The sequence below is a fragment of the Bos mutus genome, chromosome 18 (assembly GCF_027580195.1).
Source record: "Bos mutus isolate GX-2022 chromosome 18, NWIPB_WYAK_1.1, whole genome shotgun sequence".
Taxonomy (NCBI): domain Eukaryota; kingdom Metazoa; phylum Chordata; class Mammalia; order Artiodactyla; family Bovidae; genus Bos; species Bos mutus.
The window spans coordinates 28,185,043-28,294,821 of record NC_091634.1 but is presented as its reverse complement, the minus strand read 5'-3'; the positions used below and the strand labels follow the sequence as shown (position 1 = coordinate 28,294,821).

Sequence of the window (109,779 nt, the reverse complement as noted above, 5' to 3'; positions counted from 1 at the left end):
ACAGAAGAATAAAGAGGAGTTAATCAGGTAACATTTCTCTTCCTTGTTATATGATTCCAGGCAGAGGGGTCAGCATTTACAAAGATCTCTTTGCAAGAAGCAGCATGAAGGAGATAATCAGCTCTACAGGTAGGAGAGACAGAGGAAAGGGTAGCAAGGGGCTGTTTTTACTCTATACCAAGACCCTAAGCAAGATGGGAAGCATGCAAGGTCTTTGCAGGTGAGGAGAATGGAAGCAACTGTGATGGATGACTTAAGCATCCCTCTGTCTGCCAAGAGAGGAAGCAGAGAGGCCCCCTAAAGGCAACCTCACAGGACTTCCCTGGTGGTCCAGTGGTTGAGACTGCTTTCCAGTGCAAGGGGTGCGGGTTTAATCCCTGGGTGTGGAACTAAGATCCCGCATGCCAAAAAAGTCAAAAAGAAAAAGACACCCTCACAACAGTCCAGGAAGGAGAGAGGAGTTGTCTGAAGTCTAGTGGAGGCTGTGGTGGTTAAGACGTGGACGTAGATAGAAGAAAGCTTAAGGAGGTGAAGACGGGCGGGTCACTGGCTCTTAGGGGTAGGACAATTGGCACTGCCCATTGCAGAGGCTCAGGCGTATTAAAAATGTCTTGGGCGGGATCTTGGTCACACTGAACTCCATGGAGACATGTGTGTGTGCTGTGGCGGGGGGTGGGGGGCGCTGCCGAATCCAGGGCTGGGGCAGCCAAAGAAGAAACTCCAGGAGGCTGGGCAGGCCAAAGAGGGGTGGGGTGGCCAGCGGAGAGAGACAGGGAGTGGGGCAGGGAGCTGACCGCGGGGGTCAAAGCCACAGGAAGACAAGAGAGTTATCTCGCTCTTTGAAGGCCTAAGTTCCTGGGTCCCCAGCACGCATGGGCAGAAGTTAGACGGAAGACAACGAAAGCCAACAATCTTCTGGGCAAGGAGGGGTGGTTTGAGAACTCCGACGGAGTGTTGGGTGGCGGCAATAAGGTCTCCGGCCGCCAGGACAGGGGTGAGGGGAGAAGGCGGGGGTCTGAGGAAGCCCCGGGCCAGCGCGGGCTGCAGGAATGCGGGCAGCCGAGGTTCGAGGGGTAGGAGGGGCGGAGGAGGAGGAAGGCGGGCGGAAGAGGGGAGAGAGGAGAGGAGGGGGCAGGAGTCAGGGAGGAGGGCTGCAGGCGAGGAGGCGAGAAAAGCACAGCAAGGGAGGAGGGGCGGGGCGGGGCGGGGGTGGGGGCGGAGCGGCAGGGATGCGCCCCCGCGCCCTGCGAGTCTAGCCCGGCTCTCCTTCCGCACAGTCGGGGTTTCCGCTTCCCTCCCGGGCGCAGGGTGAGAGGGAGCGAGGCCGAGCCTCAGCATCGGCCGCCGCCGCCGCAATGTGGCCCCCAGACCCGGAGCCCGACCCGGACCCCGAGCCCGCCGGCCGGACCCAGCCCAGCGCGGCCCTTCCCGGGCTCCGTGCCCTCCTGCCGGCGCGCGCCTTCCTCTGCTCGCTCAAAGGCCGCCTCCTGCTGGCGGAGACGGTGAGTGCGGCGCCCACGGCCCGCTCCAGGCGGAGCCCAGCCCCCAGCGGCCGCCCCCGCCTGCAGCCCCCGGGCGTGGGGCTGGGGCGCCGCTGTCTGCACGCCCGGCGCCTCGCCCGCCGGCCTCGCTCGCAGCCCCGCAGAGTTGGGCTGAGTTGGGCAAACTTCCTCCGTTTGGGATGGGCTCGTTGAAGCTGAACCGCGCACGGGTCGCAGGCGATGCGGGGGCCTCAGGGGAGCCCGGGGAGGGGGCTCACAGACGCAGTGACCGGACCCCGGGGAGCGCAGCCCGGCGCTGTGTGACCTCCGGGCCCTCCGCCCTCTCTGGACCCCTGGGACGGGCTGCGTTCCCGCATCTTCAGGCCTCCCTCACGGGCACCCCGCTCCGCAAAACCTCCCGCCACGCCCCTGCCGGACCCGGGAGGCATCGGCCCTTTGCGACCCGGGGTGGGCCCACGGCTCCTTGGCTCGCTTCCTCGGGCGCAGGGAGGACCGACCCGGCCTCGAGCTGCTGGGCGTAAACCAGAGTGGAGTCCCGCCAGCCGTGGGGAGGGCGCGACCCCCCGGGATTGAGTGAGGCCCGGCCCACAAGGTTGGGGGGCGCGCAGGAGCCTACCCCCACCCAGACTGCGGAGGGGCGGCTGGGGGTGATGACTTCATCCCCCTCTTCCCCGCCCTCTCTGGGATCCAGCCCCAGCCGTCCCACCCCCTCTGAGCTCCTTCCTTCCCGCACCCCCACCCACGCCCATCAGCCCTTTGTCTTCGGGACACTGAAAATCCCTCGCACTGTCGGCCTGTGGGGTTGGGGGTTGGAGCTGGGCCTCCGTGGAGGGGAGGGAAGGGAGGGAAGATGCCTAGTGGGGAGGCGGGATGAGACAGAAGCACTTGTTACTTGAATCTCCAGCAATTTGATAACCCCTGTCATTATTCCCACTTTGCAGACGGGAAAGCTGAGGCCGCAGCGTCTAGGGGATTTGACCCGGATCAGTTGCAGGTCAGGTGACAGCATGGTTGAGAACAGCAGGGATCAGAGGGAGGACTCTGTCCCCACCTCTCTTTTGGGCTCCCAGGGGGCAGATTGCAGGCGTCGGTCCTATCACCTCCTCCTGCCTCTGGGGTCAGCTCAGAGGTCACAAGGCCAGCACCTGTCCAACTCCCCACATGAGGCACCCGGATCCCGGACTCAGCTCACACTGCTCGGAGTCACCTCCTGGTTGGCCACTTTGCAGACTGATAGGAGCCACATTTGTGGAGAGAAGCCTTGAGTCCAAGGCCCACTGAGGGGACCCCAAACACACCCAACTCAAGCCCTCCTCATGGGTGGAGGAGGGGTGGGCAGAGCATAGAGGAGGCCCTTGGCAAAACTGGGCACCAAGATCCTAGGTCCAGGTGGATGAAGAGGGGAGGAAGGGTGGATGAGGGATGGGCACTGAAGAGGCAAGGGGAGCCAGTTGAGATCACTCCTGCGTCCTCAGGTCACCTCTGGCTGCCCCCAGGCCCAAGCAAGTGGGAGGCTGACATGGGCAGGAAGAGGGAGGAAGTTGCCACCAGGGATCCGGGGAATGAGGAACAGAATCAAAAGGGGGATCCCCAGGATCAGGCTCTGCGGGTAGGGGAAAGGAAAATGAGGGCCACAGATAACAGCCTTTGGCACAGGAAGTAGAGGATAGGGTTGGGCCAGAGTCCGGTGGCCTTGTCTTCTTGGGAGGCTCCAGCAGCCTCTCAGCACATCTCTGTGCCTTAGTTTCCCATCTGTTCAAGCTGGGCTCAGCTACCTCCGTTGTCATGTTCAGAGCAGACACCTGTGCTCTGCAGCTCATTTGTCTGAAGTCACCATGGTGCGCCCTGTGGGGCATCTGGGTGTCATCCCTCCCGAGCCCCCCAGCCCCGCTCTGAGCTACTCAGCTATGGACGTGCTCAAACCCAGCCAGAGTGACCGAAACCAGAACGGAAAAGGGCCAGCAACCATGGAGCAGGATTGCTTAAGAACACATGTGGAGTCAGCCAGACCAGAGTTCAAATGCTGATGCCCTTTTATTAGCTGTATGACACTGAGCAAGCCACTTCATCTCTCTTAACCTCACTCTTCTCATCTGCAAAGTGGGCTGTGAACAGCACTGGGTGCATGGGTGGTGGTGAGGAGCTCTCACAAACCTCGTCAGACCCTGGCCTGTGAACAGCCCATCAACCCCATCTGCCCTTCCCAGTGCACCCTATGCAGAACTAACCGGGCGTTGGCATCCTCCCACATCAGTTGCCAAGTTGCAGAAAACATTTCATTCTCAATCAGTTCCTCATGACACCTTGCGCCTCCTTTCGCAAAGGCTGGACCAGTGACGCAGCAGGGCATGCAGCGGCAGTGTCACCACGCCCTCTCCCTCTGGATGTTTTTCCCTTATTATGAAAATTTGAAAATATACAGCAAAAACATATGCCCACCAATTATACAGTTGCCTTACTTGCTACTTACTTTCTCTCAAATCTCTTGGCAACCTGGCTGACTCTTTGTGACCCCGTGACTATATATAGTCCATGGCATTCTCTAGGCCAGAATACTGGAGTGGGTAGCCGTTACCTTCTCCAGGGGATCTTCCCAAAGTAGAGATCAAATCCAGATCTCCCACATTGCAGGCAAATTCTTTACCAGCTGAACCACAAGGGAAGCCCAAGAATACTCTAATGGGTAGCCTATCCATCCCTTCTCCAGCAGATCCTCCTGACCCAGGAATCGAACTGGGGTCTCCTGCATTTCAGGTGGATTCTTTACCAACTGAGCTATCGGGGAAGCCCCTCTCACATATCTCTCTGTCCATCAGTTCATTTTCTTAACTTTTTTATAATTTATTTTTGGTTGCACTGGGTGGGCTTTCTCTAGTTGTGGCGAGCAGAGGCTACTCTTCACTGCGGTGCATGGGCTTCTTATTGTAGTTTTGCTTGTTGCTGGAGCACAGGCTCTTGGTGTATGAGCACACACAGGCTCAGTTGCTCCTTGACATGTGGAGTGTTCCTGGACCAGGGATCGAACCAGTGTCCCCTGCATTGGCAGGCAGATTCTTATCCACTGTACCACCAGGGGAGTCCAATCCGTTTTATTTTTGGTGCATCCAAAGTAAATTGCAGACATTGGTACATTTCAACTCTTGAATACTTCAGCAGGCATATTATTTACTAAAGTGCCAGATTTGTGTCCTGTTTTTCATGTAAATTCTTCATTCATTGAAAAGCACAGATCTTGGGTTTGGGGTGTAATTTTCTGAAACTGGCTCTTGCTTAGTTGACTGCCTTTGAGAGGGCGTAGGTTTGATTCTCCCTTGTGGAGCACCATCTGGGTTGGATGGATTCTGCCAGAGAGCCTCAGGGGTGGGTGGTGGGGAGGTAGCCTTCTGGGGGACTGGATGCTGTGAGAGGCTGGGGCTTCCTCATTGGGTCCTGGCAGGGAGCTAGCCTGAGCCTGGGTGCAGGGCCATGCCCAGAGGCACTGGGGGCAGCAGCGTGTGGGTTCTAATCCTGCGACTGGAGAACTGGGTAGGTCACTCCATGCTGGAGCCGCCTCTCTTCCTGCCTGCAGGGTGGGGCTGTGCACAGGCCCTGACCTCTCCCTCCCTCACCTCCCAGGGTCTCTCGTTCATCATCTTCGTCTGCTATGTGGCGTCCTCAGCATCTGCCTTCCTCACGGCGCCCCTGCTGGAGTTCCTGCTGGCCCTCTGCTTCCTCTTTGCTGATGCCATGCAGCTGAATGACAAGTGGCAGGGCCTGTGCTGGCCCATGATGGTGAGGGCTGGGGCCCCAGGAGGAAGAGGTTGGCTGGCCCTCACCCTCCCTTCAAGTCACTGGAGGCTGTTTGCAGCTAGTTGGAACCTGGTGGGAAGGCCTGGCCTCGGGTGATCCAGGCCTCACAATGCAGCAGCCAGGGGACCCAGAGCAGGTTGCCCACCTCCTGGGCCTCCAGGGTCCTTCTGTGAGGCTGTGAACCCAGATGGCATTCTCACCCTTGGCCATCAGGTGGCGCTGGTGCTCCCAGCTGGGCCTTTTGGAATGAGCCTCAGCCACAGGAATTCTAGCCATTTCCATATAGGGCAGGGCGGGTTAACTGAGGACTTGAAGGGCTCTCCCAGATCTCAGCCATCTGGCAACTCATTTTATCACCTGGGAAGGCCCAGAAACCCACCCTGGACTTTGCTGTGTGAAATGAGTCAGAAGGGACAGCAAAGGTACACTTGAAACACTTGAACCCTGGTCTCCAGCTTTCTGCCCTGTCCCCATTTTAGGGATCAGTAGGTGCAAACCGTGGTACATAAATGGATCTGCCACAAGCATGTGGCAAAGCAAGACCAGTGACCAGATCTCGCTGTTGGAGAGCCAGAGGGAGCCGGTGACAAGGTTTCCACCAGATGGGCCTGGCCACAGGGTGGGCTGCAGCCTGGTCCGTACCCTGTTGTCCACCTGTCAGAGAATGGCAGGCAGGAGGCACCTGGACAGGGCAGGAGTAGAGATTGGAGGAGGACCAGGGCGTGCAGGTGGGGCCTGGAAGGGGGAGTGCGTGGAGGCTGGTCTGGGGGCCCCGCCTATGTCTCGGATCTGACAGTGGGATTCCGGCCCTGTCCTTGGCACACACTGCCCTTCTGAGCCCCTCTCCCCTGCCTCAGCTCCCTGTGGACACCTTCCCATGCTGTGTGCCCCACACCAGGGAGCTCACAGCCATGTGACTGCACCCCTGTCTCCCCAGGATTTCCTCCGCTGTGTCACAGCAGCCCTCATCTACTTTGCCATCTCCATCACAGCCGTGGCCAAATACCCAGATGGGGCTTCCAAAGCAGCCGGGGTGAGTTGCTCCCCAACCTCTGGGAAGGAGGGGTGCCCCACTCACGTTCACCTCACTCCTAAGTGGGTACCCCTCCTAGCTCCTTGGGCACAGTCTGCTTCTGCTGAGGTACCTTGGCCTTTCATCGTGGATCTCAGCAACGCCACAGTCCTCTGGTTGAAGACTGACTCTGCCCAGAATTTGGAAAGGCTGTTGGCCAAACCAAATGAACAGCTCGATTGCCTATCTGTCATTAATGGGAGAGGGTCTGTGCCTGCCATTCTGAGCTGCTTATCCAAGCAAATGAAGACAAGCTATGGGGACGGGTCGGCAGCTGCCCTGGGTGGCCTTCCCCTTCTCAGGCTCCCTGTTCCTGCTGACATGTGCCATCCGCCCTGCCCCTGTCTCCACAGGTGTTTGGCTTCTTTGCCACCATCGTGTTTGCCATTGATTTCTACCTGATCTTTAACGATGTAGCCAAATTCCTCAAACAAGAGGACTCCGCACAGGAGACCACAGCTGACAAGGCAGAAGGTGGGTGGCCACCTGTGGGCTCCACCAGAGAACCGGGCCCATCACCTGGGATGGTCACTGCGGGGACCCTGCCCTCCCTTGCGGGCTCTTGGCTAGTTTAAGGCTGGAGTAAGAGCATTTCCTCTCTCCCTACGGGCAGGAAGTGTGTTCACAGCCTGGTTCTAGTATCTCTTCGTGTGGCACTGATGATAAAACTGCTCCCCTCCGGGGAACACACGGTTCTCTGGGGCTTCAGCCTTTCCAGGAAGGGCACGCTGAGGGCACGCCTGGCACCTCCTCGCCTCACGAGACCACTCCTGGGCGCTGTCCACTGGGCTGCAGAGCAGCCACTGGTCCCAGAGTAGCCCCCCGTCTCCAGTCGTGCCTGCCCCCCAGCTTAAAGACCAGCAAGCCAAGCTCTTATCCACAGTCCCAGGCAAATACAGGGCAGCTCGGGCTTGTTTTATCCAAGGATGGATATTTTTTATATCCAGGGAGAAGTGCCACAGACTTTCTGGCCTCCTCCAGCCATCCTTCAGCTCAGAATGGCTGTTGTGCCATTACCTGACTGAAAAAGAAAGGAAAAGCCTGCAAGCTGGATGGCTGGTTTTTCCATCCATGACAGCAGCCATATCAACATGTCACATCCTTGGGGTGCATATGTGCAGCACAGGGGGGCCCTTGAGGGACATGCCCAGAGGGACCAAGCCAATTTGGAGCTTGTGATCTCTCAGAGCTTCCTCAGCCACAGCCTGGGGCTTTCCTGCCCAGGGAGGCCATCAGAGGAGACAGAGGTCCCTGCCCAGAGGGGCGGGACCTGGAGGGGCAGTGGAGGCTCCAACACAGAAATGCAGGGAAGCCCAGGAGCTGACCTGGGTTGGAGGGCCCAAGCTGTTTACCTGCCTGTCCCTCTCCAAACCCCCAAGCAGGCTTTAAATGGACAGACAGATGTCAGCTCCCTGCAAGTGAGTAAATCGGATGTTTGGCTCAGCACAACTCCTCCCCCCAAGTCCGGTGTCCCCGATCCCTCCCAGGCCTTCTGTCAGCATCTATTGACCCAAACACCTGCTGAGGCTGCCGTGTGCTGGGCCCTAGGGGTGTGCAGATGGGCAGGCTAACTACCTGCCCTCAGGGAGTTGAGGGGGCAGGAATCAGGCCCAGAGACAGTGGTGGTGTACACGCACGGCGTCAACAGGGAGCAGGAGGAACCCGAGTTGACGTCAACTACAACAGCAAAACGAGGGCTCACAGAGGTGGAGATGAAGCAGCTGAGGGAGTGCCCATCCTACAGGCCAGCTCGGAGGCTGTGGAGGCGACCCTAGAGCTGGGTTTTGATAGATTTGTAGGAGTGTGCAGGCAAAATAAACGGGGCAGGGGGAGTGAGGACAACAGATTGTAAAGAGCAGGCGCCCCCGTCCAGGTGAGGTGTTCTGGAACAGGTGGCCATGCCCTGTGAGGATCAGCAGTGACCCAGGGCTGGATAGAGACAAGGGGGGCTTTTGCGGGGCTTCTTTACACTGAGGGCCTGCTGTCCCCAGGCAGGTGACATTGAAACTCCTGGGGCAGGGGAGACTGAAATGGCTAAAAACAAGCTCCCTGCTTTTCCAGTATGTTTTAGTTTCTCAGACTACAGCCAGCCCCACTGCAGGCTGGGGGGCGGGGCAGATAGACAAGCCTGCCACCTGCAGGGAAAACAGCCAGGCAGATTTGGGAGGGCCTGGGGCCCCAGAGGAAGGGGCATCTGGGTTCCCCGCTTCCCTTCTGCTGCAGCCTAGAGGGTATCAGGCACTCGTAGTCCCCACACCACACCAAGCGGACACCACCATCAGCTGTTGTGGCCTGAGGCCAGGGCTGACAGCGCCTCCCCGGAGTCGGCTCTCAGGTACCACTGGCCCCAGAGCTCTTGCCAAGCGTCCTCTCTGCTTTCCTTTCAGAAGAGGATTCCGACTCTGACTCCGACTGAAGACCTGCCCTGCCTTGGCACCTGAGCCACGCAGGCCTCCGCTCCCGCACTTGACCAGGCCAGCCAGAGTGTGGCCAGGGAAGCCTGTGGGGAGGGAGGCTGTGATTTCTCGAGCAGCAGTGGGAGCTGCTGACAGAGCAGGCCTCCTTACAGCCCCAAGCAACATTCCTGAGCCCCCGAGCCCCGGTATACACAATGGCAGCCCTTGGCTTAGCACTGTCCAGCCTCTCTGCTGTGAGGGCATTGTGAATATTCCGCCCCTTCTCATTTCTGCCCCAGGACCTTAAGCCCTTTAACCTCTCTGCCAAAAATAAGCACGGGGGCAGAGCAGATGGAGCCTTGTTACCCCATCACGGGGGGCCCTTCATGCCTTGGCGAGTGTCAGGGAAAGAAGCAAGATAAAGACTGCCACAGGGCCAAGCCCTGGGCCCCGGTGGTTTCCTTCTGTGGCTGGGGCCCCTGCTCATGCCAGGCACTTTGTCAATAATGATCCTTCCAAAAATTCTTTTGTTCAAGGAGCACCAGTTCCCTCTTCATTCTTGAAGCAGGGAGAAAACTAGCCTTTACCCTGTGACCTAGGAGAGAGTAGGTCCCATTGCCCACCTCACACTTTTGGAGAGCAGGACCATGACTTCAGGTGACCTGCCTATTCTGGGTGTACGACTGTTTCAAAGCAAAGCTCGTAGACTAGCTTACCAGGTCCAAAAGATTGAGGGCTCCAAGTAACAAGTGGCAGCGACAGCGCGCGGGGCAGCTGGGCAGGCCCAGCCCAACCCTCTCTTTCCTGGGGCCGTCAGCAGGTGAGCGGCTCCCAGGCCCTCAGGACAATACTTCTGGACACCTGACCCACATGAGGGGTGAGACGTGCCTTCTGTGTTCACCTAAGGACCTTATGCTGTGCATATATCTTCAATAGGATTTTGTTACTTTATGTTTTTTTTTGTTTTTTTTTTTAACACAAAAGCAGCTTCTTCAATGGCATTTCCTGTGACCCAAGAGACCTTGTGAATGAGCCAGAGTTCTGGACCCATGATTTGGGCATTTGTAGTCTTTTCTTCTTCTCTTGCATGTGAATCTCCTATCCTGAAAAAAGCCATCATGGATTAAACCAGACTGACTTCCTGCTTGGAGTGTGTGTGTTTGATAAAAACCTTACACACCAGAGCAACGCTGTCAGGTGAGAGGCATCAGCACGGAGTGGTCCCACGCCCCACGTGGATCCTGCATCTGCAGGTTACAGCAGCGATGCCCGTGCACTTGCTCCCCGCCAGGCATCTTCGTGTGGGCTCTTTACTCCTCACATGATCCTCTTGTAGTCAGGAATCTGACGGAAGGTTCGGTGACTTGCTCAGGTCTCCACGAGAGGCCTGGGGGTCTCAGCTTCTCACATCAAGCTAACAATCCCGCAGTGAGTCAGTGTCTTGGCCCAGGTGATGGGAAAGATCAAGGCACTCTGCCCCAGCTTTTCGCACAATATGTAACGTGTTCTGAAAACACGTATGAAAGTAGAACCTGCAAGAGCCGATGGGCTGCTGGGAGTGGCTCCACCTTGCCAGCCCTGGCCAAGCCACCGGTCAACAGCAATACCGAAGTATCCTCACCCCCACTATGGCTGTTTGGCCCCCAGCTCACAAGCCTGTTTTAGGATCCGGGCCACAGCCTTTAAGGGGTGGGAGCAAGGCAGAGTGAAGAAAGAGACGATAACTGTTTTTACACGTCCGTTTATTAAACAAGAACTCCTTCATGACAATTCAATATTTATTAGCGATTAGTGTTGAGAAAATTATTTCCCTCTACATACAAAAATACAGATTTGAACACTATGAAAACAATCAGGACAAGTACCGTGAAAAAATTGGTCCTTCAAAAGAAATAAAGGGGGAAAACTGAGGGCAGTGTGAGGCTTTGTAGGCTGTCAGGAATAAACCAACAGGAGCGAAGGCTCTGGGGCCCCCCAAACCACTCTGAATGGATGGCCACATCTGGGCTGGTGGGAGCTGAGTGGTGCCCACACCAGCCTCAGAAGCCAGGACGGGAGCTCAGACTGCCCAATAGCATAAACAAGTTCGCTGAACACACATCACCCCAGCTCACCCCACAGCTGCATCTACACTGTTAAAGGAAATAGACTTTTAAGAAGCAAAGTGTAGTAGTTATTAAATTAACATTGCCCCTCCCCCAAGTGCCACTGGGCCAAGTACCAGAGTAGTCACATGGGAATTATCAGCCATCTCACTCGTCTTCCTTTGTTAGAAAATAACTCTGTCTGACCCTTCAAAGCGGAAAAAAAAAATTTTTTTTTAATGTTTCAATAAATCCATGCCTTCATTTTAAATGGACTCAGCTAGTTTCCTCAAGATTTCTCTTGACCAGACATAACTCAGTCCTGCAGGGGCGGGAAAGCGAAAGGTCATCTGTGTCTTCACCAAGCTCATCACAGCACAGAATCTAGTATGTTTGGGCCGGAAACCAGAAAGGGCCGTCTAACCTATCCAGGGCATCCATGAACCAGAGATCCGAGTGGAAGATGAACCTGAGACCAACAGAGTCCCCACTCCCACTCCTGCCCCAGGACGTCTTACACGGGCAGAGGCAAGCTGGTGGCCATGGAGGAGGATGGCCTGAGCAAATCTGGAAGACATGCAGCAACCGGGAAAGGGCTTGTCACCGTTTCAGACCCAAAGAAGGGAACTCAGAGCACCGAGAATGTTCTGTTCTTATGGAACCACTTTCCTCTTACCATCTGAGGTGAGCAGTGGCTGTTCAGAAGTAGCAAGTGGGTAAAAAAATGCCAAATACAGTTATACTGATTAATAACTATTTCACAGAAATATACTCTTACTCTCAGACTGTTTAAGTAAGCGGAAACAAGGTGTTGGGGAGAAAGCAGCAGAGAAGAGACAAGGGAAAGCTGAGGGGTTGGATTTCTTTTTTTCTTTTTAAAAATACATAGTGAAGTTTTAAAGGGAAAACGACCAAACCTCAAAACTAGCATTGCTGAAAGCAATATTAAAAGGACACAATCTAAAATCATGCTACAAAAATAGTGTTATCTTGTTGAACCAAATGTGCATCTTTTTCAATTCCATGATTGACGGGAGTGTTTATGTGACTGACACGGAAGGCACCAAGGTGAAGTGATTATTATTTGTCTTAGAATATCCAAAGACACAACTACCTACTTTGGGAAAAGGAAAAAGTATAGTCATACTTGTAATAAATAGCTAACTGTCTTTGCCATGGGTTCCTAAACCCTTACAAATTTCAACATATACAAATAGTTTCGCCCCCTAGCGTTCTCTTATTGCTTAGGAGAAGCATTGGTTTTATCCCCGTACGTCAGTTTTATCATGAGGCAGGGTTTGAAAACTCATTTTTAAACAGGTTACGGAGTGACAGAGCTGGGAGCAGGTGAGGCCTTGGGCCTGGGCCAGTCCTGGGGGGATGAGGGCGGTGCACAGGCGTCCCACCCTTGAGCTCCCCCAGGAGACCAGTCAGTTTTCCCTCTAAGCCCGGAGTAGCTGCCTTCCTCACATCTGCAGAGAGGAGAGCAAAGTCCTGAAACTTGGGAAATCAATTCTGGAAAAGGCAGGAAAGCAAAATGGGCCGCAGAGGGAAGCAGCCAGACGCAGCCCTGCCTGCCTGGGCACGAGGCCCCCACGCTGTCCTCGCTTCCTGACCATTCCTTCGGGTGGCTGTCTTGATACAAGGGGTGCTTCCAACTGGGTTTCAGCAGCATCCTCCCAAGATGACTCAAATTGGATAGTTTCAGATTATTACTGAATCCCATCAGTACAAACCCTCGTCAAATCAGTTGTGTCACGCGTTCTCTCTTCTGAGGCGCAATGGTGAAAAGAAGCTTCGGGCCTCACCCTAATCCTGCCAGCAAAGCTGATTAAGGTCATTTGAGACAAGGTCCTACTCTAAATGAAAGTTCTCATGTAGCTCACTAGAGTCCAGGCTATTAACCCCTTCTTGAAGGCTCTCGGCCCTGTGTAGAATGCATTCCAAAGGAGACACGACACACCAGGGTGTCCAGATAGCAAGTACCCAGACTGAAGTCTTGGAATAAAAACTAGACAACAAATTAACCCTGTGAAAAAGACACATGATTCAAGGATCCATAAATGAAACTTTAGGCAAATTGCCACTGATTTAGACTCAGCGGGCTGGTGGGTAATTTTTTTTAATGTTTATAGAATAATAAAAACAAGAAAGGAAAAAATAAATCCCTAAGGCTGAGAAATTACATCCAAATGAAATGAGAATATAATCTAAACCAAAGAAGGGAGTTTCAAGCCTATAAGTATATAAATGCCATTTACTGGTATGAAGAAAAGCTAAACAAACATTAAACTTTGAGAAAAAGAATTCTTCTAGATCTAACAGATATTGAGGGCAGAAATGGTTTCTAAATAAAAGAAATGTAAAGAGCCACAAAGATTTCCAATTACCTTCTCAACCAGTTACGATTTCAGCTATATCTGCTGAGGGGAGAAGAAATGAAGATTTTACAAAGAGCCAGGAAGGTTTACACGGCTGGAGGCAGGCGGTGTCGGGTCTGCGTCCTCTCTGAGGGGCCCCCAGATCAGAATCTGAGTCACCTGTCCACACCTGTGAGTTCCCAAACTCACACAAAGAGCCCAGCAGTGCCCAGGCACACTGGTCCCCACATTCGGCTCCCACTCTCAAGTGGGTTCCGGAATACAAGACTCTGCTTTTCCAAAGAGGACAGGAGGTAGTTAACCAAGCACAGCCGGGGTGGGTAACCATGCCCAGTGCTCTCGACAGGCCCTCAGCAGATGGTCTGGGCCTGCTCCCCACTCCTCTCACCTCCCAGACCCGCCCCTGCTCCCTCATCAGCTGTCACTGAGCTGGTCCTGGGAGTGGGTGCTAATGAAGAGAGCCCCTGGGTTCTGCACACTTCACCAGGAGCTAGAAACGTGTCTGGAGACCTCACTCGCTAATGGCAGTCACTAGAGCAGGAAGCCATTTTTTACGTGGTTCGGACAGTCAATTTAGAAGCAGCCCTCAGCTGAGTAGTTTTCGCCTTTTGCTATCTGCTTAGTGTCATGTTTTCCTGTAAAACACATGTGCAGAAAATGACTATCAGGCCTTGGCACAAAGACTTCATGGCTGCTTTGTCTGGAACATGGGTGGCACACCGGGACCCACTTACATCGCCACTGCCTCCCAGAATCCCTAAAGTGGCCACGTGTTGTCTCCACACTCTGTCAGGGCAGATTCTAAGAACAGCCCACTGAAAATCCTGCAGAGCCCGAGATTAGGGACTTGGTCCACCTCTTAAACACATGGAGAAGTGAGGGGTTCCTTCCCAAACAGCACAGGTGAGTCTATGAGAAAAGGTGAGCTTGGGCCACACACACATGACATATGGAGGGGGTATTCAAGGGTCATTTGCTGCAAGCAGGAATTCACATACATGTGCAGACCAGAGTTAGTGCTTTATCTCCTCAGAGACCGCCTGTGGCTCAACCCAAGACTGAGTCACTCAGAAAGCCTCAAAGAAAGGCGAATGAAACTGCAAACTTTAAAAGACTAGGAATGTTTTCAACTGAGTCACAAAGCTCTCTCAAGAAGCCTCTGACATGGGGTGGGGTCAGACGCACTCCATGGCTGCCCACAGGAAGGAGCCTTTAGCCAAGGGACAGTGATGGTGCCCAAAGGGTAGGGGGTAACATCCACCTCCCAGAGCCAAGCCCCAGAACCAGACTGGGTCCCCACTTCCCTGCGGCCAGCCTGGGCTCCGTCCACTTTGGCACTTTGGTTCAAGCTGCCAAGGAAGACATGGATATTGGGACTGGGCAGGCGTCAACATTCTTGCCTTTCTGTGGGCAAAGGTTGTCTCTCTTGAATGACTTGCTGCAGAGTGAGAATCTGTTTCCTTTACTTCAAATAGAACTTCTGCTGTGAGGTTTTAATCTGTAACTGCCTGTGCCTTCCCCGGCTTTATATAGAGCTGACGAGTATCTTTAGGCTCTCGTGACTGGAATCTCTCTGTATGAAAGGGGTAAGGCACCCCACCCCCCTGCCATGTCTTCGGCAACGTGAAGGGAGGGTAAAGGAGAATCAGAGAAAAGAAAAAATACCACATCAACTGGATCGATGCCAGGATAAACTTTCTCTGAAGACGTCAGTGTTTGCATCCATCTAAAACCACCAGAGGTTCCACCAAATGCTTGAGGGTTTCAACCATCCAGTATCCAGGAACAAATTCAAACGTATACAAGTTGGGCATCAACTGTGAATGCCAATATCATGCCACCAGAAAATTAAAAAACACTAAGGTTGCCTCAGTCTTAAAAATTCCCCAAACCAAACTGACACTGGTCCATATTACAACTATTAAATGCAAAAATAAGCTTATTTCAATTTGCAAAAAAAAAAAAGCCCTTTTAAGCCTCCCCAAATCTAGATTGTCTTGTTCGTACACAGAAACAACATAAAGAAAATGCGAGTGTCTTTCCATTCACACTAGACAACCATATTCCTTCCTTCCTTCCTTCTCACCACGTGACAAGACTCTACAGTCCACCAGTCAGCATATCTGGTCACTTTCGGCTATACTGGGAGCTAATTAAATATAAAGAAATATATTTACAAAAACCATGGGAGAGCCTCATGGCACAAAGGACATTAAATAGTTACAGGGACATAAATAATTCCAAGATTCTAACACTAAGATGTAAATTAATTCCTAAGTGGCCTATGGCACAAGGTGTCATCACCTTTTATCATGTCAGCGTGTACAACTTCAGTGGGCTTCAGAACCGTTCCTTGCAGCTGACAGCACATCCTCAGGATACCAACAGACTCCTTTCAGCCAGATGATAACCGGTTTTATTGAAGTGACTTGGAAAAACTTGGGCAACAACCCTCGCCTGAAGAGTCTTCTTTTTTCCAATCTCACTTCAAAGGCAGCTTTTTATTGAGGCCCAGTAACATGAATCCCAGAAGGAGATTTCTGATAAAGTTCAGGGTGGTCCTTCCAAGTGGGCCCCATTTGATGCAAGGCTGAGTCTTTGTAACCCTGTTTTTAAATGGAATTCTCAGAGGGCAATAAGCCCCATTTTGACAAAGCATATACACTCTACAAATGCAAAATAAATATATAAAATGAACAGATAAAATCCAGATGTCATAATCTCCTCAAAAGTCACTACACATAATAGGTACAAGGTTTGTGAAGCCTGGTTTGTACTGCCTCACAACATCCATGGGAAGAGGGCTCAGTCAGACCGCTGTGACCAGGCCTGGCTGCCCTAGGTGGGGACAGTGGGAGGTCAGTTACCCCCAGACAAGCTGGGTCTCTGACCAGACCAGGGGCTTGAACAGGTGGCCTGGGTCACGGCCCCAGAAAGGAACTTCAGCAGAACTTGAGTTGTATAGGATGTTCGGTTCAGGGAGCCCTAACCCCGACCCTTCAGAGATGGCCAGTACCATTTCCTGCGGGGTCCCCAGCCAAGCAGTGCTACCTGACAAAGCCACCCGTGCAGGAAATTGCACGCCGCTCTGCTCTGCAGAAGGCAATGCCAGCCTGTGCAGGGCTGGACATTTCTCACACAGGCTCTGCTCCCCGAGACCCCCTCTCTCATGACACTGCCCGCTGCTGAAGCTGTAAGCGCTCACTAGCACAAGATCTGGGACTCTCCTCATTAATGCAAAATCTTCCCACCAGCAGTGAGCATTCTTTTCCTTGGTGAGGGTGAAACACAAAATATTGGAGCTAGAGTGAGGTTTGTAAACATTAAGGACAGTTCAAAGAGTGAAAACCCGACATGTAAAAACAAATTTTCCGTAAGAGAAACAATTAGTCTCCAACAGAAAAAAACAAAAAACTACAGCATCGCAGGGGCCTGTGTAACTTAGTCACCACAATAATCTTCACTTTACCGAGAACTCATACAAAACCTTACGGAACTAGAATGTTCCCCAACAGCCTCCAAGATCGACGTTCATAGTTATGACCCTGAGGTACAGGGTCGTCACCCTCCGAAACATCAGTGAAAGGGGGTGTCATGGTGCAGATTCAAGTAGTTTTCAAATCCTAGACGGAGCCACTCAGAATTCACTCTAGAACTCTTCTCAGGCGTTTGAAAATCAGCACATACCCTCGAGACAGAGGCGTGTCCCCACCTGTGGTCCGTGAGGCCAGCAAATGGGCAAGGGTCTGGACTGGTGGGACAGACTGTGTTTCTCCTGTGGCTTTTATCTGGGAAGGTAAGATGACAGAAAATCTGCAGTCCGGCCTCGGCGTATTCAGGGAAGGTAGGAAACTGGAAAACAAGATGGTCCTCGTATTCTTGGAGGAGCCTCTGGGATTCAGGAAGATGATTCCAGGGACGTCTCAGCAGGGTAGGAAACAGATGGTGACCTCCTGATGCGCAGCAGTGCCCTGGAGCCCAGCCAAGAGGGTGCCAGCCTCCCCCAGAGCCAGCAAAGCACCCAGCGGGCACACCTGCCGCCGAGACCCTTGGTGTCACAGCTGGCTGTCCATGCTCGTGCTGGGGTCCCGGTGCCCCCAGGCATGGAAAACAATGGGGAGAGGGGCATCCTGGCAGCGAGACTAAAGCGCATTCAGGGCCTCTATGGGGGTTGCCCAGAAAGCACTGCTGACCCATCACTCCAACCATAAAGTTTCACTCCTTAATACTTGTTTTTTCCCCTCCAACAGCCCCCATTTAATCCAGAGTCCTGACTCATCACGAATACATATGAGGGGGTGGCTCAGAGTCAGCCGCGAAGCCTGTGCTCAGGAACAGTGAAGTGGACACGGCGGCCAGCGAGGACAGTGGCTCCCATGGCCACCAAGCCAGAGGATGGGGGAGGCAGGCCCCTCCCACCGCCTCTGTGTGAAAGGCTGGGCACGGGGTCCCCCACCTCCTGCACCCACCATCAGGGCTGCCATGAAAACCCTTGCCCAGAATGAACTGTTACCAAGGAGGACAAAATTCAACTTAGTCACATGATAATCTGATGTGATGAGGGAAAGAAAAACTTGATTGAAAGTACGGGCAGGAGGACCAGAGGGGAGAAGACTCAGCGCGCCCTCACGTGTCCAGGCGCTGGATCTCAGGCCGACTGTCCACATCTCTGGACTCAGTACGGGCGCGGATGTAGTCATTGGCGCTCTGCTGCCGGAGGCTGACCCTCCACTTCTGCACGGCCAGGAATGTGTTCACCGCATAGGCCGCTGTTGCCAAGAAGCCGAATATCTACAAGACACAAGCCGGGTTAGTCCGCAGGGCCCCTGGGCACTTACAGTGAGCGAGGTGCATTAGCCTCTCCTGGCTATAACCCCAACACCCAGACCCCACTACATGTCCAGCTGTCAGACCCTAGCCAAGTTCATAGTCATGTGACCCACAAAAAGGCAGCCTCAGGACTCTTTCGAAGTATTCTGGATCTACAAGGAAAAAGAGATCACAGAAGGGCCTCTCTTACAGACCTTCATGACACTGGTCCCTGGGAGAAATACCATGTAGACAAAACACCATATAGATGAAAAATCAGGGTCTCAAGTGTGACCCCAAATCAAGCCACAAGGCCCAGCATTCCATATCTTAGCCCCCAGCCCCACTGCCTCTCATATGGGCAGCTCTGGTGGGCAGCTTGAGAGTGAGAAGTGGTGGTGTTTTAATGATTAGCTAACGACCGATGAACCTATTGAGTGATACCTTGGAGAGCTCACAGTTTAGTATTCTCAATAAACCTTAAATCCTCTCAGTTATAAAAGTGCTGCATATTCTTTGTAAATACCGAACAATAAAGAAAGGCAGAGCACAGAGAGAGACAGTCTTACCTTACCTGGTCCCATCCTCTGCCCCCACCCCTCACTGTGCTGACTGCCATGTGGTGTCCAGACTGCATCTTCTTCATGAACACCCCACACTGGCAGGCAAGGCCTTAAAAGCAACAGCCCTTTCAGACATCCAGGGCTCCGCTGGGCAGAGACTGAAGCAGAGGTGCTCAAGACAGAGTGTGCATCTGAGAGCTAGTTAAAACACACTGCCAAGTTGGCAGCTCTGGGGAAGGCTGAGAACGCCATCTCCAACAAACTCCGGGATGATGCTGCCGTTCCAGGGACCACACTTTAAGAACCACAGCACTGAAGGGACCGGGGCCTCCGCTGGCCCAGTGACATCATTAGCAAAGGAGAAGCTGAAGGAGAAGCAATAGGACACAAGCCCAGGGGACAGAGCAGCAAGGCACAGAAAGTGTATGAACCAGCCTTGTTTTGACCTTTTGAGTTCACTTACCACGGCAGCAATTTCTGCTCCGGTTTTGTGATTTAAAGCAGCCAGTACGATCGAAGCAATAAAGAAAAAGAAAGTGCTGAGTCCAGTGTTGACCAAATCCTAAAGAATAAGATAAAGTCACTTGAAAAGGATCATTGCAGGTTTTATCTGAAAAAACCACTGAAGAACTTTTGACATAAAAAGCACAATCCCCAGCCTCTCTGATGGCTCCTTGTTTTTGTTTCGGTGGCCCAGGGGTATTGATCACACAGATGAAGGCAAAGCGGATGCTATTAATCCTATTTAATTAAATAGTTAATGATGTTGCTTGATAAACCACCACAGAAAAATCCACATTTTAACCAAACACATCATGTTACCATTTCTTTCTTTCTTCTTTTTTGACCTTGCCTCAAGGCATGTGGGATCATTTTCCCTGACAAGGTATTGAACCCAGGCCCCCTGCAGAGGAAGCTCAGAGCCTTAACCACTGGACCACCAAGGAAGTCACCATGTTAAATGACCATTTCTTAATGACCTATTATAGAAACCAAACCGCTAACCCACAAGGACACACTCACTAATTACCAGGTAGAGTTCTAGTGTCTTCTTTTCAAAACACGTTCAAATCCTCTTATGGACAAGAATAGACTTAAACTAGTGAAACCCCTTCATGCATTTGTGACATATAAAGAATGAGAACACTCTTTATGGAGAACACACTTAGCCAGGCCGCGCACACTTCTCTTCCTCGTGCATGGTCTTTCAAGTCTCCATGATGCTAAAGCCTAGAGGATTTTCCCCTAAGCTCCTTGCAAAGCAAATCAGGTTACAAATACAACGCTTCAAAGATTTAGCTCCTGTCTTACTTGTCTAGGGGAATACAGCACAGTGATTCATATAAACACCCAGACGAGGGTCCTAACCACTCACAACTGTGGACGGGTCCCTTTGCCTCTCGTGTCATATGTGGGCACAGCCCCGCACCCCTCTGGAGTGGTTTCAAGGACTGGGTGGAACAGCGTACATGAAAAGCCACGCATGTGCCTAGCCCACACATAGGGTTCCCTGCGTGTTTATTGTTACTGCTGGTATTTCCACTTGTGCATTAGGCCCCCACAGCCTGGGTCATACCAAAGCACCTCTATGCTCTCTACAGGGAAAGAGAAACCAGGCAAAACCCTACACTGCTTAGGTGCCAGCTCGACTGTATCATCAACACCAGGTGGGTCCTGCCGGCTGGCCTGGCTCTGGGGGCCATCTCCTCCTTAAACATGGCAACATTCACCTCCTAACAGCTGAGCCCTGCAGCAGCTCCTGCCTCACTCCTGGCCAGCGCCTCCGCCCCTGCTCATGGACAGCAGCAAAGTACAACTACAAACTCTACCCAGAGAGGTCTACCAGCAGGGCAGCTTTCAGTGGTGACCAGCGTGAAGCCAGGACAAATGTTTCACAAAGTTAAACCTGGACGTGTTCAGTTACACCCAACTCTGGGTAAGGAGCTGCAGGAATAAAGACAACTATAGTTTCTAAACCAAAGGCTACTCAGAAATAGGAGGAAATATTTTATGATAAAATGCTGAGATTTTGAAGAGGTTCATGTGTCTACACCACCCTGAACATGCCCAGTCTCCTCTGAAGACGTGCATGTTATTTGTCTATGAATTCCACATTTGGAAATCCTCTTAAATAGCATACTTTTAAAATCATCTTAAATAGCATACTAGTTGCAAAAAGGCCTAAGCATAAGGATGTTCATCATGTTATTTAAAAAACTGAAGATAAAATACTTAAGAATCAAAAACTTGTTAAGTAAAATGGTATTTCCAATTGGAACAGTATGCAGTCATTAAAACTAATGATATAGTTATATTTAACATGGAAGACACTCAAGATAGTTCAAATGGGAAAGCTTGACTTTAATGGTTCCATTTTTTGGCGTTCACATATCACAACATACATCTACCTGTGAAAGACAGTCTAGGGAATTCTAGAGTATTACACCCCTGTATTAAGTGGTTACCCCTGCACGGCTGCTATCACATATGATTTTAATAACAGCTTTATTGAGATATAATTCACCACAATTTAATTTTAGAACATTTTTAGCACTTCCAAAACAAACCTCATACTCATTAGCAGTTAATTCTTCATCCCTTCCCTTAATCCTAGACAACTACCAATTAGTTTTCTGTCTTTAAGGATTTGCCTATCCTGGACATTTCATATAAATAAGAAACTTCTTTAAAAGAAAAAAGTCCAGGGACTTCCCTGGTGGTCCAGTGGTTAACAAGCCATCTCCCAATGCAGGGGATTTGGGTTCAATCCTTGGTGTAGGAACTAACATCCCATATGCTGTGGGGCAACTAAGCTCCATGCACCACAACTGCTGAGCCTGTACCACAACTAGAGAAAGTCCTCACACTGCCACGAAGACTCAGTGCAACCAAAAATTTAAAAAAAAAAAAAAAAAAATCCAACTTTCAGCTGCTCCTGAAAAGTTGTTCTTGAAAGTCTCGTGAAGTAACACAACTGGCTGGGACTCAGTAGGAGAGCAACCTCTGGGTCTCACGGACCGCCGGCCCCTCTCCTCACTTGCCCATTTCCATCACGTACCCAGCCCCACAGGGCCCTGAGTCCCAGAGAGTGGGCCACCCTACAATGCGCCCCACCCCTCCATACTCTGCCCAGCAAGCACCTATTCATCCCTTGAGGCTCAACTGGAATCTGGCATTTCCTCTGAACTTCCCCAATTGACCTGCTCCAGGCCCCCTCCCCTGAGGAATCCACTGTGTTCTCCCAGACCTCACACAAAACTGCATCCCACACAGCACACAGAAGAGCAGCTAGCATCTACCCTGTGCTTGCTTTCAGTTCCCAAAGCCTGGCCCCAGACAGGTGTTCACCACCACTGCTTAATAACCACAGGGCTCTGTGACTGGCTGAAGTCAGATCTACACAGGAATGAGAGAGGAGGTTTACAGCCATTCAGCCCATACTGTGCCTTGACGGCCCCAGTACCATGAGATTGACCATAGGGCTGATGACAGAGTGATAGAGACAGAGGAAAGGGACAGGGTAGGTCATTAAACAGCTGATCCCACTAAGGGATTGTAAGTAAAAAAAAATATGGGAGACCCCTGTAAGTTATGGAAAGGTGACATTTCAAAGTAAAGACCCTCGTTGTACTGAGACCTGAAATAACATTTCCACAGTGCCATGACCATCTTGGCTTAATTAGGTAGGGACAAAAAAACTCCCTCACTCAACCTGGAGGAGGAGCTGATGATGGAGGCATGACATCTACTAAAAAAAAAAAAAAAATGAGGAAAAAGAAGTGGTCTTTTTCCCCTCTCCTTTTTCTTTGATTATAAAACTGTAGCCCTCTCACTCAGCTGCTTATAAGCCTCACAAGCATCCTGTTCTAATAAATCACTTCTTATCTATCACTTTGGACATAAAGGACGGGAACTCCTCTGTGGAATGGTTTAGTCACTAAGTTGTGTCCAACTCCTGCGATCCCATGGACTGTAGCCCACCAGGCTCCTCTGTCCATGGGATTCTCCAGCCAATAATACTGGAGTGGGTTGCCATTTCCTTCTCCAGGGGATCTTCTCAACCCAGGGATCGAACCCACGTCTCCTGCACTGCAGGCAGATTCTTTACCTTCTGAGCTACCAGTGAACCCCCTTTGGAGCCCCATGAATTATGGTTTCAGGGGCAGCTACCATCTATAGAGAGCCTACTGTGCCAACCATACAACTCCCAGTGTCTCACTGAGTCCTAACCTAATTAGGATCCAAGACACCTCTAATAAAGGGCCTTGAGGAAGTTGAGTTCTAGAAAAGATGAGTTTGCCATAATGAAAAATATATATTTGGTCTTTGTCCCAGATTCCTCAACATTTCCTGAGTGCCCTCAGTTGCCCTTTAACCTGTGCGGTCTGCATGAACTCCAGGAGTTAGTGTCAGAACTAAACTGAATTGCTGAATACCCAAGAGAACCCCCATGGACAGAGGAGCCTGGTGGGCTACTGTCCATGGGGTCGAAAGAGTCAGACACAACTGAGCGACTAAGCACAGCACAGTTGGTCTTACAGAATCACTCAGTGTGGAAAAACTACACAGATTTGGTGTAGGGGGGAAAAAAAACAACTATATATTTGGTGTCAAAAGTGGTGTCCGAAAACACCACACAATGAGTCACAGCAAAGCCTCAGGACTCTGCAGGTGGCTCCTCTGGGTGACTCCAGACTGCTCTCAACTCACCACTGCACCCAGCCTGGGTTCTCAGGTTAGGAAACACCTGTCCTGACCTGAGGACAGCAGAGGCCACAAAGGCCATTGAAGAAGGAACACAAAGAGGAAGAAGAAAAAGAGACCGTGGTATCATCAGAGGCAAGAGGAGAGAGTAGGCCACGAGAGAGACTGAGGGCGTACTCCAAGGCTGAAACCATTGCTGGGGGCGGCGGGACTGGGAAGTAAGCAGAGGATCCAGGAGCACAGTGATCCCCCAGTGATCCCGACCAGAGGATTTTCAAGGACGGAGCGTCGGGGGAGTGGATGGTGGAGGGAAAAAGTAGTCCCCGTGTTTGGAAGAGACACGTGGGAGGCTTGTAGGGTGTTGACACTGTCCGAACTCTTGACCCAGGGGTCTGGCTACGTAGTCTGTATCATTCTTCACTAAACTGTACTTTGACTTCTACAGATTTCTCTGAATATGCTGTATTTGACAATAAAAGCTGAGAAAAGAGAGATCAGGAAGTAGGAAAGTAGAGCAGACATGTGCAGACCTCCCTCCTCTACAAAGTTTGACTGAGCTTCCAGGGCTGGAGGGCTCTGACTGCCAGCTACGGGGAGTGGGAGACCCTGGTGGTCAGTGGTAGGGAGACCCTGGTGGTCAGTGGTAGGAAAAGGATGAAAGGATGGAGGGACAGGGTGGGAGAGGAGGCCAGGGGCACCACCTAGTCATCTGCCCTAGCCAACACCATCCTAAAGAAAAGAGGGATGTTAACTTTCCAGCAAAAAAGATACATTTTGATACAACCCCAAACACGTGGTCACCAACCAGTGGAAAGACTCACCATTAAAATAGAAAAACTAAGTATTTAAGAAAGCTTGCCAAATAGGTATTTCTGGAGATAAAGGCCTGAACGAATTAATTAGAACCTGAAGTCTTTTTTGTTGTTATGGTGATCTGGGGTCAGGGGTCCTTTTAAAATTAACTGTTTATTTTTTTATTTATTATTTTGGCCACACCACACAGCTTGTGGGATCTTAGTTCCTCAACCAGGGATTGAATCCGGGCCCACAGCAGTGAAAGTGCAGAGTCCTACCCAGTGGACTGCCAGGGAATTCCTGGCGATTCTTTCTTAAAAAAAAAAAAATGGAAGTATGATTGATTTACAATATTAGTTTCAGGTGTACAGCAGAGTGATTCAGTATTTTTGCAGATTCTACTCCCTTAGAAGTTACTGTCGGAGAAGGCAATGGCACCCCACTCCACTACTCTTGCCTGGAAAATCCCATGGACAGAGGAGCCTGGTAGGCTGCAGTCCATGGGGTCGCTAAGAGTCGGACACGACTGAGTGACTTCACTTGCACTTTTCACTTTCATGCATTGGAGAAGGAAATGGCAACCCACTCCAGTGTTCTTGCCTGGAGAATCCCAGGGACGGGGGAGCCTGGTGGGCTGCCGTCTATGGGGTCGCACAGAGTTAGACACGACTGAAGTGACTTAGCAGTAGCAGCAGCAGAAGTTATTGTAAGAAAATGGCTATAACTGCCTATATTATACAATACAGTGAGGTATGAAGTCTTCTAACAAATTTATGGCTGTCAAATAAGTAGGTAAGACAGAATTCAGGGTGTGAAGTCAAAGCTGGTGAAGTCTACAGGGGAATGACGTGGCTGACAGACACCAATGGCCTCTGACTCACAGTAAAGTTGCTATTTCTCATACTGGCAGCAGCGCCCACGGGTTTGGAGCCTTTGTACACACTTGTCTCATTTCATTCTTAAAACAACCCTGCAAGAAAAACGCTATCATCTCCACTTGGGGGCTCTAAGTGACTTGCCCAGAGTCATATACAGCTCTTAAGAGCCACCTTGGACTTGAATACAGACAGGGTGGCCTGACTCAAAGCCCCTGGGTCTTAACCATCTTAGTAGCTGCTTCTTTGTCAAACAGGATCTCTGGCGTGGTTTTATTCACAGCCCAGCCCAGCGCCTCCCTCAAAGGTATTTATTTTGGCCTTAGACACTCTAGCGGAGTGTCTAAGAAGGCAATGGCAACCTACTCCAGTACTCTTGCCTGGAAAATGCCATGGGCAGAGGAACCTGGTAGGCTGCAGTCCATGGGGTCGCTAAGAGTCGGACACGACTGAGTGACTTCACTTTCACTTTTCACTTGCACGCACTGGAGAAGGAAATGGCAACCCACTCCAGTGTTCCTTGCCTGGAGAATCCCAGGGACGGGGGAGCCTGGTGGGCTGCTGTCTATGGGGTAGCACAGAGTCAGACATGACTGAAGCAACTTAGCAGCAGCAGCAGCAGCAGACACTCTAGGGGTCTGGGTTTCCAATGTACCTTGCCCCATGACGATGACCTTGCCCCCACGGAGCCTGCATGCTGTTTGGGGGAGGTTTGCGAGCTACTCTTGCACTGCCTGTTCATTACAGTCAATTTAGATCACAACACTGGAAGCATTTTCTTTAACATAGACTTTATCTTAAAAAGAGCTGAGACACTAAAACCTGTCACCACAAACTGTGATGAAATGCCTCCAGTAAATCTTGAGGTTTTAGAGCTTATTTCTTCCTTTTCAATGTCAGGATGAAACCAACTTTTCAGTGGACAACTTTTCTAGCCCAGTTCTCCTTTTATTTTTCTTCCTAAAAGGGTCTGAACGACGCAGACGGCACTCTGTCAGGAAGAAGGTCACCTCTTGGCTCCCCACTGGAACACCATGGGAGTGGCCCGACCAGGCAAGGTGGCCAGCCAGGCTGCCTCCTCCCGGTTCCAGCGCTCCAGGCCACGCTCTCCAGTGCTGCGCGCACCAGCGCTGGCCAGCAGCAGAGGAGCCCATGTGAGCGCAAGCGGGCTCAGAGCCCCTCCCCCGAAACCCAAGGCCCTGATAGGGCCTGCCCGTGTCTCCCGAACTGGCTCTCTCTGAGTTCCTGCACGTGCTTATTTGCAAAGAAATATCAAGAAAACAAAGTGTTGTTAAGTTCACTCTTCCGCTTGGCAAAGCAGGGACAAGTAACACAAGTCCAGGAAAGGGGGCCTGGGAGTGACCAGCCTTGAGCTTCCCGTGTGGATCAGAGAGTAAGGCTGTCAGAGTTAAGAGCCCCAAACCATGGAAAGCAAAGGACACATTTCCTTAAGACTCGCTGATCAACCCAGCAAACCCTCTGGGACCGCCCAGCTGCTTTGAATTTAATAGTAATAATATTCCTAGGTTTCACAAGTTAATGGCAATTTCATTCATATTTTCAGCTCTTCCTGAATCAGTACTTTTGCAAATGGCTTTCAGGTCCAGTGTGAAAATATGCAAATGTATTCATTCCATGCTCTCTTTCCCATTTTCTATAAGTATTAACACTACCAATCGTCTCAAAGGATCCCCAAATTGAAATGACATCTTTAAAGAAGTCAGAATAATCGTTATGTTTCTGTCATTAGTGAAGGTCCCATTAATTCTGCAGTCATGTTATTCAACCCAGGATGGAAATTTAAAATTTCACAGTTGTGTTACAAGGGAATACTTATGTATCAAAATGAACCAGAACCAAACATGCCATGGAATGATTCTGATTTTCCTGGGTGCCGTGGAGCACTCGATCCTTTCCTAGTCAGAGAACATGACTTTTACTCACCGTCAGGTTCCAGTTGATCTGGGGAATTCTCATGTGAAGGTTGAGACTGAACAGAATCAGCAAGACTCCGGTCACCACAAACGCACTGCAGCTCACAAACTCAAAAAAGTAGAGGCCTTCACACGGGGAGCATTCCATGATGGTCTCTATGCAGATGAATGCGATCAGGGCCAAGATCTGGGAAGAAAATTGCAAACACACATGTACGTGTATGGTTAGCACACATCTGTGGACACACGTGCCTGCCGCCTTTTAATAAAACTCACCCGCCACCACCACACAACAACCACGGGGTTTTCCCCTGGGGATGGCAGTATCACGGACAGGAATGTGACCTGATCCAGTTCTTAAGTAAGAATAGGTACAGGGGCCTTGATGAAAGGATCAAATTCCACATGTGAACAACCACGGCCCCACAGGAGGCCAACACCAGGCTGGTACGTGCAGCCCCTGTGAGGAAGCAGAGAGGGGCAGGCTCACAGTGTTTTTAGTCCTGCCTCTGCCACCAGTAAGTGGACACCACCTATGCGCATTTCTCACTTACAGTCTCTATCAGGGTGATGTCAAACATTAACAGGGCAGGATGCTGGTGGTGTCCGTGTTAAGATATTTGCAACTACCCTTCTGGTTCAGCTGATGTCACACAGGCTGACTGAGACTTGTGTGAGGTCTGACTATGAGGCTGACTGAGACAGCTTTAGAAGGACTTGTATAACCCCTCCATGTAGAAGTCCTACCCAAAAATAAGGCCCACCTAATTAAATCATTAGGTATGAAAGGAGAATTCGGCGGCAGAGGATGAGATGGTTGTATAGCATCACCAACTCAATGGACATGAGTTTGAGCAAACTCTGGGAGATAGTGAGGGACAGGGAGGACTGGAATGCTGTAGTCCACGGGGTCACAAAAAGTTGGACATGACCTGGCGCCCGAACAACAACTACAATTAATTTATGGGCCATGCTTTATAAAATGTTTATCATTGGAGGGACTTCCCTGGTGGTCCAGCGGTTAAGAATCCACCTTGCAATGCTGGGGACGAGGGTTCAATCCTTGGTTGGGGAACTAAGATGCCATTTGCTGCAGAGCAATTAAGCCTGAGCAGCACAACTAGAGAGTCGAGGTGCCTGAATGAGAATCCACATGATGCAACTAAGACCGTCTATGCCACAACTAAGACTCACACCACTAAATGAATGAATGATTCTACCTTGCAATGTGGGGGATGCAAGCTCATCCCCTGGTCGGGGAACTAAGACCCCACGTACCTTGCAGCAACTAAGCCCGAGCGCCACAACTTGAGAGCCCAAATGCTGCAACAAAAGATCTTGTATGTTGCCACAAAGATCCTGCATGCCCCAGCTAAGATCTGATGCAGCCAAATAAATAATTTTTTTTTAAGTTTATCATTGGATTTGATCATGAAGAGACAGCCTGGGAAGCTTATAAAAACATTTAAAATCTACCAACGTTAGAAACACTTTCTTTCTGAAGGACCAAAGTAACACTAGCAATATGTCCTAAGAGATCAGAGATCGTGAAGGCAAATAGGTGTCAATGAAAATCACAGGTCAACTTTTAAAGCAAGATTTTGGGAACAGGAGGAGGCCCAGAGACTGAGTTTAATGGCCCTGTGATCAAGGAAAAGTCAGGTGGTCTTACACCTAAAACCAGACCAGTCTTGGGCTCCTGGCCTGTACCCTACTTCTGTAACCCAGCTCCTCACCACCTAGCACCTGTCAAACCTATGCCAGAGCTTCCAGGCTGACATCCACCTCCGAGGTAGAGGAAGAATGGGCCAGCAGCTCTGTGGTCCCAGGTCTGTCCTCAAGACGAGCAACATCAGCATCACCAGGGAGCTTGTTATAGATGAAAACGCAGAATCTCTGCCTCCCCTCCTTGACCCCCCGAGTCAGAATCTGCTTTTTGACAAGATCCCCAGATGACTGAAGTGTGGGGAGAACACAAGGCCCAGGCTACTCTGGGGGCCTTCTTTTCCTCCAGGGGTCCCACTCATGCTTTGATCAGCTTACCTCCTCCCCCTGCCCTCCCTGATGTCACTTCTTCTCCCCGCCAGACATGACTGATCCCACCCTCCCCAGGAAAGCTTGGTCTGCGGTTGCATCCCATCTTTTATACCTGCCACTACGCATCTCTCTGCCTCCTGAGCTCTCGGATGGCAGGGGACAGTCCACCTCCCTTCACTCCCAAGGCACCAAGCACACGAATCTGCACAAAGCAGGTAAATGGGGGCTCAGGGAGCCTCTACAAACCCACCCCAACAATTCCTGACAGACTCATCAGTCTCCACAAGAAAGGAAGGGAGACTCTCTTTTTTCCATGCCTTTTTAAAAATACGTAGCCTTTCCATATTTCCACGTCAGTTCAGTTCATTTCAGTTCAAGTCACTCAGTCGTGTCCGACTCCTTGCGACCCCATGAAGTGCAGCACACCAGGCCTCCGTACTCCCGGTGTTCACCCAAACTCATGTCCATCAAGTCGGTGATGCCATCCAGCCATCTTATCCTCTGTCGTCCCCTTCTCCTCCTGCCCCTAATCCCTCCCAGCATCAGAGTCTTTTCCAATGAGTCAAATCTTCGCATGAGGTGGCCAAAGTATTGGAGTTTCAGCTTTAGATTCAGTCCTTCCAAAGAACACCCAGGACTGATCTCCTTTAGGATGGACTGGTTGGATCTCCTTGCAGTCCAAGGGACTCTCAAGAGTCTTCTCCAACACCACAGTTCAAAAGCATCAATTCTTTGGCACTCAGCTTTCTTCATAGTCAACATGTTACAATTACGGGCCTTTTAAGCACACACTTTCTGCTTCTCCTAATGGCTCTCCTAACTCTCTACAGAACCAGAAACTTTAATTCTCCATCTGAATTACATGCCTGACTTGCAATCAATTCACAAAGAAATAGTTTATATAAGGGAAACTCCAGAAAAAAAAATTTTTTTTAACCCCTGTAATTGGATCTAGTAATCTTAGGCAAGAAATAATACACTCTACTGATGAGTTACAAATGTTTCTGGTATGCTAACTTCAACCATATTTGTGTGGGAAGGTAACACCTACATTCTTACATATTAAAATAAAAATGGTTTCAAGAATATGCAAATCAGATAGGCCATTCAACACAGGAGTGCACAGAACAGACAAAATTCCCTGTTCTTTAGCTCATATGCTAATGAAGAGTTTTAATTAAATTTTAAAATGTAGCATATTAGACAGTGATAAGTACAAAGGAGAAAAATCAAAGCAGGGAAGGAAGATGAAATGTAACTAGGACAAGGATGTTGGAAATTTTAGGCAGAGTGACCATGGAAGGCCTCTATGAGAAGGTTCTAGATTTACTACAAAGTTCACTTTAGTTTATTATAAAGTTATTAAAGGATACAATTGAAGAGTCAGATAAAGAGATACACAAGGCAAAGTCCAGAAGGGTCTCAATTACAGGAACCTCTGTCTCCCTGGAATTTGAAGTGCACCCACCCCCAGCACTTGGATGTGCTTTGGCTCACCAACGTGGAAGATCAATCCTGTTCAAGAGTTTTTATAGAGTTTAATCTGGAGTTCCCTTCCCTTTCCAGAAGTCGGCAGGTAAGGTTAAAAGTTCCAACTCTCTTATCCCTTGGCAATCAGCCCCCATCCTTAGGAGCTTTCCAAAAATCATCTCATTTAACACAAACCCAGGTGTGGCTGAGATTTGTTGTAAATATAAAAAATATAGATACCAAACACCTCTTATCACTTAGGAAATACCATGAGTTTTAAGCTCTGTGCCAGAAATGGAATGAAGACCAAATACATATTTCATTATTCCAAATCACAGTATCACAAGAGTTAGACATAAATACACACATATACACAACTATAGACATACATTAATACCCACTGATAGGTGTTTAGGTGGTTTGTAATACTCTAACATAAACTGTACACTGTTTTAAAAAATTTGGCTGTGTTGGGTCTCAGTTGCGACTTGTCAATCTTTTCTTGCGGTGCTGGGGCTTAGTTGCTCCTTGGCATGTTGGGGCTTCTCTGGTGGCTCAGATGGTAAAGACTCCGCCTGCAATGTAGAAGACTGGGGTTTGATCCCTGAGTTGGGAAGATGCCCTGGAAGAGGGCATGGCAACCCATTCGAGTACTCTTGCCTGGAGAATCCCCACGGACAAAGGAGCAGGGCGGGCTACAGTCCACAGGGTCGACAGAGCCGGACTGAAGGGACTAAGCAGCGGCAGCAGCAGGCATGTGGGACCTTATCGTTTATCCATTCTATATATAATAGTTTGTACCTGCTAATCCCACACTCCCAATCCATACCTCTCCCATCCCCTCTCCCCCTTGGCAGCCACAAGCCTATTCTCTATGTCTATGAGTCTGTTCCTGTCTTATACATTGATAAGTTCATTTGTGTTATATTTTTAGATCCCACATGTGTCAAAGAATGTTCTGCCTATGTTTTCTTCTAGGAGTTTTATTGTCTTACACTCAGGTCTTCAATCCAATTTTAAAATTTTTGTATATGGTGTTAGAGAATGTTCTATTTTCATTCTTTTACACAAAGCTATCCAGTTTTCCCAGCACCACTTATTGAAGAGACTGTCTTTTCTCTATTGTATATTCTTGCCCCCTTTCTCATAAATGAACTGACCATAAATTTTAGTAAGGAGAATACTTGTTTTTTTGCCTGCCTTTTGGTACAACAAATGTCAAATTTCCTCCAGCACAGTCAAATCTAACAATCATTGTTGAAGTAAAACCTATCTAATAGCCAATAAGAAAACAGAGACTCAGGTAGTCCAGTGATTAGGACTCCACACTTCCACTGCAAGAGGCATGGGTTCGATTCCTGGTTGGGGAACTAAGATCCCATATGCTGTGTGGCATGGCTAAAAAGAAAGAAAACAGGGGCTCAAAGTTATACTGGAAGCCAACAACTTCGAAGCACCTACAGAATCAAAAGTAATTCAACTTATAACAATTCTGCAGTAGACAAAAATACACGTAAAACTGTACAGAGATGTTCAGAAAGATGTAAATAAGGAAGAGCCATTGCAGTTGCTCACCGGGAGATCACAGGTGCACCCTTGAAGAGAGTCCGTTCTGTGTAGCACCTACCAACTGCTCAGGAGTAAATATTTGCATGCTTGAAAGGTACTGATATTAAAAGCTTGTCAGTGCTCTGTAACAACCTGAAGGGATGGGATAGGGACGGGGTTCAGGTTAAGGAGGGAGGGGCACATATATGGCAATGGCCAATTCATGTTGATGTATGGCAAAAAACCATCAATATATTGTAAAGTAATTGGCCTCCAATTAAAATAAATTAAAAAACAAAAAAGGCTGTCAAATTTCCTCAACTATGGCTAATTATGACTGGCAACATCAAAAACCATGGATGGGGGGAAACAGCTGGCTGATCAAGATGACACAAAACTTTTTAAAAATTCATAACCCCCTGTTACTACTGGTGGGAGTGAAAACCATCAGGACCCTTCTGGAGCACTGCGCTAACAACAGTATGGTTCAAGTACAGCCCGTTCTCTGACTTCCGGGCTCACGGAAGGGTTGGAGATTGGGGCTGAGTCTCCCAGGGCGAATTTATCTTCAGGATGATGAACCTTGCGCCTCAACTTCCTATCCATTACAATGCCTTTTGCCAGTGGTGATGGAGTAACAGTGGGCATTCTGGGGAGTCGGTTAATTGGAAGCTGAGTGAAAGAGAGTGAATTTGCGTCTAGCGGTTGCTTCCACGTACAGTCACTGTAGTCTTCCCTCTGTAGGAATGGCCTCCAGATATGCGCTGATCTGACATCATGATGAAGAAACAGGCCTTAAAATTCACAAGATCAACTTCTAGTTTGGCCCTTCCATGCCAAACTAGAAGTGTCTGAGTGGTGAAGGAAGAAAGGGTTTGAATCATAAGGGGCCAGAAGCTAGAATTTTTTAGCAGGAGAATTCTTCAGATCATCAAATGTGTGAAACAGTTGTCAGTGGACAATTCTCTTTTCATTGGTGCCTAAATGGAAGTTATTTCCCAACAGGGATATACCCCATAATACACAGCATCCAATTATAAACACACTGTACCTTTCCTCCCATTTTGGTGGGAATCACATGAAATAGAACTTATGAGAATTCCAGGATTCATAGGGCAGAAACCTGCAGCAGTACTATAAAGGGAAAATAGCTATGTGTGGGAGATTAATATAATTTATGTAGCCAGTGTATCAGATCACATCATAAAGTATCTGACAAATCTTGAATTGACAAAGTCTGACTGCTGCTGCTGCTAAGTCATTTCAGTGGTGTCCGACTGTGTGACCCCATAGACGGCAGCCCACCAGGCTCCTCCGTCCCTGAGATTCTCCAGGCAAGAACACTGGAGTGGGTTGCCATTTCCTTCTCCAATGCATGAAAGTGAAAAGTGAAAGGGAAGTTGCTCAGTCGCATCTGACTCTTCCAGACCCCATGGACTGCAGCCCACCAGGCTCCTCCGTCAATGGGATTTTCCAGGCAAGAGTACTGGAGTGGGGTGCCATCGCCTTCTCCAACAAAATCTGACAGTCCCAAATAAAATGGCACACAAAGTTGCCTCCAACGCACAGCAACAGCCTGAAGAGACAAATGTTCCGATGACAGCCTCCTACACACACCCATCAATAAGTTGATGTATGCAGGATAAGAGCATATTGATTGTGTAATGACATCACCCGACACAAGGGAGTGGGCAAACTAAAACCTGAACTGGCCGGTGTGTGCTATGTCCCTCAGTCGTATCCAACTCTTTGCCACCCCATGGGCTATAACATGCCAGGCTCTCTGTCCACGGGATCCTCCAGGCAAGAATACTGAAGTGGGTTCTCCAGGGGATCTTCCCAACCCAGGGATCGAACCCGTGTCTCTTGCATCTCCTGCATTGGCAGGTGAATTCTTTACCACTAGTGCCACCTGGGAAGCCCCAGGTTGCTCTGATGTCCTCCTAAACTTCAGGTCAGTTTTTGTGTACTTTTTCAAAATTAACTGATCATACTAACATTTAAATACCATCTATCTTAGTGGCTGCTAAGTCGCTTCAGTCGTGTCCGACTCTGTGTGACCCCATAGACGGCAGCCCACCAGGCTCCCCCGTCCCTGGGATTCTCCAGGCAAGAACACTGGAGTGGGTTGCCATTTCCTTCTCCAATGCATGAAAGTGAAAAGTGCAAGTGAAGTCGCTCAGTTGTGCCCGAATCTTAGCGACCCCATGGACTGCAGCCTACCAGGCTCCTCCATCCATGGGATTTCCCAGGCAAGAGTACTGGAGTGGGGTGCCATTGCCTTCTCCATATCTTAGTGGAGGCCAAAATAAAAACAGAAGGAAAATACTTCTAAAATTTGTAAATTTGTGTGCTTCTCATTCTTAAATACAGTTGTACCTAGTTTTATATTGTTAATTCTAAATCTTTTTCCTTAAGAGTGGGTCTCCAAAATCATGAGTCTCAAGCCTCTCAAAACCTGGCTCTGCTTCTGAGTTTGGGCAAAGAAAGGTGGGTGGACGAGATACTTGTCTCTGGCATCCTTCAGGAACTGAGAGCAACTTCATGGTGCTCCTCCTCCAGCTGGCCAGTAGTGTTTCTGGTGGGGGTGGCCTCTGAGTGAGGCTGATGGGCAGCCAGCTTCCCACTGACCTGAGATGAGCGCATGACTCGGGGGAGAAGGAAACCTCCCTTGTCCTAAGCCATGGAGATTTTAGGTTTGTTTGTTACTATGGCATATTCGAGCTCATACTGACTAAAAAGGGCACCTTGGCATAGAGTTAAATCTGCACAACAGGTCTTGGGTATTTACTACAATGAAAATTTTTGCAGGATAGATATATTACTACACCACTCACTCTTGAAGATACCAGATTCAAATGGTTTTACAGATTTTTTTTTTTTTGGCTGTACAGCTTGTAGGATCTTAGTTCCCTGACCAGGGATAGAACCAAGGCCCCTGCACTGGAAGCTCAGAGTCCTAATCCCTGAACCTCCAAGGAATTCCCTACAAATTAATTCATAACAGACTGTTAAGGTAAAGATATTGACTATATTACTTAAATTTTTTCAAAACAAAGAAAAGTATAAAACATTTGGAATTTCAGAGATCCATCTATGTGGCAGGATTGTGGATTTTTTTTTAAATTTAGGCTTCTGTTACTTTCCAAAATTTCTACAATGAGTATGTGTGGTTTTATTTTAAAAATCAAATAATTTTATGTGTAAACACATTGGGGAAACATCCATATTTATTATGAGTTACGTTTTAGTGACTCCTAAGAATGATTTATTTGTTTTGAAACTAGTCATGAATATTTTAAAATGATATTATACACTTGAATGGAAAATGAAAGTCATCCTCCAAAATCCACATCAGTCCCATTTCTTTATCAGAAAAGTTTATCATTTCCAAGGCCTAACATATGCTTATGTATATATATGTGTACATGTATGTATATATATGTGTATATATATGTACATCTGAATCTTATACTTTGTTGTACACCTGAAACCAACATAATATTGCTCGTTTCATTAAAAAAAAAAAAAAAGGAAAAAGGCAGCCTGGGCTACCCAGGTGGCGCTAGTGGTAAAGAACCCGCCTGCCAATGCTGGAGACAAAAGAGATGCAGGTATGATCCCTGGGTCAGGAAGATCCACTGGAGGAGGGCATAGCAACCCACTCCAGTGTTCTTGCCTGGAGAATCTTCATGACAGAGGAGCCTGACGGGCTACCGTCTACAGGGTCGCAAAGAGTCAGACACGACTGAAGCAACTTAGCATGCACACACATATGCTCTCACCAATGGGATGGCAAGGACCCTCCCCCCAGCACCTAAGCGAACAGTACCTGTGCATCTATGAAAGCATCTTGGAAGATTAGACAAAATCCTAACCTTCCATGATCACCAGTTTATCAAAGGATTTCATGGAGCTCATTTAAAAATACACCTACAAGCGAAAGTCACAGCTTTTAAAAACAATTTTCAGGAGTCTTAAAAACCACCAGGTGTAAAAATGACTTTCCATTCGAAGATGTCTGGAACAACATTAATCTGCGTGGCTCCTATGCAGTCACACGGCTTCTTCACTGACCCTGATAGCTCAGTGGCACCTGGGGACTTGCTGTGCTCAGAGTCTCTGTTCCAACCCAGCCACCACACCCCAAAATACACAGACAGGTAACTAACCAGGTACCAGGGGCTTGGAGAAGGGTTGGGGGTGTGGGTTGAGATTTGGAAGGCAGAGGATCACTGAGAGTTTGGGGACCAGCAGAAGGCTCTAGAAGGTTTCCTGGAGAGCAGCAGAGTCAGTGAATGCTTGTGTCTGGTGGTGCCTCGCTTCCACACTGGATTCCTTAGCTGGGGGTGAGGTAGAGTGTAGGCACAGAACCCAGCCCCTCACCCAAGTACCTTTGTTTTACTGGTTCCTAAACTCTTCTGTTCAAAGAACAGAACACTTGTTTTTATTTTTATTTTTTGGCCACGCTGTGTAGTTTGTGGGATCTTAGTTCCAGGGTATCTTAGTTCTTCGACCAGGAATGGAACCCGTGCCCTCAACAGTGGAAATGTGGAGTCCTAACCAGACTGCCAGGGAATTCCCCAGAACACCTGTTAATAGTCTCCTGGCCCAACGCTCCAGGAAGCATAGTTTGCAAATCATCAGTCTGGTTTATGCATTGGGAACATATTTCTGTTGTGCTTTAAAAAAAAAAAAAAAAATTTTAAGTTTGAAAACAACTCCTGCAGGCTGACTCTTCCAGTTACAGAGCAGCAGTCCTGAATTCACACAGGGTGCTTGGCTGTGGCCCCCACAGCCACCCAGCCTTGGGTTTTCTCAGCTAAGCTCCATGCTGTTTCCATCATAATGACATCCCTCCTGGTCTTGGGGTCCTCAGAACACATGGGCATGTTAACCTTTCAAAAAAGCCTCACAGTCAAAAACCTGTTTAACTTCATCTGACACATGGACTGCATGACCTGAACAAAAAATGTTTTTATTTCTCAGGATGCCTATTAACACTACAGAGCAGTGTTTAGAGGGAAATGAATTGGGGAAACACAAAAAGGGAGTGCTGGTCAGTATCCAGCTTTGTCAGGTCACACACAATTTAAATGCACAGAGTAATCTACCTAGAGGGACAGGGTGGTGAGGGTGGTGCGAGGGGGGTTCAGAATGAAGGGGGCACATGCATGCCTGTCACTGATTCACATTGATGTATGGCAAAAATTATCACAATATTGTAAAGTAATTATCCTCCAATTAAATTAATTAAATGCAAAGAGTAAAACACAGAAGCTCATTTACTCATCAGGGTAGCAACAACCAAGGACCTGTTAACTGATACACACACACACACACACACACACACACACACACACACACGAGCAGGGTTCAAAGTACCTTCAGAATCAGACCAAGCTCTAATCAACTCTGGCACGTTCGAAATTAAAATATCTCTCTTCCCACCCGTGGGGCTACCCAGGTGGCTCAGTGGTAAAGAATCAGCCTGCAGTGCAGATGTGGGTTCAATCCCTGGATTGGGAAGATCCCCTGGAGAAGGGAATGGCAACCCACTCCAGTATTCTTGCCTGGAAAATCCCATGGACAGAGAAGCCTGATGGATTACAGTCCATGGGGTAGCAAAAGTGTCAGACATAACTTAATGACTAAATAACAACAACAACTTCCCACCAGTACTGAAAAAAATATCTGAAAGATGAGCACGTTTGGCATTTAGTCACAGAGATCCAACAGGTAAGTTGTTAAAATGCCACCGCACTTCAAGAAGCAGTTCCATTCTAACCACTCTCAGCGGATGCTCAGATGGGGTCCCTGAGACCAGAACTGCAGAAAAGGCACAGCAGGTCTTTCCCTTCCATCTTTCTGAGTCTGGAGACCAGGGAATTTAAGCTGCTCCATAGCAAGCCAAACGACAGATCACCCTAAAGCATAAGCAAGCTCTCGGCACGGTATGCAAAGGGTCTCAACAAGCTAGCTGTGCAGTAGCAGTGCTTCAGAAAGCAATGGCTTGCATTTAGGCAGCATCAATAACGTAATGAGGATGTTCTCAGGCCTCATGCTGGGCACGGTCCATTTGTCATCTCTCTCTCTTTTTTAAATATTTATTTGGCTGTGCCAGGCACTGAACCTGCACCCCCTGCATGGGAGTTCAGAGTCTTAGCCACTGGACCACCAGGGAAGTCCCGTTTGTCATCTCTGATACTCATGCCTCCCCATGAAGCCAGCGATACCCAGAAGCTCTGTCCCAGGGCCCAGAGCTCTCCACATACCTCATTCTTCTCCCCTAGATGCCTAATGGTGGACTTACCCAGGGTCCAGAACCTCCCTACACCCTAGGCCACGGGAAAAGGCATTTGTGCATAACTTCTCTTCAAGGAACACAGTAGGAGACACCAAGAGCCAGAGTCATGAGAGTCTCTGACAAAACACACAGCTCGATTACTCAAAGGGATCTAATGACAGCAACATCTCAATTTTTCTAAGAAAAATAATCCCTGAGTTGCTCCACTCAAGGGAGGTCATCCATCCCATGAGTTAAAAGATAACCCTCCTTCCCCTGAGACAATAGAGCCACAAGCAAACACATTTTGGTTCCGAAAGAAAGGAGCTCATTACAGGTGTAAATTATTTAACCTGCAATCAATGCTTTTTCCCCATGATCTCTGGTTCCATTATTTTTCTCCAGCTAAACAATGTCCAAGCTACAGACCTGAGAGATGCAGAAATTAAAAGGAAACTACCTGCTTGGGAAAGGCAGGGACGCCCCCAGGAGCTAAAGGCACCCAGCCTGGCAGGGAACACAAATTGGACAGTAGTTAAGCAAGGGAGCCAAGGGGGCCAAGGCAAATAAGTTTCTGACTGTTGAGAAGAAAGGGAGAGACAAAGACAAAAGCGGGGAGGCTGCTGAGGGCTCAAGGCAGTCAGAAGAAAAGCAGGGACTGGGAGGCCAGCTCTACCAGGGGCGCTCCAGGCTGTGCTTGCTTCAAACCTCCGAGGGCTTTGTTTTCAGAGGACAGAAGGGTTCAGGCTGCTGCTGCTCCAGAAAGCTGTCTGTTGGTTGGCCTAAGGCTGGCCCATATCACAAGGCCGACTCCAGCCAGTACTCTGACCTGTTGTTCAAGCTGGGTTCTACTGTGTAAATAAGTTTGCTATTTTGGAATCCTAAACCCATATGTAAGTTAAGAGCCAAACTCAGCAGACTGCATTTCCATTTCTTTTTCTGGCAAGGCTCTTACCTTTACCATAAATTATTATACTTAAAACAGTGTGAGCTCTAGGGCACACATACTAAACCCACACGTTATTTGTTGGCAATGGCTGGCCACAGTTTATCAGTTTCAGACCAATTAAAACAGGCTTCTGGGGCTTCCCTGGTGGTCCAGTGGCTAAGACTCCGTGCTCCCAATGCAGGGGGCCCAGGTTCAATCCCTGGTCAGGGAACTAGATCCTACATGCCACAACTAAGACTCCACATGCCAAAACTAAAGATCTCACATGTTGCAACTAAGACCCAGCACAGCCAAATAAACAGATACATTAAAAAAATAAAAATAAAACAGGCTTCTATGGGGACATTCAGTGACTGAGAGCATGCAAACAATATTATCCGATGAAGTGCAAAAACATTTCCTTGATTTAAAAAAAAAAAAAAAAGTCTAGAAAACCTTATGTGGTTGATGATATAATTGCACATGATTTCAGAAAACCACAGGACGGTCAGCATCTTTCCTGCCAAAAGAATGCCCACAACATTTTACTGCAAAAGCCACCCTGCCCCCAAAGCTGCGTTTTCAGACCATGTAAATCAGTAATGGAGCGAAAACGATGCACATGTAGAGAACACAGGAAACAAGCCCTTCAAACCATACACATCTGAAGATGTTTAGATGCTGCTGGCGTCTGGGCTTTCTCTGCCCCCTTCCTTTCCGATGTCCTAGCTTCATGGGTGAAGCCGAAATCCTGGGAAACAGTGTCACATCACCAACGTGATTCAAAAAAACAAAACCTTCCCCCTTCCCCCCCACTTTTCCTTCCTCTCCTTGCTTTAATTCCTGGGCACATCCTACCCCAACATCTCTGACAAACCACCTCAACAGATGTGAAGAACAGGACAACTTTTCTCAGTGAATGAGAAAGCAGGAGGCTATGAGCAATTTTTTGCTAAAGATTAATTGAGGCCAAAACAGAGATGTAAATGGTGTGCCTGAAGAACTATGGACAGAGGTCCATAATGTTGTACATGAGATTTTGAACAAAACCATCCCCCCAAAACAGAAAAGCAAGAAGGCAAAGTGGTTACCTGAGGAGGCTTTACAAATAGCTGAAGAAAGAAGGGAAGCAAAAGGCGAGGGAGAAAGGGAAAGGTCCACCCCACTAAGCGCAGTTCCAAAGAACAGCAAGGAGGGACAAGAAGGCCTTCAGTGAACAATGCATAAAACAGAGGGAAACAACAAAAGGGAAGACCAGAGACGGCTTCAGGAAAACTGGAAATGCCAAGGAAACACTTCACCCAAAGATGAGCACGATAAAAGACAGAAACGAAAGAGACCAGTAGATGTTGAAGAGATCAAGAAAAGATGGAAAGAATACATGCAAGAACTGTACAAAAAAGATCTTAATGAACCAGATAACCATGATGGTGTGGTCAGTCACCCAGAACCAGACCTTCTGGAGTATGAAGTCAAGTGGGCCTTAGGAAGCACTGCTGTCAGTAAAGCCAGTGGATGCAGTGAAATTTCAGTAGAGCTGTTCAAAACCCTAAAAGATGATGCTATCAAAGTGTTGCACTCAATATGTCAGCAAATCTGGAAGACCCAGCAGTGGCCACAGGACTGGAAAAGGTCAACCCGCATCCCAGTTCCCAAGAAGGGTAGTACTGAAGAATGTGCTAACCATTGGACATTCACTCATTTCCCATGCTAGTAAGGTCATGCTTAAAATCTTGCATGCTAGGCTTCAGCATGGGATTCCCTGGTCAGACGATAAAGAATCTGCCTTCAATGTGGGAGACCTGGGTTCGATTCCTGGGTTGGGAAGATCCCCTGGAGGAAGACATGGCAACCCATTCCAGTATTCTTGTATGGAGAATCCCCATAGACTGAGGAGCCTGGCAGGCTGCAGTTCATGGGGATCACAAAGAGTCGGACATAACTGAGCAACTGAACAACAGAGAATTGCATATTCTAAGAGGCCAGGAAGAAGTCCACCTGGAAAAGCCCAGCACAGTCCTAACAGCCCCCAGCACTGCAGCAGCATCATCCAGCTGAGGAAGGGTCCCAAAGGAGAGAAGCCTCCTTAAGTGGCCACACCCCATGGCCTTGTGCATATATTCAGGGACTCACATTCGGGTACCTCCCCCTGCACCTTAGCACACAAATCCAGGCACTGGATTACAAATTCAGCACAGTCTTGGTATACTGGTGTCCCCAACACCGGCAGTACCCTCCAGAATGTGTGACCCTGTGGCCCTCCTAAAAATCCAACATTTGCTGGGTCTTCCCTGATAGTCCAGTGGTTAAGAATCTGCCTGCCGGAAACCCACACAAAATTGAAAAGCAATTTTCCACCAATTAAAAAATAAATTTTAAAAAATAAATAAATAAAAAGGTTTAAAAAATGAAGAAGAATCTGCCTGCCAATGCAGGAGACACCACCAATTCGATCATTGTCCAGGAAGATCCCACATGCTGCAGGGCGACTAAGTCTGTGTGCCACAACTGCTGAAGCCCACGAACTCTAGAGCCCTCAGTCTGCAACTGCTGAGCCCATGTGCCTATAGCCTGCGCTCTGCAACAAGAGAAACCACTGCAAAAAAAAAAAAAGAAAAAGAGAGAAAGGAGTCACCGCAGTGAGAAGACCAAGCACCGCAACTAAGAGAGTAGCCCCTGCTCACTGCAACTAGACCAGGAATTCGTGCAGCAACAAAGACTAGCGCAGACAAAAATAAATAAATAATAAACACATAAAATTTTTAAAAGATTCAAGATTTGCTGAGTCCTTCTACCACAGGTCAAATGCTATGCTGGGCGGTGTCACAAGATTCTCTCCCTTTACTTAACCTGTACCTGATCATGGGAGGAACATGGTTGGTTTGCTTGTTTTTAATTGAGATGTAATTCACTCGCATCATAAAAATCATCCACTTCAAGTGTACATAGAATTCAGTGGTTTTTAGCACATTCAGTGTCATGCACCCATCACCATTATGTAATTGCAGGATGTCTTCATCACGCCAAGAGGAACATCATTTCTAAGCCCCACCCTATTGATAAGGAAAATGCTGCTAAGCTGCTGCTGCTAAGTCGCTTCAGTCGTATCCGACTCTGTGCGACCCCATAGACAGCAGCCCACCAGGCTCCCCCGCCCCTGGGATTCTCCAGGCAAGAACACTGGAGTGGGTTGCCATCTCCTTCTCCAATACATGAAAGTGAAAAGTGAAAGTGAAGTCGCTCAGTCGTGTCCGACTCCTAGCGACCCCGTGGACTGCAGCCTACCAGGCCCCTCCGTCCATGGGATTTTCCAGGCAAGAGTACTAGAGTGGGTTGCCATTGCCTTCTCTGAAGGAAAATGAGGGAGCAATATTAAACAACCCAACCAGGATCAGCACGTCTCTGGCAGAGCTGTGGCGAAAACCGGTCCCTAAACCCCTCACAGTACTTGCCGCCGCTGATCACCCTCCCATCCGCCCTTGGCTTCTGCTCCTTCCTTCCCATCCTACAGCCCTGCAAACGGTGGGTGCTCCCTGGGGCAGTTCCCTCTGCTGCTTTCTCACCAGACGTGTGTACCCAATAGATTTCCCTGACCCCGACTCCCTCTCCCAGATCTGCTTCTCTAGTCTGAGCTCCCATCTCAGCCCCGGATGCAGGCTGCACCTAAATGTCCCCAGTCACCCACAAATGTGAACACAAAACTCCCTCCCATAATTACAGAGTTGGGGCTCTGGGGTCTCATGATCCTGAGTTCTAACTTCAGCTCTGCCACTTACTAAAAATAGCTCTGTGCCCTGGGCACACTGCTTCTCTTCTCTGGGCCTCTGTGAGGATTAAACACTGTAAGACACTAGCCACACACCCAGCACATAGTGAGTGTAAAGTACAATAAACAGTAGCCCTTGTCACGACTATGCGGAAGGTCCAGCAGAACTCACACGTGATCCAGTCTTCATCAAGCTGACTCCTGTGGGGAAATGTGTCCAGGTTGCAACATTTGTCAGAATTTCCTTGTGAAGGACAAACGATACTCCATCATATGTGTATACCACACTCTGTTTATCAATTCCTCTGTTGATGGACACTTGAGTTGCTTTTATCTTTTGGCTATTGTGAATAACACTGCTATGAATGCGGCTGTAGAAACATCCTGTTTGAGTCCCTGCTTTCAATTCTTTTGAGTTCTACTCAGGAGTAGAACTGCTGGCTGTTGTTCAGTTGCTCAGTTGTGTCCGACTCTTTGCAACCCCATGGACTGCAGCACACCAGGCTTCCCTGTCCTTCGCTACCTCCAGAAGTTTGCTCAAACTCATGTCCATTGAGTCAGCGATGCCATCCGACCATCTCATCTTCAGTTGCCTCCTTCTCCTCCTGCCCTCAAGGCAAGAATACTGAAGTGGTTTGCCATTCCCTTCTCCAGGGGAACTGCTGGATCATATGGTAATTCTACTTGTAATTTTTAGGAGTTAAAAACTTAAGCATAGGGGTACTCTTTCTGCCCCCTTTGATGCCTATGTCAGAAGCTTTCTCTATCTCCTTTACACTTTAATAAAACTTTATTACACACACACACAAAAAAAAACTTAAGCATAAGAGAAAAAGAAATGAAAGTATAAAAATCAAAGTAGTTAAGTAAACTCCTTAAATCGCAATAGAAAATATTAATATGAAATTATTTCTTTTAAAAAATAGCTGTATCCATTGAAAAGGGCTAGAAACAATAACTCAATAATGATAAGCACCTCAAGTGTCCAGAACGAGGTTCTGAATATTATCTCCCACTAACAGGAATGGAAACTTCTTGGAGAAATGACTGATTCCAGGCCTGCAGCAGGACTTACACAAAATGAGCATGTCAGAAAGCAAGGATGCTCTAAAGACTACTGGGACTAAGGACACAAGTCAACTTGAAGGGGCTCCCAACAGCCAAGAGGACGATATAAGCATCAAAATATTTATTCATTAATTTATTTATTTCATTAAAATAACACCTAAATCTTGGTTTCTAAATACCGTTCTTTTTCACTGAAAGGAACCAGGGTTCCTTAGAGCTGAGGTAGAAGAGTTTGAGATGAGTCTTTAAACCTTGTGTAAGAGAGTGAAGTGAACATGTCTAAAGGGCACTAGAGCCAGTTCAGAGGGGCTTTCATTGGCCAAACCCAGGACAATCTGATCAAAATAAATAATGATAGCTAAGTATTAAAACCCACTGATAACATATGAACTCATGAGTCTACACTGATGTAAACAAACAGGGAAGAAGGGAAAACTCTTCCTTAAGATTGAAAATCCTGCTAATAAATACAGAAGGAATGATGGATTCATAAAATTTCCATCACTGGCAATTGTCATAAATAATACTTGGTTCAAGCAAGAATTATCAGTGGATATTAAAAATACTGAGTGAAAGCTGGAGAAGTTATAGGATATTTACAGTCTAAAAGTATCTCCCCCACAAAAATAGTTACTAATGACATAGAAGAAAAACAACTTCACAGCAGAGAAGTGTGGCACACACCACTTTAACAAAGTTAGGATCATCGGGAATGGAACAAATCGGTATCATTTACCTCTGAGGTGATGCGCTGAAAAGAATGCATCATCATTTCTGTGGTATTTCTGACAATACCACAAAACAACCCAAATCGAAACAGCAGACAACATCAGACAAACCCAAACTGAGGGACCTTCTACAAAACAACTAGCCTATATTCTGGCAAAATGTCAATGTCATGATACACAAAGGTTGATACCCCACACTCAAGGAGCTGGAAGAGACGTGAGGAGTGAACGCAACATCAATCCAGGACATTCTTGTACCATAAAGATCGGTTTTGAGACAATCAGGGAACACACCTCAGGTGCACAGGTCAGCAACTGTATCAGGGCTAACTCCCTGACTTCCATCGCTGGACTGAGGTTACAGAAAAAGCGATCTTGTCTTGGAGGATTCTGAAGTATTTAAGGACAAAGAGGCATCAAGTCTGCAACACATCCTCAAAAGATTTAAAATATTATAAAAATACACAGATACACAGGTGTACATATATACATATAAACAGAGGGAAATAGAAAGGATAAAGCAAAAATGTGGTAAAAATCTAACATTTGGAGAATCTAGGTGAGAGTATGTATGATTTTATACTCTTGCAATCCTTATGTAATACTGAAATTATTTCAAAATAAAGTCTTTTTAGATGACCACAAAATATTTAAATATATTAAATACATAAAAATACACAAGTTCCCTGGTGGCTCGGACAGTAGAGAATCTGCCTGCAATGCGGGAGACCCAGGTTAGATCCCTGGGTGAGGAAGATCCCCTGGAAGAGGGAACAGCAACCCACTCCAGTATTCGTGCCTGGAGAACACCAAGGACAGAGGAGCCTGGCAGGCTACGGTCCATGGGGCTGCAAAGAGTCAGACATGACTGAAAAACTAACACCATATCACAAGTTTGTATGGACATTACAAGGAGAAAGAACCCACTGTTCAACTGTGGAAGTTGGTAAAGCATCAGCTTGTTATTAGGAATACCGGTAAGTAAAGGGAAAAAAATCAAGCATGTACCCTGCCTTTCCTATATAAACTGTATTTCAGGGTAATCAAATGGATGATGAGGGCAAGTTCCTTACAGAATCCCAGCTAACCAAGGCAGAAGGACTGATGGACTTAGAGAATCACCATTGTGTAATGGACCAAGGCCAGAGTTTCTCACTCCACCTAAAAACGAGATGGTTTTAACTTTGCTGGACTCAACCAAAAACATTCTTTTTCTGTACTTTCACTTATCAAAGTCATTCTTCTAACTCCAATTTGAGTCAGTCTCCACTAAAGCTTTCTCTGGCTCTTTCTTCTGCCAAACCAGTCTTCTCTCTCTCTCTGATTTCCTGTACCTTTTGGTCTCTGCTAGTGGTTCACATGCTTGGTTCATCGTTTCAAAATTCTGACACCCACACTATGCCTACCCTGCACTCCAGGTTTTCATGAACTCAGCAGTACTGACACTGTGGGCTAGATCGCTTGCTGCAGGGGTGGTCCTGTGCACTGCAGATGTCTAGCAGCATCGCTGGCCTCTACCCTCTAGATACTAACACTTACTCCAACTGTCGCAGGAAGGGAGACCCCAGTGGTGACAACCAAAAACTGTCTCCAGATACTGTCAAATGTTCAAATGGTTCTCATAGAACAATGGACTGGTTCAAAATTGGGAAAGGAGTATGTCAAGGCTGTATACTGTCACCCTGCTTATTTAACCTATATGCAGAATGCTGCTAAAAAAAAAAAAAGAAGAAGAATGCTGCTAAGTCGCTTCAGTCGTGTCCAACTCTGTGGGACCCCATAGACGGCAGCCTACCAGGCTCCTCTGTCCCTGGGATTCTCCAGGCAAGAACACTGGAGTGGACTGCCATTTCCTTCTCCAATGCATGAAAGTGAAAAGTGAAAGTGAAGTCGCTCAGTCGTGCCTGACTCTTAGCAACCCCATGGACTGCAGCCTACCAGGCTTCTCCATCCATGGGATTTTCCAGGCAAGAGTACTGGAGTGGGTTGCCATTGCCTTCTCCGATATGCAGAATACATCATATGAAATGCCGGGCTGGATGAAACACAAACTGGAATCCAGATTGCAGGGACAAATAGCAATAACCTCAGATATGCAGGTGACACCATCCTAATGGCAGAAAAGGAAGAGGAACTAAATAGCCTCTTGATGATGGTGAAAGAGGAGAGTGAAAAAGCTGGCTTAAAACTCAACATTCAAAAAACTAAGATCATGGCATCTGGTCCCATCACTTCATGGCAAATAGATAGGGAAACAATGGAAACAGTGACAGACTATTTTCTTGGGCTCCAAAATCACTGTGGGCAGTGACTGCAGCCATGAATTAAAAGATACTTGCCCCTTGAAAGAAAAGCTATGACCAACCTAGAGACATCACTTTGCCGACACAGGTCTGTGTACTCAAAGCTATGGTTTCTCCAGTACTCATGTATGGCTATGAGAGTTGGGCCATAAAGAAAGCTGAGAGCCAAAGAATTGATGCTTTGAAATGTGGTGCTGGAGAAAACTCTTGAAAGTCCCTTAGACAGCAAGGAGATCAAACCAGTCAACCTTAAGGGGAATCAACCCTGAATATTCATTTCATGGGACGGACAGATGCTGAAGCTGAAGCTCCAATACTTCAGCCACCTGATGGGAAGAGCCGACTCACTGGAAAAGACTCTGATGCTGGCAAAGATTGAAGGCAGGAGGAGAAGGGAACGACAGAGTATGAGATGGCTGGATGGCACAACGATTCAATGGGCATGAGTCTGAGCAAACTCCGGGAAACAGTGAAGGACAGAGAATCCTGGCTGCAGCCCATGGGGTTGCAAAGAGTTGGACACAAATGAGCAAACTACAACAAATTGAAAAATGTCCACTGGGGGATGGGGGCAAAACCTCTTCCCACCTCCAGTGGGAACCAGTGATGTAGTTCATGATCATTAAAGGCTGTTAAGCCACTAGGTAAGAGGTTGATGAGGAATTTTAAACAGATAGATCAAATTCAGAACACTTATATCTGAAACTGAGTCTTCCTAAAACTGAGTTTCCCTGCAGTTTATGATTAACTTCTGTATCCAAAACTTTATTCACTTTCTTGTCTCCCTTCTGTTCCCCCTAAGCACTGAGGAGTATCAAAAAAAGAAGGGGACTGAAACAGAAGAATCATGAAGGACCTTGCTGGGTACAAAAACCCCTCTCTGCCCCTGGTTCTCCTTTGTAGAAAAGCTTTAGTCTCCCAAGGCTTCTAAACAGGAGACTCAGTAGTTACTAATTAGAGAAGAGAAGGAACACAGAAACAAAGGAAAAGCAGTTCAGCAAGAAAAGTAATGATGCCTTAAACAATAGTTCAGTGATAAAGCAGAGCCCTGATCCTCCACAAAGCACATACAAAATTCTCTGACCCACATTTTTGAGTCAAACTGCAGAAACTGTGACCCATAGCCAGGTGGAGGATGATGACTATCTGCTGCCCACAAGCACGGAGCCCCTCAGATCAGATCAGATCAGATCAGATCAGTCGCTCAGTCGTGTCCGACTCTGCGACCCCATGAATTGCAGTACACCAGGCCTCCCTGTCCATCACCAACTCCCGGAGTTCACTCAGACTCATGTCCATCGAGTCAGTGATGCCATCTCATCCTCTGTCATCTCCTTCTCCTCTTGCCCCTGATCCCTCCCAGCATCAGAGTCTTTTCCAATGAGTCAACTCTTCGCATGAGGTGGCCAAAGTACTGGAGTTTCAGCTTTAGCATCATTCCTTCCAAAGAAATCCCAGGGCTGATCTCCTTCAGAATGGACTGGTTGGATCTCCTTGCAGTCCAAGGGACTCTCAAGAGTCTTCTCCAACACCACATATCAAACGCATCAATTCTTCGGCGCTCAGCTTTCTTTCACAGTCCAACTCTCACATCCATACATGACCACTGGAAAAACCATAGCCTTGACTAGACGGACCTTTGTTGGCAAAGGAATGTCTCTGCTTTTGAATATGTTATCTAGGTTCGTCATAACTTTCCTTCCAAGGAGCAAGTGTCTTTTAATTTCATGGCTGCAGTCACCATCTGCAGTGATTTTGGAGCCCCCAAACATGAAGTCTGACACTGTTTCCACTGTTTCCCCATCTATTTCCCATGAAGTGATGGGACTGGATGCCATGATCTTTGTTTTCTGAATGTTGAGCTTTAAGCCAACTTTTTCACTCTCCTCTTTCGCTTTCATCAAGAGGCATTTTAGTTCCTCTTCACTTTCTGCCATAAGGGTGGTGTCATCTGCATATCTGAGGTTATTGATATTTCTCCCAGCAATCTTGATTCCAGCTTGTGTTTCTTCCAGTCCAGCGTTTCTCATGATGTACTCTGCATATAAGTTAAATAAACAGGGTGACAATATACAGCCTTAACGTACTCCTTTTCCTATTTGGAACCAGTCTGTTGTTCCATGTCCAGTTCTAACTATTGCTTCCTGACCTGCATACAGGTTTCTCAAGAGGCAGGTTAGGTGGTCTGGTATTCCCATCTCTTTCAGAATTTTCCACAGTTTATTGTGATCCACACAGTCAAAGGCTTTGGCATAGTCAATAAAGCAGAAATAGATGTTTTTCTGGAACTCTCTTGCTTTTTCCATGATCCAGCAGATGTTGGCAATTTGATCTCTGGTTCCTCTGTCTTTTCTAAAACCAGCTTGAACATCAGGAAGTTCACGGTTCATGTATTGCTGAAGCCTGGCTTGGAGAATTTTAAGTATTACTTTACTAGCGTGTGAGATGAGTGCAATTGTGCAGTAGTTTGAGCATTCTTTGGCATTGCCTTTCTTTGGGATTGGAATGAAAACTGACCTTTTCCAGTCCTGTGGCCACTGCTGAGTTTTCCAAATTTGCTGGCATATTGAGTGCAGCACTTTCACAGCATCATCTTTCAGGATTTGAAATAGCTCCACTGGAATTCCATCACCTCCACTAGCTTTGTTCGTAGTGATGCTTTCTAAGGCCCACTTGACTTCACATTCCAGGATGTCTGGCTCTAAGTCAGTGATCACACCATCATGATTATCTGGGTCGTGAAGATCTTTTGTGTACAGTTCTTCTGTTTATTCTTGCCATCTCTTCTTAATATCTTCTGCTTCTGTTAGGTCCATACCATTTCTGTCCTTTATCGAGCCCATCTTTGCATGAAATGTTCCTTTGGTATCTCTGATTTTCTTGAAGAGATCTCTAGTCTTTCCCATTCTGTTGTTTTCCTCTATTTCTTTGCATTGATCGCTGAAGAAGGCTTTCTTATCTCTTCTTGCTATTCTTTGGAACTCTGCATTCAGATGTTTATATCTTTCCTTTTCTCCTTTGCTTTTTGCTTCTCTTCTTTTCACAGCTATTTGTAAGGCCTCCCCAGAGAGCCATTTTGCTTTTTTGCATTTCTTTTCCATGGGGATGGGCTTGATCCCTGTCTCCTGTACAATATCATGAACCTCATTCCATAGCTCATTTCATGGAGCCCCTAGGCTGGTTAAAACCAGAAGGCTGATGAATAAGATTACAAAATCATCATTCTGTTACCTCACCATCAACCAATCAGAAGAAAGTCCACGAGCTGATCCCGCACCCTGCTACTCTCACCAGGATGTAAGCAAGAGAAAGAGCATCTTTCTTGACAAAAGAGAAGTCATTTCTTACCTAAACTATTCTATTTTTGATCTAAGCCTGGGCACAATGCTTGTCCTTGAATGGAGCTTGGTAATTAGTGATCTTAAGGGAATAAAAGAATTTAGGAACACATAACTGTTATCAGGCAGGAAAAGTAATAGTAGCAAAGATAATCTATCAGTTGTAAACACTCCCAGTTAGGTTTCAACAGGAAAGACTAGCCTGAAGTGCTCAAGCACCAGATTAACAGGAACCTAAGGGAAGATGAAGAGATCTCTAGTCTTTCCCATTCTGTTGTTTTCCTCTATTTCTTTGCATTGACCTTGAGGAAGGTTTTCTTATCTCTCCTTGCTATTCTTTGGAACTCTGGATTCAGATGTTTATATCTTTCCTTTTCTCCTTTGCTTTTTGCTTCTCTTCTTTTCACAGCTATTTGTAAGGCCTCCCCAGACAGCCATTTTGCTTTTTTGCATTTCTTTTCCATGGGGATGGTCTTGATCCCTGTCTCCTGTACAATGTCACGAACCTCCGTACATAGTTCATCAGGCACTCTATCTATCAGATCTAGTCCCTTAAATCTATTTCTCACTTCCACTGTAAAATCATAAGGAATTTGATTTAGGTCATACCTGAATGTGACTGGTGATAGAAGCAAGGTCCGATGCTGTAAAGAGCAATATTGCATAGGAACCTGGAATGTCAGGTCCATGAATCAAGGCAAATTGGAAGTGGTCAAACAAGAGATGGCAAGAGTGAATGTAGACATTCTAGGAATCAGTGAACTAAAATGGACTGGAATGGGTGAATTTAACTCAGATGACCATTATATCTACTACTGCGGGCAGGAATCCCTCAGAAGAAATGGAGTATCCATCATGGTCAACAAAAGAGTCTGAAATGCAGTAGTTGGATGCAATCTCAAAAACGACAGAATGATCTCTCTTCGTTTCCAAGGCAAACCATTCAATATCACAGTAATCCAAGTCTATGTCCCAACCAGTAACGCTGAAGAAACTGAAGTTGAACCGTTCTATGAAGACCTACAAGACCTTTTGGAACTAACACCCAAAAAATATGTCCTTTTCCTTATAGGGGACTGGAATGCAAAGTAGGAAGTCAAGAAACACCTGGAGTAACAGGCAAATTTGGCCTTGGAATACAGAATGAAGCAGGGCAAAGACTAATAGAGTTTTGCCAAGAAAATGCACTGGTCATAGCAAACACCCTCTTCCAACAACACAAGAGAAGACTCTACACATGGACGTCACCAGATGGTCAACACCAAAATCAGATCGATTATGTTCTTTGCAGCCAAAGATGGAGAAGCTCTATACAGTCAACCAAAACAAGACCAGGAGCTGACTGTGGCTCAGATCATGAACTCCTTATTGCCAAATTCAGACTGAAATTGAAGAAAGTAGGGAAAACCACTAGACCATTCAGGTATGACCTAAATCAAATTCCTTATGATTTTACAGTGGAAGTGAGAAATAGATTTAATGGCCTAGATCTGATAGATAGAGTGCCTGATGAACTATGGAATGAAGTTCATGACATTGTACAGGAGACAGGGATCAAGACCATCCCCATGGAAAAGAAATGCAAAAAAGCAAAATGGCTGTCTGAGGAGGCCTTACAAATAGCTGTGAAAAGAAGAGAAGTGAAAAGCAAAGGAGAAAAGGAAAGATATAAACATCTGAATGCAGAGTTCCAAAGAATAGCAAGGAGAGATAAGAAAGCCTTCCTCAGCGATCAATGCAAAGAAATAGAGGAAAACAACAGAATGGGAAAGACTAGAGATCTCTTCAAGAAAATTAGAGATACAATGGGAACATTTCATGCAAAATGGGCTCAATAAAGGACAGAAATGGTATGGACCTAACAGAAGCAGAAGATATTAAGAAGAGGTGGCAAGAATAAACAGAAGAACTATACACAAAAGATCTTCACGACCCAGATAATCACGATGGTGTGATCACTCACCTAGAGCCAGACATCCTGGAATGTGAAGTCAAGTGGGCCTTAGAAAGCATCACTACGAACAAAGCTAGTGGAGGTGATGGAATTCCAGTGGAGCTATTTCAAATCCTGAAAGATGATGCTGTGAAAGTGCTGCACTCAATATGCCAGCAAATTTGGAAAACTCAGCAGTGGCCACAGGACTGGAAAAGGTCAGTTTTCATTCCAATCCCAAAGAAAGGCAATGCCAAAGAATGCTCAAACTATCACACAATTGCACTCATCTCACATGCTAGTAAAGTAATGCTCAAAATTCTCCAAGCCAGGCTTCAGCAATACATGAACCGTGAACTTCCTGATGTTCAAGCTGGTTTTAGGAAAGGCAGAGGAACCAGAGATCAAATTGCCAACATCTGCTGGATCATGGAAAAAGCAAGAGAGTTCCAGAAAAACATCTATTTCTGCTTTATTGACTATGCCAAAGCCTTTGACTGTGTGGATCACAATAAACTGTGGAAAATTCTGAAAGAGATGGGAATACCAGACCACCTAACCTGCCTCTTGAGAAACCTGTATGCAGGTCAGGAAGCAATAGTTAGAACTGGACATGGAACAACAGACTGGTTCCAAATAGGAAAAGGAGTATGTCAAGGCTGTATATTATCACCCTGCTTATTTAACTTATATGCAGTGTACATCATGAGAAACACTGGACTGGAAGAAACACAAGCTGGAATCAAGATTGCTGGGAGAAATATCAATAACCTCAGATATGCAGATGACACCACCCTTATGGCAGAAAGTGAAGTGGAACTAAAATGCCTCTTGATGAAAGCGAAAGAGGAGAGTGAAAAAGTTGGCTTAAAGCTCAACATTCAGAAAACGAAGATCATGGCATCCAGTCCCATCACTTCATGGGAAATAGATGGGGAAACAGTGGAAACAGTGTCAGACTTCATGTTTGGGGGCTCCAAAATCACTGCAGATGGTGACTGCAGCCATGAAATTAAAAGATACTTACTCCTTGGAAGGAAAGTTATGACCAACCTAGATAGCGTATTCAAAAGCAGAGACATTCCTTTGCCAACAAAGGTCCGTCTAGTCAAGGCTATGGTTTTTCCAGTGGTCATGTATGGATGTGAGAGTTGGACTGTGAAGAAAGCTGAGCACCGAAGAATTGATGCTTTTGAACTGTGGTGTTGGCAAAGACTCTTGAGAGTCCTTGGACTGCAAGGAGATCCAACCAGTACATTCTAAAGGAGATCAGTCCTGGGTGTTCTTTGGAAGGAATGATGCTAAAGCTGAAACTCCAGTACTTTGGCCACCTCATGCAAAGAGTTGACTCATTGGAAAAGACTCTGATGCTGGGAGGGATTGGGGGCAGGAGGAGAAGGGGACGACAGACAATGGGATGGATGGATGGCATCACCGACTCGATGAACAAGAGTTTGGGTGAACTCCGGGAGTTGGTGATGGACAGGGAGGCCTGGCGTGCTGCGATTCATGGGGTTGCAAAGAGTCGGACACAACTGAGCAACAACTGAACTGAACTTAAGGGAAGATGAGGAAATCAAACCAGTCAGTTCTTAAGGAAATCAGTCCTGAATATTCATTGGAAGGACTGATGCTGAAGCTGAAGCTCCAACTGACCACCTGAAGCAAAGAACTGACTCACCAGAAAAGACCCTAATGCTAGGAAAGATTGAAAGCAGGAGAAGAAGGGGATGACAGAGGATGAGATGGTTGGATGGCATCACTGACTCGATGGACATGAGTTTGAGGAAGCTCCAGGAGTTGGTGATAGACAGGGAAGCTTGGAGTGCTGCAGTCCATGGGGTCACAAAGAGTCGGACATGACTGAGAGACTGGACTGAACTAAAGGGGAAGATGGTGTTGACCTTTTCTGACACATGAGATTTCAATCAACTAATGCTTGGACTCTGCCCACCATCCAAGCCCCTTCATGAATTTGCATGAACTCTTAGCTTAAAACTTCCCCAATTATGCTATTCAAGAGAAACCCTGCTTTGGAAAGGATCCTCAGTGTTCTTATTTGCTTCATGTAACAATAAACCCTTCCTTCCTCCAATCTTTGGCTTGGTTGTGTCTTTTGGTTTGACACCCAGCAAGAGGTGAACCCAATTTTCCAGGTAACACTAATGCTGCCTTTTAAAACTCTTCCCTGAAAGCCACTGGGGAGTTCGGATATTTTGAGCACAAACTGCCCATTCTTCTAGCTTGGCATCCTGCAGCAAACTGTGTGTTCCTTCACCTCAACCTAATGTCAGTAGACTGGCTTTGCTTGGTGTTGGTTCTGGCTGTGAACCATGTGGGATATTAGCTCCCTGACCAGGGATTGAACCCCCTAAACTGGAAGGGTGGAGTCTTAGCCACTGGACCACCAGGGAAGTCCTTTGGTGTTGGTTCAGATGCCAAGCAGGACCCTGTGAGGCTCCTGGGCATGGAGGCCTTACTGTCCCCCATTTCTACTCCAGCCTCCGTGACCTTTCCCCAAAGGGCAGCTGCTAATCAAGGGAGGAACAGCCAAGAAACCAACTGAAGCAAGATTAAAGAGACCAGAGAAGCTCATCAAGATTAGGGGACTTGACCACCTGAGACCCTGCACACACCCTAACCTTGTCAGCACCCCCAACCTTTTGAAGCTCTGCAGAAGAAAGAAGAATGCAAGACTATTTACTGCCTTGATCCTTATCCCATATCTGCCTGCCTGACTATATAACCTCTCCCTATTCTCCAGGGAGGGGAACATAATTCCTGAGGCACTAGCCTACTCTGTTCCCTCTTTGCCTGGCAAAGAAATAAAGCCACTCCTTCCTTCTCCAAAGCTCTGTCTCCATATTTCTGTTCGGCATTGGTGCACAGAGAGCCAAGATTTTGGCAGCAGTTCTGCAACACACTCACCAATCCATGTCTTATGTCTACAAAGTAAGGCAATGAGACTACTACTGCCTTCTGATGTGGATGCAATAAGATGCAACAGCAGCATCTATAAAGCTTCTTTCAGGACCCCTCTCCCAAAAATCAAATCTGTAAATTTAACCAGCTTCCAGGAAATAGAAGAGTTAGAGGAACCTGTTAAAATTACACTACAAGGCGGCCATCAGCCAAATCTAAAATATGGGAAATTCTACACAACAAATTAGCATATCACATCAACAAATACATGGCATAAAAGGAGAGGGGAGCTGTTACAGAAGAACAGAGACTTAAAAACCACAGCAAACCGAAGCAATGTGTGGATCTTGTTTAGATTCTAATTCATTCAACCCAAAAAGGCATTTTTGAGATCACTGGAGAAAAATGAACACATACTGGATATTAAATGATAGTTGAGGAATTATTAATTATTTAGATGTGATCACTGTGAACGTATCATTTGGGGGAAAATGTCTTTAATTGCTGTTGTTCAGTCGCTAAGCCATGTCTGACTCTTTGTGTGACCCCATGGACTGCATGCAGCACACCAGGCTTCCCTGTCCTTCACTATCTCCTGGAGTTTGCTCAAACTTCTGTCCATTGAATTGGTGATGCCATCCAACCATCTCATCCTCTACTGCCCTCTTCTTTTGCCTTCGATTTTTTCCAGCGTCAGGGTGTTTTCCAGTGAGTTGGCTCTTCATATCAGGTGGCCAAAGTATTAAAGGTTCAGCATCAGTCCTTCCAGTGAATATTCAGGGTTGACTTCCTTTAGGATTGACTGGTTTGGTCTCCTTTAACTGTTAGGGTTGCATACTAATAAGCATTTATAGTAGAAATGCTATGGTACCTGAGACTTGTTTTAAAATAATGCTAACGTGCTGTGCTCAGTCGTGTCTGACTCTCTGTGACCCCACAGACTGTAGCCCACCAGCTCCTCTGTCCATGAGATTTTCTCCCTGCAAGAATACTGGAATGTGTTGCTATTTCCTCCTCTAGGGAATCTTCACAACCCAGGGATAAAACCCAAGTCTCCTGCATTGGCAGGCGAATTCTTTACCACTGAGCCACCAGGGAAGCCCTGAAAGGTATACTAGCTAATGGTTAATTTTATGTGTCAACTTGAGTGAGTCACAGGTGCCCAGATTAAACACTGTTTCTAGGCATGTCTGTGAGGATGATTCCAGGTGAGATTAGCATTTGAATTGTAAACTCAGTAAAGCAGACTGCTTCCCCTCAAGTGGCTGAGCTTTGTCCAATCTCTTGAGGGTCTATATAGAATAAAAGGCAAAGGGGGGATCTGTCTCTTTTTCCAGCCTCTCTGTTGAGCTGGCATGTCTCATAACATCTTTTCCTGTCTTTGAATTCGTTATCAGCTCCCCTGGTTCTCAGGCCTTCAGCTTCAGAGTAAATTACACCACTGACTTTCTTGGGCCTTACGCTTGCAGATGATCAAGGGACTTTCTCAGCCTCCATAATCTCATGAACCAACTCCTCAATAATAAATCTTTCATACCCTATTGTTCTGTTTCTCTGGAGAACCCTGATTAACACAATTAGTAAACATTTGAAAGCTTCCATAATAAAAAGCTAAATTTAAAAAGAATATTGAAGGACTATATCCAGAATATACAGATGACTCTCAAATCCTTATAAGAAAACAATCCATGGGAGTTCCCTGGTGGTCTAGTGGTTAGCATTTGGTGCTTTCGTTTCATGGCCCGGGTTCAATCCCTGGTTGGGGAACTGAGATCTCACAAGTCACACAGCATGGCCAAAAAATAAATAAAATTAAAATGGGAGGAAGAAGGGAAGAAAAAAAAACAAACCCAATTAAAAAGTAGGAAGAAGATATGAACAGACACTTCATGAAAGAAGATAACATTATGGCAAATAAGCACAAGAAAAGATCCTTAACATCATCAGCCATTAAGGAAATACAAATTAAAATCACAATGATATGCCACTTCACACTCACTACCATGGCTATAATTTTTAAGTTTTAAGACACTAAAAAGAGTGATGGCAAGTATGCAAAGCAACTGGAACTCTCATACACTACTGGTGAGAATGCAAAATGGTACGGCCATTCTGAAAACAGCTTGGCAGTTTTTTATAAAGTTAAACATACACTTGTCATATGGCCCAGTAATCCCACTCCTAGGTATTTGCCCTAGAGAAATGGAAATTATAATCCTATACCTCAGTGTAAATGCTTATGTGCTTAGTTGCTCAGTTGGGCCCAACTCTTTGTCACCCCATGGACTGTAGCCTGCCAGGCTCCTCCGTCCATGGGGATTCTCCAGGTAAGAATACTGGAGTAGGTTGCCATGCCACCCTCTAGGGGATCTTCCCAACCTAGGGCTCAAACCCAGGTCTCCCGCATTGCAGGCAGATTCTTTAGTGTCTGAGCCACCAGGGATAGCACCTCCATTTATAATTACCCACAAATTGGATACAATCCAAAATGTCCTCCAATGGGCAAATGGATATGCAAACAGTGGTAGGTCCATAAAATGGAATACTACTCAGCAGTAAAAAGCATCAAACCACAGATACACATAGCAACATGGAAGAATATCTCAAATACATGGTGCTAAGGGAAAAAAGCCAGGCTCAAAAAGCCACGCACTGGAAAAGGCAAAACTTACATGGATGGAAGCACCATCACTGGTTGCCAAGAGCTGGATGGAAGAAGAGAGGGACTGACAACAAAACTGCAGCATGAGGCAATTCCGAAGGGTGATAAAAGCATTCTGAACTATGCGGTGATGGACACATGACCATATGTTTGTCAGACTCACAGAACTGTACACTATGTGAGTTTATTGTATGTAAACTAAAGATAAAGAAAAACAGAAAAAAGAAAATGCTGTTAAGGCTGTTGGTAAACAGAGGCATGTATAAAATAGTCGTGTTATAAAGCCATTTATAGTTAGTGTGGGTGTGTTTATGCATGCGTGTGTACACACCCATATTTACCCATTAGTAAATACACAGGCAAAAGTATCACATGTGCAACATAAATAATGCTCATCTCTGATTAGCAAAATTCCAAGAAACTTGCTTTTTTCTTTTAACTTACTGCTGTTTCCTGATTTTTTTCCCCTAAAATAAATTAGTACTATTTGTATGCTTTCTTTTAAAAGTAATTTTAAAATCAACAGATAAAAAGAAAAATGCAAGCTCCTTTGGGAAGCTTTCCCCGGATCCCTCCACAAATTAACCTTTCACCTCTCAGACTTCCCCTCCACCTCCTCCAAGCACTTGACCACAGGCTGCCCTGCAGCCTCAGTCTCTCTGAGAATGAGGAGCCTTAGTCTCCTCTGCTGAACTAAGTGAGGAAGTGCCTCCTTACCCACCTTACTCCTGTCTTCACTCCACTTTACCCCACGGGGCGCCTGCCTCAGGACTCATGTGTATCTGGTTCCCTGCTTTATTCCACAAGTGGCCCTCAACAGGCACTCACTAAAGTGACTCACCAAGCAACTGGGAGTGCACAGGCATCTAATAAACGACCAGTAAAGCACATCTACAGGTAACTGGATACTATCCAAAGGATGATGATAATTAATGTTTCACATCAACTCACAATATGGGCTCAGGTGAAGGGCCTTTGAAATGACCCATGCCCACTTCAGTTTCTAGAAATTATTTGGGAGAGAACGTACAAAGCTGACTTACCACTTACCGTATTTGTGGATAAGACTTGGGCTTGTTAATACTTAAAATTATATTTCAAAATCATTGCAACAGGTGATAAAGTGGATGCTACCTGGAATACACTGAAAGTTCAAAAAGCCAACTGAGAGAGACTTGATAAAACAACAGCAGAGAGCAGACTTGGTAAAAACAGACCTGGTGATCTGAGGTGACATCAGTCATGCTGAAGCTAAATGTCTGTCAGTAAAGGAGGAAGTTACAAGACAAAATTTTGGTGGTAGGGTTGAGCTGAGTGATCATAATTCTTTCTCATCTAGGACCCTCAATTTTCACATCCACAGGCTGAAGTCTGTGTATTAGTTTGAAAAGACATTAAGTCCGAATCTTATTAAAATGGTCGTTTTAATGATTCCATTCACGTCAGGAATATTCAGAGTGACGTTTTAAATATTTCCTTACTTCAAAAACAAAAAAACAATACAAACAAACCAAAATATGACAGCATTCTAACTTCTCTCTAGCCTAAGCAGACCAAGGTCCCAGCAGCCTGCAAGCCAATAATCTCTCTGCTGAATAAAAACATAACAGAAAGCTTCCAAATGTCACAACTTCAGAATTTCAGTTCCAGTTAATGGAGTAAGTACACTCTCCCCTGAATGCTGCTATCATGTCTGCACACATTGCATGGAGCAGCTATTTCAGGACTCTGAAAAATAAACAGTAGCAGATAAATGGGAGGAAGAAGACCAGAACGCAAAAGTTCCACTGGGCGAGCCGGCAGTTTCCTATTTTTCCTCCAAGATTCCCCAGCTTAGACTCAAAGTAGCCTCAAATTCAGGAAAGGGAACCAGGTGTGGATGAAGAGCGCTCCAGGACAATCCCTCCTACTCTGGTTGGGGACATGGGCAAGGGGATTCTTAATACTATAAACACTGGGAGAAATCCTGGTTTTCTTTTGTTTTTTATTGAAGGATAATTGCTTAACAATATTGCGTTGGTTTCTGCTGTACGTCAACATGAATCAGCCACAGGTACACATATGTTCTCTCCTTCCTGACCCCCCTCATCATCTCCCTCCCCATCTCACCCCTCTCGGGTGTCAGAGAACGCTGGGCTGAGCTCCCTGTGTCACACAGCAAATCCCCACTTGGTATCTATTGTCATATGATAAGGTACACGTCTCCATGCCACTCTCTCAATGCGTCCCAGCCTCTCCTTCCCCCACTGTGTCCACAGTCTGTTCTCTACGTCTGCGTCTCCATGCCGCCCTGCAAATAGATTCATCAGTACCATCTTTCTAGATTCCATACACATGTGCTAATATACAATATTTTGGGTTTACTTCAATTTTTTCCCCTTCATTCTCTCCTATTCCAGATTCGAGGCAGTCCTGAAGTGGCAGAAGCAGCTGCAGCAGCAGGAGCCTGCAGATGCCCGAACCTCTGAGGGAGGGCACTCTTCCTGCATGATCAGAGGAATGAGAATTCCAAGAGAGTAGGTGAACCCCACTGCTTTTTCCTATCCCTGTCCTCCCAGACAAACAGTTTGGCCCCAGACAAACAGTTGTGACGGCAGTTACACTAGTAACTAAAAGGCCAGCTTTCTGGACACAGACCTGAAACGGGAGTTACAGAGAAATGGACAGAGACCACAGAAAGGGACACAAATCCATAAAACTGCTGCTGCTCATACAGGGCTCACTCCAAGCTGTACATGCATATCCTACTTGAAACAGCACAGTAAAGACTAAAACCTATGGGACAGGTCACCACACAGGTAAAAGACTGGCCACTGGGTGGTACACACAAAGGAGAGATCCAAAGAGCACTGCAAAGGCCTTGAAACAATGGACACTGAATCCTTAAACCACAGAAGACTGGCCACAACTTGCCACCTAAACCCAATCAGATTGACTGCCTAATAAAATAAAACAAAACTCAGCATTCTTCCTAGGATTTAAATAAGACCAGAATTTCAAAACACAATAATCAAATGTTTATGATATAATCTAAAATTACTTGAAATACAGAAACTAGGAAAATCCCACCTCACAGAAAAAAACAACTGACAGATGCCAATGGTCAGATGACAGAGTTGTTGGAATTATCAGATTATAAAGCAACTATAATAAGAATAATCCAAGAAAAAAGGATGGACATTCTTCAAAAGAATGGAAAGATAGAAAGTCTCAGCAAAGAAACTGAGATAAGAACAAAGTGAAAATTTCAAAACTATAAAATCACAATATCCAAAATAAACTCAATGTATGGGCAAAAAAAACGGAGGTGATGAAGGAAAATAATCAGTGAACCTGAAGATAAATCAATATAAATCACCAGATCTAAACAACAAAGAGAGAAAAAAAATGAACAAAGCTCAACATGCTGCTGCTGCTGCTGCTGCTGCTAAGTCACTTCAGTCGTGTCCAACTCTGTGCAACCCCATAGACGGCAGCCCACAGGCTCCCCCGTCCCTGGGATTCTCCAGGCAAGAACACTGGAGTGGGTTGCCGTTTCCTTCTCCAATGCATTAAAGTGAAAAGTGAAAGTAAAGTCACTCAGTCGTGTCCGACTCTTCGTGATCCCATGGACTGCAGCCTACCAGGCTCCTCCATCCATGGGATTTTCCAGGCAAGAGTATTGGAGTTGGGTGCCATTGCCTTCTCCAAAAGCTCAACAGAGCCTTGAGATAATACCAAAATGTCTACCATTGGTGTCACTGAAGTCCCAAAAGTAGAAGAGAATGCGGAATGGAAAAAAAGTGTTTGAGGAAATAATGGCAGACAACCTCCCATATTTGGCAAAAAAAACACACATAAATTTAAAGATTCAAGAAGCTCAGCAAACTCTAAATAGAAAAAAAAAAAAAAAAGCAAAACCTCAAAGAAATTTATGACCAGATGCATCACAATCAAACTGTCTAAAACTGAGAAAGACAAAGTCCTAAAAATAGCCAGAGAAAAATGGTGTACTGTACACAGCAAAACAATGATTCAAATGATGCAGATTTATCATCAGAAACCACAGAGGCCAGAAATAAGTGGAATAACATTTTTAAAGTGCTAAGAAACAAACTGACAACCCAGAATTCTACAGCCAGCAAAACCGTCCTACAGGAATAATGGTGAAGAGACTTCCTTGATGGTCCAGTGGTTAAGACTACGCACTTCCAATGCAGGGGGCATGGGTTCGACCCTTGGTTGGGAGCTAAGATCCCACATGCCTGGTGGCCAAAAAATTTTTTTAAATAATAAAGGTGAAATAAAGACAGTCTTAAACAAAAGAAAATTGAAAGAATTCATAGCCAGCAGAGAGGCTCTTTTTAAATGAAATGACAAAATTTCATATATTCAGATAGAATGAAAATGATACCAGAAAGAAACCTGGAACATCTGAAAGGAATAACAAAAATGGTAAAAATCTGGGTAAATAAATAGACACTATTTCTCCTTTTGAGTTTTTTAAAATATATATGATGGTTGAGGGCATCAAATAGATAAACAACAAGGATTTACTGTATAGCATGGGGAACTATATTCATTACAAGATATTCAATATCTTGTAATAAACTATAATGGAAAATACTATCTGAAAAAGAATATATGTATTAATATAAGTGAATCACTTTGTTGTACACCCAAAACTAATACAATATTGTAAATCAACTTCAAATGGATAAAAATAAATAAAATATGTAGAGAGAAAATACGTTTTTCAGGTTTTGCATAGTTTATCACAATTTCAAAAATATAAACATATTGAACAATATCATCTACCACCTGAATCTCATGTTTATAAAACACTTCACCTATCTAGAGGAAAGAACACATTCTTCATAAATACATATGGAACATCACCGAAATAGTTTCTTTTATCAGAAAACATACTTGAATAAATTTTAAAGACTCAAAATCACATAAAGTATCTGACCATAATGAAACTAAACTAGAATAATAGAAAGAAAATTGGAAAAATCTCCAATCACTTGGCAATTAAACAACACATTCTTAAATAATTGATGTATTAAACAGGAAGTTTCAAGAGAAATTAGAAAATATTTTGAACTGAATGATAATGAAAACATTATACAACTTATGAAAAGCTTGTGACATAGTTAAACTAGTGCTGAGGGAAACTGATCACACTGAATGCTCACATTAGAAAAGAGCAAAGATCTCAAATCAACAATCTAACTTTCTATCTTAAGAAACTAGAAAGTAATCTTAAAGTAAGTAGGAGAAAGGAAATAATAAAGAGCTAAAATCAATAAAGTGGAACAAAATTGACAAATGTCAGTGCAACAAAAAATTTACCAGTTATCAGAAATTAAAAAAACACATACCAACAAATCCCCACAAACATTAAAAGGATAATACAGAAATACTACAAACAACTCTACACACATAAATTAATAATGATTGGGACCAATTTCTTGAAAGCCATGAACTACCAAAACCCACCCAAGAAGTAAAAGATGACTATACTCCTCATGAACACAGACACAAAAATCTTCAGCAAAATACGAGGAAATCAAATCCAACAATATTAGGTAAAAAGAATAGTTCCCCCAATCATTGTGATTTATTCCAGGAACTTAAAAAAACTGGTTCAGTTTTCCAAATCAACAGAAGTAATCCAGCATAGAACACTTGATTATTTCAATGGATGGAGACCAAAACAAAAAACAAAAAAAACCGTATTTGACAAAGTTCAACATTCATTCACAATAAATGTTGCCAGCAAACTAGGAAGATAAACGAACTTCCTCAACCCAAGAAGCATCTACCAAAAATCTACAGCTAACATCATACTTTGTCAAGAAAATGAATGTTTTCCCCTTAAGATGGGGAGCAAGGCAATGCAGTCTGTTCTCACCACTGCAATTCGACATCCTACTGAAGTGCTAGCCAGTGCAAGGAAAACAGAAGGCATACAGGTTGGAAAGAAAGAACAACTGCCCCTATTCACTGACGGCATGATTATCTACACAGACAATTCCATGGGAATCTATTTAAAAAAACTCCAAGGACTAATGTGTGAGTTAGCAAGGTTACATGATATCAGGTTTACACACGTAAATCTATTGTATTTCTATATCCTGAAGGCAATGGCACCCCACTCCAGTACTCTTGCCTGGAAAATCCCATGGACGGAGGAACCTGGTAGGCTGCAGTCCACGGGTTTGCTAAGAGTCCGACACGACTGAGCGACTTCACTTTCACTTTTCACTTTCATGCATTGGAGAAGGAAATGGCAACCCACTCCAGTGTTCTTGCCTGGAGAATCCCAGGGACGGAGGAGCCTGGTGGGCTGCCGTCTATGGGGTCGCACAGAGTCAGACACGACTGAAGTGACTTAGCAGCAGCAGCAGCAGCAGTAAATCATCAAAAACTGAAATTTTAAAAATATATATTAATTACAGTAGATCTTAAAAGAATAAAACACTTTCATATAAATCTAACAAAACATGTACAGGATCTGCACAATGAAAACTATGAAACACTGAAAGAAGAAATTAAAACAACCTAAACAGGTAGATAGACATACAGTGTTCCTGAATTGGAAAGCTCAATACCGTTGTAATATCAGTTCTCCACAACTGATCTGCAGGTTTAACACAATCCCAAAATCCTAGCAAGATTTTTTTGTAGACAGAAACAAGGTGATTATAAAATTTATATGGAAAATCAAAGGAATGGTCAAAATAATTCTGAAGAAGAACTAAGGTGAAGGATTCATACTACCTGATTTAAGAATTACTATAAAGCTACAGTAATCAAGACAGTATAGTAGTAATAAAGGGATGGACACATAGATCAATGGAACAGAGAGTCCAGAAACACACACACACAGTGTGGCCAGTCGATTCTTGACAAAGGTGGAAAGGCAACAATAAAGAAAGGATGACCTTTTCGACAGTGTTGGAACTAGACATCAGCAAGTATATGAACCTCAAGCTAAATTTTTCACCTGTATAAAAACTTACCAAATCTAGATCTACATAAATGTAAAACATGAAACTATAATTCTTAGAAGAAAACATGGGAAACATTTTTTGTGACCTGAGATTAGTTCTTAGATATGACATAAACAGCAGAATCCATGAGGAAAAAAAAAAAATCTGATAAACTGATTTTCATCAAAACAAAACTCATTCTGCAAGACAGGGTTAAGAGAATGCAAAGAAAAGACACAGGATGAGTTTAAAATATTTTCAAGTCATGTATTTGACAAAGTTCTTATATCCAAAGTATATAAAGAATTCTTTTTTTAACATTTAATTTAATTAATTAATCTGCTGGGTCTTCATGCTGTGTGTGGGTTTTCTCTACTTGGGGCAAGCAGGGGCTACTCTTCATTGCAGAGTGCGCAAGCTCAGTAGTTGCAGTCCACAAGCTTAGCTGTTCCGCAGCATGTGGAATCTTCCGAGGCCAGGGCTCGAATCCACGTCTCCTGCACTGGCAGGTGGATTTTCCAACCACTGGACCACCAGAGAAGCCCTACAAAGAATTCTTAAAATTGTCGGGATTTTCCTGGTGGTCCAATGGTTAAAAATCCGCCTGCAACGCAGGGGACACAGATTCAATCCCTGATCGGAGAACGAAGATCCTACATGCCACGGGGCAACTAAGCCCGAGCACTGTAACTAGAGAAAACCCAAGTACTGCAGTGACAAGCCCATGTGCCACAGTGAAGACCCAGCGCAGCCAAAATAAAAAATTTTTTAAAGCAAACTAATAAGAAAAACAGTCAAAAGACTCAAATTCTTCTCCAAAGAGAATATACAGATAGCAAATAATTGTAAGATGCTTAAATCATTAGCTATTTAGGGAAATGCAAATTAAAACTGCTGTGAGATACCACCTATTACACTGATTTAAGAAAAAAGATGGTAAGACCAAGCATTAGCCAGGACGCAGGGCAACTGGAACTCTCATACACTGATCATAAAAAGCAACATGGTACAGACTCTCTGGGAAACCACTGAGCAGTTTCTTATACATGTAAGGCTTCCCTGTGGCTCAGATGGTAAAGATTCTGTCTGCAGTGTAGGAGACCTGGGTTCAATCCTTGGGTTAGGAAGACTCCCCTGGAGAAAGGAATGGCTACTCACTCCAGTATTTCTTGCCTGAAGAATTCCAGGGACAAGAGGAGCCTGGTGGGCTACAGTCTAGGGTCACAGAGTCAGACACAACTGAGCGACTAACACTTTTACTACATGTGTAAACATACACATACCGTATGATCCAGCAATTTCACTTCTAGATATTAACCCCAGTGAAATAAAACCTATGTTCACACAAAAACTGTATATGAATATTTATAGCAGCTCTATTAATAATCACCAAAAACTGGAACTCATATGTCCTCCAACAATAAATGATTATAAACAAACTGTAGTACATACCTACAGTGTGAAACTACTTAGCAATAAAAAGGAATGAACTACAGATAAAACACAACATAAATGAATCTCAAATGCATCACACTGAAACACAAAATCAAAAGGTTGTATACTCTATGATGCTCTAGAAAAGATATAGCTATAATGATGGGGAAGAGATGAGTGGTTGTCAAGTGGGAGGGTGTGACCACAAAGGGAAAGAATGAGGAAGTTTTGTGGGTTGATGTAACTGTTCTGTATCTTGATTGTGGTAGTGGTTACATGAATGTATATATATATCTTTGTTGTAACTCACAGACCTGAACATCAAAAAAAAAGTCTATTTTATTGTATTTGAATTTTAAAAAATGAACATGTGGAGATCACCAACATCCTTAGCATGTTTCCAAACCTCTAGAGCTCAAACTTCCATCAGTTTTCTTACAGTCTCAGAAAGAAAATAGTGTGAATTCCCTCACTAAACTTTTTTTCTTGTTTGTTGGTTTATTTCTCAAAACCACAATGTGACAAATTTCAAATTCGCTTTTAAATGCTGTTTTTCCAGAATTCAAGATACAGAATAAAAGCCTTCAATTTTGCCACTCAGTCATGAAACAAAAATAATCTAAAGAAACAGATCCATTTCCAAAATGGTAACCAAAACAAAGCAAGACTGAGTCGACTGGATGGGGCTGACCAGCTAAAGTCTAAAGTATAATGAAGTATAACGTTCAGACATTAGGTATGTACTTAAGATCTGTGCACTTTGGGGGCTTCCCTTGTGGTTCAGTGGTAAAGAATGCGCCTGTCAGTGTAAGAGACACAGGTTTGACTCCTGGTCTGGGAAGACCCCACGTGCCATGGAGCAACTAAGCCTGTGTGCCACAATTATTGAGCCTGTGCTCTAGAGTCTGGGAACTACAACTTTGGAGCCCGTGTGCCGCAACTACGGAAGCCCACATGCCCCAGAGGCTCTGCTCCACAACAAGAAGCCACTGCCACGAGAAGCCCAAGCACTGTAGCAAAGAGGAGCCCCTGCTCGCGCAACTAGAGAAAAGCCTGCACAGCAAGGAAGACCCAGCACAGTCAAAAATAATCTAAAAACAAAATTTGCGGGGTTTTCTGAATATATACAATTCCATAAAAAGTCCTTAAAAGCAGTAACATAAATCTATAGTTGTAACTCAAAAAAAAAAAAGAAAGAAGGAAAGAAAACACTGCTCTCTGCTATACCTGAAAGCAAGTTACTGAATGATATTCCATTTTTACAAATATGCACACAAAGGAATAATAATAGGTACCCGATCATGGAAGTGGGCTTCCCAGGTGGCTCAGTGGTAAAGAATCTGCCTTCCAATGCAGGAGAAATGGGTTCCATCCCTGGGTTGGAAAGATCCCCTGGAGAAGTAAATGACAACCCACTCCAGTACTTTTCCCTGAAGAATCTCATGGACAGAGGAGCCTGGAGGGCCACAGTCGATACTGTTGCAGAGTGGGACACAAGTGAGCAACTAAGCAGCAACGGAAGTTCTCTCTAGCTAATGAGAATACCACTGATGTTTACTCTCTTCTTCATTGTTCCACAGTGGTTTGGTTTTTTTTTAATAACCACAGACACATATACTTTTATAATCAGAAAAGATGTGGGCTTTTTTTTTTTCCCCCCATTTTGGAAAACAGCATTCAAGTTGAAAATGTGATATTTATACTATGGTTCCATCTATGTATGACTTAGGCTGTGGACTCCTTGACATAATGGAGCCTTGTAAGCCTCACACAATACCAGATTCCCAAAAGACACTTAACCAGATGCATGACTGGAGAAGGGAGAACAGAAATATGGAAAGTTTGTCATGAGAAGTGCTAACTTCTCTAGCGCCTCTGAATAAACAGAGGGGAAGAAATCAGGCAAGCGGCAAAAGTCCCCAGATGGGGGAGGGCCCGAAAGCGATAGCAAAGAGGCAGATTAGATCCTGACGTGGAACACAGGCAGGGGAGTAGACCAAGGAAGGGGCCAGGAAATCGAGAATAGGTGAGAAGGAAGAGACCACTGTGCCCACTAAAGATCAGAGCTAACTAGACCATCCCTCTTCCCTCCCCTGCCTCCCCACCCTTACGAGAAGGGACCTCAAGCTGTTCCTTGCACAGGGCTGTCATGCTCAGGACCCCAGTGCACAAGAGGCATGGGCCCTTGACCCTAGGACAGCCAACCCGCAGGCCGGCGAGGCTGTCTCATCTGGCCTGGCTGGGAGGGCTCCACGCACACAGAGGCAGTGATAAGCAGGCCAATCCGATGCTTTCTGGAATTCAACTGCAGTGAGCAAGTGAGCAATGGAAAGGGCAGATAGATAGACCTGGGAGGGGCATTTTAAATAATCTATCAGAATCTGTTTATAATATGTACATCAGAAACCATAACACCTGCAACTTTACCTAACTGTTCTTTTATGATTCCTCTGAATTGCTTTTGGTGTTATGCCATCATTTACAGAAAATACCCAAGGGCACACACTGCAGAGCCTGAAGGCTGTCGTCCTGCTCTTTGGTGCCGCTACTCAACAGTGAGATCTGTTTGTTCCATAGGCGATTCCTAACAGCAGGAGATTGTGTTCCCCACAGCTAACAAGTCAGGCAGCAATGTTTTTAACATGCTCCTCCTTGCAGTCTTTCGCTCAGCCAGTTTTCTCTTCTTGGAAGCAAGCAAGCGGACGGTTCACGTTTTATTAAGAAAACTGTCTCCCTGTGCATAGTTTTCAGCCTCCACTCGGATCCCTGAACAGACTCACTGCTAGGATTCTTTTGGGTTGACAGCATCCAGCCCTTGGTGACCTGAGACAGACCCCCGACCACAGGCTGCACTCCACAGTGCGGCAGGACCCTGTCCGTGCCCCAACCAGCCAGTTCGTGCCCCCAACTTCTCAGACCGAGGCAGTCAATGCTCAGAAGCCCCTGCTGCCAGACCAGCCCAACAGACAGATGCCCACCCCTAAGCAAGCCCAGCTGTCAGAGCAGGAGGCGCTTGGCTGGCCTCGGGCTAGAATGGGGCCAGCTCGGAGCTGGGCACAGCCCAGTCCGTTTCAGATGTGATGAGGTCACGGGCCAGAACACGGGCCCGGATACAGGCCCTGTGGACATGGGAAGAGAAGGCACGGGCCCTTTGTGGCCCAGGAGCTACGGGCTGCCCTCAACCCAGCAGCTAGAAAGAGAAACAGTCCTGCTAAATGAGGCACTGATTCAAGTAAAACCCCCGAGATTCATGAGGGCCCACTGCTTGGCCTGCCAGGGCTCCCTCCAGGGTTTATCTGGTCTTGCAGTCCACCCAAAGGAACCCGTGTGTCCCTCTGTTCCGGGCAACTTGGAGCGGACCCACACCGCACGGATGGGCTCAGCCATGCGGGCAGCCCACCCAGTCAGTCCTGGAGGCCCCTCAGTGCCCAGATCCAGAGCTTTTGGGGTAGAGGCGTGTCAGGGGATTGGTACAGCCTTGATGACCCAGCACACACCATCAGTTGCTGGACAGATGTTCCAACAATAATTTAGGTTCAGAGTGGGATTGCAAGTTTAATTTCAACAACATGGGAGCTCCCGTTGAAATGAGTCAGAAGGTTACCTTTTGATCTGTATTCACCTATTCAGCACTGAATACATCATCATCTACACACCTCACAGAGGACCACACAAAAGGCTAGAAGGCCCTGCATACGCTTACTAATCTAAATAAATTTATTTACTGAATCTGGAAAATTAAACTCAAGTTCACAGTTTGGTTTTATCTAGTCTTATTTAAAAACGTACTCGCACGACTTCCCTGGTGGTCCAGTTAAGAATCCACCTGCCAGTGCAGGGGACAAGGGTCTGACCCCTGGTCCAGGAAGACTCCACATGCCGCGGGGCACCTAGGCCCACGCACCACAACTACTGAAAGCCATGCACCTTAAACCTGTGCTCCACAGCAAGAGAAACCAGTGAGGAGCCCACGCACTGCAGGTAGAGCGGAGCCCCTGCACAGCGACACAGACCAGCGCAGCCAAAACTAAAAATAAATTTTAAAAGTTTTTAAATAAAAATGCACTCATATCCTTAATATCACCGCTAAGCCATACCTCTAAAATAAGTTTCCCAGTTAAATAATCAAGACATAAGCTGCTTCACAGAGCACCTTTGTGCCAGTCAGAGATATTCCAGTCTGGGTAGCAACTTGGCTTGGCAAGAGGATAGCAAATTAAAAATGGCACCTGCTCTGGGCTGATGAATTGGGACGCTGCCCAGTACCAGGGCATGTGCCTTGGCAACAGGGCATGCAGGCTGGATCTCGGCCTCCTTCACCCTCTTGGCTAGACTCACTGCACAGTACACAACTTGCCCACCTGTACAAAGTAGCCACGGACAATATGGATTCAGAGCAGGATCTCGGGGACTTTCTTTGTTCCTCTATGACAATAATAATACTGAACCAATCTTGCTAAATCCTGTATCTGGCAGGTCTTGATGATCTGTTTGTTAAGTATTAAGAAGCTTACTAATAGGTAGAATTTTAAAATATTGTTTTGTTTTCATTTATATGGATCTGGCCTGAGATTCAACGATAGAGGTCACTGTCCATTAAAACAAAAAGACAAAACAAAGGGGCTTTCCTGGTGGCTCAGTAGTAAAGAAACTGCCTGTCAATGCAGGAGACACAGGTTCGAGTCCTGATCTGGGAAGATCCCCCATGCTTCAGAGCCCGTGCATGCAACTGACCCCGTGTGCCACAACTACTGAGGCTGTGCTCTAGAGCCTGGAAGCTGAAACTGCTGAAGCCCACATGCCCTAGAGCCAGGGCTCTGCAACAAGGGAAGCCACTGCGATGACGAGCTTGTGCTCCAGGACGCCCCCATTCATTGCTAGAAAAATGCCAGAGCAGCAACAAAAACTCAGCGTAGCCAAAAACAAATAAATAAATTAAATGATTAAATAAAAATAAGAACGGCAGGTCTCCTACAGAACTCCACGAAGCTAAACACAGAGGAGAGACCTCATAAACTATTGCCCCCGATGAGTTCCCCCAGGTTTCCCTCAACCTAGTAATTTATCATTCTCTGTGGGCTTCCCTTATCTAATAAGCTTGGCAGTCCCAGGTCCAAAAAATCCCAAACTAAGAGCTGAAATTCTTCCAAAGCATCTAGTGAAGGTGAGACACATGCAGCATCTCCCCAGCTACCTCACCAAAACTAACTCTGAACACCCACACCACCAGTAACACCCTCATCACCAGCTCCACACCATCACACATTTTGGGACCATGCACAGAGCCATGTGGATGAGCCCACCTGAGACAAGTGGGGGTCTGTCTCCCTAGTTTCGGCTCTAAAACCAAACTCTAAAGGAACATACATCAATTTTTCAGCAGAAAAACTATCTGGATCTCAACTTTTTAAATAACTGTATTTATTATTTTTGGCTGTGGAATAACTATTTATTATTTTTGGCTGTGGTGGGTCTTTGTTGCTGCATGGGCTTTTCTCTAGTCTTGGAGAGCGGGGTCTACTCTATGCCTTGGTGAGCAGGTTTCTCACTGTGATGGCTTCTCTTGTTACAGAGCACAGACTCTAAGGCACTTGGGCTCAGTAGCTGTGGCTCACGGGCTTAGTTCCTCCATGGCATATGGGATCCTCTTGGACCAGGGGTTGAATCCATGTCTCCTGCACTGGCAGGAGAATTCTTTACCACTGAGCCACCAGAGAAGCCCCCCGATCTCAATTTTTTAAAAATTATTTTTTGACCTCTGTGCAGCTTGCAGGATCTTAATTCCCTGACCAGGGATCAAACCCAGGTTCCTGGAATGAAAGCACCAAGTCTTAACCACTGGACGGCCAGCAAATTCCCCTTGATGTCAATTTATTAACAAATTAAGGAACTAAAAGGCAAATTCTATCTACCAACATCAGGCTTTACTACAATCCAAGCTTGGGCGTTCCCAAGTCCACTGCCCACCCCAGTGCATTCACTTGAGCCATGTGCCTGGGCTGGGCAAATGCCTGCACTTTAAACTGATATCACAGGCAAAGACTTGATTTGTCATATACAGCTGTTCCTAAAACTACTATCCTAGAATGTGCCTGAGGCTATTAACCATTCATCTGTCTTCCCCATAATCCCATAAGGGATAAGAAAGATGATTAGAATGCAGAGCTATCCCATATCTGGCTTCACAGAAAGGAATCAAACTGTCGCCAAGAGCAGCAGCTAGTTACAGGGGCGAGCACACCAGTCTGAGACCCAGGTTCCAGCACCATCAACAAACTGGGTAGCCGCAGGTTAAGTTACAGCTTCTCTAGGGTCAGATTCCTCACCTAGGAAACAAAGGAGGGGCACACATGGATGGCTTCTAGATTCCTTCTGGTCTAAAATTGTAAGTTGCAGTAGGAAACAGCAACCCACTCCAGTATTCTCACCTGGAGAATCCCATGAACAGAGGAACCTGGCAGGCTACAGTCCATAGGGTCGCAAAGAGTCAGACACACCTGAGCACGCGTGCAAAATTATATTGTAAGTTGGAGTTGCCAGATGTTTTGAGCCATCTTAAACCTCTATTACTGATGTATACCATGCTCTCACCTTGCTATGGACTCAACTGTATCCCCCTAGCTCCCAAAATCACACTTCTCACGGCCAGGCTCTATGCTTGGCACTTTCAGTTCAACTTCACATCAACTCTATGGTGGCAGGTAACCTTAGCTGTGCGTGTATGCTAAGTCACTTCAGTAGTGTCTGATTCTTTGCGATCCCATGGACTGTAGCTTGCCAGGCTCCTCTGTCCATGGGATTCTCTAGGCAATAATACTGGAGTGAGTTCCCATGCCCTCCTCCAGGGGATCTTCCTGACCCAGGGATCGAACCTGTGTCTCTTACGTCTCCTGCCTTGACGGGCAGGTCCTTTATCACTAGCGTCATCTGGGAAGTCCTGGAAGGGCCAGGATGAGGCCTAAAATGTATAGTTCTACGGATGGGTGATCAAGATCTGTTTTTGTGAAGAACAGTAACCAGGGAGAAATAAGAAAAACAAGAGAGAAATCTACAGTAAGGTGCAGGAGGCCATAAAGAATGTTCCTCCAGCCACCTGACAATGTGGAAATCAACCGTCAGGATGGAGGAACACAGGAAAGAGAGTAAGGAATAAATAAAATCAGGAGGTTCTAACATATACAAGTGAAGTCGCTTAGTCGTGTCCAACTCTTTGCGACCCCATGGACTGTAGCCCACCAAGCTCCTCCCTCCATGGGATGTGTCCAACTCTTTGCGACCCCGTGGACTGTAGCCCACCAGGCTCCTCCATCCATGGGATTCTCCAGGCAAGAATACTGGAGTGGGTTGCCATTTCCTTCTCCAGGGGATCTTCCAGACCCAGGGATCGAACCCAGGACTCCTGCATTGCAGGTAGATGCTTTAAACTCTGAGCTGGATTAAAAACCCTACCCACCTAGACCCCTCCCATTTATTTCCCTTCTCAGGATAAACTGTGGATGATTTTGAAAATAGACCAAAAAGACATACTCAATGGATGAATAGGCCTTGTTAGGACATAACTTTGCAAGTTACTTTATCCTATGGTTTTTATACTTTTCAGTCTTCTGAGATATTTTGCAACTCTGTTAATTGTACATAAGTGATAGCAGTGCAAATAATTCTTGCCTAAAGACAGGTACATGGATTGTTTGGCAGAGAGACAACAGACTCCCCCCTTCAAAGATGCATCTACTGAAATTCATTTCCTGGTATGTGTATGTGTGCCTACTCTGAATTTTCCTTTGAACAGGCTATGACATCTTACTGGCTCCTTCATTATTTACTCCTTCATATTTGTATGTGAGTCATGATTTTATCTTTTAAAAATTATCCTCTAATACCCATAAACATGGTTTCCCAAGTGGCGCTAGTGGTAAAGAACTGGCCTGCCAATTCAGAAAATATAAAGAGACGTGGGTTCAATCCCTGGGTCAGGAAGATCCCCTGGAGGAGGGGATGGCAACCCATTCCAGTTTTCTTGCCTGAAGAATCCCATGGAGAAAGGAGCCTGGCAGGCTACAGTCCAGTGGGTGGCAGAATTGGACATGACTGAAGCGACTTAGCATGCATGCACCCATAAACAAGCTAAGTCCAAAAAGGTGCCCAAGGGTGTATTAGCTGCTCTAGGAGGGGGAAAAAAAGGTTCCAGAAATCAATAATCCTTCCAACCCCACATACTTTGAAGGCCACTGGCTCAAGCAAACAGGACAATAAAGCTTCAATCTTTATCCCTCTACCCTTCCTCTACCAGCAATTCTTAAATTTCACTGATAATCCAAGGAGTTAGACGAGAAGGACTAAGGGGCCTCACTCTGTAATACCACCCACCCCTCCCAACTATGACAGACGTGATTCATGTATTGTGCAAGAACTGAGAGCCAGGTCTCTTAAAGCTGCCTGGCCCACCAGGAGCAATACCGGCAGAAGAGGGAAAACAGAAATGGGCTAAGTCCCTGTACAACAGGACAGACGAGTGATGGTGGAACAAATCTCATAACCTGTCTAATGGTTGTATTATAGACTCACACACATGTAGGGGGTCCAGCTGTGGTCTCCAAAGGCAGACTAGTGAGCTCCCCACTCACTAGCTGTGAGGACTCTGAGTGAGTGAGTGAACTCAGTAAGCCTCTGTTTCCTCAGCAGTAAAGAATCTGCCTCATAGGACTGCTAAGAGCATTACATGAGATAACACATGTAGAACACTAGCAGTCTGGACGTAGTAGAAGTTCAAGAAATGTTAGCTTCAATATCTCTTTGTTTGAGAAACAATGAAAAGTAAAAACAAGGGTTATAATAAAACATGATTACCACCTCTTCTCTCCCACTTGTCACATCCTTTCCGCCTCTGATCCTCACCTGAGTTGCTCAAAGTCTCTTAGCAGGTCTTGGATCATCTCATCCTTCTCAAAGCCATTCCTCATACTCTCTAACCCAACGAGGGCCAATAGAAACACACGAGCCACACGAGTAATTTCAAATTTTCCAACAGTCATACTTTAAAAAGTAAAAAGAAATAGGTGGAGTGGACTTCCACAGTGGTACAGTGGATAGGAATCCATCTGCCAATACAGGGGACATGGGTTCGATCCCTTGTCTGGCAAGATTTCACACGCTGCAGAGCAACCAAGCCTGAGTGCCACAACCACTGAGCCTGCGCTCTACAGCCCACAAGCTGCAGCTGCTAAGCCCTGCGCCTAGAGCCTGTGCTCTGCAATGAGACAAGCCACAGCAATGAGAAGCCAGCTCACCTCAACAAGGAGTAGCCCCCTTATCCACAGCTAGAGAAAGCCCTCGCACAGCGACGAAGACCCACCACAACAAAAACATAAACAAATAATTTTAAAAATAAGACTCCAAAATGGAGACCTTTCCTTGACCCATGGTTTCACGTTTTAAAAAAAGAAACAGGTGGAACAAATTTTAATAGTAAATTTAATTTATCCCAATGTAGCCAAAGTATCACCATTTCGACACATAATTTTACATTCTGGTTTTCTCCTATTACATCTTTCAACTCTAGCATGTATTTTATACTTATGCACACCTCAAGTTCAATATGTCAGCAAATCTGGAAGACTCAGCAGGGGCCACGGGACTAGAAAAGGCCAATCCTCATCCCAATTCCCAAGAAGGGTAGTACTAAAGAACGTGCTAGCCACCAGACAATTGCACTCATCTCCTATGCTAGTAACGTCATGCTTAAAATCTTGCATGCCAGGCTTCAGCATTATGCAAACCAAGAACTTCCAGATGTCCAAGCTGGGTTTAGAAAAGGAAGAGAAACAAGAGATCAAATTGCCAACATTTACTGGATCATAGAGAAACCAAGGGAATTTCAGAAAAATATCTACCTCTGTTTCATCAATTACACCAAAGCCTTTGACTGTGTTCAGTTCAGTTGCTCAGTCGTGTCCGACTCTTTGTGACCCCATGCACTGCGGCATGCTAGACTTCCCTGTCCATCACCAACTCCCAGAGCTTGCTCAAACTCATGTCCATAGAGTCGGTGATGCCATCCAACCATCTCATCCTCTGTCATCCCCTTCTCCTCCTGCCTTCAATCTTTCCCAGAACCAGGGTCTTTTCCAATGAGCCAGTTCTTCACATCAGGTGGCCAAAGTATTGGAGCTTCAGCATCAGTCCTTTCAATGAATATTTGACTGTGTGGATCATAATGAACTGTGGAAAGCTCTTAAAGAGATGAGAATACCAGACCATCTTACCTGTCTCCCAAGAAACCTGTATGCAGGTCAAGAAGCAACAATTAGAACCCTGTATGGAACAACTGATTGGTTCAGGATTGAAAAAGGAATATGACAGGACTGTCTGCTGTAACCCCGTTTGTTTAACCTATATGCTGAGCACATCATGAGAAATGCCAGGCTGGATGAGTTACAAGCTGGAATTAAGACAGGCAGGAGAAACATCAACAATCTCAGCTATGTGGATGATACCACTCTAATGGCAGAAATCGAAGAGGAACTAAAGAGCTTCATGTGAGGGTGAAGGAGTAGAGAGAAAGAATTGGCTTAAAACGAAACATTAAAAAAACTAAGATCATGGCATCTGGCCCCATTACTGCATGGCAAACAGAAGGGGAAAATGCAGAAGTAGTGACAGAATTCCTCTTCTTGGATTCCAAACTCACTGCAGACAGTGACTGCAGCCATGAAATCAGAAGACTATTGCTTCTTGGCAGGAAAGCTATGATAAACCTAGACAGTGTGTTGAAAAGCAGAGACATTACTCTGCTGACAAAGATCCATATAGTCAAGGCTATGGTTCCCCCAGGGGTCACATATGGTTGTGAGAGTTGAACCGTAATTACAGAAGGCCAAGTGCTGAAGAACTGACGCCTTCAAACTGCAGTGCTGGAGAAGACTCCTGAGAGTCCCTCGAACAACAAGGAGATCAAACCAGTCAAATCTTGAGGGAAATCAACCCTGAATACTTGTTGGAAGGCCTGATGCTGAAGCTGAAACTCCAGTACTTTGGTCATCTGATGCGAACAGCCAACTCATTGGAAAAGTCCCTGATGCTGGGAAAGACTGAGGGCAGAAGGAGAAAAGGGCATCAGAGGATGAGTTAGCTGGAGGGCATCACCGATTCAATGGACATGAGCTTGGGCAAACTTTGGGAAACTATGAGGGACAGAGAGGCTGCCTGCTGCAGTCCATGGGGTTGCAAAGAGTCAGACACCACTGGGAGACTGAACTACAACAGCACCTCAAATTCATCCTAGCCACACTGCAAGTGCTCAACAGCCACTGCTCTGCTGCTCATCTCTTTCAGAAGATTCAAATTCATTAGCCTAACAAGTTGGGCCCCATTTCGGTGCCCCCTCCTCCCCTCCCCCATCCCTACCCATCCATACCTTTGCCTGGTGAACCATACCTGTACCTCCTTCTCACCCCTTTCCTGGGCTCACACATGACTCCCAGGAGCTGGTATACTACTTCTCCACAGGACACACCATACCTGGTTCCAGGCTCTAGCCATTCAACGTCCAAATATGTCCATTTCCCACAAGGGCTTCCTAGCAAGCCCACTGTCCTGGGCCACTAGTAGAGCACTTGGCTCCAGTGGTCAGGACGGATGGTGCACCTTTTCTGCCTCACATCAAACCCTCCAAGCCCCTCAGAGGCAGGGCTTTGTGTCCTACTGATGGATGTACATTAGTACCTGGCCCAGCCTAGGTGTTCAACACATATATAAAGCACAGATTTTTTTTTTTTCAAATGGAAAGAATATGTTAGAATTTTTACCAAAATCTAGTTACTGACCTTGATCTAACTCTAAAGTTATTTAGCCAACTCTTAATATGAAATTATACACAATGTGTAGGGCTTGGACCAAAAATGGTTGAAAGTAGACCAGCTATAAAGAAGCAACTACTGCTGGAAGAGCCATTGTTCCTGAGGTTTGTTTTTTTTCCACTGGCACAAAAAACTTTTAGCCTTAAACTGTTTTTCATCGCTGTGCTGGAATAAACGGGAAACCACAAAAATGAAGGCTTCCCCTGCACCAGTCATCAAATCGTAGTGGCAAGAAAGAAAGCATCCAAAATGATCCACGTTTGATTAAACCCAACATTTTTAAGTGTTTATTAACCCACTGAATTCCCAAACTGAACCAATCGTTTGAAATGTTCAGAGACATCGTTCTGGACGCCAGCATTTCCTACGGGCCTCTGCAGTCTTCAGTCAAGATCAAGGCCTCCCTTTCTCAGGCCTCACAGAACTGCTATTCTTCTGTTTTCATCAGAGAATGCCATAAAAACAAGCACAAGGACCCTCAGTTGCGACTTCTTTGCACGTGTTAAGTGTCTGCTCTAAGGATTTTCAAAACACTGACTTGGCAGATCCTGAGTGACCCTCTCGCCCAGCAAGTCAATCAGAAAGCAGACAACTTTAATAATAATTACAGAACCCCTGGTTTTCATTTTATACTTTCCTAAGCAGAAAGTTTGGCAAAGCCTCTTATGGTTTCCTCTTCTTTTACAAAAATCTGTCTCCTAAGCAAAAGCTTCTGTTTCCTAGTAGCACTCTACACACTTTTAAAACTCACAGTTTAAAAAAGAAAAAAGAATTACAAAGGCATTTTGTTTCTATACTTTCTCCCCAATATTTTCCATTTACAACAGAGTCCAGTTTATCTGCTTAGAAATAGATGTTATTGTTCTCTGATAGATTCCATGTTTTCAAACAATTGGACCTTTTAGGAACTATGTTAAATACTACATAAACTGCGACTTTTTTCTTTCTTCTATGAAACAAATATGTATATTCACCTGTTTATTCAGGGCCTCCCTATGGGCAGGTACTGTTTTAGACACTGGGGATATAGCAGGGAACTCAAAACACAAAGCTTCAGCTCTGGTGGAGTTGAAATTCTAGTTGGGTAGTAAATGCTGCAAAGCAAAGTAAAGCAGGGTGAAGGGGATAAAAAGCAGGACTGGGGGAATGTCCTACTTTTGACAGGGTGATCAGGGAAGGTCTCCTGGACAGAGCAGAAGAACAGCAGTTCTGAAGAACAGAGCCAAGTGGGCATTTTGGGGAAGGGATGGATGGCGGAGAGGGGTCGGCAGCAGGGGTTGGTGAGGGTCTATGGAAGACTGAACTTCAAATGCAAAGACTCTGAGACAGGAATATGTTAATCAACGAGTTAATCAAAGTTTCTGGTCAAGTGAAATAATCAGTACCTTAAAACCCTAGTCAAAAAAGAAACTGGGGGAGAGTGGGAGGGAGGCTCATGAGGGAGAAGATACATATATATATATATACACACACACACACACACACACACACACACACATACTTATGGCTGATTCACACTGTTGAATAGCAGAATTATCCTCCAATTTAAAAGAAGTATCCTCCAATTTAAAATAAGAAGAAAGAAAAAAAAAAAAGAAATTGATGCTGGGCTCTCTATGAGATTTTCTGAAATACAATTGGTACACAGTCCCTCAGTCTGACTCTCCATCTCCCATTTCTATGTTAATAACCTTAGGGCTCCCAGGGGACACCCCACTCTGAAAACGAGTAACAGACTCGACCATCTCATGTGAGCACACAAGGCCACGCACGGGAGGAGCTGAGATGAGGTCTGGGCCTCCTTTTAAGTGAGAATTTTTCACACAAAAATCCTCCCCCTCAAGAAGTTAAACTGGGCCGTTTTTACATTTTGAGATAGACTACACTCTATCTGTGAAGTGTTCTCTCTCTAAATAATCCACTTCTTACCTATCACTTTCTCTCTCACTGAATTCTTTCTGCGATAAGCTTCATTAAGTTCTGAAATCAGGTGTGTGATCTCAACTGGAAGACTGTGGGGTCTGGCCAGGTTCCAGTCCCCGTGCATGGGTTCAAGTTCTAGTTCTGAGGTGAACAGTTTTAAAGGTTACCCAGTGTGTGATTGGCAGAGCCTGAAGTTGAATCTTGGCTATCCCACTTTAGTGTGATCGCTTGTAACCTCCACGCTGTAATGTTCCTAGTCTAACGTGGCCACAGCAATCTGTACATATATCACCCCTGCGGTATACTGCAACTATCTGTTTACATCTTTCTCCCAGCCTTGAGGTGCTCTTAAGAAAGAGCAATTCATGCAGAAGGAAAGGGCAACCCACTTCAGTATTCTTGCCTGGGAAATCCCATGGACAGAGGAGCCTGGTGGGCTATTGTCCTTGGGGTTGCAAAAGAGTTGGACATGAGTTAGCAACTAAACATGACTATGCTAAAAATATTTTCAATAGTAAAGGATATTTTCTTACCTCCATTATAGCTTTAAAAATAGCATTAAAAAAAAAGAAGTTAAACTGTTTCACAATAAGATGGTTTCCAAATGCTAAAAAGGCAAGCTCTTCTCCCAAAAGAGGTGTCACTTTCTGACTTCTGTACTACTCATCTGTCCCCTCTTCAGTCAGCTACAGGCCTGGTCCCAGCTCTGGACCACTTTAAACTGAGCCTCTAAAAGTTTAAATTGGCTCCTGGCCACCACATGAGATGCTGAGGCCATGCCCTCAGCCAGAGGTGTCTTGTTCTCTCTTTGCCTTTCCCGGTCTATTCTCCTCATTCTAGACTCACTGAAGGCTCACTCCGCTAACGAATCCAAATCCCAGCTTGTCTCACCCGCTTTTATCTCTTCTGCACGTACAGCCTGTCCCCCAGGAATATTCTTACATTCCAAGGAAAAACCTCAGAACACACTGTCAATACATGAGCCCTTGCTGCTCTGATTTCAATGATTGGACTATTTCATAATTTAAAGTAAAATAATTTGTTTTTAATTTAGGATGTTCTTACATAGAGTCTGAGACAGCACAGGAAATCAGGACTGTCTGGGAAAATGTAGGATCTGTGATCAGGCCTTTGACTGTTGCTCTATACTCTAATAAACAACTTTATTTTCTAAAGACACATGACATCGTTCTACAAAAGGATCTGGAGCTACTTCTCGGAGTAAGGATAAAGAGTCAGCGAGTGATAGCTGTGGGTTGAAGGCCGGAATGCTGGTATTTTCAGTCATTTCAACAGCTCAGGAAGCTAAATAGACCATAATGGAAAATAAACAGCTCTGGCCGCCACACAGACCTCAGCCCTTAATGGGGTGAATCACAGACCCCATTACCTGTGCTGGAGCTCAGGTAAATGCAGCACTAATTCCAGAGGCTGGAATATGCCTCTCTCCAGCATGCAGGAAAGCACCCATTCATTCTACCAGGAGAAGCCTCGTGGATCTGACAGGGCATGTACACCTGACCCCTTGACCCCTCTAAGCATCCTCTGAGGTTCCATGACCTGGGAAAGGCTCTTGCTGCTGCTACTGCTGCTAAGTCGCTTCAGTCGTGTCCAACTCTGTGCGACCCCATAGACGGCAGTCCACCAGGCTCCCCCATCCCTGGGATTCTCCAGGCAAGAACACTGGAGTGGGTTGCCATTTCCTTCTCCAACGCGTGAAAGTGAAAAATGAAAGTGAAGTCGCTCAGTTGTGTCCGACTCTTTGCGACCCCGTGGACTGCAGCCTACCAGGCTCCTCCGTCCATGGGATTTTCCAGGCAAGAGTACTGGAGTGGAGTGCCATCGCCTTCTCCGAGGGAAAGGCTCTTAGAACTTTCTAATTAAGAAAAAAAGTCATCATAGTGATGATTTTGAAATGTATAGAAATATCAAACTCTATCTTGTAGATAACAAGAACTAACAGTGTGTACGTGCTAAGTCACTTCAGTCATGTCCAGCTCTTTTCGATCCCATGGACTGTAGCCCCCCAGACTCCTCTGTCCATGGGATTCTTCAGACAAGAATACTAGAGTGGGTTGCCATGCCCTCCTCCAGGGGGTCTTCCTGACCCAGGGATTAAACCCTCGTCTCTTATGTCTCCTACACTGGCAGGCAGATTTTTTACCAAGTACTGCCACCTGGGAAGCCCCAGCACAGTGTTGTAGGTCACTTATACTTAAACTCATAGAAAAAGAGATCAGAATTGTGGCTACCAGAGATGGAAGGGGAGGAATGAAGGCAATCAAAAGATAAAAACTTCTAGTTACAAGATAAATAAGTACTAGGAATGTTATGTACAATATGGTAAATATAATTAACATTGCTATTGTTATATATGAAAGTTATCAAGAATTTATTCAAGTTATCAAGAAATCTTCTGGTCACAAGGCAAAAAAGTTTTTTTCTATTTCTTTTTGTTTTTGGCTGTGCCACATGCCGTGTGGGGTCTTAGTTCCCAGATCAGGGATTGAACCTGCACTCACTGCAGTGGAAGCACCGAGTCTTAACTACTGGATCACCAGGCAAGTCCTCTGTTTCTTTAATGTTTATCTATGTGAGATGGCTGTTCATTAAAGTTAACTGTGGTAATCATTTCATGATGTATGTAAATTAAATCATTATGCTGTATACCTTAAACTTACAATGTTTATGTTAAGTATATCTCAGTAAACAAACCCACTCCGGTATTTTCTTGCCTGAAAAATCATATGGACAGAGGAGACTGGCAGACTACAGTCCATAGGGTCACAAAGAGTCAGGACACGACTGAGTGACAGAGCACTCACACACATATGTCAATAAAAGTGAAAGGAAATTGTTTTTTAAAGAAAGAAACAACAAAGGTCTTCCAGAGCTGTCAATTGAGAATTAATTTGGTCCTGGGACCCAGGAGGAGTCCTAAAGGTCTTACCAAGCTCACCATTTCCCACTGGAGGTTCTTGTGGGTATGCACATTGGTAACTTGGAATAAACTGAGACCTTTAGGTATGTTGTAGGACAAAGTTCATAATTTTTTTAAAAAATGTTCAGAAATGTAATGATATTGCCCTTTGATCTAGTAGAAGTACTCCTTGAAATTTAACAACAACAACAACAAAATAGTAACAATTCAAAAGAAGAATGCAGGACATTTACCGAAGGATCCTTCCTTTTAGCAAAAATTGGAAATCATGATCAGGGGAAACCATGATCAGGGAAACCATGATCAGGGGATCTAATGCAGTCTTTGGAAGGGAAAAATTCCAAAACTCTTTTCATTGCCTAAGATTTTTTTCCCTAATTTCCTTCTAAGTTACAATGTTTTTTTTTTTTAATTGAGATTTACCTGGCATATAACATTATAATAGGGTGTGCAACAAAATGATTCAATATCTCTATATACAAATACGTGTATCAATAATGATGTAGACATTACCACCACATGATCAGCACAGTAGGTCTTATTTAACATGCATCATTATACATAGTTAAAAAATTTTTTTCCTGTGATGAGTGCCTATCAGATCTATTCTCTTAGCAACTTTCAATTGCAATACAATTGCAATACAGTATTATTAACTATAGTCACCATGCTATAGGGTAAATTCCTTTCAAATGGAAGAAGTTTTCCCATTAGCATCAACAAATTTATTAAGCACCTGCTATTATGCAGAAGGCTTTTTTTTTTTTTACAGGAAGATAGACTGAAAAACTTCTTAAACTTCAAGTTTCTTCAAGATGTCTGTATTATTGAAATCATTCTCCCCAAGGGCCTCCAAATTACAAAGTAAGGAAAGTAATAAGAGGTTAACTAAAGATTATGGTTGGTATAACAGCTTTAAGGCTAATCTATCCTGAGGTAGAGCTAGTGACAGCTGACGCCCTGGGAATATTTGAAAAGAAGATATTTGCATGTGATATACAAAAGGATTAAGAGTCATACAGTGAAAAATAAGTCTCCCTTCCACCCTGACCCTTGGTCACCCAGTTCCCCAACTGGGACATTTCAGAGGTATGTGGCAGGGCCACAGGTTCACGTGACTTCTGTGTGAGCCACACTCTGCTAAGGACTTTGTACAGAAGGCTCACGGGTGCCCTGCCAGTAGCGCTCTGATCAGCTTCGATTTACAAACAAGGAGACCTGCTTGTGGCCTGAAGTGAACAAGCAACGGCCCAAAGTCTCACGGTGATAAGAGACATAAGTCCGCACTCTCAGAACCCCTCCTCGTCCCCCTTCCCCTTCACACACCCCTGACCTCCACATTCTCTCTTCACGTTGCTGTTTCCTCTGCCCTGGAAATCAATCCTCCACCACTCCTCGGTCTGGTTAACTTGACTTTCCATATCAATTTTAGAATCATCTTGTCTCTTAAAAAAACAAAAAAAAAAACACCTTGCTGGGATTCTGGGATTATGTTAAACCTACAGATCAACTTGTGGAGAAAAGATATTTTAATAACTATATTGAGTCTTCCAATTCACGAACATGTCTGCCCACTTATATCGGTACTCTTTGATTTCCTCCTTCAGTGTTTCATAGTTTTCAGATCCCGTACATGTTTTATTAGATTTAGACCTATTTCATTCGTTTCAGGGCTATCGTAACTGACATGGGCTGCTCCCCACCGCCCCCCACCCCATTTCAGCTTCCAGTGATTTATTGCTAGGATATAAAAATATGATTGATTTTTGTGTGTTGACCTTGCTAACTCACACATTAGTCCTTGGAGCTTTTCTTTTTATAAATTCCCATGGGATTGTCTACACAGACAATCATGCCATCTGCAAATAGGACAGTTGTTCTTTCTTTCCAATCTGAATGCCTTCTATTTACTTTTCCTGCATTGGCTATTCCAGTAGGATGTGGAATAGCAGTGGTGAGAACAGACTTCATTGCCTTGCTCCCCATCTTAAGGGGAAAGTATTCTCTCACCACCAAGTATGTTAGCTGTAGATTTCTGGCAGATGCCCTTTTCCAGGTTTGCTTGGCAACGTTTATCATGAATGAATGCTGAATTTTGTCAAAAGTTTTTTTTTCTGCATGCACTAACATAATCAAGTGTTTTTTGCCCTTTAAACTGTTAGCATGGTGGATTCTATCTCCTGATTTTGGAAAACTGAACAAGCCTTTTGTTCCTGGGACAAACCACAATGATTGTGAGGTACTATTCCTTCTACATAACATTGCTGGATTTGATTTCCTCGCATTTTATTGAGGATTTTTGTGCCTGTGTTCATGAGGATGACTGGTCTGGAGTGTTCTTTTCTTTTTTTTTTTTTTAAAGGCTTAAAATGTATTTTAATAAGTTCATGTTCCATTATTCATTTCTCAGAAAAACTTCAAAGGTATTAGGGACAAATCAAACATGGTACACCAATAAAAAATGCACAGCATAACTACCTAAGATAGGCAAAGCTAAGAGCTACTGTCTGACATTCAGCATACAGCAACCCTGTTCTCAAGATTGTACTAGGCCTATCAAGAAAGCTGTGAATGGCAACATCACAGACACAAAAGGGCCATTTCTGGGTTGTCCTTACCCAAGAAAAAGATGGAGGCAAGTTTAACACAAGATTTTTTTAAAGATACACTAAATGAAAATCTCTAAGAGAAAATGTCTTCCTTGGGACATGAAAGGGTAATATATGGGACATAACAGAACCGTATGTATGTTGTCTGTGACCTCTGTGGAAATGTGCCTGAATTCCCACCTGGGAGTGATTGGAACAGTGGGGCCAAGGTCATTGGGGGATGTTTGGTTTTTGTGGTATATGTGGCAGGATCTCTGGGGTGAGACAGTGCACTAAGTCGTGTCCGACTCTTGCGACCCCATGGACTGTAGCCTGCCAGGCTCCTCTGTCTATGGGATTCTCCAGGCAAGAATACTGGAGTGGGTTGCCATTTCCTTCTCCAAGGAGTGTTCTTTTCTTGAACTGTCTTTGTCTGGTTTTATAAAACAGATGTGTACTAGACATTTTTCTGAGGCCTTGAATGATAATTTTACTATTTTAAGCATCATAAAAACTTATGAATGGTTTTAATCTTCGATTTTCTGCTAGAATTTCTTTGACTCCAAGTTTTTGAGCAGGAACACAACTTTCAAAGATAACAAAATTCCCAAGGGAAAATAAAACTATTCTAACTAGTCTCACCTTAAGGTACATGTGAGAATCTCATGCAGTGAAACTATTTCACCTGTCATTCTCTGCACACCCCCGCCCTGCTTCAGTATAGTCAAGGAAGCAGGAACTGTGCTCCCCAGCCTGGGATGAAAAACTGACACAGTTTCCATCAAATAAAAGATACATTATTACCCAACCCTGAAATGCAAATACTCACAGTGGTCACTGAGTTACCTAAGAAAGCACCTGCCAAACATTAACCCCTTTAGTTCTTATAATTCCCCAAACGTTCAGTCATTACCACTCACATTTTACTACGGGAGAAGCCAAAACACAATGGGATTAAGAGATTTCAAGGCGATCAGCAGAGCTAAAGTCTGAATTTAAACATCACCTACTACCCAACTTTGTTTTAAAAAATAGTCCTAAACAAATGCAATCCAAGGTCAGAAGGTCAATCAGGCATGGGAGGGACTTCAGAAAGGGATTCAGGGACTTCCCAGATGGTGCAGTGGTTAAGACTCCGCACTTCCACGGCAGATGGCACGGGTTCCAACCCTGGTTGGGGAAGTAATATCCCTCAAGCTGGGCAGCACAGCCCAAAAACATTAATACAAGTGATGCAAGGAAGGAAGGAAGAGAGAGAAAAGAGAGAAAGAAGGAAAGGAAAGAAGAAAGAAAGAAAGGAATCTGATGCAAAAGAGCTCACTGAGGGGTGTTTTAGGAACTTAAATGCTGATTCTGGTCTTGGCTTTTTTGATAAGGCCCGTTCCCTCACTGCAGAAACTGAGCAAGACTAATGGCTGAGGAACAGGATGCTACACAGGAACTACTCACCTAGGGACAATGGCCACAGAGAATCAAAACCCTTGTACAGTGTATCATTTCAGCATGTAAAAGTCAGCCAAAAGGTCACCCAAAAGTCACCCAAAAGGGTGGACCAAAGACCACAGAAATGTCCCTAGACTCAAGGTCTGTCCTGTTCAGTGGAACAACTCAAAGTGATGTGTTCAGGAGGCAGTAAAGGGTCCACGTGCGTGCATGCTAAGTCACTTCAGTCGTGTTTGACTCTGTGCAACACTATGGACTGTAACCTGCCAGACTCCTCTGTCCACGGGATTCTCCAGGCAAGAATACTGGACTGGGTTGCCATGCCCTCCTCCAGGGGATCTTCCTGACCCAGGGATTGAACCCGCATCTCTTATATCTCCTGCATTGGCAGGCAGGTTCTTTACCACTAGCGCCACCTGGGAAGCCTAAAGAGCATGCTGCCTGGGTTCAAATCCCAGTTCAAACCACGAGACCTTAAAGGAGTCACAACCTCTGTGCCTCTAATGTTCTCATCCATAAGAGTAAGCACTCATTACCGATATCCGCTGTTGTTATTTCTCAGAAAGTTGTCCCACCGAGGGCCTGTGCTTTTCGGACACTGTCCTAACATCAAGGTATAATTGATAGCGTGCCCCTCCCCATCACAAGAGCACAATTCTGCTTTCAACCAAGTGTGCCTGAGAAAACAACAAAATCAAAATACAACAACAAACAATAAACAAACATTAACTGTTTCATTAAATGATGTCTGGGAGCTAAAAACAGCTAAAAACCAATAAGCACTCACAGAATACACATTCAAAAGGAAGAAGAAGGTATTTAAATCTATACCTTAAACCAACTGTTTTCCTACAAAAAGTACATTCACATTGTTTGAGATATTCTCCCCAGCGAAGAAACAGGTATGAGTTTCATTTTTAAAAGATATAAACTATGAAAATGCACTGATTAATTTCCATGCTATTTCAGATTAGTTTTATGATCAAATAAGGTTCCACTTAAAAGATCAATTTAACTTTTAAATCACTAGGAAGTAAGCTATCTTTAGTTCAAATATGTAATTTTAGGACTTCCCCGGCGGCACAGTGGATGTGAATCTGCCTGCCAATTTGGGGAACACAAGCTGGATCTCTGGTCAGGGAAGTTTCATGTGCTGCGGAACAACTAAGCCCATGTGCTCTAGAGACCATGTTCCCCAACAAATGAAGAGTAGCCCCCTCTCTGGCAACCAGAGAAAGACCTTGCATAGCAACGAAGACGCAGCGCAACCAAAAACAATTAAATAAAACTTTTTTAAAAACAGGGACCAGAGAGCTGGTGAAAGTTTATTTTTTTTTAAATTTAATTATAATTTTGTGGTGGCATTTTCATCAAGTTTCTTTAATTTAATTAATTAGCAACAGTGACAGCTAACATTTTATTACACACTAACTAAGCACCTAATAAGCTAGGTGCTAATTTATACCTATTACCTCATCCTCTTAATCCTCTGAGGGAGGAATAGGCTCATTTTACAGAAGAACCCCAGCCTTGATGCTGACTACTTACGGTTCTGACAGAGAACTGATTGCCAACCTGTATATAAAGTTTTAACGCTACAATGATAGAGTTCCCCTGGTGGCTCAGCTGATAAAGAACCCGCCTGCCAATGTAGGAGATACAAGAAACGTCTGATCCCTGGGTCAGGAAGATCCCCTGGAGAAGGAAATGGCGACTCGCTCCAGTACTCTTGCCTGGAAAATTCCACGGACAGAGGAGCCTGGCGGGCTACAGTCCATGGGGTCATGAAGAGTCAGACACAACTGAGCATGCATACACAGGTATAAAGTTTTAACACTAAAAATGATTACAGAACGGTAAGTCTCAAACTCTAACGTGCAGGAGAACTCCTGGCGAATCTTGCTAAACTGTAGATTATGATTCATAAGGTCTGAGGTGAAGCCTATGATTCTGCAATTCTAACAAGCTCTTAGGTGCTAGAAGTACTGCCAACCACACTTGGAGCAAGGACTTACAGGTGGCAATAGGCCACAGACCACAAAAAAATGTCTCTAAAGCCTAAAACAAAATTTTAAAAAATCAAACTTTTCACAAAAGCCACAGAATTAGAACTTATATTAAACATATTTCTTGATGGGATGTTGCAACATCTTAGAAATATCTTCAGGGACTTCTCTGGTGGTCCAGTGAATAGGACTCCAAGCTTCCAGTGCTTCCAAGGCAGGAGAGATGGGTTTGATTCCTGGTCAGGGATCTAAGATCCCACATGCTATATGGGGCAGCCAAAAAAAAAAAAAATCTTCATAACGACTCTTATTTTCTTTTCCAGTTTAAGTCAAGAGTCCAATTTCTTGGAGTTTTGTGGAAGGGTTTTTCCCCTAAAAACCCTGAGTTTTTAATCAAGGCTGAAAAGCTAAATGCATGGGAGACTATTTCATGTTCCCATACCCTTCAAGCACATCCCTGTCCTTCACTCATCCACATATAACACAACCTCTCACTGTTTAAATACTAGAGGCAAGAGTTAGGGGAGATTTTAGGAGCTGGACACCAAAGTTCTTCCAAATGAAAAGTAAAGTTCTACCAAAAATAGCACCTTACAAAAAGGCAATGATAAATACCATTTATCACTGGCTTCCATTTATGGCCTTAGGTGACAAAATTCCAGCAATGAGGTAATAGCTAACATGTTATACAAACTACTGGATTTCATTCTTTTACCAGATCCCTTAAGTGGCAGGTCTATTTACTTTCAAAAGTCCAGAGTGAACAAAGCAAGGTACTTAACAAGATCCCTAAATTCCACCTGGGTCCAAGTTCCCCTTTCTGCCAGCTCTCTTATTCACTTGTGATTATCTGTGCTGTACTCAAACATCAGCTAGCTGCCTCTTTTAAATGGCACCTCCCCCACCTTCTCCATTCTCTTTACTAACAGCAATGCCTAACCTAAGTCCAGAACCAATATATCTCTGAGAACATTCCAGTTTAACAGATAAGGTCAGTTTAAAATTCTAGAGAGGAATAACCTGCTCTGTTTGTCTTTCCTGAGAGCCCTTCAAAAACTACCATCCCACAATCAGCAGAACAAGCCTTTCACCCAAAAGAAAGATAAAACAGGCTATGATTCTGCAATTTACAAACACTGAGATCTTTATTGAAAGGATATTCACGTTAAATAAAAAAGATTCCCAAGGAACCTTTACCGAGGTACTCAAGTAAGCACAAGGAGACCAATGCTTGGAAGAAACAAAATGCATATACCGTGCAGGTCCGTGCAAATGGCTTCTCTGGCTGAGAAGTCAATGAAGTTCTGTAAGGGGCCTCAGAGGAAGGCCTACCTGTGTCAGGGAATACCGGGACACAGTTTTGTCCCAACAAGAGCATGCTCTATCCACAACAGAGCTAAGCAACTAACCAAACAGGCTCGTTAGAAACCCACAAAAGAGGGGCAGAGGGGACACTGTCCTGAACGCCCTGGAAGCTAAAAATAAGTATTCTGAGGAACGAGCTCTACCATAGACAAGCCCAACAGAAAGTTCTCTGTTTCTATTACCTCCAAAACTGGCTGCCCTCCCGCAGTGATTTAACTCTGGGTACCAATTGGGCAATGCCAGCCACCGTGCTGGGGCGGAGGATTCAGAGATGCCGGTTCTATCTTCTGGGCTAATTAGAAGGAATCAAAGCCTCTGCAATATAAACTGGAGACTCTGCGGGCAGAGTTGGGCTCCCTCAATGCATCTAGACTACATGCCTCCATTCAACCAACATTTATTTGAGCGTCTACCATATGCTCAGCACTCTGCTGGGCACCGGGGGAAGAAACCTTCCCCAGTAGCGGAAGCAGAGACAAACGAGGACGATCCGGAGGAGTGGAGGACGCGCGGCCCCCGAAAACCTAACACAAGTTGTTGCTATGACCAGCAGCACCCAGGGGAAGGCGTGACCCCCGCCGGGTTCCGCGCACCACCAAGTCCAACAGTGAAAGAGGCTCGCGATAGCGAAGACTGGCGTGGACAGGTAGGCCCGGGGGCAGGTGTTCAGGTAGAAGGCGCACACCTGAGGCAGCAGGGCTGGGGAAGACGGGATCCCCAGGGGAGGCGGGACGGAGGCCCAGGGATCCGGCTAGAAGAGGGGGCGCAAGGAGCTGGACGATGGGAAGCCCGGGGCGCGGTGGAGGCCGGCCGGGCCTGCGCCCCCTGAAGCGGGAGCAGCGAGGGAAAGCGCGCGGCTAGGCCGCCCGCCCGCACCTGGGGCCCCGCCCGGCACCTACCACTTGGGCGACCTTGAGGCAGCCGAGCGCGCCGCGCAGGTAGTCGGGGTCGCAGCGCAGGCCGGCCAGCCCGCGGCGCTGGCTCACCGGCTCGGTGGTGGGCTGGTACGGGCTGCTGGCGCCCGAGATCATGGAGGTGCTCGAGGCCTCGCCCTCGAAGCCGTCCAGCTCCTCGCCGCTCCGCATGCTGCCGCCCGGCCCGAGCCGCCTCGCGCGGCTGGCTCCCGGCGCCCGGAGCTGGCGGGCTCAGCAGGGCCGCCGCATTGCCGCCGCCGCCGCTGCCGACGGAGACGACGACAGACTTCCCGCACCAGCGCCGCCGCCGCCTCTGCACCCGCCGCCCCGCTGCGGCCACGGTTCGGTCCGCTCGGGCTCGGCTCCCGCCGCCTCAGCAGCGGAAAGGGAGGGAGGCGGGAGCCAGTGGAGAGAGAAGGAGGCGGGAGCCGGCGAGGCGGGCCGGGAGGGGGCGGAGCGAGCGCCCGCCCGCTGGCCGCTCGGCGGCGCTCTGCACGGCGGCTCCCGCTTGGGGAGGCGGCGGCCCGCGCCGCGGGGCCTCGGAGAGGCGAGGCCTCTAGCCAGGCGGGGCTGGGGGCGGGGCGCCGGCAACTCCGGCCCCGCCCTCACCTGCCCGTGCTGGGGCCCCGGCGGCGGCTGCGCGTCAGGCCATCACGGCGTGGGAGGGCAGGGGTCCAGGAGACGGGGGATTGTGGGGACCCGAGAGAGTGGAGGCTGACGGAGGGTTGAGCTGGACCTAGGGGGGCACGGTGCTGCTTTCTCAGGGCGCTGCCTCAGTTTCTCCCCTGAAGGAAGTAGGCCGGAGGACTTTCTGGTGAAGGCCAAGATGTGCGACCTCAGTGCTGAGAACAGTAAGAAGTCCGGGGTGGACCTGCCTTGGACTGTTTGACTGACAAGAAGGGGCTAAGTGTCTGGGCTCCCACACCGGGCAACAAACAGGTTCTGAGGTCAGGGACACAAGTGAGGAGAAATCAGGGTGAATGAGTGAGCGGGGTCATTTAGTACCAGGTCTGCAAGACAGACACACAGTTAAGATTTGTGAATAACTCCCAGTGTACGTTTTGGGTCCACCTGCCTGACCGAGGAGTGGCCGCTTGCCCATAGGAGACCCTTGGTGACGAACATTAGTTTCCTCTCTTAGATGCAAAGTTTTTTGCCATCTCTGTCTAATCATCAAGGCAAGTAAAACACAGATTTTTTACACTGAAGGGCACTCATTAGGGGCCAATTTGCAATTCAAGTGTGAAGGCTAATTTTAAGCTTAAGTAAAACACTGACTTTCTAAGAATTGTCGCTTTGGTATTGAACCCTTCCACACCTCAAATAGTTAGAGCTTATCATGCTCTGGGCACTGAGGAAGACACTTGAAAGTGTCATTCCCATTTTACAGAAGACTCGACTAAGGTTTCAGACTGGTAGTCCCAGGCCACACAGTTGGTGGACAGAGCAAGCTCACGTCCAATTTTTTTTCACTACACGCTGTTCAGTTCAGTTCAGTTGCTCAGTCGTGTCCGAGTCTTTGCGACCCCATGAACCGCAGCAGGCCAGGCCTCCCTGTCCATCACCAACCCCTGGAGCCTACCCAAATTCACATCCATTGCCTAGTATATATTTCAGATGAGGTTGTGAAGTGAGAAGCAGTAAATGCGATAACTAAGGTGATCTCAGTTTAAACGGCTCTCACCTTTTGGTTACCAAAGATTGGAAAGACAAGGACTCTAAAACTCTATCCAACCAACAAATATTTACTGGGCACTTCTATGCTAAAGGATATGTTAAGACCTGGAGATTGCCAGTGAAAGATAAGTTGAATGACTGGATGCAGGCTCTGGCCTCTGCTTTCTTCCCAAATCCCAGTGAAATGACAGTTACACGGATTTATGTTTTAAAGGCATAAAACCACAGGGACAAAGAATGAGAGAGGAGACAATGGCAACAAAATGTTGGAAGCAGAAGAGCAAAGGGGCAAGTGGTAAATGACTCAGCAGATCCAAGAAAGCTAAACCCTAAGCTGGTACAGGGGAAGGCTGAAATGCATCCTAGGTCATATCACAGGAAAAAAGGCTTGGGAATCATGACATCACCAAGCACATCGAGAAGTGGGGGTGAAAGCAGAAATCTAAAAAACAAACTAAAAAAAACCCAACTGAAAATCTTTTAAGTAGCAAATGGATTCCTGGATCCCCTCCCTTGCCCATCCCCCACAACTAGAACTTTTTTCTCTAGAGAAGGTAAGACAGAAAGTCCCTTAGCTAGGGAACACTAGGCACAGTTGAGGGTAGGGGGTACCATATTAAAAATTATATGTGTTTGTGTCCTTGGATATTAAATAATATGAAAGCAAAACAAATTTTAATTCATTATGAGTTAAAATCTCACAGGAAAAAGAATCAAAAGACAAAGAGGTAGAAAATGAGAGAAAAGAAAATTAGAGGAATAGTCCAAGAGATTAATAGAATAATAAGACTCTCATAAAGTTAGAACAGAGAATATGGAGGGAAGAAAACAAAAAATAATAATTCAGGAACATGTTTACAGAACCAAAGGATATGAGTTTTGGATTTAAAGGACCCATCAGTGCCCAGCACAATGAATCAACATGGACCAGCATCAGATATATCAGATCACTGGGGCAAACAGAAGAGCTTCAAGATTCCAGAGAACTGAGCAGGTTTCATTATAAAGGATCAGGAATCAGAAAGGCATCAAGAAAGAAAGAAAGAAAGAAAGGCATCAGACCTTTCAAAAGCAACTTAGGGAGGTTCAAGGGAATGGAGTAAATCATTCCATATCCTGAGGAAAAATGATGCCCACTTAGAAGTATGATTCCAACTGGAGTATCAACTGGGTATGATGACTTATGAAAGACTCTTTGGACATGAAAGACTCCTTCTGTCTCTTCTCAGGAGGCTGCTGGAGGAGAACACCATGAGTACAAGGATTTAAACCAAAGCAGCAGAGGATATGGGATCCAGGAAAGGGTGGATGCAGCCTCAAGAGAGGTGATAAGAGTCCTTATGGTGAAGGGGACATAGGCCCCTGTGCAGCAGGGCTGGGGGTTGACCAGACCAGATTAGAGAAGCTAGAGGCTTCAGGAGACATCTTCAAGATGAAATTATTCGGTTCGCCAAAAAGTTCATTCAGGTTTTTCACCGTCTTACCCAAAGAACTTTTTGGCTAACACAGTAAGAATGTGTCTGAATATACAGAAAAAAAAGATTCATAGTTTCAATAAAGTTTTCAGACAAATTAGTGATAAATGTGGGCTTCCCAGGTGGCTCAATGGTAAAGAATCTGCCTGCCAATGCAGGAGACGTGGGTTTGATCCCTGGGTTGGGAAGACCCCCTGGAGGAGAAAATGGCAACCCACTCCATTATCCTTGTTGGGAAAATCCTATGGACAGGAGAGCTTGATGGGCTATAGTCCATGGGGTCGCAAAGAGTCAGGCACGACTGAGTAACTGAGCACGCACACACATATAGGGATAAATGCACAGAAAATTAAGGAAATAGTCATAGATGAACTGTGGGGAAATAAAATAATACATAGAAAAGAAGTATGGTAAATCACAGGTGAATAATACCTGCATAATTATAACAATGTGAACAATGAGTGCTGATCTAACCACAGTACCTGGTCATATTAGGAAGAAAGGACATATTAGGAGAGATAGAATGTGTCAATGTGTGATAGGGAGAAGGGGAAGATGGGCAAGAGACCTAAATACTCATCAGACATGCTTAAAACTCAAGAGGTAGCAGACATATGCATGTCAATTAAAAAGATAATGGTAAAGGGACTTCCCATATAATGTTGAATACGATTGGTTAAAAGTTTAAAAATGTCAGTTCTGGGAAGCAGGAAATGTAATGGGGGTTATAGGCCTTGTAGAACTATTTGATTCTCTCAATGATATGTTCATGTAATTTTTATGTGTTCATATAATTTTAATAAATGCTAGATTTTAAATGATTTTTAAAAAAGAAACTTGAGTATTTGATATCATCCCTGCCAGCACAGACATGGGGAGCAAGCATTAAAACCAGTAAAATGTGCTGTGTATTGTTCATGGTGGTAAGGGAATTTCCAGGAAGGATTTCACTGAGTCTGTGGGTCAGAATTTCAGCTGAAGTGTGAAATAGGAAGAGCAGCTAGCAAGGCAAAGAGATGACAAGGATTGGTGGAAAAGTGTTTCAGAAAGAGGGAACAACATGCACAAAGACCCAGAGATAAGTGAGAAAGCAAAGCACAATGAAGAGGGTGAAAGGTGGCTTTGGGCGTCCCCTGCAGGGCCTCAGGGGCCATGTGAGAGGATAGATTCAGTTCAGTTCAGTTCAGTTCAGTCGCTCAGTCGTGTCTGACTCTGTGACCCCATGAATCGCAGCACACCAGGCCTCCCTGTCCATCACCAACTCCTGGAGTTCACTCAGACTCATGTCCATCGAGTCAGTGATGCCATCCAGCCATCTCATCCTCTGTCATCCCCTTTTCCTCCTGCCCCCAATCCCTCCCAGCATCAGAGTCTTTTCCAATGAGTCAACTCTTCGCATGAGGTGGCCAAAGTACTGGAATTTCAGCTTCAGCATCATTCCTTCCAAAGAACACCCAGGGCTAATCTCCTTTAGAATGGACTGGTTGGATCTCCTTGCAGTCCAAGGGACTCTCAAGAGTCTTCTCCAACACCACAGTTCGAAAGCATCAATTCTTTAGCGCTCAGCTTTCTTCACAGTCCAACTCTCACATCCATACATGACTGCAGGAAAAACCATAGCCTTGACTAGACGGACCTTTGTTGGCAAAGGAATGTCTCTGCTTTTGAATATGCTATCTAGGTTGGTCATAACTTTCCTTCCAAGGAGTAAGCATCTTTTAATTTCATGGTTGTAGTCACCATCTACAGTGATTTTGGAGCCCAGAAAAATAAAGTCTGACACTGTTTCCACTGTTTCCCCATCTATTTCCCATGAAGTGATGGGACTGGATGCCATGATCTTTGTTTTCTGAATGTTGAGCTTTAAGCCAACTTTTTCACTCTCCTCTTTCACCTTCATCAAAAGGCTTTTTAGTTCCTCTTCACTTTCTGCCATAAGGGTGGTGTCATCTGCATATCTGAGGTTATTGATATTTCTCCCAGCAATCTTGATTCCAGCTTGAGGATAGATTAAGCAGTGTTAAACAGAAGAGTGACTCCTCCCTCTAGAATGTTGTCTTGGCTTCATCAAAAGAGATAGACTGAGCGGAAGCAAGACTGGAGGCTCCTCTCCAGTCCTCATTAACTGTTCCCTGTTCCTGGACACTAGCCTACACTTATTTTTAGTTCCAGGGACAGATTTGAAATTTTTCCTTCTGGTTTTTAACAAAAGTTCACAGACTTTCAATGGGCGTTATTGGGAATCCCACATAGTACATAAAACTTGGCTCCGTTGCCTTCCTCAAGTGGTCAACTGTAATAGAGCATGAGCTTATGGCTAGAGCTGTGCCTCCAGGTATCTGCAAATGCTGAAGACAAAATGAAGATAAGAAATGACAGAGAGGTGGGTAGCCCTCAGGTCCCTGGGTTCCAGCATCTGGTCCACCTATCCAGGGCTTACTCAAGGAAACCAGACTCAGAAGAGATTGATGAAGGAACCAGATGCTACTTCACTCATTGCTGCCAGTGGATAGCCTCTGCCAGCAAATACAATGCTGATTCTTAGCTCAGTCCATGAACTCATTGTGAAAGAGCTGCTCAAAGCACAGCATCCTTTGTTGTTCAGTTGCTCAGTTGTGTCTGACTCTTTGCGACCCCATGGACTGCAGCACTCCAGGCTTCCCTGTCCTTCACTATCTCTTGGAGTTTGATTGAACTCATATCCATTGAGTCGTTGATGCCATCCAACCCTCTCGTCCTCTGATGTCCCCTTCTCCCCCTGCCCTCAAGCTTTCCCAGCATCAGGGGCTCTTCCAAAGAAAAGGTACTGGAATAAACTCTTTAACGTCTGAAGGTGCACGCTATGCCCCAGTATCCACTGCTTTACCTGCATCAGGCCTGACCTCTTGCCAAGCTTCTCATTCAGCCCAAAGGCAACCACCTCCAGATCTGGGGGACTCTACTCTAGCTGTCCTCCCCAAGCACATGGATTCCTTGGAGAGTATTAACCTCAAAAGCATTGGTACTACAAGGGCTTTAGATTCTAAATTCCATGAAAGGCTGGGAGCAAAACACCTTCCCCAACTGGGGTCCCTGTCCCTGAAGGCATTGCCTGATGATGGTGAGGAGAGAAGGGCTTCCAATTTCCCTTTGTTTCTTACTGAGGCCCCTCCCCAGGGCAACCCCCTGAGTGCTGGGGGCTGGGGTAGCTTTTCCTGTGACTTCAATTAAGCAGTAGATCTAATCTACCACTTTTAATAAGCTCAGTAATTAGCAGGATCCCAAGAGAATTCTACCTCAAACAGAAAAACATAAGACAGTGGTAGTTAAGTAGAACACTGCAAGCATAAAGCAGGTAGTGCGAAGACTAAGTTGATCATGAACAATTATTAAGCATGATGCGAACACCCAAGAAAATCATGTTTAATGTTTCCAGACTATGAGCTTGGCCTGAAATGATTCTCTACTTTTAAAGAAAGGTTCTGGTATGAACTCCTAATGTCTGAAGGATTTGACTCAAAGATGTCAAAATAAACAACCTCTTTCCATGTTTGAAAGGAGTCGATAATCCCCTCCCCCATTAAACACCCCACCCCCAACCCCAACCTCAAGTGTTCCCATGAGCCTGGAGGGCCTGGGCCGATTCCAAGCGGGAGCGGTTCAGGGGTTAGAGTTAACTGCTGCTTCTGAAAGAACTTGTCCCTTCAGCCGGAAAAATGCTCTCCAAGTCTCCTCTAAAAATAGTGCTCACTGGGATTTTCCAGTTTGACATTCCTTCAGTTCCTATGACCAAGGACAACCCGGGCCAAACCATCTGCACCCCTCATGGGGGCCTCCAGTGGAATCCCACCCTCGGTGGGACCCCAGTTTGTGGTACCTGCCACCTCCACACCCTGCTGGCACCTGATGATTCAGGGGAAGATTGGCCCACTCAGCAGCTGCTTGGCTTCTCCCTGGCTGCCTTCCCCCCTCCCCTTCTCTTCCCAGGGCAGGCGCAGGGGAAAGGTTTTCTGGGGAAGAAAGAGGAAAGTGTGGCTACAAGGGAACGGGGACACTGCCTACACTTACCTCCGATACCTGTGGCCCCCACCGGCCTGGGCTGGCTAAACTAGCCTGTGAGCCTCCAGGGGCTGCCCAGGTTAGCCAGGAGTCGAGACACATAAAGTAAATCTTTGCTGATGGCCCACCCCCCACCCACCCACGCCTGGTGCCCAAACCACATGCTGGAGCTTGGAGGCTCTCTGAAAAGAACTGTGGAAGCACAGAGGACTTGTCTGTCCACCACGATCCCTGCTCCTAGTAACAGCAGCTCTCACATTCCGGGGCCATTCCTCTTCTACTCCAGCATCCACCTCCCACCTTCCAGGTGATCCAGGTGATCTTCACCTGGGAAGAGTCGGCACCTGACCCAAGAATGACCAATCAGGGTTCCCTTTTACCCAGACGGGCTCAGGGTGGGCCTGGGACCTAGGTTGAGCCAATGAGAATCCTACCCTGGGATTTTTGTCTCTAGAAAGCAGGCATCTGCAGACTTTAATGTGCACAGGATTCACTCAAGGGGTAGATTTTCAGGACGTCCCCAAGAGTCTGATACTTAGGCCCTAAGGTGGGGAACAGGAATCTGCTGCTACCATATATACAGGACTACAAGGCCAGTACAGTCGCCCAGGGTGAGAGAGGAAGAGAAAGCTTCGCGGAGTCACACTGCGTCTCGAAAGCTGAGGAGGCGTTCCCCAAGCAGCATGTGATCCTGCCAAGTGCTTCTGCCTTCTTGTGACAATCTCCCTGCATGGCACAGACAGCCCCGGGCTCTCTTGATTTTCCTCCCATCTCTCTGGTGGCTCTCATCAGTCATCTTTATGGCCTTAGCTCCTAGCGTTCGGCGTTCCTCAGGGTGCTAGCTTCATCCTCTTTCCTATGACCTTTCTCCCACTAGAAGTCACCCTTGGGTGTCCTGAATTCCATTAGGCCAGAATGTAACTTATAATCTCACCTGCTGTGCCCCCTTCCACATTAAAAACATCCATTCCCTTATAAGGCCAAGAGGAAGAGGAAGAAGAGGATGGGAAGAGGAAGTGGCACTCTTACCATGCTTTCTACATGCCAGATACTGCTCTACTTGTTCTCACATATTAAAGCATTTAAACCTCAAAACAGCAGAGGGCTATGTCCCACATATCAGGAACACCTTCCTGCATTCCCAGGCTGTGTCAGGTGCTCCGGCCCTGGCTTCCATGGCTCCTTGCATCACAGTGTTTATAATACTGTGTTATGACTCACTGTTTACCCATCGGTCTCTGACCATGAGCTTCGAGAGGGCAAAGGCCTCTCTGTTGTATCCTCTGCTGGCTCAGGGCCAGACGTGGGGTGGATGTGCAAAGAAGCATTTGTGGAACACAGGATTGTATTCACTGGCTGCATGACCTCAGACAAGTTGTGAACATCTGTGAGCCTCAGTCTCCTCATCTGTACCTTGTAAAGGCTCTAGCATCGTGTCTGAGACAAAGGAGGCACTCAGCAAATGTTTACTCTTTATTGTTGTCACCATCCTGAACAAGCAAGGCATTCTGGAAAGAGGACCCAGCCTGAGAAAAGGCCCTGATGGAAAGGCTGTAGAGGTTCAGAAAGAGGGGAGCGGTTTGGGCTCTTGTTCAGACAGAAAGGGGTCAAAAGGTATGTGAAGGGCGGGGGCAAGGGCAGATACTGCAGGCCCCTGCAGTCAAGGGAGCCATCGGAGCCGCACTGTGCTCTTTAAGCAGGGAGCTGACATGATTGGATATGGGTGAAAATGAAGTACCAATGAATAATTCAAAGTCCTATCTCTGCTGTATCAAATGGGTACTAGAGCTTGTTATCCTGAAAAATGTACAGAGCTCTTTGAAAGAAGAAAGGTCTCAGAGGCCCCTAAGAATACTTCTCTGGATGCCTAGGGGGTCCCCAGACCTACTCAGGGAAAGCCAGGGGGCAGCCAGAAATGCTCCAGTTCTTTGACCTGGTTCTTAGAAGGGGCATGGAGGCCTCTGGATCCTTGGGCAGGAAAACAGACGGGACTTAGGTAAACGACCAGAGTGGGCAGGAAAGCATGATGGTAGGACATGCCAAGGGCAAAGTGTGGAAAGCCAGGAGACTTGGGGAGGAAGAATGAAATGTGAGCTGAGAAAAACAGAAAGAAGTGGAAAGGTTCTAGGAGTTACTATGAATGGCCTGAGGAGAAGGCAATGGCACCCCACTCCAGTACTCTTGCCTGGAAAATCCCATGGATGGAGAGGCCTGGTAGGCTGTAGTCCATGGGGTCGCTGAGGGTCAGACATGACTGAGCGACTTCACTTTCACTTTTCACTTTCATGCATTGAAGAAGGAAATGGCAACCCACTCCAGTGTTCTTGCCTGGAGAATCCCAGGGACGGGGGAGCCAGGTGGGCTGCTGTCTATGGGGTCGCACAGAGTCGGACACGACTGAAGCAATTTAGCAGCAGCAGCAGCAGCATGAATGGCCTAAATGTCATACCACCTGACTCTTCAGTCCACATACATGGGCAGACTCAAAGGTGGTTTGTTTGAATTAAATGTATTTGAAAACAGCCTCCAGAAAAGTTGTAGGTACAGTACAAAGAACTCCCCCCCACCCCAAACTATTTGAGAGTAAGTTGCCAACCTAACACCACATCACCTCAAATACTACAAACAGATGTTTTCTTGCTTTACCAAAATACAACCATCAAAACCTGAAAGTTACTCAAGATACATTACTACCATCCAACTGTCAATGACATTACTTTGCTTACAAAAGTCTGTATAGTCAAAACTATGGTTTTTCCAGTAGTCATGTAGGGACATGAGAGCCGGACAATAAAAAAGGCTGAGGCCAAAGAATTGATGACTTTTAACTGTGGCACTGGAGAAGACTTTTGAGAGTCCCTTGGACTGCAAGATCAAACCAGTCAATCCTAAAGGATATCAGTCCTGAATATTCATTGGAAAGACTGATGCTGAAGCTGAAGCTCCAATATTTCGGCCACCTGATGTGAAAAACTGACTCATGAGAAAAAACCCTGATGCTGGGAAAGATTGAAGGCAGGAGGAGAAGGGGACGAGAGAGGATGAGATGGCTGGATGGCATCACTGATTCAGTGGGCATGAGTTTGAGCAGGCTCCAGGAGATGATGATGGACAGAGAAGCCTGGCATGCTGCAATCCATGGGGTCGCAGAGTCGGACATGATGGAGCAACTGAACTGATACTGACACTTATATTACTAATGGCATTTACTTCTAGGGATTAGGCTTGGGTCTCCCAGGCTTGTTCTCCACTGTTACTCTTCCCCACCCCCCTCTTGTAATGAACAAATAAATCTGTGAGCAATGAAATTAAGTACTGACTGTAATGAATTATAACCCACCAAAGAAATCACATCCATTGAAATTTTGAGGAGGCGGGGAATGCTGTTTCTTATTAAACTTTGAATTAATTTATATAAATATAGGCTCACGACTTTTTTTTAAAATGGGTTGCAATCCATTACAAATTTTTTTAATGCTCAAATTGCCCCTCAAACCTGGCCACTGGACTGCTGTTTTTTTTCTTTTGGGACACGTCTCCATTGCTCTGAGCCCTTTCTGTCTGGCATACATGTCCAAGCTCACTTATACTTTTCTTATTTCAGCCCTGACTTTTTTGGAAAAAGGTTACCTCGAAAATGAATCTGGACCTGAGGTATGTTCAGTGGGCTGTTGCTGCTCCCAGGCCTGAGCTATCAGTGCAACCAGCTAGGGAATGTGTATGTATATAAACACACACACATACACGCACATACTTACATCTATATTTGTTCTCTCTCGGCATGAAAATGAGTTCATAACACTATGTCCAACTCCAATTCAACATTCTAGTTTCCTCTTTTCATTCTTTGTAACTCCCTTCTCCGGCCCTGAGGACCCTGGCTACTCTTTCATCTGGTAATTTGCTTGATCCATGCCTCTGCGTTTATCCATCCCATCACTCCCTCCCCTACCCAGATGCGCCCCTACCATGCAGCCCCATGCCAGGCCACCTTCTCCTGTGGAGGCTCCCTTCACCTGCCTCAGTTTCTGACACCTCCTGTGGATGCTCTCCTCACCCCACCTGCACTGACAGCCTGAGCCAGGTCAGCTCCATGCCACCCTCTCTCTGGTAGGCTTGCTCTCCTCACCTGACTTGGGCTCTGACATCAGTGTCCCGCCCAAGCCCTGCCCTGGGCAGGTAGCTGCCCTCCTCAGCCTGCTCAGGTTAATGCTCCATACCAGGCCATTCCCTCATTCTCACCCACGGGGACACTCTCACGTTCCAAACCCAGCCTGGGGGTCACCACCCCACCCCACCCTGACCTACCACGTTCTGCCCACCTAAAGGCTGTAGGGGCAAGTCAGTGGGGAACAGGAAGACCACAAAGACCTCAGTGTTTATTTGGAGCAGAGAGCTGACTGTGGTGGTAGAGACGGCAGGTGTCTGTTGCTCCCAGCAGACTGTAAGCCCTGCGGGGAAGGCTCACCTTGTTCCCCTCCATCACCAGCATCTTGAGTCACCCTCTCTTGCCCACGGTTCCCTGGGAGAGGGCAGTGGTAGCTGAGGAGGAGCAAGGAGGAGGCCCCAGGAAACCCCATACCTCACCATGTATTCAGGTGCCCACGCACGCAGATGGTGGAGTGCTGCCTTGCCCAAGAAATCAGGCAGTTGCCCAGGTGATGGAATTTATAGTGTGCTGAAAGTGTGCCTGCCCTAAAATAGCTCTCTTGCTCACAGTCTAAACTAGCAATTTCTTTCTTTGGATTTAAGACCTGGTGTTTAGCTCGGCTGGGTGGAGAAGAGGCAGACAATTGTGTAGAGGAAGCAGGGACAGGGCAGCAATGACTCTTGGATTCTCAGTCACAACTTTGCTCTCTTCTGTGTGACCTGGACAAGTCATTTCCCTCCCTGGTCTTATTTACCCACCTTGAAAGTTACGATTTCTAAGACCTTTTCAAAAACTAAGGTGTGTCTCTCACACAGCTGGTACAGGGTTGGCTGTTTCAAGATGGTCTGCACACCAGGCGCTGTGCTGCATGTCCATTTCAATGCATCTAGCCTCCTTGTGAGGCAGGTGAGAATCTGCTCACCGCTTTCCAGATGAAGATGCTAAGACTCAGAGGGGTTAAGTGACTTGTCACCTAAGTCCTCCTGTCTCAGGGTTCACAGCTGAGACCGCCCAGGTGTCCAGACTGGAACTGTGGGCCATGGTTCCTTGTATGTCAGAGCAGCTCCAGTTCAGCTCAATGCCAGAAACACTTCTGGTTCCAAGCGTGGGCCAAACGGCTGGTCTGAGGCTGTGCTGGTGATGCTCCCCCTTAAGGACCCACAGCCAACTGTGTCTGCTGTACTCCTTTTGTGCCTAGGACCACGATGGCCGTGAGAGCTACTGGAGAAACCTACTCCCAGGGGGAAAACCTCCCAGCAGTTGTCCTAGTTATGACAAACTCACCAGTCTACAGAAGCTGATCCCCCCTGGGGCAGTGAGAGGGAAGAGAAGGTGGGGCAGGAAAGGGGATATCAAGAAGCCACATGCAAAGATCACCAGCATCCAAATTCCACGAGTCATGATAACATGGACCTTGACCCAGCCTTAAAAACCCTGCATGTGGATGTTCTCAAAGGGTGTTCTGTGGAACCCGGAGGTTGTCCACAGTCATGGTCAGCCGGGAACGCCCACATTTGAGCCTTCTGAAGAGTCACACCTACCCAGTCCCCTGTGAAACAAATCAAGACTGAAAACCTGTTTCCACTGAGTTAAACCTGAGTCCTGCAATCCTTCTTGACTGCCTATACTATGACATGGCCAGAGAACACTCTGGGAAACCTAGATTTAGGCCTTCACAGATGCAAAGAGCAATGTCAAGAGCAAGGCTGCCCGAGAGGGGCAGGGCCTGTACCCCAACTTGGGGCCGTACCAGCAGTTGCTTTACTATAGAGCAAAGCCTTGCCGCCTGCTGGCCTCCCACAGCTCTGCTGGAACAGAGAATGGATCTGCTCAGATGGGCCTGCAGGGCGTAAAGCCACCTGGTGCTAATTGGAACCTTGGAAATACCTCCTCACCACACACATATCGTCTGTATACATAAACAGTGACACTGTTTCGTTTCCCATGGACTCCAAGGATTCATTCCGGGCCAGCATTTGTTAGATGATTCTGAGTAGGTCAGAAATGGATTCACAGTAAAATGCTGCCAAATATTTTAAGTATCAAGGACAGATGTAACATGCCACAGGCTGCTGACAGATGTGCCAAAGCACCCCCCACTCTTTAAAATAAATTACTGCCTTCAACAGGGACATAGTTTAAATTGTTAAATTCTTCCCCACACGAAACTTAAGATGCTTAAAATCTGAGGTTCACATCGTGTTTACCTTTCAAGGACTTTAGAATAGTCCCACAGAGAAGCTGATGGGGTTGGTGGGTTTGTGCAGAGGCAGGCTGAGGAAGACGGTGAAAGCTGACAGTCATTTAGGAATGTTGACTTAGTCCTACACCCAAAGAGGAAGCTCAGTTAAATGTTCCAGGAAAACATCTTTGACATAAATTAATAAATCATAAATGAAAAACATAAATGAAAACATCTTGTATTGCTCCTGTGATTTATCTTGAGTTGCTTGATGAGAACAATCAAGATGGAAAACAAAAGTTGATTTTAACTTTACCCACATAGAAATTTCTTCACAAGATTAGAAACACTTTAAAGGTTAGGTTCTTCTTGTCTGAAATGCTGGCCAAGGTTGGGGAAAGGACCTCGTGACTTCTCAACCCTCCCACACAGCCATCCTGGTTCCCAGTTATCTGGTGGCCACCCCTGCCCCATTCCTGGCCTCTAAACCCCCTGCTGCCTCAGCAGTGTCTCCTCTCCCATCAAGCTGCAAGTCCCTCAGTTAGAGCCCAGGGAGAGACTTCTGGGCTATGCCTCAACTGGAGTCTGGCTCTGTGTACCAGCAGGAAGCAATGTCCACCCATGGTGGGAGTTTTGGCTTCTTCCTCCTGCTCCCAACAACCCTGCCACAGGCCTGTCATCTCCGTCTCCTCCTAGTCAGAACTCACCATCTGTGCCTCCCCCAGCAAGTCAGAAAGAGCATCAAGACAGCACTCCGCATCCTGATGCTTATCTGCAGGCCTTCACAGGGGAAGGCACACAGCACCAAGTACCAAGCAGTGTCCTTGCCTTCAGAACCCAAGGCTCTGCTGTGGGATCCCATGGGAACAGGACCAGACAAGCAGCTACAGGATATCCATCCCTCCAACCTCTATTTTCTTCAGAGATGAGACGATCTTTAGACTGCTGCTGCTGCTAAGTCGCTTCAGTCATGTCCGACTCTGTGTGACCCCATAGACGGGAGCCCACCAGGCTCTCCCATCCCTAGTATTCTCCAGGCAGTAACACTGGAGTGGGATGCCATTTCCTTCTCCAATGCATGAAAGTGAAAAGTGAAAGTGAAGTCGCTCAGTCGTGTCCAACCCTCAGCCTTCCAGGGTCCTCCATCCATGGGATTTTCCAGGCAAGAGTACTGGAGTGGGGTGCCATTGCCTTTTCCGATCTTTAGACTACTAACCGTGAAACCCCACAAATGGATAGGGTAGATTCTACAGGGATACAAAGGGGTTGCTGGAACAACACTCACTGGAGTTTCCTAGAGGTATTTTCAGGGCCAACCATCACACTGAGGACCTACCACATTCCAGGCACTTGTGTGCCTCCTCTAATGCTCACAACGACTAGGAAGAAATTTTATCCCCACTTTACTATGAAGGCCTAAGAGGGGTGAAGTTCCCCAAGCCTCACTGTTTTCTTGTTCTACTTCTTGATCTGCCTAGCCTGTTACTTGCCTGATTCAAAAGTGATGAGACTTCCATAAAGTCAGAGGAAACACCAGGATTGGAACCTACTCCCCAGCATTCTAGCTGCCTCACTGCACGTGCTGTCCCCAGTCCACAGGTGGCCGGAGAGGGAACGGGGGTGGTGGCAGCGGTGCGCAGTGTGTGTGAAGGCCACCAGGCAGGCAGACAGGCAGGCTGGCCTCTCCCATACATTCCAGAGTATCTGCACTGATGAAGGTCTACATCTCAGGGCCTGCCAGGAGCCCTTACCACTCATGACCCACCAAATCACTCATACCTAAGAAGCAGAGATCCTTCCAAGGGGAGCGGCAGGCATTCCAACCTGACTTTCTCAGCGCAGTAGCTGACTGCAGCCCCGCCCGCTCTGCATAGGTGTGCTGTGTGCTTTTCCTTTGGGTGCATTCTCTGCCATGCTTTTCCCCACCTAACAAGGACTCCTTCATCCCCGACAGAAAACGGGAAGGGCCGTAGCGGAGTGCCATGCATGTTTACGATGATGGATGAAAACACTTTCAATCGCTTTTATTTTCCCCATTTGCTTTAAAAATAAGCACAATGAATTCAAGCATAGCTCCACTGACTGGGTTCAAATTCTGGCTCTGACCCTGGTAGCTGCCTAACCTATCCATGTTTAGTTTGATTCTAGAGGGTTTTTGTAAAGACTAAATCAATTTACATAAAACATCTAGAGGAATTACTGGCATCATCACATAAAGTAAACTCTATTTACAAACTCTACTCACAAAACTTCCTAAATTTTAGGCCAAAATATAACAAGTTAATAATTTCCACAGCTGCTGACAGGTGTACAGAATGATGTGATCTTTATGAAAAGGAGGACGCTGAAACATTTAACAAAAACTACATTTACTTGGGGATTTCCTGGCAGCCTAGTGGTTAGGACTCTGAGCTCTCACCGGCAAGAGCCTGGGTTCGATCCCTGGCCGGGGAACTAGGATCCCACAGCACGGTCGGCCAAAACAAAAAGAAACAAGAAAAGGAAAAAAAAAAAACAAAACAAAAACGAGTAATGCAGTAAAGGAAGTCACATAAAATTTAAAACCAAAACAAACTACATTTACCTTTTAATGAGAAGAGCCACAACTAGGAATTTACCCTGAAGATGCATCTCCACAGATAAAAGCAACACATGCACAAGGTTACTAGCTGCAGTGTTATCTAAAAACAAAAAGACTGGCAATGTCCCAAATGCCTGTCTACAAGAGACTGGTTCAATAAACTACGGTACATCCGCATAACCAAGTACTGTGTAGCCATAAACAACAATCATGAACTGAGCTGATATATATAAACAACTTTTAGGTGAAAAAGTACACATTCTATGTCCACTGAAAGGGCCTAGAGGCAACAGCATCCAGCGTGAACACGCCCAAGGTCTAGATCTTGGTTTCTAAATACCAACCCTCCCTAAAGGCACCAGGACTCCCTGGGAAAATGGCTGATGCCAGGTCAGGGGAAATACAAGGTGAGCCTGGAATACCTTTTTGTGGCAGAAAGTAGAGAAATGCTCAAAGAACAATGATGGGGTCAAAAGGACACAGCTCTATCTCTGAGAGTCTACTATCCAGAATATATAAAGAACTCTTACCATTCAACAGTAAGACAAATAGTTTTAAAGTGGGCAAAGGATTTGAACAGACACCTCTCCTAAGAGGCTATGTAAATGGCCAATAAGCAGATGAAAAGATGCTCAACATCATTAGTCATTGAGATACCATTTCACTCACTAGGAGAGCTATAGTCAAAGCAAACAAAAAACTCCCAGAAAACAAGTCTTGGCCAAGATATGGAGAAAGAACATTATACACTGATAGCAGGAATAGAAAGTGGTTCAGTTGCTATGGAAAAGTTTGGTGATTCTCTGCTAAAACAGAATTACCAATTTAGCCCTTCCACTTGTAAGTATCTGCTTAAAGAACATATGCTTACATAAAAACTCACATATGAATCTTCAAGTAGCCTTATTCATAATAACCAACAAGTTGAAATAACCCGAATATGCATCAACTTATGAATGGATAAAATATGGTCTTCCACGCAAGGGCACATCATTCAGTCATAAAAAGGAACGATACAATGTTACAACATGGATGACCTTAGAAAACATGCTAGAATGAAAGAAACCAGATACACAAAGGCCACATGTTGGATGAGCCCCCCTATGTAGACTATCCAGGACAGGCCAATCCGCAGTCAGATCTGCAGTCGCTAGGAATGGGGAGAAGGAAATGGGACTAACAGGTGTGGAGTTCCTTTCTGGGGTATTGTATATGTTCTGGAGTTTGATGATGGTAATAGGTGCACAATATAATGAATATACATACTAAAAACCCCTGAATATGCTAAAATGATGAATTGTATCTCAATAAAAGGGAAAAAAGGACACAGCTGGTTGAAGAAGCTCCCACTCATCAAATCTGGAACAATCTGAGCATCAAAAAGAACGAGCTATTAGACTACAACAATTTGAATTAAAAAAACAAAACTGTAAATTCATAGTGAAAACAAGAAGGGTAGAGGGACAAAAACTTTTTTATAGATGAATGCCAGCTGATACAGGCAGGGGATGATGGGATAAGAAAATGACCATTTAAGAACTTCTAGTGTGGTAACTGATTTAGGAAACGATCATCAGTGGATGCTACAAATGATGTGTAAAAGGCGGCTGAGAGCCAAGATCTTCAAGGGCATCACCCCAGTTTGACAGACATGGAGGACACACCTTCATCAAAGTGTCACCAACACAGCAGTAACCCGCTGTGCCACACCGGGGTACAGACAGCTTCACTCAGGTAGCGTTCTCACAAAAACTGTTTACCCTAAATGAAATCACGAGGAGACACTAAGGCAAATCCAGACTGTGGGATATTCTCACAAGACAACTGGCCTGGACTCAGCTAATACATATAGGGGTGAAATACCCTGGTGTTTAAAATTGATTTTAAATGGCTCGGGGGAAAAAAGTGAGACAGATATAAGGAAGGAGAGAGGGAGAGGGAAACAGAAAAAAATATGGCAAAAAGTCAATTACTGGTGAATCTATGTAAAAGAACACAGGTATTTAATATATTCCTCTTTCAACTTCTCTGTTGAAAATTTTTTTCAAAATAAAAACTTGGGGAGAAAATTTCTGTAAACAATCAGCTTAAAAAGAACAGAAAATTCAACATGCTTAAAAGTGTAATAATCAGAAACACAATTCATCTCTAATATAAAGTATCCAATTTTCTTAAACATACTTTACTGTTGCCCATTTCAGTAAGTGAGAAACATTATGGCTCTGAAATTCCTCTATGAATCCTCAAGGTTTCTAAATAAGTTAAGCAAAAATTTCTTAGCTCAATTCTGACAATCAAAAATTTACCTATGAGGCAAGAAACTATGCTGGACAACTC

The 109,779-nt window shown here is 46.0% G+C and overlaps 2 protein-coding genes and 1 non-coding gene across 4 annotated transcripts; 2 read left to right on the top strand and 1 right to left on the bottom strand.

The window, feature by feature from the left end:
• The first annotated feature begins 1,049 nt into the window (after positions 1-1,049).
• Positions 1,050-9,904, top strand: CMTM3 (CKLF like MARVEL transmembrane domain containing 3). 2 transcript variants are annotated; one of them, XM_070388299.1, is made up of 5 exons: positions 1,050-1,064; positions 1,278-1,502; positions 6,229-6,324; positions 6,717-6,837; positions 8,751-9,904. In XM_070388299.1, exons 1-5 carry the CDS (start codon positions 1,050-1,052, stop codon positions 8,777-8,779), a joined length of 486 nt encoding a protein of 161 aa, XP_070244400.1. In that variant the 3' UTR covers positions 8,780-9,904. The 2 variants fall into 2 exon arrangements, with proteins under 2 accessions (XP_070244400.1, XP_070244399.1); XM_070388298.1 differs by lacking the exon at positions 1,050-1,064 and adding an exon at positions 5,118-5,273 and having other exon boundaries at positions 1,227-1,502.
• Positions 9,905-10,729: 825 nt separating this feature from the next.
• CMTM4 (CKLF like MARVEL transmembrane domain containing 4) lies at positions 10,730-91,762 on the bottom strand. Its single transcript, XM_070388297.1, has 4 exons — positions 91,325-91,762; positions 26,915-27,091; positions 19,060-19,158; positions 10,730-18,015 (listed from the first exon to the last, which is right to left on the bottom strand). Exons 1-4 carry the CDS (start codon positions 91,508-91,510, stop codon positions 17,851-17,853), a joined length of 627 nt encoding a protein of 208 aa, XP_070244398.1. The 5' UTR covers positions 91,511-91,762; the 3' UTR covers positions 10,730-17,850.
• Positions 39,333-39,405, top strand: TRNAG-CCC (transfer RNA glycine (anticodon CCC)). The gene has a single exon. It is a non-coding gene; the product is annotated as a tRNA-Gly (tRNA).
• Positions 91,763-109,779: the final 18,017 nt, after the last annotated feature.

Coding starts and splice junctions, on each gene's coding strand:
- CMTM3 (XM_070388298.1), top strand. CDS start 1,356: ATGTGGCCCCCAGACCCGGAGCCCGACCCGGACCCCGAGCCCGCCGGC. Junction 5,274..6,228: donor GCCTGTGCTGGCCCATGATG/GTGAGGGCTGGG, acceptor CTGTCTCCCCAG/GATTTCCTCCGCTGTGTCAC. Junction 6,325..6,716: donor GGGCTTCCAAAGCAGCCGGG/GTGAGTTGCTCC, acceptor CTGTCTCCACAG/GTGTTTGGCTTCTTTGCCAC.
- CMTM4 (XM_070388297.1), bottom strand. CDS start 91,510: ATGCGGAGCGGCGAGGAGCTGGACGGCTTCGAGGGCGAGGCCTCGAGC. Junction 27,092..91,324: donor GCCTCAAGGTCGCCCAAGTG/GTAGGTGCCGGG, acceptor TTTTCTTCCCAG/ATCTTGGCCCTGATCGCATT. Junction 18,016..19,059: donor GAGCAGAAATTGCTGCCGTG/GTAAGTGAACTC, acceptor TGTGTCTTGTAG/ATATTCGGCTTCTTGGCAAC.